Raw genomic sequence first — 144179 nt, 5'->3', positions numbered from 1 at the left:
AGCAATGCTGTTGGACAGAGTATAAATCAACAAATAATGGAGGCCTGTAAAAATGGTACGGTAATAATCATGGGTATTTTTAATCTCCATATTGATTGGACAAATCGGCCATGGTAGCCTGGAGGTAGAGTTCATAGTGCATCCGGGATGTTTTCCTAGAACAGTATGCAATGGAACCAACCAGGGAGCAGGTTATCTTGGATCTGGTACTGTGTAATGAGACAGAATTAATAAATGATCTCATGGTGTAGAAATTAAAGGGGGGGGTATTGGGGTTATTGTCTCTGGCCAGTCAGAAGTATCTGAGCTGCTCCAGAGCCCCGTGCGGTTTCGAATCGCTCCCCTTTTCTGGTTCTGACCACCGGACTTATTCAGTAGCGATGGAGACAAAACGAGACTCGTGGTTGGGTGCAAAGAAGACCAGTATTTATTGAAATAAAAAGAAATAAATTGAAAATAATGAATACAGCACACCTATGCTTAATACAGCACTTTTACTTAATACAGTACACCTTTGCTTACTACAGCACACCTTTGCTTAGTACAGCACTCTTACTTAATACAGCACTTTTTCTTAATACAGTACACCTTTGCTTACTACAGCACACCTTTGCTTAGTACAGCACTCTTACTTAATACAGCACTTTTACTTAATACAGCACACCTTTGCTTAATAAGGGAGGAGAAAACGGACACATCGAGGGAAAATTGACTAAAATTACAATTTAACAAAAATTCCCCTTAATTCCCACCCCTTATACCTATCTAGGTTGCCTTGTAATGGGCCAGAAAATCTATGCTCACCAGTGAACGCCTGCTCCGTGCTCCTGCGGTCTTATTCTTCACCGCCCCGAAGTAGAGATACCCCAGTATTTAAAAGTAACTGCTGGTATTCCACTTCTTTAGGCGGGCTATTGAGTTGCTCTTCTTGCAGACAGAGCACGGAGGTGAGGCGGCAGAGAGAGAGAGATGGCTTCCTGAGAGGCTATTTTATACCCATTGGGAGCCATAATCTTCGTGCCCAAATCCGGATGTATCTGGGCTATACAAAACGGGTCGAACTGTCCCCATTGACTGCAATGGGTTTGAATGTATTACCCCATTCATTTGACTGGTATTCGCTCAGTTTAAATGTCTTACTGAATTTCAATCAACAGCACTCAAATGGTTTGTAAACAAACCCATTGTCCTGTGGTCAGTCCAACCACAATTGATTGACAGGTTTACGTACTTAAGCCTTTGTGTCAACATTGTAGAGAGTTCTGTAAACAAACAACCCCTTTGTCCTGTGGTTTGAAACTTCCTAAACTGCAGTTGATTGACAATTTCAAGTACTTCATGCATTTCGCACAGGCTGGTGTTTTTTTTCAACTCCTTTGCAGATACACAAGCAGGCTGTCTTTTGTCTCCTGCCACGAGGTCTGACAGCCATTTTTTGATGCCCTGGATTTTTAAGGTATATACCACCCAGGTTTTCTTTAATCAAAAAAATAATCTTCGGGGCTGTGGAAATTTTTGAAATTCTTGCGAAACCTTACAATAGTAAAGGATCATAGAAACATAGAAGTTAGGAGCAGGAGTAGGACATTCGGCCCCCCGAGCCTGCTCTGCCATTCAATGCGATCATGGCTGATCATCCAAATTCAGTACCCGGTCCCTGCTTTCTCCCCATACCCCTTGATCCCTTTAGCCTTAAGAAATATATCCAACTCCTTCTTGAATATATTTAATGTATTGGCCTCTACTGCCTTCTGTGGTAGAGAATTCCACAGGTTCACCACTCTCTGGGTGAAGAAATTCATCCTCATTTCTGTCCTAAATGGCCTACCCCTTATCCTTAGACTGTGACCCCGGTTCTGGATTCCCTGACCATCGGGAACATCCTTCCTGCATCTAGTCTGTCTAGTCCTGTCAGAATTTTATAAGTTTCAATGAGATCCCGTCTCATTCTTCTAAACTCCAGCGAGTACAAGCCCAATCGACCCAATCTCTCCTCATACGTCATTCCTGCCATCCCAGGTATCAGCCTGGTGAATCTTCGCTGATCTCCTTCCATGGCAAGAACATCCTTCCTCAGATAAGGTGACCAAAACTGCACACAATACTCAAGATGTGGCCTCACCAAAGCCCTGTACAACTGCAGCAAGACATCCTTGTTCCTGTACTCAAACCCTCTTGCTATGAAGGCCAACATACCATTTGCCTTCTTAACCGCCTGCTGCACCTGCATGCTTACCTTCAGCGACTGGTGCACAAGGACACCCAGGTCTCGTTGCACTTCCCCTTCTCCCAATCTATTGCCATTCAGATAATCTGCCTTCCTGTTTTTGCCACCAAAGTGGATAACCTCACATTTATCCATGTTATATTGCATCTGCCATGCTTCTGCCCAATCACCCAACCTGTCCAAATCATCCTGGAGTTTCTCAGCATTCTCCTCACTGCACACATGCCCACCCAGCTTTGTGTTGTCTGCAAATTGGGAGATATTACATCTAGTTCCCTTGTCTAGATCATTAATATATATTGTGAATAGCTGGGGTCCAAGGACCGATCCCTGTGGTACCCCACTAGTCACTGCCTGCCACTCGGTAAAAGAACTGTTTATTCCAACTCTTTGCTTCCTGTCTGCCAACCAGTTCTCTATCCAAGTCAATTCCTTGCCCCCAATCCCATGTGCCTTAACTTTACACGCTAATCTCTTATGCGGGACCTTATCGAAAGCCTTCTGAAAGTCCAAATACACCACATCCACTGGTTCTCCCTTATCTATTTTACCAGTTACATCCTCAAAAAATTCCAGTAGATTAGTCAAGCACGATTTACCTTTTGTAAATCCATGTTGACTTTGTCCAATCCTGTCACTGTTTTCCAAGTGCTCTGCTATTACATCTTTTATAATGGACTCTAGCATTTTCCCCACTACCGATGTCAGGCTTACCGGTCTGTAATTCCCCATTTTCTCTCTACCACCTTTTTTGAATAGTGGGGTAACATTAGCTACCCTCCAATCCATGAGTACTGTTCCAGATTCCATCGAATGTTGGAAGATTATCAGCAATGCATCTACTATTTCTAGGGCCACTTCCTTAAGTACCCTAGGATGTAGATTATCAGGCCCTGGGGATTTATCGGCCTTCAATCCCATCAATTTCCCTAACACCATTTCCTTACGAATGCTGATTTCTTTCAGTTCCTCCCTTTCATCAGATCCTATGTTTCCCGACATCTCTGGGAGGTTATTTGTGTCCTCCTTTGTGAAGGCAGAACCAAAGTATGTATTTAATTGGTCTGCCATTTCTTTGTTCCCCATTATAAATTCCCCTGATTCTGACTGCAAGGGACCTACGCTTGACTTCACCAATCTTTTTCTCTTCACATATCTATAAAAGCTTTTACAGTCAGTTTTTATGTTCCCTGCAAGCTTACTCTCATTCTATTTTCCCTTTCTTAATTAATCCCTTTGTCCTCCTTTGTTGAATCCTAAACTGCTCTCAATCCTCAGGTTTACTGCTTTTTCTGGCCAATTTATATGTCCTCTCCTTGGATCTTATGCTATCCCTAATTTCCCTTGTTAGCCACAGTTGAGTCACCTTTTTTGTTTTATTTTTATGCCAAACTGGGATGAACAAATTCTGTAGTTCATCCATGCGGTCTTTGAATGTTTGCATTGCCTATCCACCATCAACCCTTTGAGTGACATTCCCCAATCAATCCTACCCAACTCACGCCTCAGACCATCGTAGTTTCCTTTATTTAAATTTAGGACCCTAGTCTCTGAGTCGACTACTTCATTCTCCACCTTAATGAAGAATTCGATCATATTATGATCACTCCGACCCAAGGGGCCTCGTACAACAAGATTGCTAATTAATCCTTTCTCGTTACATAATACCCAGTCTAAGATGGCCTGATCTCTGGTTGGTTCCTCGACATATTGGTCCAGGAAACCATCCCGTAAACACTCCAGGAATTCCTCCTCCACAGTATTGTTACTAATTTGGTTAGCCCAATCTATATGTAGATTAAAGTCATCCATGATGACTGCTGTGCCCTTATTGCACGCTTCTCTAATTTCCCTTTTAATGCCATCCCCAACCTCAGCATTACTGTTTGGAGGTCTATATACCACTCCCACTAACGTTTTCTGCCCCTTGGTATTTCTCAGTTCTACCCATACAGATTCCACATCATCAGAGCTAATATCCTTCCTTACAATTGTGTTACTCCCTTCTTTAATGCTACCCCACCTCCCTTTCCTTTTTGCCTATCTTTCCTGAATATTGAATACCCCTGGATGTTGAGTTCCCAGCCTTGGCCACCCTGAAGCCATGTTTCCGTAATCCCAATCAAATCATATTTGTTTACCTCTATTTGCGCAGCTAATTCATCCACCTTATTACGAATGCTCCTCGCATTAAGACACAAAGCCTTCAGGCTTGTTTTTTTAATGCTCTTAGACCTATTAGAATTATTATTTACTGTGGCCATGTTTGATTTAAACCGTTGTTTTTCTCCTTCCTATCTTTTGCTTTTATCCTTGTTTCCCTTTCCTCTGTTCCCCTGCTCAGGATCCCAACCCCCTGCCATTTTAGTTTTAAACCCTCCCCCAGAGCATTAGCAAACACTCCCCCTAGGAGATCGGTCCCGGCCCTGCCCAGGTGCAAACCGTTCAGTTTGAACTGGTCCCACCTCCCCCAGAACCGGTTCCAATGTCCCAGGAATTTGAATCCCTCCCTCTTGCACCATTCCTCTAGCCACGTATTCATCTGAAATATCCTTCTATTTCTACTCTGACTAGCACGTGGCACTGGTAGCAATCCTGAGATTACTACCTTTGAGGTCCTATTTTTTAATTTACCTCCTAATTCCCTATATTGAGCTTTTAGGACCTCACCCCACTTTTTACCTATATCGTTGGTACCTATATGCAACATGACAACTGGTTGTTCACCCTCCCCTTCCAAGATGTTCTGCAGCCGCTCTGAGACATCCTTGACCCTTGCACCAGGGAGGCAACACACCATCCTGGAGTCTCGTTTGCGGCCGCAGAAACGTCTATCTATTCCCCTTACAATAGAATCCCCTATTACTATAGCTCTAGTTAAGAGTGATCATAGCATAGTTGAATTTCAAATTCAGTTGGAGGGTGAGAAAGTTGCACCCCAAACCAGTGTCCTGATCTAAAACAAAGGCAATTACAATGGCATGAGGGCAGAACTGGCTAAAGTGGATTAGTGAAACAAATTAAAGGGTAAGATAGTTGAAATGCAGTGGTGGACATTTAAGGAGATATTTCATAACTCTCAACAAAAATATATTCCACTGAGAACGAAAGATTTTTAAGAGCAGGGGGAGCACTATCCGTGGCTAACTAAGGAAGTAAAGGATGGTATCAAATTGAAAATGAAGGCAGACAATGTTGCCAAGATTGGTGGGAGACCAGAGGATTGGGAAATTTTTAAAAACCAGCAAAAGATGACTTAAAAAAAAGAGAAGATGAATTAGGAGAGTAAGCTGGCAAGAAACATTAAAACAGATAGTAAGAGCTTCTACAGGTGTATATAAAAAGGAAGAGGGTAGCTAAAATAAATGTTGGTCCCTTAGAGGATGAGACTGGGGAATTAATAATGGGGAACGGGGAAATGGCAGAGACTCTGAACAAATATTTTGCATCTGTCTTCACTGTAGAAGACACTAACAACATCCCAATAATGGATAATCAAGGGGCCACAGGGAGTGGGAAGCTAAAGACAATCACTATCACTAAGGAAATAGTACTCGGTAAAATAATGGGACTAAAAGATGACAAGTCTCCTGGACCAGATGGCCTGCATCCCAGGGTCGTAAAAGAAGTGGCTGCAGAGATAGTGGATGCATTGGTTGCAATATACCAAAATTCCCTGGACTCTGGAGAGGTCCCAGCGGATTGGAAAACCGCTAATGTAACACCCCTATTTTAGAAAGAAGGGAGATAGAAAGCAGGAAACTATAGACCAGTTAGCCTAACATCTGTCATTGGGAAAGTGCTGGAGTCCTTCATTAAGGAAGCAGTAGCAGGGCATTTAGAAAAACATACTGCAGTCAAACAGAGTCAGCATGGTTTTAGGAAAGGGAAATCATGTTTGACAAATTTGTGGGAGTTCTTTGAGGATGTAACAAGCAGGGTGGACAAGGGTGAGCCAGTGGATGTGGTGTATTTGGATTTCCAGAAGGCATTCGATAAGGTACCACATAAAAGGTTACTGCATAAGAGCTCACGGAGTTGGGAGTAATATGGATAGAGAATTAACTAACTAACAGAAAGTAGAGAGTCGGGATAAATGAGTCATTTTCTGGTTGGCAAACGGTAACTAGTGAGGTGCCACAAGGATTGATGTTGCGACCCCAACTATTTACAATCTACATTAATGACTTGGATGAAGGGATCGAGTGTAATGTAGCCAAGTTTGCAGATGATACAAAGATGGGTGGGAAAGCAAGTTGTGCAGCGGACTCAAAGAATCTGCAAAAGGGTAGGATAGGCTAGGTGAGTGGGCAAACATTTGGCAGATGGAGTATAATGTGGGAAAGTGCGAGGTTATCCACTTTGGCAGGAAAAATAAAAAAGCAAACTATTATTTAAATGGAGAGAGATTACAAAACGCTACAGTTCAGAGGGTCCTTGTGCATGAAACACAAAGTTAGCATGCAGGTACAGCAAGTAATCAGAAAGGCAAATGGAATGTTGGCCTTTATTTCAAGGAGGTTGGAGTATAAAAGTAGGGAAGTCCTGCTACAACTGTACAGGGCGTTGGTGAGACCACACCTGGAGTACTGCGTACAGTTTTGGTCTCTTTATTTAAGGAAGGATAAACTTGCATTGGAGGCAGTTCAGAGACGATTCACTCGGTTAATTCCAGAGATGAGGGGGTTGACTTATGAGGAAAGGTTGAGCAGGCTGGGCCTATACTCATTGGAATTTAGAAGAATGAGAGGTGATCTTATTGAAACATATAAGATACTGAGGGGGCTCGACAGGGTAGATGCAGAGAGGATGTTTCCCCTCGTGGGGAAATCTAGAACTCGGGGGCACAGTCTCAGAATAAAGGGTTGTCCTTTTAGAACTGAGATGAGGAGGAATTTCTTCTCTCAGAGGGTCGTAAACCTGTGGAATTCTCTGCCCCAGAGAGCTGTGGAGGCTGGGTCATTAAATACATTTAAAATGGAGATAGGCAAATTTATGCAAGATAAGGGAGTGAAGGGTTATGGGAAGCGGGCTGGGAAGTGGCTTTGATCTTATGCCATGATCTTATTGAATGGCGGAGCAGGCTCGAAGGGCCAAGTGGCCTATCCCTGCTCCTATTTCTTATGTTCTTATGGAGGCCTTGGAGAAGGTACAGAGGTGGTTTACCAGTGATGAGGGACTTGTGTGGAGAATCTGGTACTTTTCCCTTGCCGCAGCGAAGCTTAAGGGCAGATCTAATAGAGGTGTTGAAAATTGAGTGTTTTTCCCAATAGAACAAGTAGGGAGAAACAGTTTCCGCTGGGAAGTGGGTTCGTAGCCAGCGGTCATGCACTTGAAGTAATTGGTGGAGGGGCAATGAGAGAATCCTGTGGGATTTTTTCCCAGAGGGTTGTGATCTGGAATGCATGACCTGACTAGGCGGTGGAAGCAGATTCCATAGGAACTTTCATAACATAAGAACATAAGAAATAGGAGCAGGAGTAGGCCAATCGGCCCCTCGAGCCTGCTCCGCCATTCGATAAGATCATGGCTGATCTGATCCTAACCGCCAATCTACTATCACAGAACCATCTCCTGAATCTAACAGAATTAGACACATGAAATAGAAGCAGGATTAGGCTACACGGCCCCTGGGCCCGCTCCGCTACCCACAGGGCCATGACCGATCCGAACCTAGACTCATGTCCAAATTCCTGCCCGCTCCCCATAACCCTTTATTCCCTTTACTTCTAGGAAACTGTCTATTTCTGTTTTAAATTTATGTAATGATGTAGCTTCTACAGCTTTTTGGGGCAGCATATTCCATGGACCTACCACCCTCTGAGTGAAGTAGTTCCTCCTCATCTCAGTTTTGAAAGAGCAGCCCCTTATTCTAAGACTAGTTCTAGTTCCACTCATCATCGGGAACATCCTCCCCGCATCCACCCGATCCAACCCCTTCACAATCTTATATGTTTCAATAAGATCGCCTCTCATTCTTCTGAACTCCAATGAGTAGAGTCCCAATCTACTCAACCTCTCCTCATATGCCCATCCCCTCACCCCCGGGATTAACCGAGTGAACCTTCTTTGTACTGACTCGAGAGCAAATATGTCTTTTCTTAAGTATGGACACCAAAACTGTATGCAGTATTCCAGGTGCGGTCTCACCAATACCTTGTACAACTGAAGCAATACCTCCCTATTTTTATATTCTATCAAAAGGCAATTGGACGTGTACTTGAGGAGGATTAACTTGTAGGGTTATGGGGGGTGGGATGGGGGCGAGTGGGACTACTTGGACAACTCCTCCAAAGAGCCGGTACGGTTAGCCAAATGGCCTCCTTCTGTGCAGTGTGATAGTATGATGCAATAAGAATAAAAGATGTAGGAAGAGGGTTGGGAATCTAGTTCATTGGCTCTAGGTTAGTCATCAAAAGAATGAAGGGCTGAGTTTCTTTATTCAGCAGAACATTGCACTCTTGTCTGAGAATAACTCCATTGTTCTGTACCTGACCCTAACCAGATATCTCCTCTCTCTCCCAGATGACTGAGGACCTGCTGATTTACACCACCCACCTGTACTACAGGCCGAGCCCTATTGGAGGAGTCATTGTGAGAGCCAGTGGAGCAGTTGTCCCTATTGAGTGCCATTATCCCAGGTAAGGTGGATGATTGAGGCTCTCGTTTCCTCCAATGAGGGTGGGGTGGTGTGAACTGGATGTAAAGCTAGCCTTGCTCCTTTCCCACAGGAAGAGGACAGTGAGCAGCGATGCCATCGTGCCCACCTGGGTCCCATTCTCCTCCACCAAGGGGGCAGAGGGACGTCTATCATTCTCCCTGCGTCTGATGACTGGTAAGTGAGGGCCAATTGTCTACCTGAGCTGTGTTTACCTGTTCCTTGGAATTGAGTGAGGTACCCAAAGCTCGTTCTCTCTCTCGTGTGTTCCAGATGACTGGAGCGCAGAGCGTGCCTCCAATATCTACCTCCTGGGTGACCTCATTCACATCGAGGCCTCTGTTGTGACCGTGAACCACATGCCCCTGAGGCTCTACATTGACCGCTGTGTAGCTACACTGAGCCCGGACCAGGACTCCACCCCCAGATACCACATCATTGACTTCAACGGGTAAGGTCTTTAGCTAGGCTCCACGAGCCCATCCCATAACTGGTTGGCTGATGGGATCCGTTCTTGACGATGCAGCTCTTTCCCACCCTCTTTCCAGTTGCCTGTTGGACAGCCGAGGCGAAGACGCCCTTTCGTCTTTTGTGTTGCCGCGAGATCACTGGGACAAGCTCCGGTTCAACCTGGATGCGTTCCGCTTCTTTGAGGATGCCAGGGACCTGGTAAGAGTTGGCCAGATGTTGGAAGGTAAGACGGTGAGCGTTGACGCTGAGTAACTCCTGGATGTGTCTCCTGCAGATCTTCATCAGTTGCCACCTGAGAGTAGCTGCAGCAGATCAAAGGCCAGATTCAGTCAACAAAGCCTGTTCCTTCCAGAAGCCAGCCAACCGGTGAGAGGAATCTACCCCCGAATGGTGGACCTCTTTCTTTTTGGCGTGTGGATGCATTCTGACCGATGGCTTGCTTCCTTGTTTAGATGGTCCCTGGTGAACGAGTTGGGCCTGTCCCTGCTGGAAGGATCCAATGAGGTTTGTGCCTGTTGTGATGGAGGCAACTGCAGAGCCCAGAGATTGCGATCTGGAGGAAGACCACACTCCAGGGGCAGGAGGGAGGTCCCATCTGAGCTTGGTATGTTGTGGTGGTGTTGGGTGTTGAGGGTGAAGAAGGATGTTTTGTAACTGGATGGAACTAATTGTTGCAGAGTCTGAGCCTGTGTGGGAGAGTGAGGCCTCACTTGGACCTCTGATCGTTCTGGATGTAGATCTGGACCTAGTTCATTCGGTGGATAGTGAAGCTGTTGGGACTCGTGAGGATGTTCCGAGTTCTTATCGAGGTGAGTGTTGATTGTATGAAAACCCAATTCCAGTCCTGTGACTCCTGACTCCATATTGGCTTCTCGTTCTCCGCAGGTGATGTGGGCTCTGAGCGGCTTCTGGTCGTGGCTGTGATGTTGGCAGCTGGGGTCCTGATCTCCGCCTCTCTGGTGGCCTTCCTACTGTCCAGGAAACACAACTGAATCCAGCTTCTTGATGTAAATTGCTTAATAAAAAACAGAGACTACCTGGGTCTATTCATGTTGCATTTCTTTTTGGGATCGAGCTCAGTGGGTCCTGAGAGGCTAGTGATGACAGATAGAATGACTGATCTGTCCCTGAAGCTATTGAAGTTAGAATTACTTCCTTTTGGATGGCTTCTGATAGAGAGGGGCTGCCTTTCCCTTATGTCTGTGGGTTATATATTAAAGGGATGGATTTGTGCCCAGAACAAACCTACTGGGAGTGTCTGCATTTCCTGTGGAAGGTTTATTTTATTGCGCGCACAGTTCCCTTGCCGTGGTGGGGTGAGCTACTTGCCCCAGTGTAACAGAAGGAGGCCATTCAGCCCATCATGCCTGTGTGGACTCATTTGAAATGAGCTCTCCAATTAGTCCCACTCCCCTGCTCTTCCCCACAACCCTGCAAATTTTTTCTTTGAGTATTTATTCAATTCCCTTTTGAAATGTTGCTATTGAATCCGCTTCCACCGCCCTTTCAGTCAGCGCATTCCAGATCACAACAACTGGCTGTATTTTGAATTTTGAATTCTCCATCTCCCCTCTGGTTCAAGTTGAGTGAGTGGGCGAATACATGGCAGATGCAGTATAACGTGGATAAATGTGAAGTTATCCATTTTGGTAGGAAAAATAAAAAGGCAGAGTATTATTTAAATGGTGATAGATTGGGAAATGTTGATGTACAGGGGGACCTGGGTGTCCTTGTACACCAGTCACTGAAAGCAAATGTGCAGGTGCAGCAAGCAGTTAGGAAGGCAAATGATATGTTGGCCTTCATTGCAAGAGGATTTGAGTACAGGAGCAAGGATGTCTTACTAGAGTTGTACAGGGCCTTGGTGAGACCACACCTGGAGCACTGTGTGTAGTTTTGGTCTCCTTACCTAAGAAAGGATATACTGACCATAGAGGGAGTGCAGCGAAGGTTCACCAGACTGATTCCTGGGATGCCAGGACTGTTGTATGAGGAGAGATTGGGTCAACTAGGCCTGTATTCACTAGAGTTTAGAAGAATGAGAGGGGATCTCATTGAAATGTATAAAATTCTGACCGGGCTAGACAGACTGGATGCAGGGAGGATGTTTCCCCTGGCTGGGGGGTCTAGAACGAAGGGGTCACAGTCTCAGGATACGGGGTAGGACATTTAGGACTGAGATGAGGAGAAATTTCTTCACTCAGTGGGTGGTGAACCTGTGGAATTCTCTACCACAGAAGGCTGTGGAGGCCAAGTCACTGAATATATTTAAGAAGGAGATAGATCGATTTCTGGACACAAAAGGCATCAAGGGGTATGGGGAGAGAGCGGGAATATGGTATTGCGATAGAGGATCTGCCATGAACATATTGAATGGCGGAGCAGGCTCGAAGGGTCGAATGGCCTACTCCTGCTCCTATGTTTCTATGTTCTGATTCTTACCTTAAATCTGTGTCCTGTGATTAGAGAGCCTCCTGCAGTTTACCCCTATCTACACTAACAAACCCCCCTCGTATTGGAAAACCCTTTACATGGGAAAGCGCACACTGTTTCTCTCCACACTGAGATGAAGGGTGCCGGTTTCAAACAATGCTAGTGTGCTGACCTCTTTCGAAGGAATGGCCTCTTGTTTATTTGTCATGGTCTTGGGCTGTCTCTCAGCAAGGTCTTGTAATCATTCGGCATCTACTGAGCCAGTTTAAAAAAAATTTTGATTGATAAATACCGGTCCAGATGCTAAGTGAGGATTTTGCTTTTCGAATAGTGCTAGATTGTCTAAAATGCCACACTCCCTCACTTACTGGAGCGAAGTCAGTCTATAGCTTGCGTACTCTAGTCCCGGAATGCAAGTATATGGGAATTAGACATGGTGTGGAGATGCCGGAGTTGGACTGGGGTGGACAAATGTAAGAAGTCACACAACACCAGGTTATAGTCCAACAGCTTTATTTGAAATCACAAGCTTTCGGAGCGCTGCTCCTTCTTCAGGTGAAGTGGAGAAATGCATAAAGACACAGCTTATATAGTCAGAGAATCATGTCAGATGTTTACAGGTAACCTTTCCAACTGCCATTTATCACACCTCGGCAGAGAGATAATCACAGCAGTCAAAGGTGTGAATGGTGTCCAAACAGGTCAGTCAGGGAAACATTACATCAAAGAGCAATGAGGTGGGGTCACAAGGGGTCAAATATTGCAGATGCTGGGGTCTGTATGAAAAACAAGAAAACAGACAAAAAACATTTTTTTTGGCTGGAAATCACAGCAGGTCCGGCCGCATCTGTGTAGAGAGAACAAGCCAATGTCGACTCGAGTCTGGATGACCCTGCGTCAGGTGGGGTTACATGTAGCGTGACATGAACCCAAGATCTCTGTTGAGGCCGTCCTCATGGGTGCGGAACTTGGCTATCAGTTTCTGCTCGACGATTTTGCGTTGTCGTGTGTCTCGAAGGCCGCCTTGGAGAATGCTTACCCGAAGATCGGAGGCTGAATGTCCTTGACTGCTGAAGTGTTCCCCGACTGGGAGGGAACACTCCTGCCTGGTGATTGTTGCACGGTGTCCGTTCATCCGTTGTCGCAGTGTCTGCATGGTCTCGCCGATGTACCATGCTCCGGGGCATCCTTTCCTGCAACGTATGAGGTAGACAATGTTGGTCGAGTCACATGAGTATGTACCATGTACCTGGTGGGTGGTGTCCTCACGTGTGATGATGGTATCTGTGTTGATGATCTGGCATGTCTTGCAGAGGTTGCTGTGGCAGGGTTGTGTGGTGTCATGGTCGCTGTTCTCCTGAAAGCTGGGTAATTTGCTGCGAACGATGGTCTGTTTGAGGTTAGGCGGCTGTTTGAAAGCGAGTAGTGGAGGCGTGGGGATGGCCTTAGCGAGGTGTTCGTCGTCATCGATGACATGTTGAAGGCTGCGCAGCCTTTGCAGCCATCGTTCGCAGCAAATTACCCAGCTTTCAGGAGAACAGCGACCACGACACCACACAACCCTGCCACAGCAACCCCTGCAAGACATGCCAGATCATCAACACAGATACCATCATCACACGTGAGGACACCACCCACCAGGTACATGGTACATACTCATGTGACTCGGCCAACGTTGTCTACCTCATACGTTGCAGGAAAGGATGCCCCGGAGCATGGTACATCGGCGAGACCATGCAGACACTGCGACAACGGATGAACGGACACCGCGCAACAATCACCAGGCAGGAGTGTTCCCTCCCAGTCGGGGAACACTTCAGCAGTCAAGGACATTCAGCCTCCGATCTTCGGGTAAGCATTCTCCAAGGCGGCCTTCGAGACACACGACAACGCAAAATCGTCGAGCAGAAACTGATAGCCAAGTTCCGCACCCATGAGGACGGCCTCAACAGAGATCTTGGGTTCATGTCACGCTACATGTAACCCCACCTGACGCAGGGTCATCCAGACTCGAGTCGACATTGGCTTGTTCTCTCTACACAGATGCGGCCGGACCTGCTGTGATTTCCAGCCAAAAAAAATGTTTTTTGTCTGTTTTTTTGTTTTTCATACAGACCCCAGCATCTGCAATATTTGACCCCTTGTGACCCCACCTCATTGTTCTTTGATGTAATGTTTCCCTGACTGACCTGTTTGGACACCATTCACACCTTTGACTGCTGTGATTATCTCTCTGCCGAGGTGTGATAAATGGCAGTTGGAAAGGTTACCTGTAAACATCTGACATGATTCTCTGACTATATAAGCTGTGTCTTTATGCATTTCTCCACTTCACCTGAAGAAGGAGCAGCGCTCCGAAAGCTTGTGATTTCAAATAAAGCTGTTGGACTATAACCTGGTGTTGTGTGACTTCTTACATGGGAATTAGAAGCAGCAGTAGGCCATACGGCCCCCCGAGCCTGCTCTGCCATTCAATAAGATCGTGGCTGATCTTCAATCTCAACTACACATTCCTGCCCAATTTCCCCATACCCTTGAGTCCAAAAAAATCTATCAATCTCAGCCTTGATGGTACTCAACAGTTGAGCATTCACAGCCCCCTGGGGTAAAGAATGCCAAAGATTCACAACCCTCTTGAACACACTGAAGTAAGATATTAAAAATTGGATTTAATAAGGTAAAACAAACCAGGATTCATTTGTAACACCAATATACAAAATGGAGGGAGTAGGTTAATTCGTGCTCTGAGTTGAACAATAGAAGGCTGTAAAAATTGTATAAACCCAGATAAGGTTTAAACAGGACTAAGGGTCAACTGCTGAGAGATTAAAACTGTCAAAACAACCCCTTAGAAAGTGGGAGAGATATATGGGTTCGGCCACGCGAGTCGACACCTATGCACTTAAGGGTCTGTTAGTGTGAAGCTCAACAGGGTTCTTTTCTTTAAAATAACTGAAGTGTTTTTGCTTTGTAGAAATAACTCAAGAGAGAGATAGAAAGTCTGCGGATTGCCCGCTTTGGAAAGATCTACTATCTTAGAGAAACACTTAAAAAGACCAAGCCATCTGACAACAGCAAATGGACGATTGTAAAGTAATAAAGTTGAAGCCCAGGGTCATGAGAAAGTAACGGGACCAACTGATAACGAAATGTGAGATTTGTAAGTGACTGGAAGAATGGAATGTCATGGTTTTATAATTACAATTTAACTATAACTCTGTATATGCTAATAAGCTTATCCCCGCCTCTAGGGCAGGGCCTTAATTTTTGTATAACTGTGTGGATTTTGAGAAGCTTGTTGGAGTTCAATTCAGACGTGATCTGGAGGCTCTCCTCAGGCCTGAGTAAACCGTTTTGACTTCAATTAGTGGTCTGTCTTTCTTTCGACAAGCCAGTGACGTCGACCTTGTATATCACTTGGTCCGCACTTTGGGGGCTTACATCACACACGATCTTGTGTTTTGGATGAGAATGCTACCAGAGAGCCAAGTTGCCACTCCCAAGGGCACCTCCTCGCCCTTGAGATCTGTTGTAGGAGGTTGCTAGATACTGTCCTAAGTTGTCCGTGCAGTGAGGTGCAGAACCGCGACTATCGCGTTCTGTGTGGTCAGTAATAGTTGGAGTTGTGGCTTCAACAAGTCAACGTCTCCTATCTGTGCTACAGCCACTGAATCTCTCTCCCCTGGGGTGGGCAGTGACGTGTGGGTAACTCGCTGTGATATTCTACTCGCGTCAATCAGTGGCCGAGGCAGTAACGGGCTGGGAAAGTGGGAGACTTGCCCTCACCAGGGGGAGCTTTACTCTGTATCTAATCTGTCCTGCACCTTAGTTCCCTTGTGAATGGTTCCATAGCCCTGCATTCTCAGCAGCCTCACACATTTACTGTGAGTCCCACGCCCTTTCGGGGAGCCAGATTGCCCCTGTGTTGACTGGGCCAAAGAGGACTCACTTGCTGACAATTATGCACCTTTAAATCCTGTAACGTTGACCGTACCTCCGAAGGGGAGAGTTCAACCAATTCAGCTAAGTTGGTAGAGAGGGCAGTGTGTTACACACATCACTGAGACCCTCCCATCCCCATCCAACACTTGAATCCTGGTCATTTAATTATTCTGTACCTGCCCTGGGAGTGTTTGACGGGGCAGTGTAGAGGGAGCTTTACTCTGTCTCTAGCCCGTGCTGTACCTGCCCTGGGAGTGTTTGATGGGACAGTGTAGAGGGAGCTTTACTCTGTATCTAACCCGTGCTGTACCTGCCCTGGGAGTGTTTGATGGGACAGTGTAGAGGGAGCTTTACTCTGTATCTAACCCGTGCTGTACCTGCCCTGGGAGTGTTTGATGGGACAGTGTAGAGGGAGCTTTACTCTGTATCTAACCCATGCTGTACCTGCCCTGGGAGTGTTTGATGGGACAGTGTGGAGGGAGCTTTACTCTGTATCTAACCCGTGCTGTACCTGCCCTGGGAGTGTTTGATGGGACAGTGTGGAGGGAGCTTTACTCTGTATCTAACCCGTGCTGTACCTGCCCTGGGAGTGTTTGATGGGACAGTGTAGAGGGAGCTTTACTCTGTATCTAACCCGTGCTGTACCTTCCCTGGTAGTGTTTGATGGGACAGTGTGAAAGGATTATTACTAGTCCTAGCCCCTTTAGGGTTACCCCAGATCAGGCATATTTCCCAGACGTTCACTTTCAACTAAAGTTAGAAGTAGCCGAATTCTAAAGATGCTTAATTGGGTCTAAAGGTTCAGAGTATCTCTCCCTAAAGGAAAGGAACAACCTGAAGATGTTACCGTCCTCCAGATAGCACTTTTAATAAGTTTAGCTAGACTGTAACCTTCCGGATATTATGAGGGTCCGGAAAACTTCCTCAGAATTCTGCAACTCCTCACCAAAGAGTGTACAGAGATTGAGTTTGATACAAAAGTATTATGTGAGACAATTCTAAAAATGTATAGATTTATTAAAGAACCGACATGTAATTACAGTAGGTGTTTCAATTGCAACATTAATAGTTCCAAAAACAGAGAGCTTACAATTCTATTATCAGAGATCCTTATTCTCAAATCTTAACTTCGCTACATTTTTACAGTTCTCAGTCTTTATTCCAGGATATCCACCAAAATCAAATACCTTTGATACCCGAGGTACAAAGAGGTGTAGACTTACAGAGCCTGCCTCTCAAGCCGAGAATCGCTTTGCCCCTTCAAGCGAGTCTATCATCCCATTTGAAAGTTCAATTTTTATACCCTTTTACAGTGGTATTTCCTTTGAAGTTTTCTGCTGATGTAAGCTAATTATCTCTAGTCGCTTTTCTGCTGACCCCTGCTATTCTTAGTTAGATCAGCTGGTAGCAATAAGAATTAAGTCTGTACCCATGGTGTTCGAAGCTTATCAAAAAAATGGTGTAATCAGCAGGTGCATCTATTTGATGTCATTTTTACCAAGGTCTTCTGTTTGTGTCTTTTTACGACGTGTAAATTAAAACTCCTCAACCAGGGTGATCTATACAATTCTTATTTACCTCCGCTGGTTGCAACATAGAATCATGTCTCCTGTGTTTCATTTGATGTCATTTTTACGAAGTCATATGTTTCTTAATTTTCTGTGTTTCTTTCTGAACTGTAATTGAGGGCACCTTAACAGGGTGTACCATTGTCTTTTTTCCAATGCTGCAGACTTCAGGAGCCTCCAGCCTCCTGTTTCAATAAGGCTATTGATTCAGTGTCGGTAACTTATCTTATCTCAATAGCCTGTATGCTGTTCACAGCTTCTCCATTGTTGAGGTTTCCAGATCTAGTTTGTCATGTTTTAATAAAGTCAGAATTCTTTCATAGAATGGTGTATTATTCTGAATAGGTATATTGCTTATTCCTTCACAAGCGTAGAGGAAGTTTTACTCTGTATCTAACCTGTGCTGTACCTTCCCTGGGAGTGATTGATGGGACAGTGTAGAGGGAGCTTTACTCTGTATCTAACCCGTGCTGTACCTGCCCTGGGAGTGTTTGATGGGACAGTGTAGTTGAGCTTTACTCTGTATCTAACCCGTGCTGTACCTGCCCTGGGAGTGTTTGATGAAACAGTGTAGAGGCAGCTTTACTCTGTATCTAACCGGTGCTGTACCTGCCCTGTGAGTGTTTGATGGGACAGTGTAGAGGGAGCTTTACTCTGTATCTAACCTGTGCTGTACCTGCCCTGGGAGTGTTTGATGGGACAGAGTAGAGGGAGCTTTACTCTGTATCTAACCCGTGCTGTACCTGCCCTGGGAGTGTTTGATGGGACAGTGTAGAGGGAGCTTTACTCTGTATCTAACCCATGCTGTACCTGCCCTGGGAGTGTTTGATGGGACAGTGTAGAGGGAGCTTTACTCTGTATCTAACCCATGCTGTACCTGCCCTGGGAGTGTTTGATGGGACAGCGTAGAGCGAGTTTTACTCTGTATATAAGCCGTGCTGTACCTGCCCTGGGAGTGTTTGATGGGACAGTGTAGAGGGAGCTTTACTCTGTATCTAACCCATGCTGTACCTGCCCTGGGAGTGTTTGATGGGACAGTGTAGAGGGAGCTTTACTCTGTATCTAACCCATGCTGTACCTGCCCTGGGAGTATTTGCACGAGCAAACTGAATACTTGAAAGGGAACAAGTTCCATTCCCCAGCACTAAGATCAGCATCAAGCGCTCTCAACTCAGGCATGGACTCCCTCAACTTGGCCCCGGCCACAACCACTGAGGAATAACCCTATTCCAATCTTCAGTTCCCCAAACCTCCCAGCCTGTGGCCACTGAGAGTTGGGTTGCCAATCAGAGATCAATGCTCGCTAGGAGCTGGTTGATTCTGCACAAACCCATTTCGTGTACAAATTTTCAAACCAGCGGGCAGGAATCTTTCAGCCTATCTGATTGAGCTGGATCTGAATTCTAATCCCAGTGATTAAAGGAAGACTTGTATTTCTATAGCGCCTTCATGATGTCCCAAAGGACTTCACAGCCAATGAAGTACTTTTGAAGTGTAGTCACTGTTGTAATGTAGGAAATGCGGCAGCCAATTTGCGCACAGCAAGCTCCCACAAACAGCAATGTGATAATGACCAGATAATCTGTTTTTTAGTGATGTTGTTTGAGAGATAAATATTGGCCCCAGGACACCGGGGAGAACTCCCCCCTGCTCTTGGAAACATAGAAACATAGAAGATAGGAGCAGGAGTAGGCCATTCGGCCCCTCAAGCCTGTTCATCCAAATTCAGTACCCTGTCCCTGCTTTCTCCCCATATCCCTTGATCCCTTTAGCCTTAAGAAATATATCTAACTCCTTCTTGAATATATTTAATGAATTGGCCTCAACGGTCTTCTGTGGTAGAGAATTCCACAGGTTCACCACTCTCTGGGTGAAGAAATTCCTCCTCATTTCTGTCCTAAATGGCTTACCCCTTATCTTTAGATTGTGACCCCTGGTTCTGGAATCCCCCGCCATCGGAAACATCCTTCCTGCATCTAGTCTGTCTAGTCCTGTTAGAATTTTATAAGTTTCAATGAGATCCCCTCTCATTCTCCTAAACTCTAGCGAATACAAGCCCAATCGACCCAATCTCTCTTCATACGTCATTCCTGCCATCCCAGGTATCAGTCTGGTGAATCTTTGCTGCACTCCCTCCATGGCAAGAACATCCTTCCTCAGATAAGGCGAGCAAAACTGCACACAATACTCAAGGTGTGGTCTCACCAAGGCCCTGTACAACTGCAGCAAGACATCCTTGTTCCTGTACTCGAATCCTCTCGCTACGAAGGCCAACATACCATTTGCCTTCTTAACCGCCTGCTGCACCTGCATGCTTACCTTCAGCGACTGGTGCACAAGGACACCCAGGTCTCGTTGCACTTCCCCTTTTCCCAATCTATTGCCGTTCAGATAATCTGCCTTCCTGTTTTTGCCACCAAAGTGGATAACCTTGGATTTATCCACATTATGCTGCATCTGCCATGCATCTGCCCAATCGCCCAGCCTGTCCAAATCATACTGGAGTTTCTCTGCAAGCTCCTCACAGCCCACCCAGCTTTGTGTCGTCTGCAAACTTGGAGATATTACATCTAGTTCCCTCGTCTAGATCATTAATATATATTGTGAATAGCTGGGGTCCTAGCACCGATCTCTGGGGTACCCCACTAGTCACTGCCTGCCACTCGGAAAAAGACCCATTTATTCCAACTCTTTGCTTCCTGTCTGCCAACCAGTTCTCTATCCAAGTCAGTACCTTACCCCCAATGCCACGTGCTTTAACTTTGCATGCTAGCCTCTTATGCGGGACCTTATCGAAAGCCTTCTGAAAGTCCAAATACACCACATCCACTGGTTCTCCCTTATCTATTTTACCAGTTACATCCTCAAAAAATTCCAGTAGATTAGTCAAGCATGATTTACCTTTTGTAAATCCATGTTGACTTTCTCCGATCCTGTCACTGTTTTCCAAATGCTCTGCTATTACATCTTTTATAATGGACTCTAGCATTTTCCCCACTACCGATGTCAGGCTTACCGGTCTATAATTCCCCGTTTTCTCTCTACCACCTTTTTTGAATAGTGGGGTTACATTAGCTACCCTCCAACCCATGGGAACTGTTCCAGAGTCTATAGAATTTTGGAAGATGACCAGCAATGCATCTACTATTTCTAGCATCTTTGAAATAGCGTCGTGGGATCTTTTCTATCCACCTGAGAGGGCAGACGGGAATCGGGTTTAACATCTCATTCGAAGGACGGCACCTCCGACAGTGCAGCGCTCCCTCAGCACTGGCACTGGGAGCGTAGGCCTTGATTATCCGCTCAAGTCTCTGGAGTGGGGGCTCGAACCCACAACCTTCTTACTCAGTGGCAAGAGAGAGTGTGACCCACTGAGCCACAGCTGACACCTAAGACCGTGTCCCCAGTACAGGAAACTCTTTGGTATCCGGCACCGACGGGACCGGGATGGTGCCGGTTGATTTTTAAAAAATTCTGGATGACAGAGAGGGTTATCTACCGAGGCTATTTTTAACAAACAAAAATTAAAACATCAAGAAATGTGCAGTATACAGTAATTGGGTACTTCCGGCAGCGCGGGAGAGTCAGACTCCTGTTATTGAGGTGTTCGGACCTCCGACAGCGCCAAGAGGCCGAGCAGTGGCAGTTTGGAGAACAACCCCCACTGACTAATTCGGCCACCGCGGGAGACTCGGACTCGGACTCGGCAACATTTCCGGTTATTGAGGTGTTGTTTTCGGAGTATGAATTGTGCCAGTTAATAGAGAAGTCCAGATATTTAGGTGCCGTTTAAACAAGAGTTTCCTGTATCTTCTTTTCTAACCTATGTTAAAATTGAAAAAGCGCCAGAAAAAAAAAGATGGTTTCTTCATTCATTTTATTGAAGCGTCTGTCATGTGGTTTATACAGTGGACTTATACTGTAGAAAGGCAACCAACGTCGCACAGAGCAGAACCCCAACCATCAGTGTCAAGCCGAGGACCATGGTCACTTTAGACATCCCACCATCTGGAAGGAATAAGAACCAGTTACTTGGTCTGAAAGATCGAGACTGATAATGACATCTAATCAGTCTTGTTGGATATAGCATATGGGAAAGCTAGTTCCCAACCAGTCACTGGACCAACACTCCAACCTGGCTCAGACTGCTTTTTAAAAGAAATACCATTCTAAGTTGTAAAGTCATTGGCAATGGTTGTGATGATGATCAATAGTCCAACTCAGGCAAGCAGCATCGCGGGTGCAGTCAAAAGGAATTTGCTTCCAACATCACTCCAAGTAACAATAGCGCAATTATCCTCAGGTCCCTTTTAACAAGAAAGATGCTGAGAGGTTGTTTCCCCTGGTTGGAGGCTAGGGGATCACAGTCTCAGGATAAAGGGTCAGCCATTTAGGACTGAGATGAGGAGGAATTTCTTCACTCAGAGGGTGGTGAATCTTTGGAATTCTCTGCCCCAGAGGGCTGTGAAGGCTCAGTCGTTGAGAATATTCAAGGCTGAGATCGATAGACTTTTGGGCACTGAAGGAATCCAGGGATATGGGGATCGGGCGGGAAAGTGGAGTTGAGGGAGAAGATCAGCCATGATCTTATTGGAAGGTGCAGCAGGCTCGAGGGGCCGAATGGCCGACTCCTGCTCCTGTTCTTGAAGAAATAACTTGCATTTCTACAGCGCCTTTCACAACCTCAGGACGTCCCAAAGCACTTTACAGCCAATGAAGTACTTTTGAAGTGTGGTCACTGCTGTAATGCAGGAAACACGGCAGCCAATTTGCGCACAGCACGATCCCACAAACAGCCATGTGATAATGACAAGATAATTTGTTTTTAGTGATGTTAGCTGAGGGATAAATATTCGCCAGGACACTGCACAGCACAAGGAAATCATTGTCTAGTAATCACTTAGGCATTAGGAGGGGCATTATAAGTAAATTCCTTTTGACTGCACTAACGATGTTGCCCATTGCTAACAGCAATGCTATCGTGCGTTATCATGAGAATGGGTGCCAGACATTCTCACCCACTGTTAGATGGTAAAATGCCCTTGCCCTTCGTCTATACAATTAGCTCGGTATTCTCCTCTGAATTACCATCTGCTTTGTGACGTGGATTTTGGCTAGGAGTACAGTCTGAGGTGCGACCTTAAGCCAAATCATAACCGCCACAACAAAAACAGTACCTCCTCTCAAAAAAAGCCTGCCAGTTCCCTTTAAGACCTGCCAGTAGCCGATTCCGCCACAGTTAAATGGGGTCAAGAAAGCCTGATTTACCGGTCCTCCAGACTTACACCCCGGACCTGCCCAAATATTAACCGCTACGATCTCAATGGTGCTAGGAGCTACTCCAAGGATTCCCAGAGGTGGGCTCCACATTGAAGAGGCCACTTGGTGCTCTGCTGCTGAATGCGGCTGTTTAGGAACGTCAGGAAGAGGGAGGGTCCATTTAGTCCACTGGGTATGCTGCACATTCAAATAGATGTATATCAGAGACTGTTACAGTCAGGGGTATATCAGAGAATGTTACAGTGAGGGGTGTGGGGTATATCAGAGTGTGTTACAGTGAGGGGTGTGGGGTATATCAGAGAGTGTTACAGTGAGGGGTGTGAGGTATATCAGAGAGTGTTACAGTGAGGGGTGTGGGGTATATCAGAGAGTGTTACAGTGAGGGGTGTGGGGTATATCAGAGAGTGTTACAGTGAGGGGTGTGGGGTATATCAGAGTGTGTTGCAGTGAGGGGTGTGGGGTATATCAGAGAGTGTTACAGTGAGGGGTGTGGGGTATATCAGAGAGTGTTACAGTGAGGGGTGTGGGGTATATCAGAGAGTGTTACAGTGAGGGGTGTGGGGTATATCAGAGAGTGTTACAGTGAGGGGGGTGGGGTATATCAGAGAGTGTTACAGTGAGGGGTGTGGGGTATATCACAGAGTGTTACAGTGAGGGGTGTGGGGTATATCAGAGAGTGTTACAGTGAGGGGTGTGGGGTATATCACAGAGTGTTACAGTGAGGGGTGTGGGGTAGATCAGAGAGTGTTACAGTGAGGGGTGTGGGGTATATCACAGAGTGTTACAGTGAGGGGTGTGGGGTATATCAGAGAGTGTTACAGTGAGGGGTGTGGGGTATATCAGAGAGTGTTACAGTGAGGGGTGTGGGGTATATCAGAGAGTGTTACAGTGAGGGGTGTGGGGTATATCAGGGAATGTCACAGTGAGGGGTGTGGGGTATATCAGAGAGTGTTACAGTGAGGAGTGTGGGGTATATCAGAGAGTGTTACAGTGAGGGGTGTGGGGTATATCAGAGAGTGTTATAGCGAGGGGTGTGGGGTATATCAGGGAATGTCACAGTGAGGGGTGTCGGGTATATCAGAGAGTGTTACAGTGAGGGGTGTGGGGTATATCAGGGAATGTCACAGTGAGGGATGTGGGGTATATCAGAGAGTGTTACAGTGAGGGGTGTGGGGTATATCAGAGAGTGTTACAGTGAGTGGTGTGGGGTATATCAGGGAATGTCACAGTGAGGGGTGTGGGGTATATCAGAGAGTGTTACAGTGAGTGGTGTGGGGTATATCAGAGAGTGTTACAGTGAGGGGTGTGGGGTATATCAGAGAGTGTTACAGTGAGGGGTGTGGGGTATATCAGAGAGTGTTACAGTGAGGGGTGTGGGGGCATATCAGAGAGTGTTACAGTGAGGGGTGTGGGGTATATCAGAGAGTGTCACAGTGAGGGGTTGTGGGGGTATATCAGAGAGTGTTACAGTGAGTGGTGTGTGTGGGGTATATCAGAGAGTGTTACAGTGAGGGATGTGGGGTATATCAGAGAGTGTTACAGTGAGGGGTGTGGGATATATCAGAGAGTGTTACAGTGAGGAGTGTGGGGTATATCAGAGAGTGTTACAGTGAGGGGTGTGGGATATATCAGAGAGTGTTACAGTGAGGAGTGTGGGGTATATCAGAGAGTGTCACAGTGAGGGGGGTGGGATATATCAGAGTGTTACAGTGAGGGGGTGGGGTATATCAGAGAGTGTTACAGTGAGGGGTGTGGGGTATATCAGAGAGTGTTACAGTGAGGGGTGTGGGGTATATCAGAGAGTGTTACAGTGAGGAGTGTGGGGTATATCAGAGAGTGTCACAGTGAGGGGGGTGGGATATATCAGAGTGTTACAGTGAGGGGGTGGGGTATATCAGAGAGTGTTACAGTGAGGGGTATATCATAGAGTCATAGAGTCATAGGCCTAGAAATTCGGTTTTGGCGCAGCGAGGGCTTTAGCGCCGGAAGTTAGTGCCGGCGCTAAGTCCCCCTGCGCGCGCCAAAAATTCAGTAGCGCCGCGCCCAAACGGCTGCCGGCGCTACTGAGGGGTCTCAGCGCCTCAAAACTGGTGCCACGCGCCGCATTGCGGCGCTATTCCGGTGCTGCGGCGCCCGCTGCGGTGCGGCAGGCTCGGGAAGTGCAGGCCTCCTCCTTCCGTTAAGGAGGAGCTGCCTGCACCCGGCCGCTGCCCGCGATAATCTTTTTAAAAATGAGCCCAGCACCTCGGACAAGTGCCGGGCTTGCTTCTGTTCCGGGGGTGGGGGGGGGGGAAGTCCAGGGAGGGAGCTGCGGCCAGGCGGCCGGCGGGAAAGCGGCCGGCCGCCGCGGGGCCTTTAATGCGCCGGCGCAAAGTTCTGTAAGGCACCTCTGCCAGAACGTTGCTTGCGGCTGCCACGGGCGAGGCGGCCGCAACTCAATTTCCGAGTTCGGGCGGGTTACCATGGCAACCGGGACGCTGCGCACACCGATGACGTCATCGGTGCCGGCGCAGCGCTACCGGCCTAACGCCGATTTAGGGCCCCTGTCAATTTCTAAACTGGCCATAACTTCGGCGCTAGGCCCTCTAGCGCCTCAAAAGCGGCGCTAAGGCCAGTGAATTTCTAGGCCATAGAGTTTTACAGCACAGAAAGAGGCCCTTCGGCCCATCGTGTCTGCGCGGCCCATCGTGTCTGCGCCGCCCATCCATCCCTGTCCAGTCTAATCCCATTTTCCAGCATTTGGTCCATAGCCTTGTATGCAATGGCATTCCAAGTGCTCATCCAAATGCTTCTTGAATGTTGTGAGGGTTCCTGCCTCTACCACCCTTTTGGGCATTGAGTTCCACATTCCAACCACCCTCTGGGTGAAAAAGTTCCTCCTCAAATCCCCTCTAAATCTCCTGCCCCTTACCCTGAATCTATGCCCCCTTGTTATTGACCCCCCTACTAAGGGGAAAAGTTCCTCTTTATCTACCCTATCTATGCCCCTCATCATTTTGTATACCTCAATCAGGTCCCCCCTCAGCCTTCTTTGCTCCAAGGAAAACAACCCCAGCCTGTTTAGTCTTTCTTCATAGCTGAGGCGCTCCATCCCAGGTAACATCCTGGTGAATCTTCTCTGCACCCTCTCCAAAGCAATCACATCCTTCCTATAGTGAGGCGACCAGAACTGCACACAGTACTCCAGCTGTGGCCTCACCAGCGTTTTGTACAGCTCCATCATAACCTCCCTGCTCTTATATTCTATGCCTCGGCTAATGAAGGCAAGTATCCCATATGCCTTTTTAACCACCTTATCTACCTGTTCCGCTGCCTTCAGGGATCTATGTACATGTACACCAAGGTCCCTCTGACCCTCTGTACTTCCTAGGGTCCTACCACTCATTGTGTATTCCCTTGCCTTATTTGTCCGTCCAAAATGCATCACCTCGCACTTTTCAGGGTTAAATTCCATTTGCCACTTTTCCGCCCATCTGACCAACCCGTTTATATCGTCCTGTAGCCTGAGGCTTTCCTCCTCGCAATTGACCACCCCACCAATTTTCGTGTCATCTGCGAACTTGCTGATCATACCTTTTACATTCTCATCCAAATCTTTTATGTAGATCACAAACAACAAGGGACCCAGCACCGATCCCTGAGGTACCCCACTGGACACAGGCTTCCAGTCACAAAAGCAACCTTCGACCATCACCCTCTGCCTCCTGCCACTCAGCCAGTTTAGGATCCAACGCGCCAAGGCACCCTGGATCCCATGGGCTCTTACCTTCTTGACCAGTCTCCTATGCGGGACTTTGTCAAAGGCTTTACTGAAGTCCATGTAAACCACATCCACAGCATTTCCCTCATCCACACCCCTAGTCACCCCCTCGAAAAATTCAATCAGATTTGTCAGACATGATTTACCCTTGACAAAGCCATGCTGACTATCCCCGATTAATCCTTGCCTCTCCAAGTGGAGACTAATTTTGTCCCTCAGAATTTTTTCCAATAATTTCACTACCACAGAATTTTTTCCAATAATTTCCCTACTACTATCAGAGAGTGTTACAGTGAGGGGTGTGGGGTATATCAGAGAGTGTTACAGTGTGGGGTGTGGAGTATATCAGAGAGTGTTACAGTGAGGCATGTGGGGTATATCAGTGTGTTACCGTGAGGGGTGTGGGGCATATCAGAGTTTGCTACAGTGAGGGGTGTGGGGTATATCACAGAGTGTTATAGTGAGGGGTGTGGGGTATATCAGAGAGTGTTACAGTGAGGGGTGTGGGGTATATCACAGAGTGTTATAGTGAGGGGTGTGGGGTATATCAGAGAGTGTTACAGTGAGGGGTGTGGGGTATATCGGAGAGTGTTACAGTGAGGGGTGTGGGGTATATCAGAGAGTGTTACAGTGAGGGGTGTGGGGTATATCAGAGAGTGTTACAGTGAAGGGGGTGGGGTATATCAGCGTCTTACAGTGAGGGGTGTGGGGTATATCAGAGAGTGTTACAGTGATGGGTGTGGGGTATATCAGAGAGTGTTACAGTGAGGGGTGTGGGGTATATCAGAGAGTGTTACAGTGAGGGGTGTGGGGTATATCAGAGAGTGTTACAGTGAGGGGTGTGGGGTATATCAGAGAGTGTTACAGTGAGTGGTGTGGGGTATATCAGAGAGTGTTACAGTGAGGGGTGTGGGGTATATCAGAGAGTGTTACAGTGAGGGGTGTGAGGTATATCAGCGTCTTACAGTGAGGGGTGTGGGGGTATATCAGAGAGTGTTACAGTGAGGGGTGTGGGGTATATCAGAGAGTGTCACAGTGAGGGGTTGTGGGGGTATATCAGAGAGTGTTACAGTGAGTGGTGTGTGTGGGGTATATCAGAGAGTGTTACAGTGAGGGATGTGGGGTATATCAGAGAGTGTTACAGTGAGGGGTGTGGGGTATATCAGAGAGTGTTACAGTGAGGGGTGTGGGATATATCAGAGAGTGTTACAGTGAGGAGTGTGGGGTATATCAGAGAGTGTCACAGTGAGGGGGGTGGGATATATCAGAGTGTTACAGTGAGGGGGTGGGGTATATCAGAGAGTGTTACAGTGAGGGGTGTGGGGTATATCAGAGAGTGTTACAGTGAGGGGTGTGGGGTATATCAGAGAGTGTTACAGTGTGGGGCGTGGAGTATATCAGAGAGTGTTACAGTGAGGCATGTGGGGTATATCAGTGTGTTACCGTGAGGGGTATGGGGCATATCAGAGTTTGCTACAGTGAGGGGTGTGGGGTATATCACAGAGTGTTATAGTGAGGGGTGTGGGGTATATCAGAGAGTATTACAGTGAGGGGTGTGGGGTATATCAGAGAGTGTTACAGTGAGGGGTGTGGGGTATATCAGAGAGTGTTACAGTGAGGGGTGTGGGGTATATCAGAGTGTTACAGTGAGGGGTGTGGGGTATATCAGAGAGTGTTACAGTGAGGGGTGTGGGCTATATCAGAGAGTGTTACAGTGAGGGGTGTGGGGTATATCAGAGTGTTACAGTGAGGGGTGTGGGGTATATCAGAGAGTGTTACAGTGAGGGGTGTGGGGTATATCAGAGAGTGTTACAGTGAGGGGTGTGAGGTATATCAGCGTCTTACAGTGAGGGGTGTGGGGTATATCAGAGAGTGTTACAGTGAGGGGTGTGGGGTATATCAGAGAGTGTTACAGTGAAGGGTGTGGGGTATATCAGAGAGTGTTACAGTGAGGGGTGTGAGGTATATCAGCGTCTTACAGTGAGGGGTGTGGGGTATATCAGAGAGTGTTACAGTGAGGGGTGTGGGGTATATCAGAGTGTGTTACAGTGAGGGGTGTGGGGTATATCAGCGTCTTACAGTGAGGGGTGTGGGGTATATCAGAGAGTATTACAGTGAGGGGTGTGGGGTATATCAGAGAGTGTTACAGTGAGGGGTGTGAGGTATATCAGCGTCTTACAGTGAGGGGTGTGGGGTATATCAGGGAGTGTTACAGTGAGGGGTGTGGGGTATATCAGAGTGTGTTACAGTGAGGGTGTGGGGTATATCAGTGAACCTTCTATATATCGGGCGGGGTGGGATGTGTGCTATAACCGCTGCAATGAGCCAGAGGTCCTTCAGAGACTGGTCAGTCTGGTATTTCTAACTGGGGAGACTCAGTAACTTCCCAACGAGTCTAATGGGTTCCTTTGCTTTGTTGCTGTTTTGATCCTGGTCGGACTGTTTTCAACGGTTCTGCAGTGATGGTTACTTGCTGCATCAGTCCCGTTCGTCCAGTCTTTGGCTGCATTTGGCTTCGTGAGAAGCCATTTTGGGTGGACATCGACACACAAGTAGCTCTGGTTTCTGATCTCTGTCTCCAAATGCCATGAATATGAGCTAGTCACTAATAAATCCAATAAGGAATTCAGGAGAAACTTCTTTACTCGGAGGGTGGTGAGAATGTGGAACTCGCTGCCACAGGGATTGGTTGAGGCGAATAGCAGAGATGCATTTAAGGGGAAGCTGGATAAGCACATGAGGGAGAAAGGATTAGAAGGATATGCAGATGGAGTGAGATGATGTCGGGTGGGAGGAGGCTTGTGTGGAGCACAAACACCGGCACGGACCAGTGGGGCTGAATGGCCTGTTTCTGTGCCGTAGACTCGATGTAACTCCACAACCAATGAGAAGGACTCTGAGAGAGGGCTTGGCCTCACACTATTTGGGTTCGACACCGTGCAGGCTATAACTGCTGTGCAATGTGAAGCCAAGGGCACAAACCGCTCAGATGCTGTGGCCCATTGCATCTCCCGAGCACCCCATGAAAGATAGAAGAAAGACTTGCATTTATATAGCGCCTTTCACAACCTCAGGACGTCTTGAAGCGCTTTACAGCCAATGAAATACTTTTTGAAGTGTGGTCAGCGTTGTAATGTAGGAAACGCGGCAGCCAATTTGCGCACAGCAAGCTCCCACAAACCGCAATGTGATAAATGACCCGATAAGCTGTTTTTTAGTGATGTTGATTGAGGACTAACTATTGCCCCCCAGGACACCGGGGAGAACTCTCCTTCCAATAGTGGCCATGGGATCTTTTACGTCCGCCTGAGAGAGCAGACGGGGCCTCGGTTTTAACGCCTCATCCGAACAACAGCACCTCCGACAGTGCGGCGCTCCCTCAGTACTGGCATGGGGAGTGTTGTATTGATTTGTACCTTAGTATCGAGCATGCACGCTCCTCCCATTAAAAATCTATTGGTCTGGGGAAGCAGAGGTGGGTCCAGAAGTTTGCAACAACTGGCAGCAACAACAACATCTTGCATTTATATAGCGCCTTTAACGCAGTAAAACGTCCCAAGGTGCTTCACCGGAGCGTAATCAGGCAAAAATTGACACCGAGCCGCATAAGGAGATATTGGGACAGGGGACCAAAAGCTTGGTCAAAGAGGTAGGTTTTAAGGAGCATCTTAAAGGAGGAGGTAGCGAGGCGGAGAGGTTTAGGGAGGGAATTCCGGAGCTTAGGGCCCAGGCAGCTGAAGGCACGGCCGCCAGTGGTGCGACGATTAAAATCGGGGATGCGCAAGAGGCCAGAATTAGAGGACTGCACGCGATTTTGGAGGGTTGTAGGGCTGGAGATAATACAAGATAAGGGCTCATTGGGGTTGAGGGTAATTTATTGGGTTTCAGTGTAGGCAAATGTGAGGTCATCCACTTTGGACCTAAATAGGATGGAACAGGATGCTTTCTAAATGGTGAAAGGCTAAAAACAGTGGATGTCCAAAGAGACTTGGGGGTCCAGGTACACAGATCATTAAAATGTCATGAACAGGTACAGAAAATAATCAAAAAGGTTCATGGAATGCTGGCTGTTATGTCTTGAGGACTAGAATACAAGGGGGTAGAAGTTATGCTGCAGCTATACAAAGCCCTGGTTAGACCACACCTGGAGCACTGTGAGCAGTTCTGGGCACCACACCTGAGCAAGGATGTATTGGCCTTGGAGTGAGTGCAGCGTAGGTTTACCAGAATGATACCCGGACTCCAAGGGTTAAGTTACGAGGAGAGATTACACAAACTAAGGTTGTATTCCCTGGAATTTAGAAGGTTAAGGGGTGATCTGATCGAAGTTTTCAAGATATTAAGGGGAACAGATAGGGTAGAGAGAGAGAAACTATTTCCGCTGGTTGGGGAGTCTAGGACTAGGGGGCATAGTCTATAAATTAGAGCCAGACCTTTCAGGAGTGAGATTAGAAAACACTTCTACACACAAAGGGTGGTAGAAGTTTGGAACTCTCTTCCGCAAACAGTAATTGATGCTGGAGCAATTGTTAATTTTAAATCGGAGATTGATAGCTTTCTGTTAACCAAAGGTATTAAAGGATATGGGCCAAAGGCGGGTATATGGTGTTAGGTCGCAGATCAGCCATGATCTCATTGCATGGCGGAGCAGGCTCGAGGGGCTGAATGGCCTCCTCCTGTTCCTATGTTCCTATTAGCAAGGATAGAGAATTGGCTAAAGAACAGAAAACAGAGAGTAGGAGTAAATGGGTCATTTTCAGGTTGGCAGGCCGCAAGGATCCGTTGTGGGGCCTCCGCTATTTACAATCTATATTAATGACCTAGATGAAGGGACCGAGTGCAATGTATCCAAGTTTGCTGACGATACAAAGCTAGGTGGGACAGTAAGCTGTGAGGAGAACACAAAGAGTCTGCAAGGGATATCGATAGACTAAGTGAGCGGGCAAGAAGGTGACAGATGGAGTTTAATGTAGGGAAATGTGAAGTTATTCACTTTGGTAGGAAGAATAGAAAAACAGAATATTTTTCAAATGGTGAGACACTATTAATTGTGGTGTTCAGAGAGATTTGGGTGCCCTCGTACAGGAAACACGGAGAGTGAGCCTGCAGGTACAGCAAGCAGTGAGGAAGGCAAATGGCATGTTGGCCTTTATTGCAAGGGGGTTGGAGTATAAGAGTGAGGAAGTCTTGCTACAATTGTACAGGGCCTTGGTGAGACCACACCTGGAGTACTGGGCACAGTTTTGGTCTCTGTACTTGAGGAAGGATATACTTCCCTTAGAGGCGGTGCAACGAAGGTTCACTAGATCGATTCCTGGGATGAGAGGGTTGTCCTATGAGGAGAGATTCTGTAGAATGGGCCGATACTCTCTGGAGTTTAGAAGAATGAGAGAAGATCTCATTGAAATATGTAAGATTCTGAGGGGGGATTGACAGGGTAGATGCTGAGAGGTTGTTTCCCCTGGCTGGAGTGTCTGGAACTAGGGGTCACAGTCTCAGGATAAGGGGTCGGCCATTTAAGACTGAGATGAGGAGGAATTTCTTCACTCAGAGGGTTGTGAATCTTTGGAATTCTCTGCCCCAGAGGGTTGTGGAGGCTCAGTCATTGAGTATATTCAAGGCTGTGATCGATTATGAAAGTAAATTAGCAAAAAATATAAAAACAGATAGTAAGAGTTTTTATAGTTATATAAAAAGAAAAAGGGTGGCTAAAGTAAATGTTGGTCCCTTAGAGGATGAGACTGGGAAATTAATGGTGGGAAATATGGAGATGGCAAAAACACTGAATGAATATTTTACATCAGTCTTTACAGTAGAAGACACTAAGAATATCCCAACACTGGACAAACAGGGGGCTAAAGGGGGGGAGGAGCTAAACACGATCAAAATCACTAAGGAAGTGGTACTCGGTAAAATAATGGGACTCAAGGCGGATAAATCACCTGGACCTGATGGCTTACATCCTAGGGTCTTGAGGGAAGTGGCGGTAGGGATTGTGGATGCATTGGTAATAATTTTCCAAAACTCCCTGGACTCGGCAAAGGTCCCGGCAGACTGGAAAACTGCTAATGTAACACCCTTATTTAAAAAGGGCAGTAGACAGAAGGCTGGAAACTATAGACCGGTTAGCCTAACATCTGTGGTAGGTAAAATTTTGGAGTCCATTATTAAGGAGACAGTAACAGGACATTTGGATAATCATAATTTAATAGGACAAAGTCAGCATGGTTTTATGAAGGGGAAGTCATGTTTGACAAATTTGCTGGAGTTCTTTGAGGAAGTAACGTATAGGGTGGATAAAGGGGAACCAGTGGACGTAGTGTATTTAGACTTCCAAAAGGCATTTGACAAGGTGCCACACAAAAGATTATTGCTTAAGATAAAAAATCACAGGATTGGGGGTAATATTCTGGCATGGATAGAGGATTGGCTATCTAACAGAAGGCAGAGAGTTGGGATAAATGGTTCATTCTCAGACTGGCAATCAGTAACTAGTGGTGTTCCGCAGGGGTCAGTGCTGGGTCCCCAACTCTTTACAATCTATATTAACGATTTGGAGGAGGGGACCGAGTGTAACATATCAAAGTTTGCAGATGATACTAAGATGGGAGGGAAAGTAGTGAGTGAGGAGGACATAAAAAACCTGCAAGGGGACATCGACAGGCTAAGTAAGTGGGCAGAGATTTGGCAGATGGAATACAATACTGGAAAGTGTGAGGTTATGCACTTTGGCAGGAAAAATCGTAGAGCAAGTTATTATCTTAACGGCAAGAAACTGGAAAGTACTGAAGTACAAAGGGATCTGGGGGTCCTGGTGCACGAAACTCAAAAGGTTAGTATGCAGGTGCAGCAAGTGATTAAGAAGGCCAATGGAATGTTGGCTTTCATTGTTAGGGGGATAGAATATAAAAATAGGGAGGTATTGCTTCAGTTGTACAAGGTATTGGTGAGACCGCACCTGGAATACTGCATACAGTTTTGGTGTCCATACTTAAGAAAGGACATACTTGCTCTCGAGTCAGTACAAAGAAGGTTCACTCGGTTAATCCCGGGGATGAGGGGATGGGCATATGAGGAGAGGTTGAGTAGATTGGGACTCTACTCATTGGAGTTCAGAAGAATGAGAGGCGATCTTATTGAAACATATAAGATTGTGAAGGGGTCGGATCGGGTGGATGCAGGGAAGATGTTCCCGATGATGGGTGAAACTAGAACTAGGGGGCATAGTCTTAGAATAAGGGGCTGCTCTTTCAAAACTGAGATGAGGAGGAACTACTTCACTCAGGGGGTGGTAGGTCCATGGAATATGCTGCCCCAAAAAGCTGTAGAAGCTACATCATTACATAAATTTAAAACAGAAATAGACAGTTTCCTAGAAGTAAAGGGAATTAAGGGTTACGGGGAGCGGGCAGGAATTTGGACATGAGTCTAGGTTCGGATCGGTCATGGCCCTGTGGGTAGCGGAGCGGGCCCAGGGGCCGTGTAGCCTGATCCTGCTCCTATTTCGTGTGTCTAATTCTGTTAGATTCAGGAGATGGTTCTGTGATAGTGGATTGGCGGTTAGGATCAGATCAGCCATGATCTTATTGAATGGCGGAGCAGGCTCGAGGGGCCGATTGGCCTACTCCTGCTCCTATTTCTTATGTTCTTATGATAGGTTTTTGGACTCCAGGGGAATCAAAGGAAATGGGGATCAGGCGGGAAAGTGGAGTTGAGGTCGATGATCAGCCATGATCTTATTGAATGGTGGAACAGGCTTGAGGGACCGTATGGCCGACTCCTGCTCCTATTACTTATGTTCTTATGGAGGAGGTTATGGAGATAGGAAGGGGGCAAGGCCTTGGAGAGATTTGAACACAAGGATGTGAATTTTAAATTTGAGGCGCTTGCTGGACTGGGTGCAAGTGTAGGTCAGGGGGCGATGTTAAACATAATTAGACTTTGCGCACAGCAAGGTACCAAGAATAGCAGTGAGATGAATGACAGCATATTCGGGCTTTTTTTATTGGCCAGGACACCGGGGAGAACCGCCCCACCCCCCCCCCCACCCCGCCCTGCCCCCACTGCTCTTCTTCCAATAGTGGCTGTGGGATCTTTTACACCCACCTGAGCTGGTGGAGGGGCCTCGTTTGATCCGAAAGACGGCACCTCCGACAGTGCAACGCTCCCTCAGTACTCCACCGGGATAGTCAAGTCCCAGCGTATCAAGTCAAGAATGTCAAGGAGCGGTGGTTAGACGCTCTCTTGTTGGGGACAGTCGTTGCCTGACACTTGTGTGGCGCGAATGTTACCTGCCGCTTATCAGCCCGGGCCTGAATGTCGTCCAGGTCTTGCTGCATGCGGGCACGGACTGCTTCATTATCTGAGGAGTGGCGAATGGAACTGAACACTGTGCAGTCAACAGCGAACATCCCCACTTCTGACCTTATGATGGAGGGAAGGTCATTGAACCCATGACCTTCTGACTGAGAGGTAAGGTGCTAGCCACTGAGCCAAGCTGACATTGTGTAGTTGCAATTGAAGGATTTACGCTGATAATAAATTACTACCATTTATAAGACTAAGCAAGAAAGTCCACTCGTTTCTGTATTGATAAGAAAGGGGTTTTCTGTACAGAATAATCCTCAGATGGCACAACGCATTTGGGATTTGGTAGTTATCTCGTCAGTAGGGTCCATGGTTTATACTATGTTTACACTGAGTACTCAAGTCTTAATGTGGGTTCCTCGCGTAGATACTTGTATAAGTTAAGTGTCACCAATTCACCCAATTAGCCTCCGAATCTCAGTGGGGCAACTTGCACTGGACATGTATTGACATAATGATTATAGGCATGGGTTAATGATGAGCCTCTACAAAGCCCTAACCCTGGCCTCAGTTGAGAGTACTGTGAGCACGATAGGAAGGATATTGAGGCATTAGAGAGGGGCGCGACGCAACGCCGATTCACTAGGGGAGCTGCCTGGAGTGAGGGGACAGGAAAGGAAGAAAGACTTGGAAAATCTGAGTCTTTCCTCATTAGAATAGCGCAGACTCTGGGCTGATAGGACAGAAGTGTTTTTTTTGAAACTGTGAAAGGACGAGACAGGGTAGAGAGAAGCAGACCATTTCCAATCGTTACAGAATCTGGAACGGGGCGGGGGGGGGGGGGCATGGATACAAGATTAAACGTCAGACAAGCTTTGCACAGGGTCCTGAGCTCTACAGGATTCACTTCCAGGTTTAGTGTTTGAGGTACAAACTATGTCAAGATTGAAGATTAAACGGGGGAGAAAGGAAAAGGGATATGGGTAAATGTGATTGGGACTATTTGCTCGCATGGACGGTAAAGGCCAAGGTGGGCTGGTTGGGCAGAATGGCCTGTTTCCTTTTATTGTAACTTCCCACGTAGCTCCTATTCCTGCAGGAATCTGAGTGATGAATCGGTTGACCTCCGCACTATGTCCAACCTTGAAACCTTCCCTTCCACCTGCATTAGCACCCCCCCCCCCCTCCCCCGCCCTCCCATTCCCACTCCATCCTAGTTTGGATTCAATTGGGCCAACTTGAGATGATAGAATTTGACAATTTGCCACAGTCTGCGATTGGAGTTGCTCTTTTTTCTTCGACCAGCTCCTCAAAGTGCTTGTGACGTGCTCTGGGTAAAAGGGGGAGGTGCTGGCTCACTTCCTCAAAGGCCCCTCCTACCAACCACTGGGTCTGTACCAAAAAACAACTGGTTCTCAGGTCTTGGGGGAATTGTCTAACCACCCCCCCGTACCCCCACCGCCACAGATCCTGTAGAAATATCTTTCATGGGCTGACTTGCTCTCTGGGTACTGTGCGATGCTGAGAGGCCTGGTCACTATCAGGCCCTTCTAGATGCTTGTTGGCGACGTAACAGATCTCCACCCGCTTTCCCTCTCTGTGACTGCTGGGAAACGAGTGTTGACCAGATACTACAGACAGGCATATTGGGGCCAATTTATTTAAAAATATATAATATATATATAAGTTCAAAAGTCAACATTCTGATCTTGGCCACCCAAAAATTCCTAATGCGACTGGTTGCTATGAGGAGCCACGGAATCCTGCCTGTCAGCTCTTTTGGAAAGGGTGACTGGCTCCAGCTTATTACAGGGACCAGGTAGGCCTTACTACATAGAAACATAGAAGATAGGAGCAGGAGTAGGCCATTCGGCCCCTCGAGCCTGCTCTGCCATTCAATGCGATCATGGCTGATCATCCAAATTCAGTACCCTGTCCCTGCCTTCTCCCCATACCCCTTGATCCCTTTAGCCTTAAGAAATATATCCAACTCCTTCTTGAATATATTTAATGAATTGGCCTCTACTGCCTTCTGTGGTAGAGAATGCCACAGGTTCACCACTCTCTGGGTGAAGAAATTCCTCCTCATTTCTGTCCTGAATGGCTTACCCCTTATCCTTAGACTGTGACCCCTGGTTCTGGACTCCCCGACCATCGGGAGCATTCTTCCTGCATCTAGTCTGTCTAGTCCTGTCAGAATTTTATAAGTTTCAATGAGATCCCCTCTCATTCGTCTAAACTCCAGCGAGTACAAGCCCAATCGATCCAATCTCTCCTCATACGTCCTTCCTGCCATCCCAGGTATCAGCCTGGTGAATCTTCGCTGCACTCCCTCCATGGCAAGAACATCCTTCTTCAGATAGGGCGACCAAAACTGCACACAATACTCAAGATGTGGTCTCACCAAGGCCCTGTACAACTGCAGCAAGACATCCTTGTTCCTGTACTCAAACCCTCTTGCTACGAAGGCCAACATGCCATTTGCCTTCTTAACCGTCTGCTGCACCTGCATGCTTACCTTCAGCGACTGGTGCACAAGGACACCCAGGTCTCGTTGCACTTCCCCTTCTCCCAATCTATTGCCATTCAGATAATAATCTGACTTCCTGTGTTTGCCACCAAAGTGGATAACCTCACATTTATCCACGTTATATTGCATCTGCCATGCTTTTGCCCAATCACCCAACCTGTCCAAATCATCCTGGAGTTTCTCGGCATCCTCCTCACAGCACACACGCCCACCCAGCTTTGTGTCGTCTGCAAATTTGGAGATATTACATCTAGTTCCTGTGGTGTATGTGCCTTTAAGAGCCCCTGTGTACTGTAATGCCGGTAGTGGCCACTCGGGTTATATAAGCCTGTATAGTGTCTTGTATCTTTTAGTTCACCTCCAGACTTTGTTCAGTAAACACCTGTTAAACCAACTCCTGCATTCCGTGTCTCCATTAACATATGGATACAACAGTGGCGACGAATTGGAAATGGACTTACCTGCAATTCGGCAGCACCTCAAGGAGATCGATTCCTCAGACGAAAGTCGAAGAAAAAAAAAAGGAAAAAAACTGTGGTTTCACCAGCTAGCCGGGCTGGTGGCAGGTACTGCAATAATCCTTCCTGGGCGGCGGGCTGGGGCTTGATCGGCTGGCTCTGCAGCGGGGCCGAGCAGCGAAGGTGGAGGCAAACAGAGACGGAGGGTGGAGCACTCGGGAGACGGCCAGCGCTGCAAAGCAGGTCGGCGTTTGGACCAAGCAGAGGGAGGGAAAAGTCCCAGAGAGTCCGACAGGAACGAGTCTCCAACTATTAAAAATATCTGTATAAATAAAAACCGCGGAGAACAGCGTTGTTAGCAGTGGCAGCGGCGGGAAAGCGCGGGAGGCGCCATTTTTTTTTCAGGATGCCTAAGACTGGCAATATTACTGCTTTCGATAGTGATGTAGAGGATTGGACCACATATGTGGAAAGAGTGGAGGTATATTGCACAGCGAATGAAATAGTGGATGATAAAAAGGCATCGGTACTTCTAAATCTAATGGGCGCAAGGACATACGGGCTGTTACAAAACTTAATCACTCCAGCCAAACCGATGGACAAGAATTTTAAGGAGATTGTTGATACCCTACAGGAGCACTTAAACCCAACACCGCTGCTGATAGTGGAACGATTCAAATTCTTCAGGAGGAATCAGCACAAGAATGAAAGTAACGCTGATTACCTCACCGAATTAAGGAAGCTATCAAAGCACTGCCAATTCGGGGCAGGACTGGCAGATTCTCTTCGAGACAAATTCGTCTGCGGTCTCCTAAGTGAAGGAACACAGAAAAGGCTACTTTCTGAGAAAGATTTAACACTGGACAAGGCTTTCAGTGTAGCTGTATCATACGAAGCAGCAGCAAGAGGAGCTGCAGAGATACAGCAAAAGCCACAGCACTTCGGCACCCATGAAATGACACAGGGTTTCGAGAGATGTTATCGCTGCGGCAGATCCACCCATGACCAGAGGGACTGCTGGTTCAAGGACAAAGCATGCAGGCAATGCGGAAAGATGGGACACATTGCACGTGTATGCCGATCTAGAAACAAAAAATCCACTGACAGAAAAAAATCAATGAGGAAAAGTACAGAAAGGTACAAATGATGACGGACAGTAGCTCCGAAGACCAGAAGAGCGATAGCGACTCCGGAAACAAGAGACTAAGCTGTCTCAAATTACATAATGTAATTGCCAAAGAAGATTACCAGACCATTTGGGTTACCCTCACAATAGCAGGGTCCCCAGTTAAAATGGAGCTAGATACAGGATCAGCTCTGACCGTCATAAGTCGACGGGATTACGAGCGGCTATTTCCGCATATACCTTTGAAAGACACATCCATTATCTTGAAAACATATACGGGGCAGAAAGTATACCCCAGAGGGAAAATAAGGGAGCCTGTTGTATACAGCGGCAAGGAAATACGGAAGTTGTATTTATACGTTCTGCAAGATGGTGGTCCACCGCTGTTGGGACGTGAATGGATCAGGAAGATACGTTTAGACTGGCACTCCATTCAGACACTGACGGTGACCAGTAAGAAAAAAAATGATGATGACGTCATAGCTGAACGATTAAAAGACATCTTGGCCAACGCCAAAGAAGTGTTTCAACAGGAACTAGGAACCTTGAAAGGCGTCACCGCCTCAATAAAAGTGGAAGATGCGGCAATTCCCAAGTTTTTTAAGGCAAGGCCGGTGCCATACGCAATTCGTCCAGCAGTCGAGGCAGAGCTGGAGAATTTGGAAAAGGCAGGCGTGTTATCCAAGATAGATTGGAGCGAGTGGGCAACACCCATCGTCCCGGTCATGAAGAAAATGTTGAATAATGATAAATCTGAAGAACAGAGAAAAATTCGCATCTGTGGGGGCTTCAAGGTGACTGTAAACCCGGTCCTTCACACGGTACAGTATCCTCTTCCGAGAATAGAAGATATTTTCGCCTCACTATCCGGAGGGAAATGTTTCACCAAAATTGACTTGGCACAGGCATATCTACAGATGGAGGTTGAGGAGGCCTCTAAAAAGTATCTCACGATAAACACACACAAAGGCCTGTACCAGTACAATCGACTGGTTTTCGGAGTAGCATCAGCTCCAGCTATCTGGCAAAGAGCTATGGAGCAAGTCCTGCAAGGGATTCCGGGGACTCAATGCTACCTAGACGACATCCTTGTAACAGGAGAAAATGACAACGAGCACCTTGCCAATTTGGAGCAGGTGCTCACTAGGCTGAGAGAACGGGGCCTACGAGCAAATCGCCCCAAGTGTGAATTTTTCCAAAAACAAATATCATATTGTGGCCACATAATTAACGAAGAAGGGTTGCATAAGTCACCTGAAAAAATTGAAGCGGTCATAAAAGCCCCAGCGCCTGAAAATGTCTCACAATTAAAGTCGTTCCTGGGATTGATAAATTACTATCATAAATTTTTACCGAACTTGTCAACTGTCCTGCACCCTCTTAACGAACTTCTACAAACGGGAGTAATTTGGAAATGGAGCGAAGACTGTAAACGTGCCTTCCATAAATGCAAAGGCTTGATCACGTCCAAGGAAGTTCTGGCTCATTACAACCCATCACTGCCAATCAGACTGGCGTGCGATGCATCCCCTTACGGCATAGGAGCAGTATTATCGCATAGATTCCCTGATGGCTCGGAGCGGCCGATAGCTTTTGCGTCACGCTCATTGAACTCAGCTGAGCGTAACTATGCCCAGATCGACAGGGAAGCACTCAGCCTGATATGGGGAGTGAAGAAATTCAACCATTACCTACACGGACAAAAATTTACCTTGTTGACTGACCATCAACCCCTCGTCTCCATATTCAACCCTAAAAAGGGCGTTCCCATTATGACAGCGCAAAGGCTACAGAGGTGGCCCCTTTTCCTAGGGGCACACCAATATGACATAGAATACAAAGGATCAAAACAGCATGGAAATGCTGACGGTTTATCGCGTCTACCGTTGCCAACGGTAGAAGAGGCACCTACAGTGGACCCAGTGGAGATGTTCCACTCAACCATAGTGGAATGTCTACCAGTAACAAATTCTACCATTGAAAAGGAAACGAGAAATGACCCGACTCTCTCACGAGTCTACGATTTAACGGTGAAGGGATGGCCAGCACATGGCGAACCACTGTTGCCAGCATTCTCGCAAAGAAGAGAACAGCTGTCAGTGTGCCGAGGCACCTTGATGTGGGGATCCAGAGTGGTGATTCCACCCAAACTCCAGGATAAACTGCTAAAGGAGCTTCACGAGGGGCATCTGGGTGGAGTGAAAATGAAGAACCTAGCTAGGGCGTTTGTATGGTGGCCAGGTATCGATGGAGACATTGAAGAAATGACCAAGGGCTGTCTAGGATGCCAGAAGGTCCAAAACGCCCCACCACAAGCCCCTCTACATCCATGGGAGTGGCCCTCATCTCCATGGCAAAGGGTACACATCGACTTTGCTGGTCCATTTATGGACTCAATGTTCTTAATCGCGGTTGATGCACACTCCAAGTGGCCGGAGGTAATAAAGATGTCCTCCACCACCGCGGAAAAAACCATCACAGTATTAAGGACCATATTTGCCAGGAATGGGCTGCCTGAACAGATCTGTTCTGATAATGGACCGCAATTTGTGTCCGAAGAATTCAGGAAGTTCTTAAAAAACAATGGGGTTAAGCACTACACGTCCGCCCCATACCATCCCACCACCAATGGATTGGCTGAAAGGTTTGTCCAGACCTTCAAGAAGGCCATAAAGGCCATGGGTAATGAAGACATAAAAATACAGCATAAGGTAGATAACTTCTTGTTTGCGTACAGGAATGCAACACATGTGGTTACAAACCAAACTCCCGCCATGATGTTTTTCAATAGAAGACTAAGATGCCGGCTGGATTTGGTCAAGCCAAACATCAGAAGGGACGTAGAGAGCCGGCAATTTCAAGGCATGAATGAAAGGCCAACTAGAACCTTCCAGATAGGTCAACAAGTTTTGGCCCAGGACTACCGTACCGAGAAATGGCAGCCTGGAACTATTTGCACACGACTAGGACCGCTGATGTATACCGTGGACATTGGAGAAAGCATAATAAGGCGCCATGCTGACCAGATCATAGAGTCATCCGAAAAGGGACAACCTACACCACAACTCTATACGCCTAATGATGAAGCAGAGATACCCATAGTATCTACCTCCGATCCGGTGATACTGGAACCAGATGAACCCGACACTGGCATTCAAGCCGAATCGACCTTGCCAAAAGAACCTACTACACCACCGAAAACTACTACACCACCGAGGCGTTATCCGGACCGAGTCAGGAAGCCTCCAGAGAGACTAACTTATAATTGATTAACTGCAGCAAATGTGTAGATTATTGTTCTTGTAAACATGTTAATTAATGATTACTTAAAAATGTTATGCACTGGTTGTCTAGAAGGGGAGGAATTGTGGTGTATGTGCCTTTAAGAGCCCCTGTGTACTGTAATGCCGGTAGTGGCCACTCGGGCTATATAAGCCTGTATAGTGTCTTGTGTCTTTTAGTTCACCTCCAGACTTTGTTCAGTAAACACCTGTTAAACCAACTCCTGCATTCCGTGTCTCCATTAACACACGGATACAACAGTTCCCTTGTCTAGATCATTAATATATATTGTGAATAGCTGGGGTCCAAGGACCGATCCCTGCGGTACCCCATTAGTCACTGCCTGCCACTCGGAAAAAGACCCGTTTATTCCAACTCTTTGCTTCCTGTCTCCATTATGTAGGCTTTACTACAGCCATTACATAGGCCTTACTACAGCCATTACATAGGCCTTACTACAGCCGTTACATAGGCCTTACTACAGTCATTACATAGGCCTTACTACAGCCATTACATAGGCCTTACTACAGTCATTACATAGGCCTTACTACAGTCATTACATAGGCCTTACTACAGTCATTACATAGGCCTTACTACAGTCATTACATAGGCCTTACTACAGCCATTACATAGGCCTTACTACAGCCATTACATAGGCTTTACTACAGCCATTACATAGGCCTTACTACAGCCGTTACATAGGCCTTACTACAGCCATTACATAGGCTTTACTACAGTCATTACATAGGCCTAACTACAGCCATTACATAGGCCTTACTACAGCCATTACATAGGCCTAACTACAGCCGTTACATAGGCCTTACTACAGCCATTACGTAGGCCTTACTACAGCCATTACATAGGCCTAACTACAGTCATTACATAGGCCTTACTACAGCCATTACATAGGCCTTACTACAGTCATTACATAGGCCTTACTACAGCCATTACGTAGGCCTTACTACAGCCATTACGTAGGCCTTACTACAGCCATTACATAGGCCTTACTACAGTCATTACATAGGCCTTACTACAGCCATTATGTAGGCCTTACTACAGCCATTACATAGGCCTTACTACAGTCATTACATAGGCCTTACTACAGCCATTACATAGGCCTTACTACAGCCATTATGTAGGCCTTACTACAGCCATTACATAGGCCTTACTACAGCCATTATGTAGGCCTTACTACAGCCGTTACATAGGCCTTACTACAGCCATTACATAGGCCTTACTACAGCCATTACATAGGCCTTACTACAGCCATTACATAGGCCTTACTACAGCCATTATGTAGGCCTAACTACAGTCATTACATAGGCCTTACTACAGCCATTACATAGGCCTTACTACAGCCATTACATAGGCCTTACTACAGCCATTACATAGGCCTTACTACAGCCATTATGTAGGCCTTACTACAGCCATTACATAGGCCTTACTACAGCCATTACATAGGCCTTACTACAGCCATTACATAGGCCTTACTACAGCCATTACATAGGCCTTACTACAGTCATTACATAGGCCTTACTACAGCCATTACATAGGCCTTACTACAGCCATTACATAGGCCTTACTACAGCCATTACATAGGCCTTACTACAGTCATTACATAGGCCTTACTACAGCCATTACATAGGCCTTACTACAGCCATTACATAGGCCTAACTACAGCCATTACATAGGCCTTACTACAGCCATTACATAGGCCTTACTACAGTCATTACATAGGCCTTACTACAGCCATTACATAGGCCTTACTACAGTCATTACATAGGCCTTACTACAGCCATTACATAGGCCTTACTACAGTCATTACATAGGTCTTACTACAGCCATTACATAGGCCTTACTACAGCCATTACATAGGCCTAACTACAGCCATTACATAGGTCTTACTACAGCCATTACATAGGCCTTACTACAGCCATTACATAGGCCTAACTACAGCCATTACATAGGCCTAACTACAGCCATTATGTAGGCCTTACAATAGCCATTACATAGGCCTTACTACAGCCATTACATAGGCCTAACTACAGCCATTACATAGGCCTAACTACAGCCATTATGTAGGCCTTACAATAGCCATTACATAGGCCTTACTACAGCCATTACATAGGCCTTACTACAGCCATTACATAGGCCTTACTACCGCCATTACATAGGCCTTACTACAGCCATTACATAGGCTTTACTACAGCCATTACATAGGCCTTACTACAGCCATTACATAGGCCTTACTACAGCCATTACATAGGCCTTACAACAGTCATTACATAGGTCTTACTAGTCATTACATAGGCCTTACTACAGCCATTACATAGGCCTTACTACAGCCATTACGTAGGCCTTACTACAGCCATTACATAGGCCTTACTACAGCCATTACATAGGCCTTACTACAGTCATTACATAGGCCTTACTACAGCCATTACGTAGGCCTTACTACAGCCATTACATAGGCCTTACTACAGCCATTACATAGGCCTAACTACAGCCATTACGTAGGCCTTACTACAGCCATTACATAGGCCTTACAATAGCCATTACGTAGGCCTTACTACAGTCATTACGTAGGCCTTACTACAGCCATTATGTAGGCCTTACTACAGTCATTTCATAGGCCTTACTACAGTCATTACATAGGCCTTACTACAGCCATTATGTAGGCCTTACTACAGCCATTACATAGGCCTTACTACAGTCATTACATAGGCCTTACTACAGCCATTATGTAGGCCTTACTACAGCCATTACATAGGCCTTACTACAGTCATTACATAGGCCTTACTACAGCCATTATGTAGGCCTTACTACAGCCATTACATAGGCCTTACTACAGCCATTACATAGGCCTTACTACAGCCATTACGTAGGCCTTACTACAGCCATTACATAGGCCTTACTACAGCCATTACATAGGCCTTACTACAGCCATTACATAGGCGTTACTACAGCCATTACATAGGCCTTACTACAGCCATTACATAGGCCTTACTGCAGCCATTACATAGGCCTTACTACAGCCATTACATAGGCCTTACTACAGTCATTACATAGGCCTTACTACAGCCATTACATAGGCCTTACTACAGCCATTACATAGGCCTTACTACAGCCATTACGTAGGCCTTACTACAGCCATTACATAGGCCTTACTACAGCCATTACATAGGCCTTACTACAGCCATTACATAGGCCTTACTGCAGCCATTACATAGGCCTTACTACAGCCATTACATAGGCCTTACTACAGCCATTACATAGGCCTTACTACAGCCATTACGTAGGCCTTACTACAGCCATTACATAGGCCTTACTACAGCCATTACATAGGCCTTACTACAGCCATTACATAGGCCTTACTACAGCCATTACATAGGCCTTACTGCAGCCATTACATAGGCCTTACTACAGTCATTACATAGGCCTTACTACAGCCATTACGTAGGCCTTACTACAGCCATTACATAGGCCTTACAATAGCCATTACGTAGGCCTTACTACAGCCATTACGTAGGCCTTACTACAGCCATTACATAGGCCTTACTACAGCCATTACATAGGCCTTACTACAGCCATTACATAGGCCTTACTACAGCCATTACATAGGTCTTACTACAGCCATTATGTAGGCCTTACAATAGCCATTACATAGGCCTTACTACAGCCGTTACATAGGCCTTACTACAGCCATTACATAGGCCTTACTACAGCCATTACATAGGCCTTACTACAGCCATTACATAGGCCTTACTACAGCCATTATGTAGGCCTTACTACAGCCATTATGTAGGCCTTACAATAGCCATTACATAGGCCTTACTACAGCCATTACGTAGGCCTTACTACAGCCATTATGTAGGCCTTACAATAGCCATTACATAGGCCTTACTACAGCCATTACATAGGCCTTACTACAGCCATTACATAGGCCTTACTACAGCCATTACATAGGCCTAACTACAGCCATTACATAGGCCTTACTACAGCCATTACGTAGGCCTTACTACAGCCATTACATAGGCCTAACTACAGCCATTACATAGGCCTTACTACAGCCATTACGTAGGCCTAACTACAGCCATTACGTAGGCCTTACTACAGCCATTATGTAGGCCTTACTACAGCCATTACATAGGCCTTACTACAGCCATTACGTAGGCCTTACTACAGCCATTACATAGGCCTTACTACAGCCATTACATAGGCCTTACTACAGCCATTACGTAGGCCTTACTACAGCCATTACATAGGCCTTACTACAGCCATTACATAGGTCTTACTACAGCCATTACATAGGCCTAACTACAGCCATTACATAGGCCTTACTACAGCCATTACGTAGGCCTTACTACAGCCATTACATAGGCCTTACTACAGCCATTACATAGGCCTTACTACAGCCAGTACATAGGCCTTACTACAGCCATTATGTAGGCCTTACTACAGCCATTACATAGGCCTTACTACAGCCATTATGTAGGCCTTACAATAGCCATTACATAGGCCTTACAATAGCCATTACATAGCCTTACTACAGCCATTACATAGGCCTTACTACAGCCATTACATAGGCCTTACTACAGCCATTACATAGGCCTTACTACAGCCATTACATAGGCCTTACTACAGCCATTATGTAGGCCTTACAATAGCCATTACGTAGGCCTTACTACAGCCATTACATAGGCCTTACTACAGCCATTACATAGGCCTTACTACAGCCATTATGTAGGCCTTACAATAGCCATTACATAGGCCTTACTACAGCCATTACATAGGTCTTACTACAGCCATTACATAGGCCTAACTACAGCCATTACATAGGCCTTACTACAGCCATTACATAGGCCTAACTACAGCCATTATGTAGGCCTTACAATAGCCATTACATAGGCCTTACAATAGCCATTACATAGCCTTACTACAGCCATTACATAGGCCTTACTACAGCCATTACATAGGCGTTACTACAGCCATTACATAGGCCTTACTACAGCCATTACATAGGCCTTACTACAGCCATTATGTAGGCCTTACAATAGCCATTACGTAGGCCTTACTACAGCCATTACATAGGCCTTACTACAGCCATTATGTAGGCCTTACAATAGCCATTACATAGGCCTTACTACAGCCATTACATAGGCCTAACTACAGCCATTACATAGGCCTTACTACAGCCATTATGTAGGCCTTACAATAGCCATTACATAGGCCTTACTACAGCCATTACATAGGCCTTACTACAGCCATTACGTAGGCCTTACTACAGCCATTACATAGGCCTAACTACAGCCATTACATAGGCCTTACTACAGCCATTACATAGGCCTTACTACAGCCATTACATAGGCCTAACTACAGTCATTACATAGGCCTTACTACAGTCATTACATAGGTCTTACTACAGTCATTACAATGGCTTACTACAGCCATTACATAGGCCTTACTACAGCCATTACATAGGCCTTACTACAGCCATTACGTACGCCTTACTACAGCCATTACATAGGCCTTACTACAGCCATTACATAGGCGTTACTACTGCCATTACGTAGGCCTTACTACAGCCATTACATAGGCCTAACTACAGCCATTACGTAGGCCTTACTACAGCCATTACATAGGCCTTACTACAGCCATTACATAGGCCTTACTACAGCCATTACATAGGCCTTACTACAGCCATTACATAGGCCTTACTACAGCCATTACGTAGGCCTTACTACAGCCATTACATAGGCCTTACTACAGCCATTACATAGGCCTTACTACAGCCATTACGTACGCCTTACTACAGCCATTACATAGGCCTTACTACAGCCATTACATAGGCCTTACTACAGCCATTACATAGGCGTTACTACTGCCATTACGTAGGCCTTACTACAGCCATTACATAGGCCTAACTACAGCCATTACATAGGCCTTACTACAGCCATTACATAGGCCTTACTACAGCCATTACGTACGCCTTACTACAGCCATTACATAGGCCTTACTACAGCCATTACATAGGCCTTACTACAGCCATTACATAGGCCTTACTACAGCCATTACATAGGCCTTACTACAGCCATTACATAGGCCTTACTACAGCCATTATGTAGGCCTTACAATAGCCATTACATAGGCCTTACTACAGCCATTACATAGGCCTTACTACAGCCATTACATAGGCGTTACTACTGCCATTACGTAGGCCTTACTACAGCCATTACATAGGCCTAACTACAGCCATTACGTAGGCCTTACTACAGCCATTACATAGGCCTTACTACAGCCATTACATAGGCCTTACTACAGCCATTACATAGGCCTTACTACAGCCATTACATAGGCCTTACTACAGCCATTACGTAGGCCTTACTACAGCCATTACATAGGCCTTACTACAGCCATTACATAGGCCTTACTACAGCCATTACGTACGCCTTACTACAGCCATTACATAGGCCTTACTACAGCCATTACATAGGCCTTACTACAGCCATTACATAGGCCTTACTACAGCCATTACATAGGCCTTACTACAGCCATTACATAGGCCTTACTACAGCCATTATGTAGGCCTTACAATAGCCATTACATAGGCCTTACTACAGCCATTACATAGGCCTTACTGCAGCCATTACGTAGGCCTTACAATAGCCATTACATAGGCCTTACTACAGCCATTACATAGGCCTTACTACAGCCATTACATAGGCCTTACTACAGCCATTACATAGGCCTTACTACAGCCATTACATAGGCCTTACTACAGCCATTACGTACGCCTTACTACAGCCATTACATAGGCCTTACTACAGCCATTACATAGGCCTTACTACAGCCATTACATAGGCCTTACTACAGCCATTACATAGGCCTTACTACAGCCATTATGTAGGCCTTACAATAGCCATTACATAGGCCTTACTACAGCCATTACATAGGCGTTACTACAGCCATTACGTAGGCCTTACTACAGCCATTACATAGGCCTTACTACAGCCATTACATAGGCCTTACTACAGCCATTACATAGGCCTTACTACAGCCATTACATAGGCCTTACTACAGCCATTACATAGGCCTTACTACAGCCATTACGTACGCCTTACTACAGCCATTACATAGGCCTTACTACAGTCATTACATAGGCCTTACTACAGCCATTACGTAGGCCTTACTACAGCCATTACATAGGCCTTACTACAGTCATTACATAGGCCTTACTACAGCCATTACATAGGCCTTACAATAGCCATTACATAGGCCTTACTACAGCCATTACATAGGCCTTACTACAGCCATTACATAGGCCTAACTACAGCCATTACATAGGCCTTACTACAGCCATTACATAGCCCTAACTACAGCCATTACATAGGCCTTACTACAGCCATTACATAGGCCTTACTACAGCCATTACATAGGCTTTACTACAGTCATTACATAGGCCTAACTACAGCCATTACATAGGCCTAACTACAGCCATTACATAGGCTTTACTACAGTCATTACATAGGCCTAACTACAGCCATTACATAGGCCTTACTACAGCCATTACATAGGCCTTACTACAGCCATTACATAGGCTTTACTACAGTCATTACATAGGCCTAACTACAGCCATTACATAGGCCTTACTACAGCCATTACGTACGCCTTACTACAGCCATTACATAGGCCTTACTACAGCCATTACATAGGCCTTACAATAGCCATTACATAGGCCTAACTACAGCCATTACATAGGCCTTACTACAGCCATTACATAGGCCTAACTACAGCCATTACATAGGCCTTACTACAGCCATTACATAGGCCTTACTACAGCCATTACATAGGCTTTACTACAGTCATTACATAGGCCTAACTACAGCCATTACATAGGCCTTACTACAGCCATTACATAGGCCTAACTACAGCCATTACATAGGCCTTACTACAGCCATTACGTACGCCTTACTACCGTGGTTATGTTTGCCCATTTACAGTGGTCATGTAGGCCTTTTTACAGCGATCAGTTAGGCCTAATCCAGGCATCATGTAGGCCCTATTGTAGCGATCATGCAGGCTTTATTACAGGGGTCATGTCGGCCTGAGTGCCTCGACACTGTTGCTAAGAGTTACGGCCTATTAACAAGGCTGCAGGTCAGTGCCCTTGATTCTGTTGCTCCAGTTTATTGAAAGCTATCGATAGAACACAAGTCACTATACCAAAAACTCACAGTATTTACAAAATCCTTAAATATCAGTAAAACATTTATAAATGGCAGTCTTTCGTCAACCAGTCAAACAATTTATGGGACACAACTTCTTAATCAAGGCACTACAAAAGGCAGGTATTCAACAAAGTCAAATACTCCAGGAAACAGAACTTTGCGGAGGCACTAGCAAGTGGAATTGTTGGGCAACGATCCTTGGGAGCCTAGAAATTGCTGCTTCGCCTTCTTTGGGCTGGGATCTTGAAAGTGTTCTGCGAAAGAGAGAAAGCAAATCAGGTCTGTGAGGATGTGGAACCGAGTACACAAACCAGTTTTATTTCATCTTCCTGTCCTTTTTTTTTGCTTTTCGCTCACCCTCTTTGGGCCATCCCACTTGACAGCAAGTTTGAGCCTCCTCTGCTCAACCAATGTTGCGGGGGAGTCAAGAGGAACAAGGTGAGGTTCCGCCAGAGCCTGCGTGAGACGTGCCACCCCAATGGCCTGACCAAGGAGTCAGGCGGGTCCCTCGGAAAACTCGGCCCCGTCTTCGGTCAGGGCCTGTAAATCCAAGCCAAAATGGGACAAGTGGCTTAGCAGGTAAGAAGGCTGGCAGATCCCAGCAGAATTAGAGAACATGCTTGCTCGGGACATGGCCCCCTAGCTGAATAAAACACAAGTGACAAGGATGTGACTGGGACAGGTCCTTTCAGGTTGGCGGTCGCAGAGAGAAGCCGTACTGATCCCTTCCCGAGGAAGGACCTTTACCTATAACCACACGAGTGCGGGGACTGGGCATCTATTTCAGGGCACCGAGCAGCTTTATGAGGTTTTCTTCAACTAGAAATTGGAGTGGAAACTTGCTTGACTGGAGGTGGATCGATGCATTGTCGTAGCCAGTAACAAGGTTAGAATCTTGGGCGCTTACGGCACAGAAGGAGGCCGTTTGGCCCGTCGTGCCTGTGCCGGCTCTTTGAAAGAGCAGTCTGATTTAGTCCCACGGCCCAGCTTTCTCCCGCCTCCCCCCCCCACCACCCAATAACCCCGCAACTTAGTCCTCTTCCAGTACGTGTCCAATTGCCTTTCGAAAGTTCCGCCAGTGTTTCAACTCATTGCTAAAGAAAGGCTTGCAGTTAATACATAGCGCCGCATCGCATCTCGTGGGAACATCCCGGAGCGCTGGAACTGGCTTTCCGAAGCGCAGTCGTGAAGGCGAGTGCGGCAGCCATTTTGTGCACAGTGAGATCCCACAAACCGCTAATGAGACGGATGGCCAGTTCATTTGCTTTTGGTAGTAATGATTGAGGCGGCGGGGGGAGGGGGAAGTATTGGCCAAGATACTGGAAGAATAGTGGGCGCCCTCCATCCCCCCACTATATAGGGTGGGGTGGGGGGTTAACATCCTCACCGCTTAACGCCTCAGTTTAATATTAACCTGTCAGCTAATTTAACGCTAACACGTTAACACGCCATGCAAAAGAATCTGACGTAGGCACTGCCAGAGGAAATTGAACCCCAAGATGGCACGCTTTACCACTTATGCCCCCCCGCCCCCCCCCCACATCTTTCTGCCCCTTCTCTCCCCAAGGCCGTTCTGCCCTTTCTCTCCCCAAGGCCGTTCTGCCCCTTCTCTCCCCAAGGCCGTTCTGCCCTTTCTCTCCCCAAGGCCGTTCTGCCCCTTCTCTCCCCAAGGCCGTTCTGCCCCTTCTCTCCCCAAGGCCGTTCTGCCCCTTCTCTCCCCAAGGCCGTTCTGCCCCTTCTCTCCCCAAGGCCGTTCTGCCCCTTCTCTCCCCAAGGCCGTTCTGCCCCTTCTCTCCCCAAGGCCGTTCTGCCCCTTCTCTCCCCAAGGCCGTTCTGCCCCTTCTCTCCCCAAGGCCGTTCTGCCCCTTCTCTCCCCAAGGCCGTTCTGCCCCTTCTCTCCCCAAGGCCGTTCTGCCCCTTCTCTCCCCAAGGCCGTTCTGCCCCTTCTCTCCCCAAGGCCGTTCTGCCCCTTCTCTCCCCAAGGCCGTTCTGCCCCTTCTCTCCCCAAGGCTGCAGGGACCGAGTCTGCAGCTTCACGCACCCGGCATGGAGCGTAGGTCTAGAAGTCGTGGGCATGCTGCCCACCAGCTGCCATCCAGAACCTGGTGTGTATGTCTCCAGCAGGCCAGGCTCCGGCCGGAAGCTGCGCGTATTAGTGAGAGCCGCCCGTCCTGCGACTCTTGCTTGGGCACAACCATCGGATAGCACTTTGGCAGCAAAATGGCCGGAAGTGAACCCAGACAGCTAACTGTTGGCGGGTCATTCAGTCACGTGCTGCAATGAAGCTGGACCTGATCCTGGAAACAGGAATTCCTTCTTCCTCCCTACCCTTTCCCACACCCGCACTGCACCGCACCGAGACTGGGAGACATTTAGCCAATTAATGGGACTTCGTACAAGTTTGGTTCCACACAACACAGGGCAGAATTTTTTTTTGAAAACGTACGTAATTTGGGAGAGGGACAAGAAGCGGCCTCAAAGGCGCTTTGTACCTCTCGCTCTCCTGGAGCCCATGGGTCTTCAACCCTCAACTCTATTTCCCCCAAACTGCTAGCCGATCTGTTGGGCTGGTTAAGGCCATTCCCCCCTTCAACACACCCCTAAACCATGAGCTCAGTAGACAGCACTGATCACCCCCTGATCCCCCCCGCCCCCAAACACCTTGAGTTCCCATGGGGTGGGGACGACAAGCTGCAGCTAATCTGAGGTGAAAGAGCATGATTTTTGTCTCACCCTATCAACATAAACCTCCTATTCTTTTCGCCCTCGTGTGTTTATCTAGCTTCCCCTTAAATGTATCTACACTATTCACCTCGACCACTCCCTGTGGTAGTGAGTTCCACATTCTCACCACTCTCTGGGTAAAGAGGTTTCTCCTGAATTCCCTCTTGGATTTATTAGTGACTATCTTATATTGATGGCCCCTAGTTCTGGTGTCATAGCAACGGCTGGACTGCTCCGGCCGGGGTATTGCTTTCAGTTGATTGGAGAAAATGCTTCCCACTAATCTTAATAAAGGGCAATTGACTGTAATTGTAGCAACAAAAAAAGTCTGACTTCCTCTCCCTGGGTGGCGTACAATGAACAGGTCCTGCCATCTCCCACGTTCACTTAGCGTGAGCCCTGGCTGAATTTGCTCTTGTCAAACTGTGGGGTATTGGAGCCAAATTGTAGGAACCCAATCATTGTCCTAACTGGGATCTCCCAACTCAACACAGGCAGGGAATCGAACGCTCGGACCTTTTTAGTCTGTATGACTTCAGGATTTGCCAGGTGGTGCTGTTACCCATTAGACCATCGGGGTGGGGCGGGGGGGGGAGGGGAGACCTCTATTACATGTGGTCTTGTCAGTTGATGGATCCGAGATTTTTATACAAACAAAATGGCCATCAGTTTGGGAGAGAGGCTTCAGAAACTCGGTTCTCCGGAGCCACCTAGTGGCCAGGGCCCGCATCTACACCGTGACGGTTGACATAGCAACGCCAAATGGGCCAAGTTGACGTACAGCGGTAAATGCTGAAGAGAAAAGCGTGACCAGAAATTGTGACAGCAGAAAGTAAGGTTTGCGAACAGGTCCCGTGCAAGGTTCTGAACAACGATACAGATGATTAACTGAACGTGGCGCACTCGTCACTGTTCGTTCTCCGTCAGACGTTGTAATCGGGTCGATTGATGTCAAAATGTTGTCAACTTTCCTGGGGGGGGGTTTCTCTTTGATATCTTCCTTCGAAAACAAGTGAGGTTGATCGCTTTCCAGCTTAAGACACGTACCAGGTCTGATACCTGCCGTCTCCCCGAAAATCAGAGTCATGGACGATATAAAACGCACACAAGCGAGTGGCTATTTTTTCTTCAATAAGCTGAATATCTTGGTGAAGGGTCACGGCTGACGGTCCAAGATTGAACTAGAATGGAATAGGCGAGGAGATACGCCGCGGGTTAGTGACGCCAAGTTTAGACTGCAAGGGGAAGGGAAGGCCTGGGGGCAGGGGTTAACATAGAAACATAGAAGATAGGAGCAGGAGTAGGCCATTCGGCCCCTCGAGCCCGTTCCGCCATTTAATGAGATCATGGCTGATCATCCAAATTCAGTGCCCTGACCCTGCTTTCTCCCCATATCCCTTGATCCCTTGAGCCTTAAGAAATATATCCAACTCCTTCTTGAATATATTTAATGAATTGGCCTCAACTGCCTTCTGTGGCAGAGAATGACACAGGTTCACCACTCTCTGGGTGAAGAAATTCCTCCTCATCTCAGTCCTAAATGGCTTACCCCTTATCCTTAGACTGTGACCCCTGGTTCTGGACTCCCCCGCCATCGGGAACATCCTTCCTGCATCTAGTCTGTCTAGTCCTGTTAGAATTTTATAAGTTTCAATGAGATCCCCTCTCATTCTTCTAAACTCTAGCGAATATAAGCCTAGTCGACCCAATCTCTCCTCATACGTCATTCCTGCCATCCCAGGTATCAGTCTGGGGAATCTTCGCTGCACTTCCTCCATGGCAAGAACATCCTTCCTCAGATAAGGCGACCAAAACTGCACACAATACTCAAGGTGTGGTCTCACCAAGGCCCTGTACAGCTGCAGCAAGACATTCATGTTCCTGTACTGGAACCCTCTCACTACGAAGGCCAATATACCATTTGCCTTCTTAACCACCTGCTGCACCTGCATGCTTACCTTCAGCGACTGGTGCACAAGGACACCCAGGTCTCGTTGCACTTCCCCTTCTCCCAATCTATTGCCGTTCAGATAATAATCTGTCTTTCTGTTTTTGCCACCAAAGTGGATAACTTCACAATCACCCAACCTGTCGAAATCATACTGGTGGGTTGAGGAATCCTGGGAACGAGTTAGAGTACAAGCCAATGCGATAAGTCTGAGCATCAACGACGGGAGGAAGAAGAGCAGGCAAGAGGCCATACTCAGTGCATAGGAGGAACAAGAGAGAAATGCTCAGAGAAGGTTGGGCCAAGAAAAGAGAGACCAGAAGAAATGACGGGAGGTGCGAGAGGGATCATCTCTCAGACGACAAGCTTTTCCTTGTATCTGTCAAGTTTTCAAATCCCTCCATGACATCGCGGGCTCCCTATCTCAAGTAACCTCCTCCAGCCCTGCAACACTCCGAGATCTCTGCGCGCCTCCAATTCTGGCCTCTTGCGCATCCCCCGATTTCCTTTGTCCCCACCATTGGCGGCCGTGCCCTCAACTGCTAAGGCCCTAAACTCTGGAATTCCCTCCCTAAATCTCTCCACTTCTCTCTCTCTCCTCCTTTAAGACGCTCCTTTAAACTTACCTCTTTGACCAAGCTTTTGGTCACCTGCCCTAATATCTCCTTATGTGGCTCGGTGTCAAATTTTGTCTGATAATCGCTCCTGTGAAGTGCCTTGGGATGTTTTACTATGTTAACGGCGCTATATAAATGCAAGGTGTTGTTTTTCTCATGGGACGGTGAGAGGCTAGCAGAGTCTCCCTAGATGTGGGGAGTCATTCACCTATTGGATGGACTTACAGAATTAAGGAAGGGTTTGGTGGGAAAGTGGAAATTTAGCTCTTTGGAGACAGCTTTAGCGATGGAGGTGTGGGAGTTCCGATTGAGATCGGAGGGGACAGTGAAGCCGAGAGATTCAGTAGATGAAGAGGGGTGAAGTCATCATTGGCGGTAGATGTTGTTTGGACTTAGGAAAGACATGAATGAAGCCCACGTCGTTCAAGAATCAAGAGGTAAACGATGTTACGCACAGATTTCACAGGAAAGAAATTACATCGCGGAACTGACATGAATTAACTGAGCGGCCTGCGGGTGGCGCTGTCCAGGGAGAGTATAAATACTCAGGCACGGGCTCATCTTGCGCAGGACATTCTTAACAGGAACTAGTGAAGGACACAACTAGACCTCCATGTTGTAAAACAGTTGATTAAAGCTTTGTTTAACGCTTAGACCAAGTGCCTAGTAGTTTTCTTACGTCAGAAACGATATCCTTTCAGACCATCACCGGAATCTAAAACCAGCTTCTAACATTACCGCTACGAGAGGCACCCTTTCTTATACAGTTACGCGTCTTTGTGTGTGTTACGTATGCGTCCATATGTAAATATATAATCATTTTTCACACAGTGTCAGCCGTGGCTCAGTGGGTTGCACTCTCTCTCTCTCTCGCCTCCGAGTCAGACGGTCGTGGGTTCGAGCCCCACTCCAGAGACTCGAGCATATCATCCCGGCCGACACTCCCGGTGCCAGTACTGAGGGAGCGCCGCACTGCCGGAGGTGCCGTCTTTCGGATGAGACGTTAAACCGAGAGCCTGCGTGCCGATTCCAGCGGATATCCACGGTCACGGTGTTATTTGAAGATCAGCGGGTGGAGGGTGGTGGTGAGGGCAGGGGGGGAGCTCTCCCGATGTCCTGGCCAATAATCAACACCACCAAGAACAGGTCAATCTCACTGTTGCTTGTGGCATCCTGCTGTGTGCAAACTGGCTGCAGCGCTTCAGGAAAACTGGGCCTGAAGCGCTTTGGAACGGCCTGAGGATGTGAAAGGCCCTAATTAAGTGCAAGTCCCTTCTTTACTCTAATATATAAACATCGTGCACTAACTGGCACCAAGCTAGAGTCGGTTGCTGTCCCCATATCCCAGCACATGTTGGTACAGTCTCTACTCTTGTGTTTTAGGTCCGCAGTGGGGCTAATGGGGTGAAGTGAAGTCTCCCAGACAGGTTTTGGGTTGTAGTCAGCACAAAAACAAAAAAAAACTAGGCGTGCTGTCAAGGAAGCATTTGGACTTCTACGAGTGGGCCTGGGGGAAGGAGCTGAGGAGATATCATTGCTCCGCTGGATTTCTGCCTGAGGGCGAAACACCACCCCCTCCCCCCCCACCAAATATTTGTGCTATCCCTTCGGTACTGTCGGGCGAGGCGGGGTTGGAGGTGGGGAAGGGTTGGTGGGGATGTCACTGAAACTAATAATCCCTTCAAAACGCCTGTTGCAGGATAGCCAATTTCGAACCTTTATCGAGGGGAGCACTTTGGTGCAACAATAACACATTGACACTAGATAGAAACATAGAAAAAACATAGAAAAATAGGAGCAGGAGTCGGCCATTCGGCCTCTCGAGCCTGCTCCGCCATTCAATATGATCATGGCCGATCCTCTATCTCAATACCATATTCCCGCTCCCTCCCCATACTCCTTGATGCCTTTTGTGTCTAGAAATCTATCTATCTCCTTCTTAAATATATTCAGTGACTTGGCCTCCACAGCCTTCTGTGGTCGAGAATTCCACAGGTTCACCACCCTCTGAGTGAAGAAATTTCTCCTCATCTCAGTCCTAAATGTCCTACCCCGTATCCTGAGACTGTGACCCCTCGTTCTAGAACCCCCCCAGCCAGGGGAAACACCCTCCCTGCATCCAGTCTGTCTAGCTCTGTCAGAATTTTATACGTTTCAATGAGATCCCCTCTCATTCTTCTAAACTCTAGTGAATACAGGCCTAGTCGACCCAATCTCTCCTCAGTCCTGCCATCCCAGGAATCAGTCTGGTGAACCTTCGCTGCACTCCGTCTATTTTGACACTAGATGTCGGTAGTGAGCTCTGCAGGGATTGTGTCGGTGAAGTGAGCATCATTTTCAACCAAGCCTTTTTTGTTTCCTTCCATTGACAACCCTTTTATCCTAGCTCACTGGGAAATGACTCATGAGGTGTTTAGCACCACTTTGGGCCTGGGTCACTGGCCTCCCCCCAATCACACAGCCACAGTCTTTAACATTCCGTTGACGTCCACATCACCCTTTTAATGCCCCTTTCTTCTCCTCTCTTACTTTTGACCACCCCGCAAAAGCAGCTCCGCTTTCCTCTCCTCTCTCTCACTTGGCTCGTTTCCGCTCACGGTAGGCAGCAGCATTTGGCAATCTTCCTGATCAGGGAGTCCTGCCAGCCCTTGGGATCTTCAGGCAACTGGGTCGCTGAGGCTGTGGCAGTGACAGAGACAGCATCAGATTCAGGCTGCGACATTCCCTCCGCCGCTTCTCAACGGGACGCCAAGCTCCCGAGACCGACCGACAGGTAGCGTGGATTCAGGTGTGTGGCTACAGGCCTTCTCGTTAAAAGACTGTAACCCCACCCCTCCCCCCCCCCCAACCCCGGGCTAAACTGGTTCAGTGCCTGAGTCCCTAAAACGACCGCAAAATGAATACAGTGGGTCTGCCACTTGACTCTTTACTTTGTCCGAGACTCGGCCAATGGCCACACACCTAGACTTTCCAGCAGGTCGTTGGGTGGAGGGTTGGAGGGCAGGGGGTTCGCTGGGCAGCAATCGCGAGCGTTAAATCTGCGGCTGAGTTCCCTCTTCCCTGAGCCCAGGGGTGCTGAGGCCAATTGCAGCCCTCCTGCTTGGCAGAGATCCACCATGTGGGGGGGGGGGGGTTGGGTCGGGCCCGGAGGACTCAGGGCCGCGGCGGGAAGCGGGCTGCAAAGCGGACAGGGCTTGGCGGCGATGCCTCCCGCAGGCGAATAGCCTGCTGAGCGGCAGACGCTCGTGCCTGATTGGCCACTTGGGCGCTGGAGGGATCGATGGGCCCATGGAACTGAGCCCCGGCGACAGTCAAGTGCCTTCCGGAGAGCAACGGGTGGAAATTGGAAGGACCTGCCAATGTTTGCAGGCACTTCCTAGTGATGAGCTTAAGAGACATCTTGGCAAATGCCGAGGGACCACGACGGCAGGGTCACTACAAGTGGTGTTCGTGCCCCTGAGCCAGGGAGCAAGGGGGTGGAGTGGAGGCAGAAATAAGACAGGGTTCCCATTATTCGTGGCTAATCCTTTTGGGAAGAGTGCACATGTGGATGTCCGATGAGGATGAGGATGATCCAAAGCTCGGCCGCCCCGTGCCCTAACTCGCACCGAGTCCCATTTGCCCATCACTCCCTGTGCTCGCTGACCTACATTGGCTCCCGGTTAAGCAGCGCCTCGATTTCAAAATTCTCATCCTTGTATTCAAATCCCTCCATGGCCTCGCCCCCTCCCTATCTCTGTAACCTCCTCCAGCCCCACAACCCCCCAAGATATCTGCGCTCCTCTAATTCTGGCATCTTGAGGATCCCTGATTATAATCGCTCCACCATTGGTGGCCGTGCCTTCTGTTGCCTGGGCCCTGAGCTCTGGAATTCCCTGCCTAAACCTCTCCGCCTCGTTCCTCCTTTAAGACGCTCCTTAAAACCTACTTCTTTGACCAAATTTGGTCACCTGCCCTAATTTCTCCTTATGTGGCTCGGTGTCAAATTTTTTTTGGTCTTGTGAAGCGCCTTGGGACATTTTACTATGTTAAAGGTGCTATATAAATACAAGTTGTTGTTGTTGTTGACAGGCTCATTGTCGCCTGTGTCGTTCCCCTCCGCTGGTCAAATAACTTGGTATTGTTACGATCTGGAATGCGCCGGCTGAAAGGGCGGTGGACGCAGATTCCACTTTCAAAAAGGGGAACTGGCTATATCTTTGCAAAAGGAGAACTGTGCAGGGCTATGGGGGAAAGAGCAGGGACTAATCGGAGAGCTCTTTCGAAGATGCCGGCACGGCCACGATGGGCCGAACGGCCTCCTTCTTCGGTGCTGTACGACTCCCAGGGTCACGCGGGAACAATGGGGGCTCCCATGGGACTGCAGCCCAGCAAGAGTCAGGGTCTTCAGGTGAGGAAGAGAGAACGTCGGTAGAGGAAAGCCTAGCAGAGGGAATAAAGTCCTGTCACAGGAACAGGAGGAGGCCATTCGGCCCCTCCAGACTGTTCCACCATTCAATTGGATCATGGCTGATCTGTATCTTAACTCCATCTGCCCGCCTTGGTTCCGTATCCCGAAATACCCTTAATCCCCGGAATATAGAAGGTTAAGGAGTGATTTAATCGATGTTTTTAGGTTTTTGAAAGGAATTGATAGGGGAGAGAGAGAAAGAGAAATCTTTTCCGCTGGTGAGTGAGTCTAGGACAAGGGGACAACACCTTAAAATCAGAGCCAGGCCGTTCAGGAGAAAAGTTAGGAAACATTTCTTCACACAAAGGGCGGTAGAAATGTGGAATTTTCTCCCACAAAAAGCAGTAGGTGTGAGATCAATTATAAATGTTATATCTGAGATGGATAAGCCAAGGGTATTAAGGGATATGGAACCAAGGCGGGGGGATGGAGTTAGGATACAGATCGGCAGTGACCTCACTGAATGATGGAACAGGCTCGTGGGGCTGAAAGGCCTCCTCCTGTTCCTATGTTCCTATGTTTCCTGCCTTCGAAGTCTTCCCCAGATGGGGCACCAGACCTTTACGAGTCACCCAAGCCGAGCCAGGGAGTCCCAGACATCCTGCGCTGCTCCCGATCCCCAGTCCCGCCGGCACCTACCTGCTCCATCGGAAGGTCGGAGGTCGGGAGCTGCTGCAGCCTGTCCGGGGACACCTCCCCTGATGACCTTGAAGGAACTCGGCATGGTCGCAACAACAGCAACATGCATTTCCACAGCGCCTTTTAACATGTGTGTATGGAAAATAACTCCAAGGCGATTCAGAAATAGCTGTGTGGAAACTCAGCCCCCGGGGAGGGAGGACGGGGGTGGGGGGTGGCGGAAGAGGTGACCGTAAGGCTGGTCAAAGGGGGCTATGCTTTGACGAGGTTTTTAAAGGTGGATGGAGAGGTGGGGGCCACAGGCAAGGGAGGACAGTCTAAAGAGGGGTTTAGACAACCAAAAGAAGCCAAGGCCGGACTCGCTAACACTCTACATCCTGCTGTCCAGACACAAAGCTCAGACCGGGGGCAAAAACCGCTCGCCTATTTTTTTTTTTTGGAAGGGTATTCTACTTCCCATTCCTGGATGAGAGGAGGAGGACAGAGAGGAGGAGGAGGAGGAGGAGGAGGTGGGGGGGAGGACGAGGAAGAGGGGAGGACGAAGAGGAAGATGAGGAGGACAAGGAGGAGGAGGAACAACAACAACAACTTGTATTTATATGGCGCCTTTAACGTAGTAAAACGTCCCAAGGTGCTTCACAGGAGTATTATAAGACAAAATATTTGACTCCGAGCCCCATAAGGAGAAATGAGGGCAGGTGACCAGAAGCTTGGTCAAAGAGGTAGGTTTTAAGGAGCGTCTTAAAGGAGGAAAGAGAGGTGGAGAGGCGGAGAGGTTTAGGGAGGGAATTCCAGAGCTTAGGGCCCAGGCAACAGAAGGCACGGCCACCAATGGTGGAGCGATTATAATCAGGGATGCTCAAGAGGGCAGAATTGGAGGAGCGCAGGTATCTCGGGGAGGGTTGTGGGGCTGGAGGAGGTTACAGAGATAGAGAGGGGCGAGGCCACGAAGGGATTTGAAAATAAGGATGAGAATTTTGAAATCGAGGCGCTGCTTAACCGGGAGCCAATGTAGGTCAGCGAGCACAAGGGGTGATGGGCGAACGGGACTTGGTGCGAGTTAGGACACGGGCAGCCGAGTTTTGGATGACCTCAAGTTTACGGAGGGTGGAACGTGGGAGGCCGGCCAGGCGAGGCGAGGAGGGGAGGACAAGGACGATGAGGAGGAGGACGAGGAGGAGGAGAGGAGGAGGAAGAGGAGGACGAGGAGGAGGAGAAGGTGGAGGAAAATGAGGAGGAGGAAGTATACAACTTGCATCTGTAATGTATCATCACATGGTTTGTCACATGGCTTGGTATGAGCATGCTCAGTTCGCTCTGGCCTAATAAAGCAAGCACATGGACTAGCAGCTCATAGTGTCTCTGTCCCTCATTTGTTCTACCCAGGTATATTACAGCATATGTACTGTGTACAGTATTGGTCTCCTTATTTAAGCAAGGATGTAAATGCGTTGGAAGCAGTTCAGAGAAGGTTTACTAGACTAATACCTGGAATGGGCGGGTTGTCTTATGAGGAAAGGTTGGACAGGCTAGGCTTGTATCCGCTGGAGTTTAGAAGAGTAAGAGGTGACTTGATTGAAACATATAAGATCCTGAGGGGTCTGGACAGGGTGGATGTGGAGAGGATGTTTCCTCTTGTGGGAGAATCTAGAACTAGGGGTCACTGTTTAAAAATAAGGGGTCGCCCATTTAAGACAGAGATGAGGAGAAATGTTTTCTCTCAGAGGGTCGTGAATCTTTGGAACTCTCTCCCTCAGAGGGCGGTGGAAGCAGAGTCTTTGAATATTTTTAAGGCCGAGGTAGATAGATTCTTGATAAGCAAGGGGGTGAAAGGTTATCGGGGGGTAGGCGGGAATGTGGAGTAATTGGATCAGCCGTGATCTTATTAAATGGCGGAGCAGGCTCGAGGGGCCGAGTGGCCGACTCCTGCTCCTAATTCGTATGTTCGTATGTTCGTATGTATAGAACATCTCTAACTTTTACCGCTGCACTATAGAGAGCATCCTGACAAACTGTATCACAGTATGGTATGGCAGCTGTAGCTACTATGACCGGAAAGCCCTGCAGCGGGTAGTCAAAACTGCCCAACACATTACCGGCACCCGGCTACCGACCATAGAGCACATATACCAGAAACGCTGTCTACGGAGGTCACGGTCCATCATCAAAGACCCGACCCACCCCAGCCACAGTCTGTTCGCCCTCCTGCCACCTGGGAGACGCTACAGATGCATTCGCACCCGAACAACCAGATTTAGGAACAGCTTCTTTCCCAGGGCTGTCATCCTACTGAACTCCACAAATAAACTCTAAAGCCTGCACATCTGCCAATGCACTTTATTATGGTTATGTTTATGTTAATGTATTACAAGCCAAATGTATGTTGAATGTTTAAATGTCTTAATCCAAATGTACACTCTCGGGAGCCGCAAGCCTACATTTCGTTGTACTGCACTTGTGCACTAACAATGACAATAAAAGTTGATTTGATTTGATTTGAACATGGGACGAGTATAGATGCATTTAAGGAGAAGCTGGATAAACACATGAGGGAGAAGGGAATGGAAGGATATGCTGATGGGGTGAGATGAAGAGGGGTGGGAGGAGGCTCGTTGGAGCATAAACACCGGCATGGACCAGTTGGGCCGAATGGCCTGTTTCTGCGCTGTAAATACTATGTGAAATAACAAAAGCACTTCACAAAAGTGGCAACCAAGCACCGAGTAGGGATGAGAGAACAGTTAAGGGAGGTGGCCTGACATCAAGGTGAAAGAGGGTAGGTTTTGGAGGGGGGTGGGGGGGGGGTGCTTTTGAAGGAAGGGTTGGCCAGGACGAAGGGAGTCAGGGAAGGTCTCGCCGATCGTGAGGTTAAGCTGGCCGAATGCTCCCTGCTGGAAAGAGAGCGGGATTGCAAAGGAGAACCGAGATGGAAGAGTTGGCACGTAGAACTGGAGGAGATTGCAGAGGGTAAGGGAGGGCCAGGCCGCGAAGCAACCTATAGGTTTCCAATTTGCCACCTCGGTTGGCCGGGAGCCAATGTAGTTTGCGGAGGGTAAGGATGAAAGGGGAGCAGAAAAGACCGTGAGCAAGTGCCTTGATCTGAAGACTGTAGCTCAGTGAGCAGTAGGAGAGGGACGAGAGCTCAACCAGCTCTCTCCATCGCCTTTCTCCCCTGGCACGGGTTAACCTGCGCCATTCAGCCCTATGATCTGGCACCTTAGTAGCCCGGCATGGGGGAGGATCTGACTGACTGCACCCCAACAAAAAGACACGCAACACCCAGCAATTGCTACCACCCCCCCTCCCCCGCCCCCCCACCCCCCACCTCCCAAGCCATGAGGTTAATGCTGGCTAGGGAAGTGGGTCACTCGGGAACAGGCTTTGAACTTCAGTGGCCTAGGGATAGCTCAGGGTCAAACCACGCTGCTCTCAGTCCTTCCGAACAGAATCTTTCTCCCAGTTTCCGCCCCCACCCCCATCACTCCTGAAAGCACTGACTACTTGCTGAGGGGGGTAGGTTTCCATAGACACCAGTTGTCCCCCCTCCCCCCAGTACGTCATGCAACTTGTCACGTGTCAGCCTGGGCAAGGGGTGTCAGCAGGGCTATCTGACGGCGGAAGGCTTGGGATTGGGGAGGGTGCTGGGGGAAGGCAGGGGGGGGGGTCATGCGACTGAACTGCTCTAGAGGTCTGCACACGAGAGCTTTCCTGAAGCTATCAGAAGCAGGGACCTTGGCTGGTTATTGCTCTCCCTGGTCCAGGGTCACTGTCCTGCGGCTGTAGGGAGCTCCTCGGCCCTGGGTCGGAGTTGGACAGGGCAGGGCGAATTTTACAACATTAGAAAATGCTGCAATGCCTCAACAGAGCAATCAGCATCTGCTGATAAAAACATAGAAAAATAGGAGCAGGAGTCGGCCATTCGGCCCTTCGAGCCTGCTCCACCATTCAATATGATCATGGCTGATCCGCTATCTCAATACCATATTCCCGCTATGTGTTTTTTTGCTCAAAGGGACCTGGGTGTCCTTGTACATGAGTCACTGAAAGTGAATGTGCAGGTGCAGCAAGCCATTAGGAAGGCAAATGGTATGTTGGCCTTCATTACAAGAGGATTTGAGTACAGGAGTAAAGAAGTCTTACTCCAATTATATAGGGCCTTGGTGGGGCCACACCTGGAGTACTGTGTACAATTTTGGTCTCCTTACCGAAGGAAGGATATACTTGTCATAGAGGGAGTGCAACGAAGGTTGACGAGATTGATTCCTGGGATGGCAGGTCTGTCTTTTGAGAAGAGGTTGAGTAAACTAGGCCTGTATTCTCTTGAATTCAGAAGAATGAGAGGGGATCTCATTGAAACATACAAAATTATTACAGGGCTTGATAGGGTGGATGCTGGGAGAATGTTTCCCTTGGCTGGGGAGTCTAGAACCAGGGGCCACAGCCTCAGGAGAAAGGGTAGGCCATTCAGGACTGAGATGAGGAGAAATTTCTTCACACAGAGGGTGGTGAATCTTTGGAATTCTCTACCCCAGAGGGCTGTGGAGGCTCAGTCATTGGGTATATTCAAAACAGAAGTCGACAGATTTCTGACTGGCAAGGGCATCAAGGGATATGGCGATAGGGCCGGTGAATGGAGTTGAGGCAGAAGATCAGCCATGATCTCATTGAATGGCAGAGCGGGCTCGAAGGGCCGAATGGCCTACTCCTGCTCCTATTTCTTATGTTCTTATGTGTAGAGGGAGCATTATTCTGTGTCTAACCTGTGCTGTACCTGCACTAGGAGTGTTTGATGGGAGAGTGAAGAAGGAGCTTTACTCTGTATCTAACCTGTGTTGTACCTGCCCTGGGAGTGTTTGATGGGACAGTGTAGAGGGAGCTTTACTCTGTATCTAACCCGTGCTGTACCTGACCTGGGTGTGTCTGATGGGACAGTGTAGATGGAGCTTTGCTCTGTATCTAACCCGTGCTGTACCTGCCCTGTGTGTGTCTGATGGGACAGTGTAGATGGAGCTTTGCTCTGTATCTAACCCGTGTTGTACCTGCCCTGGGAATATTTGATGGGACAGTGTAGCGGGAGCTTTACTCTGTTTCTAACCCGTGCTGTACCTGACCTGGGTGTGTCTGATGGGACAGTGTAGAGGGAGCTTTACTCTGTATCTAACCTGTGCTGTACCTGTTCTGCGAATGTTTGATGGGACACTGTAGAGGGAGCTTTACTCTGCATCTAACCTGTGCTGTACCTGCCCTGGGAGTGTTTGATGGGACAGTGTAGAGGGAGCTTTACTCTGTATCTAACCCGTGCTGTACCTGCCCTGGGTGTGTCTGATGGGACAGTGTAGAGGGAGCTTTACTCTGTATCTAACCCGTGCTGTACCTGCCCTGGGAGTGTTTGATGGGACAGTGTAGAGGGAGCTTTACTTTGTATCTAACCCGTGCTGTACCTGCCCTGGGAGTGTTTGATGGGACAGTGTAGCGGGAGCTTTACTCTGTATCTAACCCATGCTGTACCTGACCTGGGTGTGTTTGATGGGACAGTGTAGAGGGAGCTTTACTCTGTATCTAACCCGTGCTGTACCTGCCCTGGGAGTGTTTGATGGGACAGTGTAGAGGGAGCTTTACTTTGTATCTAACCCGTGCTGTACCTGCCCTGGGAGTGTTTGATGGGACAGTGTAGCGGGAGCTTTACTCTGTATCTAACCCATGCTGTACCTGACCTGGGTGTGTCTGCTGCTGATCCAGTTCCCTGTACTTATACCCCTCATCTTGATCAGCTGGAGAAAGAAATCATACCAAAAGCATAAATTAGATAAATGAAACATACTTTATATTCTAGTGGGATGAATTTTCAGGTTTTCAACGCACCCTGCCCTTATCATTGGCTTCAATCTGAATTGTTTCTGAAATAAATCTGGGGAGAGTGTATGTAATTCTCTGATCTAAATCTCTAGTTTGGTAGTGAAACGGTTATGTTACTGGACTGTGTAACTTAGAGGTTGTGAGTTTAAAACCCACCAGGGCAAGTTGTGGAATTGAACTCAATGAAACCTGGTCATTTATGGGCCCTGACACCAGGGTGGCGGGGAAGTGACCCTGTGAAAACTGTCGGATTGTCGTAGGAACAGAACTGGTTCACTACCATCCTTCAGGGAAGGGAACCTGTCGTCCTTACACGGTTTGGGCCTACTGACTCTTATTGCCCTCTGAAGGAGCAATCAAGAAGCTGGCCCAGCACATTCTCAGGGCAACTTCTGCCATCGCTGCCCATCTGCCAACACCAGATCACATCCTTGGCCAACCCCCAGTAGCGTCCACGAACCACTAGTTCCGGTCGCTCCCCACAAACACAGAGGGCATCAGAAAGGCACTCCCGCCACACAAGTACCGTTCTCCGCCACCCCCCGCCCATCCTGTTTCTCTACCGTCCTCTCCCAAAGACTCGGACTCTTAGTTGGTTTACAGTTTCACAGACACCCGCCCGCCCTCCAGAACCTTGCCCCCGCCCCCTGGGGTGGCCATTCTTCATTCGGCCATCGGGACAGTGTGCGCTCTATTCGACCATGGGGGTATCACTATGGGCCCAGCCTGATCCTGTCCCCATCTGGCATTCCGAAAAACGCCCGGGCTTTCCGGTGAGGCCATTGGACCGCGAAAGACAGCGGCAGCAATCCCGGCTGTTTTCTTTCTTTGCTCTTCCTCAGCTCTGAGGCCAGCCGTAGGCCAACCTTAGTTAAGATCAACTGACGTTTGAGATGGGAGCTTGTAAAGGACTGGATGGCGGACACCATCTGAACCATGTGCCCCCTAACTCCCTGCCTCACCCTAACCCCGTAAAGGTATACACGCCACACGCTGAGTGCCAAGGCTGAGTGGCCCGCGACACACGGACACTGTCCAGTGGTACTGAGAGCATCTCCAGCAATGTCCAGTCAGTGCGTGATGTGCGAGGACCACCGACGGGCATATTGCGCGCCGCACGAAAAATACCAACTTCAACCATACACATTTGGCCCTGGGGATCATGTTCATAACAAGGGAGGTTAACAAACTAACCCGCAGTGAACAGATATCTCTCTATCCCACACTGAACAAAACCTTAAACCAAAACGAATTGTAGAGTCCTCACATACAGTGGATCAAGGGAGTTAGACTGAGACTGGCAGCATACTGACTGGGGTCCCTCTCCCACAGCAAGATACCTGTACACTGACCGGGGTCTCTCAGTCCCTCTCACTCAGGGAGATATCTGTACACTGACCGGGGTCTCTCAGTCCCTCTCCCTCAGGGAGATATCTGTACACTGACTGGGGTCTCTCAGTCCCTCTTCCTCAGGGAGATATCTGTACACTGACTGGGGTCTCTCAGTCCCTCTCTCTCTCAGGGAGATATCTGTACACTGACCGGGGTCTCTCAGTCCCTCTTCCTCAGGGAGATATCTGTACACTGACTGGTGTCTCTCAGTCCCTCTCCCTCAGGGAGATATCTGTACACTGACTGGGGTCTCTCAGTCCCTCTTCCTCAGGGAGATATCTGTACACTGACCGGGGTCTCTCAGTCCCTCTCCCTCAGGGAGATATCTATACACTGACCGGGGTCTCCCAGTCCCTCTCCCTCAGGGAGATATCTGAATACTGACTGGGGTCTCTCAGTCCCTCTCTCTCAGGGAGATATCTGAACACTGACTGGGGTCTCTCAGTCCCTCTCCCTCAGGGAGATATCTGTACACTGACCGGGGTCTCTCAGTCCCTCTCACTCAGGGAGATATCTGAATACTGACTGGGGTCTCTCAGTCCCTCTCTCTCAGGGAGATATCTGAACACTGACTGGGGTCTCCCAGTCCCTCTCCCTCAGGGAGATATCTGTAAAACTGACCGGGGTCTCTCAGTCCCTCTCCCTCAGGGAGATATCTGAACACTGACTGGGGTCTCTCAGTCCCTCTCCCTCAGGGTGATATCTGTACGCTGACCGGGGTCTCCCAGTCCCTCTCCCTCAGGGAGATATCTGAACACTGACTGGTGTCTCTCAGTCCCTCTCTCTCAGGGAGATATCTGAACACTGACTGGTGTCTCTCAGTCCCTCTCTCTCAGGGAGATATCTGAACACTGACTGGGGTCTCTCAGTCCCTCTCCCTCAGGGAGATATCTGAACACTGACTGGGGTCTCTCAGTCCCTCTCCCTCAGGGAGATATCTGTACACTGACTGGGGTCCCTCTGTCCCTCTCTCTCAGGGAGATATCTGAACACTGACTGGGGTCTCTCAGTCTCTCTCTCAGGGAGATATCTTTACAATGACTGGGGTCTCTCGGTCCCTCTCCTTAAGGGAGATATCTGTACAGTGACTGGCGTGTTTCAATCCCTCTCCCTCAGGGAGATATCTATACACTGACTGGGGTCTCCCAGTCCCTCTCCCTCAGCGAAATATCTGCACACTGACTGGGGTCCCTCAATCCCTCTCTCTCAGGGAGATATCTGAACACTGACTGGGGTCTCTTAGTCCCTCTTCCTCAGGGAGATATCTACACTGGTGTCTCAGTCCCTCTCTCTCAGGTGATATCTGTACACTGACTGGGGTCTCTCAGTCCCTCTCTCTCGGGGAGATATCTGTACACTGACTGGTGTCTCTCAGTCCCTCTCTCTCAGGAAGATATCTGTACACTGACTGGGGTCTCTCAGTCCCTGTCTCTCAGGGAGATATCTGTACACTGACTGGTGTCTCAGTTCTTCTCTCTCAGGGAGATATCTGTACACTGACTGGTGTTCCTCAGTCGCTCTGTCTCAGTAGATATCTGTACACTGACTGGTGTCTCTCAGTCATTCGCTCAGGGTGATATCTGTACACTGACTGGGGCCTCTCAGTTCCTCTCTCAGGGTGATACCTGTACACTGACTGGTGTCTCTCAGTCCCTCTCTCTCAGGGAGATATCTGTACACTGACTGGGGTCTCTCAGTCTCTCACTCAGGGAGATATCTTTACAATGACTGGGGTCTCTCGGTCCCTCTCCTTAAGGGAGATATCTGTACAGTGACTGGCGTGTTTCAATCCCTCTCCCTCAGGGAGATATCTATACACTGACTGGGGTCTCCCAGTCCCTCTCCCTCAGCGAAATATCTGTACACTGACTGGGGTCCCTCAATCCCTCTCTCTCAGGGAGATATCTGAACACTGACTCGGGTCTCTTAGTCCCTCTTCCTCAGGGAGATATCTACACTGGTGTCTCAGTCCCTCTCTCTCAGGAAGATATCTGTACACTGACTGGAGTCTCTCAGTCCCACCCTCAGGGAGATATCTGTACACTGACTGGTGTCTCAGTTCTTCTCTCTCAGGGAGATATCTGTACACTGACTGGTGTTCCTCAGTCGCTCTGTCTCAGTAGATATCTGTACACTGACTGGTGTCTCTCAGTCATTCGCTCAGGGTGATATCTGTACACTGACTGGGGCCTCTCAGTTCCTCTCTCAGGGTGATATCTGTACACTGACTGGTGTCTCTCAGTCCTTCTCTCTCAGGGAGATAGCTGTACACTGACTGGTGTCTCTCAGTCCCTCTCTCTCTCAGGGAGATATCTGTACACTGACTGGTGTCTCTCAGTCCCTCTCTCTCAGGGAGCTATCTGTACACTGACTGGTGTCTCTCAGTCCCTCTCTCTCAGGGAGATATCTGTACACTGACTGGTATCTCTCAGTCCCTCTCTCTCTCAGGGAGATATCTGAACACTGACTGGTGTCTCTCAGTCCCTCTCTCTCAGGGAGATATCTGTACACTGACTGGTGTCTCTCAGTCCCTCTCTCTCAGGGAGATATCTGTACACTGACTGGGGTCTCTCAGTTCCTCTCTCAGGGTGATATCTGTACACTGACTGGTGTCTCTCAGTTCCTCTCTCAGGGTGATATCTGAACACTGACTGGGGTCTCTCAGTTCCTCTCTCAGGGTGATATCTGAACACTGACTGGGGTCTCTCAGTCCCTCTCTCTCAGAGTGATATCTGTACACTGACTGGGGTCTCTCAGTCCCTCTCTCTCAGGGAGATATCTGTACACTGACTGGGGTGTCTCAGACCCTCTCTCTCAGGGAGATATCTGTACACTGACTGGTGTCCCTCAGTCCCTCTCTCTCAGGGAGATATCTGTACACTGACTGGGGTCTCTCAGTCCCTCTCTCAGGGAGATATCTGTACACTGACTGGTGTCTCTCAGTCCCTCTCTCTCTCAGGGAGATATCTGTACACTGACTGGGATCTCTCAGTCCCTCTCTCTCAGGGAGCTATCTGTACACTGACTGGTGTCTCTCAGTCCCTCTCTCTCAGGGAGATATCTGTACACTGACTGGGATCTCTCAGTCCCTCTCTCTCAGGGAGCTATCTGTACACTGACTGGTGTCTCTCAGTCCCTCTCTCTCAGGGAGCTATCTGTACACTGACTGGGGTCTCTCAGTCCCTCTCTCTCAGGGAGGTATCTGTACACTGACTGGGGTGTCTCAGACCCTCTCTCTCAGGGAGATATCTGTACACTGACTGGGGTCTCTCAGTTCCTCTCTCAGGGTGATATCTGTACACTGACTGGTGTCTCTCAGTCCCTCTCTCTCAGGGTGCTATCTGTACACTGACTGGGATCTCTCAGTCCCTCTCTCTCAGGGTGATATCTGTACACTGACTGGTGTCTTTCAGTTCCTCTCTCAGGGTGATATCTGTACACTGACTGGGGTCTCTCAGTCCCTCTCCCTCAGGGAGATATCTGTACACTGACTGGTGTCTCTCAGTCCCTCTCCCACAGGGAGATATCTGTACACTGACTGGTGTCTCTCAGTCCCTCTCCCTCAGGGAGCTATCTGTACACTGACTGGTGTCTCTCAGTCCCTCTCCCTCAGGGAGATATCTGTACACTGACTGGTGTCTCTCTGTGCCTCTCTCGGGGAGATATCTGTACACTGACTAGTGTCTCACAGTCCCTCTCTCACAGGGTGATATCTGGACACTGACTGGTGTCTCTCAGTCCCTCTCTCTCAGGGTGACATCTGTACACTGACTGGGGTCTCTCAGTCCCTCTCTCTCTCAGGGAGATATCTGTACACTGACTGGTGTCTCTCAGTCCCTCTCTCTCAGGGAGATATCTGTACACTGACTGGGGTCTCTCAGTCCCTCTCTCTCAGGGAGATATCTGTACACTGACTGGTGTCTCTCAGTCCCTCTCTCTCAGGGAGATATCTGTACACTGACTGGGGTCTCTCAGTTCCTCTCTCAGGGTGATATCTGTACACTGACTGGGGTCTCTCAGTTCCTCTCTCAGGGTGGTATCTGAACACTGACTGGGGTCTCTCAGTCCCTCTCTCAGGGAGATATCTGTACACTGACTGGGGTCTCAGTCACTCTCTCAGGGAGATATCTGTACACTGACTGGGGTCTCAGTCCCTCTCGCTCAGGGAGATACCTGTACACTGACTGGGGTCTCTCAGCCACTCTCTCTCAGGGTGATATCTGTACACTGACTGGTGTCTCTCAGTCCCTCTCTCTCAGGGAGATATCTGTAGACTGACTGGTGTTTCTCAGTTCCTCTCTCAGGGTGATATCTGTACACTGACTGGTGTCTCTCAGTTCCTCTCTCAGGGTGATATCTGTACACTGACTGGTGTCTCTCAGTCCCTCTCTCAGGGTGATATCTGTACACTGACTGGGGTCTCTCAGTTCCTCTCTCAGGGTGATATCTGTACACTGACTGGTGTCTCTCAGTCCCTCTCTCTCAGGGAGATATCTGTAGACTGACTGGTGTTTCTCAGTTCCTCTCTCAGGGTGATATCTGTACACTGACTGGTGTCTCTCAGTTCCTCTCTCAGGGTGATATCTGTACACTGACTGGTGTCTCTCAGTCCCTCTCTCAGGGTGATATCTGTACACTGACTGGTGTCTCTCAGTTCCTCTCTCAGGGTGATATCTGTACACTGACTGGGGTCTCTCAGTTCCTCTCTCAGGGTGATATCTGAACACTGACTGGGGTCTCTCAGTCCCTCTCTCTCAGAGTGATATCTGTACACTGACTGGGGTCTCTCAGTCCCTCTCTCTCAGGGAGATATCTGTACACTGACTGGGGAGTCTCAGACCCTCTCTCTCAGGGAGATATCTGTACACTGACTGGTGTCCCTCAGTCCCTCTCTCTCAGGGAGATATCTGTACACTGACTGGGGTCTCTCAGTCCCTTTCTCTCAGGGAGATATCTGAACACTGACTGGTGTCTCTCAGTCCCTCTCTCTCAGGGTGATACCTGTACACTGACTGGTGTCTCTCAGTTCCTCTCTCAGGGTGATATCTGTACACTGACTGGGGTCTCTCAGTCCCTCTCCCACAGGGAGATATCTGTACACTGACTGGTGTCTCTCAGTCCCTCTCTCTCAGTGAGATATCTGTACACTGACTGGTGTCTCTCAGTCCCTCTCCCTCAGGGAGCTATCTGTACACTGACTGGTGTCTCTCAGTCCCTCTCCCTCAGGGAGATATCTGTACACTGACTGGTGTCTCTCTGTACCTCTCTCGGGGAGATATCTGTACACTGACTAGTGTCTCACAGTCCCTCTCTCTCAGGGTGATATCTGTACACTGACTGGTGTCTCTCAGTTCCTCTATCAGGGTGATATCTGTACACTGACTGGTGTCTCTCAGTTCCTCTCTCAGGGTGATATCTGTACACTGACTGGTGTCTCTCAGTTCCTCTCTCAGGGTGATATCTGTACACTGACTGGGGTCTCTCAGTTCCTCTCTCAGGGTGATATCTGTACACTGACTGGTGTCTCTCAGTTCCTCTCTCAGGGTGATATCTGAACACTGACTGGGGTCTCTCAGTCCCTCTCTCTCAGAGTGATATCTGTACACTGACTGGGGTCTCTCAGTCCCTCTCTCTCAGGGAGATATCTGTACACTGACTGGGGTGTCTCAGACCCTCTCTCTCAGGGAGATATCTGTACACTGACTGGTGTCCCTCAGTCCCTCTCTCTCAGGGAGATATCTGTACACTGACTGGGGTCTCTCAGTCCCTCTCTCTCAGGGAGATATCTGTACACTGACTGGTGTCTCTCAGTCCCTCTCTCTCTCAGGGAGATATCTGTACACTGACTGGGATCTCTCAGTCCCTCTCTCTCAGGGAGCTATCTGTACACTGACTGGTGTCTCTCAGTCCCTCTCTCTCTCTCAGGGAGATATCTGTACACTGACTGGTGTCCCTCAGTCCCTCTCTCTCAGGGAGATATCTGTACACTGACTGGTGTCTCTCAGTCTCTCTCTCTCAGGGAGATATCTGTACACTGACTGGTGTCTCTCAGTCCCTCTCTCTCTCAGGGACATATCTGTACACTGACTGGTGTCTCTCAGTCCCTCTCTCTCAGGGAGCTATCTGTACACTGACTGGTGTCTCTCAGTCCCTCTCTCTCTCAGGGACATATCTGTACACTGACTGGTGTCTCTCAGTCCCTCTCCCTCAGGAAGATATCTGTACACTGACTGGAGTCTCTCAGTCCCACCCTCAGGGAGATATCTGTACACTGACTGGTGTCTCAGTTCTTCTCTCTCAGGGAGATATCTGTACACTGACTGGTGTTCCTCAGTCGCTCTGTCTCAGTAGATATCTGTACACTGACTGGTGTCTCTCAGTCATTCGCTCAGGGTGATATCTGTACACTGACTGGGGCCTCTCAGTTCCTCTCTCAGGGTGATATCTGTACACTGACTGGTGTCTCTCAGTCCTTCTCTCTCAGGGAGATAGCTGTACACTGACTGGTGTCTCTCAGTCCCTCTCTCTCAGGGAGCTATCTGTACACTGACTGGTGTCTCTCAGTCCCTCTCTCTCAGGGAGATATCTGTACACTGACTGGTGTCTCTCAGTCCCTCTCTCTCAGGGAGATATCTGTACACTGACTGGGGTCTCTCAGTTCCTCTCTCAGGGTGATATCTGTACACTGACTGGTGTCTCTCAGTTCCTCTCTCAGGGTGATATCTGAACACTGACTGGGGTCTCTCAGTTCCTCTCTCAGGGTGATATCTGAACACTGACTGGGGTCTCTCAGTCCCTCTCTCTCAGAGTGATATCTGTACACTGACTGGGGTCTCTCAGTCCCTCTCTCTCAGGGAGATATCTGTACACTGACTGGGGTGTCTCAGACCCTCTCTCTCAGGGAGATATCTGTACACTGACTGGTGTCCCTCAGTCCCTCTCTCTCAGGGAGATATCTGTACACTGACTGGGGTCTCTCAGTCCCTCTCTCAGGGAGATATCTGTACACTGACTGGTGTCTCTCAGTCCCTCTCTCTCTCAGGGAGATATCTGTACACTGACTGGGATCTCTCAGTCCCTCTCTCTCAGGGAGCTATCTGTACACTGACTGGTGTCTCTCAGTCCCTCTCTCTCAGGGAGATATCTGTACACTGACTGGGATCTCTCAGTCCCTCTCTCTCAGGGAGCTATCTGTACACTGACTGGTGTCTCTCAGTCCCTCTCTCTCAGGGAGCTATCTGTACACTGACTGGGGTCTCTCAGTCCCTCTCTCTCAGGGAGGTATCTGTACACTGACTGGGGTGTCTCAGACCCTCTCTCTCAGGGAGATATCTGTACACTGACTGGGGTCTCTCAGTTCCTCTCTCAGGGTGATATCTGTACACTGACTGGTGTCTCTCAGTCCCTCTCTCTCAGGGTGCTATCTGTACACTGACTGGGATCTCTCAGTCCCTCTCTCTCAGGGTGATATCTGTACACTGACTGGTGTCTTTCAGTTCCTCTCTCAGGGTGATATCTGTACACTGACTGGGGTCTCTCAGTCCCTCTCCCTCAGGGAGATATCTGTACACTGACTGGTGTCTCTCAGTCCCTCTCCCACAGGGAGATATCTGTACACTGACTGGTGTCTCTCAGTCCCTCTCCCTCAGGGAGCTATCTGTACACTGACTGGTGTCTCTCAGTCCCTCTCCCTCAGGGAGATATCTGTACACTGACTGGTGTCTCTCTGTGCCTCTCTCGGGGAGATATCTGTACACTGACTAGTGTCTCACAGTCCCTCTCTCACAGGGTGATATCTGGACACTGACTGGTGTCTCTCAGTCCCTCTCTCTCAGGGTGACATCTGTACACTGACTGGGGTCTCTCAGTCCCTCTCTCTCTCAGGGAGATATCTGTACACTGACTGGTGTCTCTCAGTCCCTCTCTCTCAGGGAGATATCTGTACACTGACTGGGGTCTCTCAGTCCCTCTCTCTCAGGGAGATATCTGTACACTGACTGGTGTCTCTCAGTCCCTCTCTCTCAGGGAGATATCTGTACACTGACTGGGGTCTCTCAGTTCCTCTCTCAGGGTGATATCTGTACACTGACTGGGGTCTCTCAGTTCCTCTCTCAGGGTGGTATCTGAACACTGACTGGGGTCTCTCAGTCCCTCTCTCAGGGAGATATCTGTACACTGACTGGGGTCTCAGTCACTCTCTCAGGGAGATATCTGTACACTGACTGGGGTCTCAGTCCCTCTCGCTCAGGGAGATACCTGTACACTGACTGGGGTCTCTCAGCCACTCTCTCTCAGGGTGATATCTGTACACTGACTGGTGTCTCTCAGTCCCTCTCTCTCAGGGAGATATCTGTAGACTGACTGGTGTTTCTCAGTTCCTCTCTCAGGGTGATATCTGTACACTGACTGGTGTCTCTCAGTTCCTCTCTCAGGGTGATATCTGTACACTGACTGGTGTCTCTCAGTCCCTCTCTCAGGGTGATATCTGTACACTGACTGGGGTCTCTCAGTTCCTCTCTCAGGGTGATATCTGTACACTGACTGGTGTCTCTCAGTCCCTCTCTCTCAGGGAGATATCTGTAGACTGACTGGTGTTTCTCAGTTCCTCTCTCAGGGTGATATCTGTACACTGACTGGTGTCTCTCAGTTCCTCTCTCAGGGTGATATCTGTACACTGACTGGTGTCTCTCAGTCCCTCTCTCAGGGTGATATCTGTACACTGACTGGTGTCTCTCAGTTCCTCTCTCAGGGTGATATCTGTACACTGACTGGGGTCTCTCAGTTCCTCTCTCAGGGTGATATCTGAACACTGACTGGGGTCTCTCAGTCCCTCTCTCTCAGAGTGATATCTGTACACTGACTGGGGTCTCTCAGTCCCTCTCTCTCAGGGAGATATCTGTACACTGACTGGTGTCTCTCAGACCCTCTCTCTCAGGGAGATATCTGAACACTGACTGGTGTCTCTCAGTCCCTCTCTCTCAGGGTGATATCTGTACACTGACTGGTGTCTCTCAGTTCCTCTCTCAGGGTGATATCTGTACACTGACTGGGGTCTCTCAGTCCCTCTCCCACAGGGAGATATCTGTACACTGACTGGTGTCTCTCAGTCCCTCTCTCTCAGTGAGATATCTGTACACTGACTGGTGTCTCTCAGTCCCTCTCCCTCAGGGAGCTATCTGTACACTGACTGGTGTCTCTCAGTCCCTCTCCCTCAGGGAGATATCTGTACACTGACTGGTGTCTCTCTGTACCTCTCTCGGGGAGATATCTGTACACTGACTAGTGTCTCACAGTCCCTCTCTCTCAGGGTGATATCTGTACACTGACTGGTGTCTCTCAGTTCCTCTATCAGGGTGATATCTGTACACTGACTGGTGTCTCTCAGTTCCTCTCTCAGGGTGATATCTGTACACTGACTGGTGTCTCTCAGTTCCTCTCTCAGGGTGATATCTGTACACTGACTGGGGTCTCTCAGTTCCTCTCTCAGGGTGATATCTGTACACTGACTGGTGTCTCTCAGTTCCTCTCTCAGGGTGATATCTGAACACTGACTGGGGTCTCTCAGTCCCTCTCTCTCAGAGTGATATCTGTACACTGACTGGGGTCTCTCAGTCCCTCTCTCTCAGGGAGATATCTGTACACTGACTGGGGTGTCTCAGACCCTCTCTCTCAGGGAGATATCTGTACACTGACTGGTGTCCCTCAGTCCCTCTCTCTCAGGGAGATATCTGTACACTGACTGGGGTCTCTCAGTCCCTCTCTCTCAGGGAGATATCTGTACACTGACTGGTGTCTCTCAGTCCCTCTCTCTCTCAGGGAGATATCTGTACACTGACTGGGATCTCTCAGTCCCTCTCTCTCAGGGAGCTATCTGTACACTGACTGGTGTCTCTCAGTCCCTCTCTCTCTCTCAGGGAGATATCTGTACACTGACTGGTGTCCCTCAGTCCCTCTCTCTCAGGGAGATATCTGTACACTGACTGGTGTCTCTCAGTCTCTCTCTCTCAGGGAGATATCTGTACACTGACTGGTGTCTCTCAGTCCCTCTCTCTCTCAGGGACATATCTGTACACTGACTGGTGTCTCTCAGTCCCTCTCTCTCAGGGAGCTATCTGTACACTGACTGGTGTCTCTCAGTCCCTCTCTCTCAGGGAGATATCTGTACACTGACTGGTATCTCTCAGTCCCTCTCTCTCTCAGGGAGATATCTGAACACTGACTGGTGTCTCTCAGTCCCTCTCTCTCAGGGAGATATCTGTACACTGACTGGTGTCTCTCAGTCCCTCTCTCTCAGGGAGATATCTGTACACTGACTGGGGTCTCTCAGTTCCTCTCTCAGGGTGATATCTGTACACTGACTGGTGTCTCTCAGTTCCTCTCTCAGGGTGATATCTGAACACTGACTGGGGTCTCTCAGTTCCTCTCTCAGGGTGATATCTGAACACTGACTGGGGTCTCTCAGTCCCTCTCTCTCAGAGTGATATCTGTACACTGACTGGGGTCTCTCAGTCCCTCTCTCTCAGGGAGATATCTGTACACTGACTGGGGTGTCTCAGACCCTCTCTCTCAGGGAGATATCTGTACACTGACTGGTGTCCCTCAGTCCCTCTCTCTCAGGGAGATATCTGTACACTGACTGGGGTCTCTCAGTCCCTCTCTCAGGGAGATATCTGTACACTGACTGGTGTCTCTCAGTCCCTCTCTCTCTCAGGGAGATATCTGTACACTGACTGGGATCTCTCAGTCCCTCTCTCTCAGGGAGCTATCTGTACACTGACTGGTGTCTCTCAGTCCCTCTCTCTCAGGGAGATATCTGTACACTGACTGGGATCTCTCAGTCCCTCTCTCTCAGGGAGCTATCTGTACACTGACTGGTGTCTCTCAGTCCCTCTCTCTCAGGGAGCTATCTGTACACTGACTGGGGTCTCTCAGTCCCTCTCTCTCAGGGAGGTATCTGTACACTGACTGGGGTGTCTCAGACCCTCTCTCTCAGGGAGATATCTGTACACTGACTGGGGTCTCTCAGTTCCTCTCTCAGGGTGATATCTGTACACTGACTGGTGTCTCTCAGTTCCTCTCTCAGGGTGATATCTGAACACTGACTGGTGTCTCTCAGTTCCTCTCTCAGGGAGATATCTGAACACTGACTGGGGTCTCTCAGTCCCTCTCTCTCAAAGTGATATCTGTACACTGACTGGGGTCTGTCAGTCCCTCTCTCTCAGGGAGATATCTGTACACTGACTGGGGTCTCTCAGTCCCTGTCTCTCAGGGAGATATCTGTACACTGACTGGTGTCTCTCAGTCCCTCTCTCTCAGGGTGATATCTGTACACTGACTGGGATCTCTCAGTCCCTCTCTCTCAGGGTGATATCTGTACACTGACTGGTGTCTTTCAGTTCCTCTCTCAGGGTGATATCTGTACACTGACTGGGGTCTCTCAGTCCCTCTCCCTCAGGGAGATATCTGTACACTGACTGGTGTCTCTCAGTCCCTCTCCCACAGGGAGATATCTGTACACTGACTGGTGTCTCTCAGTCCCTCTCCCTCAGGGAGCTATCTGTACACTGACTGGTGTCTCTCAGTCCCTCTCCCTCAGGGAGATATCTGTACACTGACTGGTGTCTCTCTGTGCCTCTCTCGGGGAGATATCTGTACACTGACTAGTGTCTCACAGTCCCTCTCTCACAGGGTGATATCTGGACACTGACTGGTGTCTCTCAGTCCCTCTCTCTCAGGGTGACATCTGTACACTGACTGGGGTCTCTCAGTCCCTCTCTCTCAGGGAGCTATCTGTACACTGACTGGTGTCTCTCAGTTCCTCTCTCAGGGTGATATCTGTACACTGACTGGTGTCTCTCAGTCCCTCTCTCTCTCAGGGAGATATCTGAACACTGACTGGTGTCTCTCAGTCCCTCTCTCTCAGGGAGATATCTGTACACTGACTGGTGTCTCTCAGTCCCTCTCTCTCAGGGAGATATCTGTACACTGACTGGGGTCTCTCAGTTCCTCTCTCAGGGTGATATCTGTACACTGACTGGTGTCTCTCAGTCCCTCTCTCTCTCAGGGAGCTATCTGTACACTGACTGGTGTCTCTCAGTTCCTCTCTCAGGGTGATAGCTGTACACTGACTGGGGTCTCTCAGTTCCTCTCTCTGGGTGATATCTGTACACTGACTGGTGTCTCTCAGTTCCTCTCTCAGGGTGATAGCTGTACACTGACTGGGGTCTCTCAGTTCCTCTCTCAGGGTGATATCTGTACACTGACTGGTGTCTCTCAGCTCCTCTCTCAGGGTGATATCTGCACACTGACTGGTGTCTCTCAGTTCCTCTCTCAGGGTGATATCTGTCCACTGACTGTGGTCTCCTAGACGCTCCCTCAACGAGTTGTCTTCACTGATTACTAATCTCCCAGTCCCCTGTCCCTGAGGGAATTCTTCGTATACTGGGTCGCCTCCTTTGTACAGGTATCTTGCTCACAGTCAGCGTACGGATATCTCACTGAAAGGGGGCAGTTGTCTGCGGTAAAGTTACTCACAATCGGAATCGTCTCGGTCATTTTGCTCCTCGCGAGCGATCAGTTCTCGTGCCCGCTTTATGTTCAACCCTTCATTGTACATCTGCTTCCGTCTTAACTCAAACTGCCGTTTCTTTTCTTTGGAGAAGGGAGGAAAAATGGGAGATAAACTCCTGAGAGAATAAAACAGGGCAAACATACAACTGAAATAAGTGAATCGCTGATCGCTCCGGGATCTCTTAAATATATTTTCTATTTTAATTGTTACACTGAGCAGTTATCAATGTCAGAACCAAGCAACACTTTCCATTTCAGGCACCCAGTGTCAGCATCAGACACTCCCAGGGCAGGTACAGCACGGGTTAGATACAAAGTAAAGCTCCCTCTACACTGTCCCATCAAACACTCCCAGGGCAGGTACAGCACAGGTTAGATACAGAGTAAAGCTCCCTCTACACTGTCTCATCAAACACTCCCAGGGCAGGTACAGCACAGGGTTAGATACAGAGTAAAGCTCCCTCTACACTGTCCCATCAAACACTCCCAGGGCAGATACAGCACAGGGTTAGATACAGAGTAAAGCTCCCTCTACACTGTCCCATCAAACACTCCCAGGGCAGGTACAGCACGGGTTAGATACAGAGTAAAGCTCCCTCTACACTGTCCCATCAAACACTCCCAGTGTAGGTACAGCACGGGCTAGATACAGAGTAAAGCTCCCTCTACACTGTCCCATAAAACACACCCAGGGCAGGTACAGCACGGGTTAGATACAGTGTAAAGCTCCCTCTACACTGTCCCATCAAACACTCCCAGGGCAGATACAGCACGGGTTAGATACAGAGTAAAGCTCCCTCTACACTGTCCCATCAAACACTCCCAGGGCAGGTACAGCACGGGTTAGATACAGAGTAAAGCTCTCTCTACACTATCCCATCAAAAACTCCCGGGGCAGGTACAGCACGGGTTAGATACAGAGTAAAGCTGCCTCTACACTGTCCCATGAAACACTCCCAGGGCAGGTGCAGCACGGGTTAGATACAGAGAAAAGCGCCCTCTACACTGTCCCATCAAACACTCCCAGGGCAGATACAGCACGGGTTAGATACAGAGTAAAGCTCCCTCTACACTGTCCCATCAAACACTCCCAGGGCAGGTACAGCACGGGTTAGATACAGAGTAAAGCTCTCTCTACACTATCCCATCAAAAACTCCCGGGGCAGGTACAGCACGGGTTAGATGCAGAGTAAAGCTGCCTCTACACTGTCCCATGAAACACTCCCAGGGCAGGTGCAGCACGGGTTAGATACAGAGAAAAGCGCCCTCTACACTGTCCCATTAAACACTCCCGGGGCAGGTACAGCACGGGTTAGATACAGAGTAAAGCTGCCTCTACACTGTCCCATCAAACACTCCCAGGGCAGGTACAGCACGCGGTTATATACAGAGTAAAGCTCCCTCTACACTGTCCCATCAAACACTCCCGGGGCAGGTACAGCACGGGTTAGATACAGAGTAAAGCTCCCTCTACACTGTCCCATCAAACACTCCCGGGGCAGGTACAGCACGGGTTAGATACAGAGTAAAGCTCCCTCTACACTGTCCCATCAAACACTCCCAGGGCAGGTAAAGCACGGGGTTTGATACAGAGTAAAGCTCCCTCTACACTGTCCCATCAAACACTCCCGGGGCAGGTACAGCACGGGTTAGATACAGAGTAAAGCTCCCTCTACACTGTCCCATCAAACACTCCCAGGGCAGGTACAGCACGGGTTAGATACAGAGTAAAGCTCCCTCTACACTGTCCCATCAAACACTCCCAGGGCAGGTACAGCACGGGTTAGGCCGTACTTCAAAGAGGACACCTTCTCCAACATAGAGAGGGAGATTATCCAGTTCGAGGCCCAGGGAAATGTGTTGATCTGTGGTGACCTCAACTCAAGAACTGGCGAAGAACCAGACTTCACCAATAATCAGGGGAACAATTACATATTCGGGAATAACCACTTTGATCTCCCTTCCCATCCACACAGGCATAACTGCGACAAACAGACAAATGCTAACGGAAAACAGCTCCTGCAGCTCTGTCGAAGCCTGGGTCTGTACATTGTCAATGGTAGGTTGATGGGAGACTACCTAGGAAGATCCACCTATTGCTCACCTCTTGGCTTCAGCACCGTAGACTATATGATTACGGATCTGGACCCATCCTCTTTCAGAGCATTCACAGTCAAACCACAAACAACACTGTCAGATCACAGTCAAATTACTGCATATCTTAAAAGGACAGAAACAACCAACAGAGAAACACAACCCAGTAAGCTGTACAACATTAAAAAATCCTACAGATGGGCCAAAAACAGCACGGAAAAATACCAGAAAGCAATTAGCAATCAATCAACTCAAGCTCTCTTGGACACCTTTCTGGAAAATACATACACACACAATAAAGAAGGCATAAACCGGGCAGTGAATAACCTAAATAATATTTCTGATAATTTGGCATCAATGTCAAACTTGAAAGTTCGCAAGAACAAACCCAAAACAAAAAACTACGAAAAATGGTTTGACTCCGATTGCCAGAACATGAGGAAAAAACTCAGAAAAATATCAAACCAAAAACACAGACAACCAGAAAACGAGGAATTACGCCTTACTTATTGTCAGGCACTAACACAATACAAAAACACACTCAGAACCAAGAAAGAGCAGTATATTAAGAATACACTCATCTCCATTGAGGAATCCATTGATTCCAATTGTTTCTGGGACAACTGGAATACATTACACAAAAAACAACACGACGAATTGGCCATTCAAAACGGAGACACATGGGAAAACCATTTTGAAAAATTATACCAGAAAAACACACTAAGCCCAGAGCAATACCAAATATGCGAAAAACTGGAAAAGCTCGAATTTGCCATAAAAGATAACCAAAACCCAATAGGCCCCATAATATCTGAAAAAGAGCTATTTGAAAAACTCAAGGACCTGCGACCAGGAAAAGCTTGCGGTGCAGACGGCATCCTAAGCGAGATGATTAAACACACGGACGATAAAATGAAATTGGCTATACTGAAACTCTTCAACTTGGTTCTGAGTGTCGGTTACTTCCCTGATATCTGGAACAAAGGACTCATAACGCCCATATACAAAAGTAGAGACAAAGTTGACCCAAATAACTATCGAGGCATCTGTGTAAACAGTAACCTGGGGAAGGTTTTCTGTAGTATCATAAACAAAAGACTTATAAACTTCCTTGAGGAGCACAATGTCTTGAGTAAAAGCCAAATTGGATTCCTACCAAACTATAGAACATCAGATCATATCTTCACCCTGCAGACCCTAATTGACAAACATGTTCATCAAAACAAAAGCAAAATTTTTGCCTGCTTTATAGATTTCCAGAAGGCTTTCGATTCCATCTGGCACGACGGTCTATTCTTGAAACTTTTTGAAAGTGGTGTAGGGGGAAAAACATATGATGTAATTAAATCAATGTATACAAACAATAAATGTGCAGTTAAAATTGGAGACAAACAAACAAAATACTTCCCACAGGGGTATGGTGTGACACAGGGCTCGCCCATCTCACCGACACTCTTTAATATTTACATAAATGAATTGGCAAAACTACTTGAACAATCTACAGCACCCGGCCTCACCCTATATGAATCCAAGGTTAAATTCCTCCTCTATGCAGATGACCTGGTTCTGCTGTAACCAACTAAGGAGGGTCTACAGCAGAACCTGGATCTGCTAGAGTCGTTCTGTCAGACCTGGGCCCTGACAATAAACCCCCAAAAAACCAAAGTCCTTGTGTTCCAGCAAAGATCCAGACATCAGGGACCCAGAATAAATTTCACACTTGGAACAACTAAAATTGAACATACCACTAACTACACATACTTGGGCTTAAAAATCAGCTCTACGGGAAATTTTCATCTGGCTGTGAATGAACTGAAAGAGAAAGCTAGAAGGGCTTTCTATGCCATAAAAAAATCAATCCAAATAGAAATCCCGATTAGCATTTGGCTCAAAATTTTTAAATCAGTAATTGAACCAATTGCACTCTATGGCAGTGAGGTGTGGGGACCGCTAACACAACAAGAATTTGCAAAATGGGACAAACACCCAATTGAGATCCTACATGCAGAATTCTGTAAAAGTATCCTCCGGACTCAAAAGGAAAACCGTAAACAATGCATGCAGGGTAGAACTAGGCCAATATCCATTAATAATTACTATCCAAAAAAGAGCCACCAAATTTTGGAAACACCTAAAAATGAGCAACCCCCACTGCTATCATTACGAAGCCCTGAAATGCCAAGAGAGGACCATAAAGAAGAATACCCTCAGTCAACTAGTCCTGGGACTCAGTGAAGTAACTACTAACACTACTAACAATAACCAGCCCCAGGACAGTGACATCATAGCACAGAGAATTCGACCCAACACAATTGTCACTAAGCAAAAGGAAGAATATCTGTCATATTGGGCAGAAACAACAAAAACCCAAAACAAACTCATTTGCTACTTGGCCTTAAACAGACAATTCAACATGGCTGAATACCTGACCATGGTAAAGGATAGCAAACTGAGAAAAACCTTGACAAGGTACAGACTTAGTGAACATAGCCTGGCCATCGAAAAAGGCAGACACAGACAGACCCGGCTGCCAAGAGAGGACAGGATATGCTCTCACTGCAGTCAGGGAGTGGTGGAGACAGAAATGCACTTCCTCACAGCTTGTGGAAAATATCAGGGCATAAGGGAGAATTTCTACCCAAAATTCGCAAAAATGTGCCCTGAATTCAGAAATTTGAATGACGACCAAAAACTCCCATACCTACTAGGGGAACAGAGAAATTGTGTAACCTTAGCGGCACACTATGTTACAGCTTGCCATAAACAGAGGGACAACCATTAAACCTAAGAAAAGAGTATATACAAATTATACGAATGTATATTTATACGCTCAGGGATATATCTGTTTATACACTGTATGGATAGATCTGCGTTTATGTGTTCAACCATGAATGTTTTTCGATGCTTTGGCAACATAAGGTGTACCTTATCATGCCAATAAAGCGATTTGAATTGAATTGAATTCAATTACAGAGTAAAGCTCCCTCTACACTGTCCCATCAAACACTCCCAGGGCAGGTACAGCACGGGTTAGATACAGAGTAAAGCTCCCTCTACACTGTCCCATCAAACACTCCCAGGGCAGGTACAGCACGGGTTAGATACAGAGTAAAGCTCCCTCTACACTGTCCCATCAAACACTCCCAGGGCAGGTACAGCATGGGTTAGATACAGAGTAAAGCTCCCTCTACACTGTCCCATCAAACACTCCCGGGGCAGGTACAGCATGGGTTAGATATAGAGTAAAGCTCTCTCTACACTGTCCCCATCAAACACTCCCAGGGCAGGTACAGCACGGGTTAGATACAGAGTAAAGCTCCCTCTACACTGTCCCATCAAACACTCCCGGGGCAGGTACAGCACAGGTCAGATACAGAGTAAAGCCCCCTCTACACTGTCCCATCAAATACTCCCAGGGCAGGTAGAGCACGGGTTAGATACAGAGTGAAGCTCCCTCTACACTGCCCCATCAAACACTCCCAGGGCAGGTACAGCACAGGTTAGATACAGAGTAAAGCTCCCTCTACACTGTCCCATCAAACACTCCAAGGGCAGGTACAGCACGGGTTAGATACAGAGTAAAGCTCTCTGTACACTGTCCCATCAAACACTCCCAGGGCAGGTACAGCACGGGTTAGATACAGAGTAATGCTCCCTCTACACTGTCCCATCAAACACTCCCAGGGCAGGGACAGCACGGGTTAGATTCAGAGAAAGTGTCCCTCTACACTGTCCCATCAAACACTCCCAGGGCAGGTACAGCACGGGTTAGATACAGAGTAAAGCTCCCTCCTACACTGTCCCATCAAACACTCCCGGGGCAGGTACAGCACGGGTTAGATACAGAGTAAAGCTCCCTCTACACTGTCCCATCAAACACTCCAGGGCAGGTACAGCACGGGTTAGATACAGAGTAAAGCTCCCTCTACCCTGTCCCATCAAACACTCCCAGGGCAGGTAGAGCACGGGTTAGATACAGAGTAAAGCTCCCTCTACACTGTCACCATCAAACACTCCCAGGGCAGGTACAGCACGGGTTAGATACAGAGTAAAGCTCCCTCTACACTGTCCCATCAAACACTCCCAGGGCAGGTACAGCATAGGTTAGATACAGAGTAAAGCTCCCTCTACACTGTCCCATCAAACACTCTCAGGGCAGGTACAGCACGGGTTAGATACAGAGTAAAGCTCCCTCTATACTGTCCCATCAAACACTCCCAGGGCAGGTACAGCATAGGTTAGATATAGAGTAAAGCCCCCTCTACACTGCCCCATCAAACACTCCCAGGGCAGGTACAGCACGGGTTAGATACAGAGTAAAGCTCCCTCTACACTGTCCCATCAAACACTCTCAGGGCAGGTACAGCACGGGTTAGATATAGAGTAAAGCCCCCTCTACACTGCCCCATCAAACACTCCCAGGGCAGGTACAGCACGGGTTAGATACAGAGTAAAGCTCCCTCTACACTGCCCCATCAAACACTCTCAGGGCAGGTACAGCACGGGTTAGATACAGAGTAAAGCTCCCTCTACACTGTCCCATCAAACACTCCCAGGGCAGGTACAGCATGGGTTAGATACAGAGTAAAGCTCCCTCTACACTGTGCTGTACCTGCCCTGGGAGCTCTCTATTCTCCAAAAAGTTGTTGAGGCTGGGGGTCAATTGAAAATTTGAAAACTGAGATTGATAGATTTTTGCTTGGCAAGGGATTAAGGGTTACGGAACCTAGGCGGGTAAATGGAGTCAAGATGCACATCAGCCTTGATCTAATTGCATGGACCAGGTTCGAGGGGCTGAATGGCCTCCTCCTGTTCCTATCTGTAATAATAACTTAGATGGAGGGTCCGAGCGTAATGTATCCAAGTTTGCTGACGACACTAAGCTAGGAAGGAAAGTAAGCTGTGAGGAGAGCACAGGGATATAGACGGGTTAAGTGAGTGGGCAATAAGGTGGCAGGTGGAGTATAATGTGGGAAATTCGAGTTTATTCACTTTGGTAGGAAGAATAGGAAAACAGAATAATTTTTAAGTGGTGAGAAATTATTAAATGCTGGTGTGCAGAGAGATTTAGGTTTCCTAGTAGAAGAAACACAGAAAGTTAGCATGCAGGTACAGCAAGCAATTAGGAAGGCCAATTGGAAGGGGGTTGGAGTATAAGAGTGAGGAAGTCTTGCTACAATTGTACAGGGCCTTGGTGAGACCACACCTGGAGTACTGGGCAATTTTGGTCTCCTTATCTAAGGAAGGATATACTTACCTTGGAGGCAGTGCAACGAAGGATCACTGGATTGATCCCTGGGATGAGAGGGCTGTCCTATGAGGAGAGATTGAGTAGATTGGGCCTATACTCGCTGGAGTTTAGATGAACGAGAGGTGATCTCATTGAAACATGTAAGATTCTGAGGGGGATTGACAGGATAAATGTAGAGAGGTTGTTTCCCCTGGCTGGAGAGTCTAGGACTAGGGGTCACAGTCTCAGGATAAGGGGTCGGCCATTTCAGACTGAGATGAGGAGGACTTTCTTCACTCAGAGGGTTGTGAATCTTTGGAATTCTCTGCCCCAGAGGGCTGTGGATGCTGAGTCTTTGAGTATATTCAAGGCTGAGATAGATACGTTTTTGGACACTAGGGAAATTAAGGGATATGGGGATCGGGCAGGAAAGTGGAGTTGAGGTCGATGATCAGCCATGATCTTATTGAATGGCGGAGCAGGCTCGAGGGGCCTTATGGCCTACTCCTGCTCCTAATTCTTATGTTATTATGTTCCTATACACAATGACAGTGTAGCTGATATACTTACCTCTCTCATCTAGTGGGAGATCATCCTTGTCATAATCCATGTTTTCAGCCCCTGGTTTCTCTGCTTTGGCTTTGCTTGTAGTATTCAGAGCGCCCATCCTAAAGCATGCACAGACAATTACATTCTTGGAACATGACTCTCCCTCTATTCAAAGCAAGCTTACCTTCTACAAAACCGCTATTAGAAAAACCACAGACCTGAAGGGGGTGGAACTGATCTCGGGGCAGTCGTGCCAAGCGGGCGATGACGAATCAGCAGACAGTGCAGTTTGCAATTCATTGGCTGCCAATTCGCTCTCGTCCCCGTTTGCGCTGCCACCGCAGCCCACCCCCCCAGGACCCTCGGGAATGGTGTCGGGGTCTTCCAGTGGTGAGGCGCTGGAGTCCCACCTAGAAAGCTTCTGGCAGTAGAGAACTGGAGTTCCGTACCGGAGGACAAGGGTCGAGCGGATTGCCTTTCGGAGAGCCTGGGCTTTGAATCCCGCCACTCTTATCCTTGGCTGGCGAGTGTCAATGGGGCTTTCTCTCTCTGCCTCCTGGGGTTGGAGGAACATTCAATACCTGCTTGGGTCACGGAAGGTGAGACTCGGGGGAGGTGAGGAGTTCCGCAGTTTTGAGGTCCTGGGAAAGAATGCATTAGAACAGGATTATATAAGAACATAAGAATTAGGAGAAGGAGTAGGTCATACGGCCCCTCGAGCCTGCTCTGCCATTCAATGAGATCACGGCTGATCTTCGACCTCAACTGGCAAATGGAATTTAACCCTGAAAAATGTGAAGTGATGCATTTTGGGAGGACTAACAAGGCAAGGGAATACACAATGAATGGTAGGACCCTAGGAAGGACAGAGGATCAGAGGGACCTTGGTGTGCATGTACATAGATCCCTGAAGGCAGCAGGACAGGTAGATAAGGTGGTTAAAAAGGCATATGGGATACTTGCCTTCATTAGCCGAGGCATAGGATATAAGAGCAGGGAGGTTATGATGGAGCCGTACAAAACGCTAGTTAGGCCACAGCTGGAATACTGTGTGCAGTTCTGGTCGCCAGACTATAGGAAGGATGTGATTGCACTGGAGAGGGTGCAGAGGAGATTCACCAGGATGTTACCTGGGCTGGAGTGTTTCAGCTATGAAGAGAGACTGGACAGGCTGGGGTTGATTTCCTTGGAGCAGAGAAGGCTGAGGGGGGACCTGATTGAGGTGTACAAAATTATGAGGGGCATAGATAGGGTAGATAGAAAGGAACTTTTCCCCTTAGTAGAGGGGTCAATAACCAGGGGGCATAGTTTCAAGGTAAGGGGCAGGAGGTTTAGAGGGGATTTGAGGAAGAATTTTTTCACCCAGAGGGTGGTTGGAATCTGGAACTCACTGCCTGAAAGGGTGGTAGAGGCAGGAACACTCACAACATTCAAGAAGCATTTAGATGAGCACTTGAAACGCCACAGCATACAAGGCTACGGACCAAGTGCTGGAAAATGGGATTAGAATAGATAGGGCTTGATGGCCGGCGCAGACACGATGGGCCGAAGGGTCTCTTTCTGTGCTGTATGACTCTATGACTCTCTGGGGGAAAAATTCAGTATCACTCCGTTTGGGGCGCGATTATCGGCCGTGCGCAAAGTTTAGTGCCTGGCGCTAATTATCACCTCCAACTGCAAACTTGGCTTTTATCGCCCCTGGAGTTGATTGGAGAGCTAAATCAGGCGCTACACACCTCTCTTAAGGCGCAAAGGCCGAGGAGCGAGGCGCTACCTCAGAGCGCTGGCGAAGCTCATGTGATGTCAGTCAGCAATGGAACACGGACACAATGGCGCCGGCCAGTTCTTAAAGGGGAGGGTCGATCTTGCTCTCCATCCACACCCTGCTCATTGCAGCCTTGAATCTCGGCCTGGAGAGACCTGTACATCAAATCTGCTGGAAAGAACAATGGAGAGGCCCAGGGAAAGAGCTCAGAGTGCATCCCCCACAGTCTCTTCTAAATAGATACAAGGAAGGTCAAATCAAAATGAACCTGCAAAGTGCTGCTCAGCACCCAAAACTCCTTCACACAGCGTTGAACCTCTCCAGAAGTCTCTCTCTCTCTCGCTCAGAATGCGTGGTGCAAAAATGTCACCAATAAAAAAGGCAGGAAGCGGTCGCCTTTAAATAGCGCTCCCCCCCCAGTCCCTTCCTGACTGCAAAACGCTCCCCTCAACATGTCATTGCTAGCGGCAGGCGGTAAGGCAGGGGGCGCCACTCAATATCCGGTCTGGGCGTTGCACACTCGACTGATGCCACGAACTGCCGGTGCAGGAGATCGTGGCGGTAGTGTTTAGCGCCGCCGCAAAATGTCTAGTTAATTTTGTGAGCGGCGCAAACATCACCGCGCCCGGGCGCTAGTTGCTTTGCGCCCCATTAGCGCCCTCTTAAGGTGCTAACAGGAGGCGCAAACTGAATTTTCCCCCTATGACTCTAACTCCATTTTCCCGCCCGATCCCCTTATCCCTTAATTCCTCCAGAGTCCAAAAATCTATCGAACTCAGCCTTGAATATACTCAACGACTCAGCATCCACAGAATCTTATATGTTTCAATGCGATCACCTCTCATTCTTCTAAACTCCAGAGAGTATAGGCCTAGTCTACTCAATCTCTCCTCATAGGATAGCCCTCTCATCCCAGGGATCAGGAGATGGTGCCATGAGTCTTGGCTTCAGCATAGTGAAGGTACAGGAAGGAGGGAGAGGACCCCAGCTGTTCACAATATATATTAATGATCTGGACGAGGGAATTGGATGTAATATCTCCAAATTTGCAGACGAGACAAAGCTGGGTGGGAGGGTATGCTATGAGGAAGATGTCGTGAAACTCCAGTACAATTTGGACAGGTTGGGTGATTGGGCAGATGCATGGCAGATGCACTATAATGTGGATAAATGTGAGGTTATCCACTTTGGTGGCAAAAACAGGAAGGCAGATTATTATTTGAATGGCAATAGATTGGGAGAAGGGGAAATCAAATCAAATCAAAAAATCAAATCAACTTTTTATTGTCATTGTTAGTGCACAAGTGCAGTACAACGAAATGTAGGCTTGCGGCTCCCGAGAGTGTACATTTAGATTAAGACATTTAAACATTCAACATACATTTGGCTTGTAATACATTAACATAAACATAACCATAATAAAGTGCATTGGCAGATGTGCAGGCTTTAGAGTTTATTTGTGGAGTTCAGTAGGATGACAGCCCTGGGAAAGAAGTTGTTCCTAAATCTGGTCGTACGGGTGCGAATGCATCTGTAGCGTCTCCCAGATGGCAGGAGGGTGAACAGACTGTGGCTGGGGTGGGTAGGGTCTTTGATGATGGACCGTGACCTCCGTAAACAGCGTTTCTGGTATATCTGCTCTATGGTCGGTAGCCGGGTGCCGGTAATGCGTTGGGCAGTTTTGACTACCCGCTGCAGGGCTTTCCGATCATAATAGTTACAGCTGCCATACCATACCGTGATACAGTTTGTCAGGATGCTCTCTATTGTGCAGCGGTAAAAGTTAGAGAGGATCAGAGGTGACAGGTTACATCCCTTCAGCCTCCTTAGGAAATATAGGCGCTGCTGGGCCTTCTTCACCAGAGAGGAGGTATTGAGGGACCAGGAGAGGTCTTCCGTGATGTGGACTCCGAGGAACTTAAAGCTGTCCACCCTTTCCACCACAGCCCCATTGATGTGGATGGGGGTGTGACTTCCGCCTTTAGACTTCCTGAAGTCCACAATGATTTCTTTGGTTTTCTTGATGTTCAAGGCCAGGTTGTTATCAGCGCACGACTTCACGAGATGCTGGACCTCCTCCCTGTAGGCTGACTCATCATTGTTGGTGATCTGGCCTACTACCGTGGTGTCATCCGCAAACTTGATGATGGTGTTGGAACCATGAACAGCCACACAGTCGTGGGTGAAGAGGGAGTAGAGGAGGGACCTGGGTGTTCTTGTGCACCAGTCGCTGAAGGTAAGCATGCAGGTGCAGCAGGCAGTTAAGAAGGCAAATGGTATGTTGGCCTTCGTAGCAAGAGGGTTCGAGTACAGGAACAAGGATGTCTTGCTGCAGTTGTACAGGGCCTTGGTGAGACCGCACCTTGAGTATTGTGTGAAGTTTTGGTCGCCTTATCTGAGGAAGGATGTTCTTGCCATGGAAGGAGTGCAGCGAAGATTCACCAGGCTGATACTTGGGATGGCAGGAATGACGTAGGAGGAGAGATTGTGTCGATTGGGCTTATACTCACTGGAATTTAGAAGATTGAGAGGGGATCTCATCGAAACCTATAAAATTCTGTCAGGCCTGGACAGACTAGATGCAGGAAGGATGTTCCCAATGGCCGGGGAGTCCAGAACCAGGGGCCATAGTCTAAGGATAAGGGGTAAGCCATTTAGGACTGAGATGAGGAGGAATTTCTTCACCCAGAGAGTGGTGAACCTATGGAATTCTCTGCCACAGAGGGCGGTGGAGGCCAGTTCATTAAATATATTCAAGAAGGAGTTAGATATATTTCTTAAGGCTAAAGGGATCAAGGGATATGGGGAGAAAGCAGGGACCGGGTACTGAATTTGGATGATCAGCCATGATCTCATTGAATGGCGGAGCAGGCTCGAGGGACCGAATGGCCTACTCCTGCTCCTATCTTCTATGTTTCTATATGTTTCTATGTTTCTATGAGAGAGTGTGTGGTGACAGTGTGTTGTAGCTAAGAAGGAACAGGAGAGGAAAATTTAGAGGGGGGATTGAGCACAACGGGCAACAGTGCCCATTCATTACCATTGCTTCTAGTGCGCATTTCTGGAGTTTAGAAGAATGAGAGGTGATCTCATTGAAACGTATAGAATTCTTAGAGTGATTGACAGGGTAGATGCTGAGAGGCTGTTTCCCCGGCTGGAGAGTCTAGAACCAGGGGTCACAGTCTCAGGATAAGGGGTCGGCCATTTAGGACAGAGATGAGGAGGAATTTCTTCACTCAGAGGGTGGTGAATCTTTGGAATTCTCTACCCCAGAGGGCTGTGGAGGCTCAGTTGTTGAGTATATTCAAGACAGAGATCGATAGATTTTTGGATACTAAGGGAATCAAAGGATATGGGGATCGGCCGGAAAGTGGAGTTGAGGTTGGAGATCAGCCATGATCTTATTGAATGGTGGAGCAGGCTCGATGGGCCGTATGGCCGACTCCTGCTCCTAATTCTTATGTTCTTATGTACACTTGAGAAAAAAGGGGATGAGGCCCCATGTAATGCTCACCGGCAACTCCTGTTAGGTCCTGCAAAGGTTTGCATTGACGCTGAAGTGTTTAACTCCCCTCGAGGGTCCCAGGTTCAACGTCCCGGGCGGAGTTAGCTGGGTCAAAAGCGTCCTCGACACCACTGGGATGGGCTGGGAAGGGGAAGAGGAAAAATCACGGCCAGGGTTCTGGCGTCGGTGTCGTGAGGTGGTGGCCCCACCCTCCCAAACCGGGGGATGTCGGGCGAGGGTGAAGCAAGAGAGGAGAATGGCATATTTTTTTGGTTTTCCTTCCCCCCCTCCTCCCCCCCGCCCCCCCCAACGGTCTTATGCGGATTTGATGTGAACTGTGGGTACAAGTCACCGAGGAAGTGATCCTCCCGTCCACCGCCGACCCCCCGCAAGCCAGCCACTGCCCCCCCCCCCTCCTCCGAGGCTCTGAAATTAAACACACCGTCTGATCAATCTGTCCGCAAGCAGGGAATGAAATCCGCGGAAAAATGTCGACTACTGCACCTTGCTGACAACTCCTCCATGGTGAAAGTGGGACTGGAGCTGCTCCCTGCCTCATCATCAATGTCGTATCTGGAAGGATGAAAATGAGAACAAGGAGGTCACTCAACCGTCTAGACAGGACCCGCATGGGCATCGATGTCTGCATTCCGCGTTATGCAAATGAAATGTTGTCGTGGATTTGAGTTCTCTCTCTCTCTCTATTTTGGGGGGAGGTAAAAGAAAAAAAGTTCATGCATTTCTATAGCGCCTTTCACGACCTCAGGACGTCCCAAAGCGCCTTATAGCCAATGAAGCATGCTTTTTTTTTGAAGTGCTGTAAACGCGGCAGCCAATTTGCGCACAGCAAGCTCCCACAAACAGCAATGTGATAATGACCAGATCATCTCTTTTTTTAATGAGGTTGGTTGAGGGATGAATATTGGGCCCCAGGACACCGGGGAGAACTCCTTCCCCTGGTCTTCTTCGCAATAGTGGCCCCCGGGATCTTTTACACCCACTCTGAGAGACAGCAGACGTGGACCTCGGTTTCCCGTCTCATCCGACAGCGCGGCGCTTCCCTCAGCACTGGCACTGGGGAGTGTCGGCCTAGATTTTTCTGCTCAAGTCTCTGGAGTGGGACTATGAACCCACAACCTTCCGACTCAGAAAGCGCGGGTGCTGCCCACTGAGCCACGGCGGAAAGGGGGCATGAACTTAACAAATTTCTGCTTTCGTCGTCTGGCAATTCTCACCGGCTATTTCTCTCGGGGGTGGGAGGTGGGGTGAGGGGGCTGTTTTGAGGCCACCTATAAGTTTTATACCACATGTTGAAGATTCAAAAAAAAGGCCTTTAAGACCCGACGACAACAACTTGCGTATGGAAAAAAAAAAATTCCTAAGAATATTTTTCTATCTCTTCATTCTCAGGGTGTGGGCGTCGCCGGCAAAGCTGGCATTTATTGCGCTGTCCCTACTTTCACTGAGAAGCTGGTGGTGGGCAGCCATTTTGAGCCGCTGCAGTCCTTCTACTTTGCAGAGTTTTGAGACGACCGAGTGGCTTCCTGGGCCGCTTCAGAGGGTTGTTAAGAGTCGGCCACTTTGTGTGTGGGACTGGAGTCACATGTAGGCCCAGACGGGGGCAAAGGGTGTCAGAGAAGCAGTTGGATTTTTAAGTTGTCCTGTGGCGGGATTTCAACTCACACTGTCTGTGATCATTAGCATAACCACTACGCCACGGCACCTTCGTAGAAGGGAGGAGCAGATACTGAACCTTACTGGGAGAGCTGACCGAAAGCTTGGATGCCAGAGCCTAGAGTCATAGGGGGAGAAATTCGGTGTCGCCCCCGTTTGGGGCGCAATTATCGTCCAGGCGCAAAGTTTAGCGCCTGGCGCTAATTATCGCCTCCGAGTGCAAATTGGCTTCCGTCGCCCCCGGAGGTGATTGGAGCGCTAAATCAGGGGCTACACACCAGCGCAAAGGCTGGGGAGCAAGGCGCTACCTCAGAGCGCTGGCGAAGCTCCTGTGATGTCAGTCAGCAATGGAACACAGACACACTGGCGCCGGCCAGTTCTTAAAGGGGAGGGTCGATCTTGCTCTCCATCCACACCCTGCTCATTGCAGCCTTGAATCTCGGCCTGGAGAGACCTGTACATCAAATCTGCTGGAAAGAACAATGGAGAGACCCAGGGAAAGAGCTCAGAGTGCAGCCCCCACAGTCTCTTCTAAATCGATACAAGGAAGGTCAAATCAAAATGAACCTGCAAAGTGCTGCTCAGTACCCAAAACTCCTTCACACAGCATTGAATCTCTCCAGAAGTCTCTCTCTCTCTCTCACTCAGAATGCGTGGTGCAAAAATGTCGCCGACAAATAAAGCAAAGGAAGTGGTCGCCTTTAAATAGCGCTCCCCCAGTCGCTTCCCGACTGCAAAACGCTCCCCTCAACCTGTCGTTGCCAACAGCAGGCGGTAAGGCAGGGGGCGCCACTCAATAGCCGGTCCGGGGTGCTAACGGGGCGCTGCACGCTCAACTGACGTCACGATCTGCCGACGCAGGAGATCGTGGCGGTAGTGTTTAATGTCTGGTCAATTTCACGAGCAGCGCAAACATTGCCACGCCCGGGCGCTAGTTGCTTTGCGCCCCATTAGCGCCCTCTTAGGGCACTAATAGGAGGGGCAAAGCAACCGAATCTTTCCTCCATGGAGTCATAACGGCACAGAAGGAGGCCATTCGGCCCATCGAGTCCGTGCCGGCTCTCTGTAGAGCAATCCAGTCAGTTCCATTCCCCCGCTCTATCCCCGTAGCCATGCAAGTTTATTTCCCTCAAGTGCCCATTCAGTCTCCCCTTGAAAACATTGAGGGGGAGAAATTCGGTTGATAGTGCCCTCGATTAACGCCTAAAGAGGCCGAGAAGTGGGGCGCTAGCCAATTTCCGGGCGGGCGCAAGGCTCGCCCCATATTGAGCATGCATTTAGCGCCGGCGCTAAATCTTAGCGCCCGCTTATGGGCGCAGGCTGATTATGACGTAATTTGAGTGTGCAACGCCTTTTGGGTGCCCCGGACCGGAAATTCAGAGGCGCCCCCCTCCGTAGCGCCTGGCGCTAATAGTGACAGCTTACCTGGGCCTTACCAAATCGCTCTCGGGCTGGAGGAGCGTTATTTAAAGGGGACTGGTGTGGTTTAAAAGCAGCAGCCATTTTTGGATCACAACTTCCTCGAGAGCTACAATGAGTTGCTGAGCTGCACACTGAGAGCCATTTGACCACTGAGCCAGCGCAGGCAGACGATCTTCAGCCTTCTGACCATCACCTTGCTGTTGGTGAGCCTTGACAATGGGGAACCTTCCTGTGGGCACTTATTATGGGGGCTGCATTGGAGGGGAACGTCCTGCTGCTGAATCATCTGGAAAGGGCACTGAGATGCAGGGAGAGGGGAGCGGGCATGGCCAGATGGAGGAGGGCCAACAGACGTGCCACAGCAGACCTTACGCTGGCAGGGTTATCCGACAGCAGTTTTCCTACATGAACATGCCGGAGGAGCAGTGTGTCAGAAGGCTGCAATTTAGAAAGGAGGTGGTGACTGAGCTGTGCCAGCTGCTTCAGCCAGATCTGCAGCCTCAGATAAGGTGCAGGACATCTCTGTCGGCGGCTGAGAAGATGGCTGCTGGCCTGAACTTCTACGCGAGCGGCTCTTCTCAGGCTGCGCATCAGAGGCTGATCAGAAGTAGCTTCTAGGCCCCTCTCACGGAATGCTTGCTGCCATTCCAAGAACAGGAATGGAACCGGTCTGATACCCCCAAGCCTATGAAGGGCAAGATGCATGTAAATAGCAGGCATGGCCATTGTAAATGAAGAAAGTGTTTCATTACACAAAATGTGGTTCCTTCAAACATGAGAAAGCTATGGCAACAGAAAGCAAAACTAATACACTGACATATAACTGCCTCTCACACCCGGGAGACTGTCCAAAACATAAATCACATTCCGACCATCTTCCTTGGCCTTGATTCCACTGCGCCAACCAAAGCATCCAATGCCCCATCAGTGAGGCGTTCCGCCCTCTGCCTCACCCTTTCCATGTCTTGCTAGGCTGGTGCGCCACAGGTAGGCTCCCACCGCTTTGAAGGCCTACAAGGCAGTGAGTGTATCTGGTGATGCCAATTGACCTGCCCCTTTAAGAGCTGGCCGGCGCCACTGTGTCTCAGGGAAAGTGATTATTGACAGCACCCTCGCTGCGCCCCGCCGCGGCGAAATTGGGTTGCGCCGCCGGGTTAGCGCCTTATGAGTAGTGTGCAGCGCTTGATTTAGTGCCGCAATCACCTTTAGGGGCGCTGCAACCCAATATCGCGCCAGGTGGCGCTAAATCGCAACTGGCGCTAGGCTTTGCGCGTCGCCAGAACTAGCGCCCCAAACGGGGCGATACCCAATTTCTCCCCGAGTGTCTCAGCTTCCACCACTTCCGTCGGCAGCGAGTTCCAGGTCCTCACCACTCGCTGCGTAAAAAGTTTTTTCCTCACGTCCCCCCCTGTATCTCTTGCCCAAAAGCTTAAATCTGTGTCCCCTAGTCCTTGTACCACCAACTAGTGAGAACAGCCTTTCCCCATCTAGCCTATCCAAACCCGTCATAAGCTTGTACACCTCTAACATCTTCGACCTCCAGGCCCGGCCTTCAACTCTCCGGGGTTCCCGACTCGGCCTCCGGACTAGGTAAGTCGGCATTCCCCAGCTCGGGCCCCTTGCTGCCAGGCCAGGCAAATCTTCATTTCAACGCTTCCCCCATTTGGCCAAACCCAGCTCCACCACTAGTGGAAAGACATAGGGATAGGGACAGAGATAGAGATTTTTAAAATTCATTCACGGGATGTGAGTGTCGCTGGCAAGACCAGCATCTATTGCCCATCCTTAATTGCCCTCGAGAAGGTGGTGGTGAGCTGCCTTCTTGAACCGCTGCAGTCCGTGTGGTGAAGGTGCTCCCATAGTGCTGTTAGGGAGGGAGTTCCAGGATTTTGACCCAGCGACGATGAAGGAATGGCCGATATATTTCCAAGTCAGGATGGCAGGTGTGACTTGGAGGGGAACTTGGAGATGGTGGTGTTCCCGTTCGCCTGCTGCCCTTGTCCTTCTAGGTGGAAGAGGTCACAGGTTTGGGAGGTGCTGCTGAAGAAGCCTTGACGAGTTGCTGCAGTGCATCTTGTAGATGGTACACACTGCAGCCACGGTGCGCCGGTGGTGGAGGGAGTGAATGTTTAAGGTGGTGGATGGGGTGGCAATCAAGCGGGCTGCTTTGTCCTGGATGGTGTCAAACTTCTTGAGTGTTGTTGGAGCTGCACTCATCCAGGCAAGTGAAGAGTATTCCATCACACTCCTTACTTGTGCCTTGTAGATGATGGAAAGGCTTTGGGGAGTCAGGAGGTGAGACACTCGCCGCAGAATACCCAGCTTCTGGCCTGCTCTTGTAGCCACAGTATTTATGTGGCTGGTCCAGTTAAGTTTCTGGTCAATCGTGACCCCCAGTATGTTGATGGTGGGGTATTCAGCGATGGTAATGTTGTTGAATGTCAATGGGTGGTGGTTAGAACCTCTCTTGTTGGAGTTGGGCATTGCCTGGCACTTGTGTGGCACGAATGTTACTTGCCACATATCAGCCTTTCGATAAGGTCCCGCATAAGAGATTAGCGTGCAAAATTAAGGCACATGGGATTGGGGGCAAGGTATTGACTTGGATAGAGAATTGGTTGGCGGACAGAAAGCAAAGAGTTGGAATAAACGGGTCGTTTTCCGAGTGGCAGGCAGTGACTAGTGGGGTACCGCAAGGATCGGTCCTAGGACCCCAGCTGTTCACAATATACATTAATGATCTGGACGAGGGATTTGGATGTAATATCTCCAAATTTGCAGATGACACAAAGCTGGGTGGGAGGGTATGCTGTGAGGAAGATGTCGTGAAACTCCAGTACGATTTGGACAGATTGGGTGACTGGGCAGAAACATGGCAAATGCACTATAATGTGGATAAATGTGAGGTTATCCACTTTGGTGGCAAAAACAGAAAGGCAGATTATTATTTGAATGGCAATAGATTGGGAGAAGGGGAAGTGAAAAGAGACCTGGGTGTTCTTGTGCACCAGTCGCTGAAGGTAAGCATGCAGGTGCAGCAGGCAGTTAAGAAGGCAAATGGTATGTTGGCCTTCGTAGCAAGAGGGTTTGAGTACAGGAACAAGGATATCTTGCTACAGTTGTACAGGGCCTTGGTGAGACCGCACCTTGAGTAATGTGTGCAGTTTTGGTCGCCTTACCTGAGGAAGGACGTTCTTGCCATGGAAGGAGTGCAGCGAAGATTCACCAGGCTGATACCTGGGATGGCAGGAATGATGTATGAGGAGAGATTGTGTCGATTGGGCTTATATTCACTGGAGTTTAGAAGATTGAGAGGGGATCTCATCGAAGCCTATAAAATTCTGTCAGGCCTGGACAGACTAGATGCAGGAAGGATGTTTCTGATGGCCGGGGAGTCCAGAACCAGGGGTCATAGTCTAAGGATAAGGGGTAAGCCATTTAGGACTGAGATGAGGAGGAATTTCTTCACCCAGAGAGTGGTGAACCTGTGGAATCCTCTGCCACAGAGGGCAGTGGAGGCCAGTTCATTAAATATATTCAAGAAAGAGTTGGATATATTTCTTAAGGCTAAAGGGATCAAGGGATATGGGGAGAAGGCAGGGACAGGGCACTGAATTTGGATGATCAGCCATGATCTCATTGAATGGCGGAGCAGGCTTGAGGGGCTGAATGGCCTACTCCTGCTCCTATCTTCTATGTTTCTATGTTTCTAAGCCTGAATGTTGTCCAGGTCTTCCTGTATGTGGGCACGAACTGCTTCATTATCTGGGAAGTTGCGAATGGAACTGAACACTGTGTAATCATCAACAAACAGCCCCACTTCTGACTTTATGATGGAGGGAAGGTCATTGATGAAGCAGCTGAAGATGGTTGGGCCTAGGACATTGCCCTGAGGAACTCCTGCAGCGATGTCATGGGGCTGTGATGATTGGCCTCCAACAACCACAACCATCTTCCTTTGTGCTTGGTATGACTCCAGCCAGTGGAGATTTTCCCCCCTGATTCCCATTGACTGCAATTTTGCTGGGACTCCTTGATGCCACACTGGGTCAAATGCTGCCTTGATGTCAAGGGCAGTCACTCTCACCTCACCTCTGGAATTCAGCTCTTTTGTCCATGTTTGGACCAAGGCTGTAATGAGGTCGGGAGCCGAGTGGTCTTGGCAGAACCCAAACTGGGCATCAGTGAGCAGGTTATTGGTGAGTAAGTGCCGCTTTATAGCACTGTCGATGACAACTTCCATCACTTTGCTGATGACTGAGAGTAGACTGATGGGGCGGTAATTGGCCGGGTTGGATTTGTCCTGCTTTTTGTGGACAGGACATACCTGGGCAATTTTTCACTTTGTCGGATAGATGCCAGTGTTGTAGCTGTACTGGAACAGCTTGGCTAGAGGCACAGCTAGTTCTGGAGCACAAGTCTTCAGCACTACAGCCGGGATGTTGTCGGGGCCCATAGCCTTTGCTGTATCCAGTGTCTTCAGCTGTTTCTTGATATCACGTGGAATTAATCAAATTGGCTGAAGACTGGCTCCTGTGATGGTGGGGACCTCAGGAGGAGGCCAAAATGGATCATTCACTTGGCACTTCTGGCTGAAGATGGTTGAAAACGCTTCAGCCTTGTCTTTTGCACTCATGTGCTGGGCTCTGCCATCATTGAGGATGGAGATGTTCATGGAGCCTCCTCCTCCCGTTAGTTGTTTAATAGTCCATCACTACTCACGACCGGATGTGGCAGAACTGCAGAGCTTTGATCTGATCCATTGGTTGTGGGATCGCTTAGCTGCCTACAGCATGCTGCTTCCGCTGTTTAGCCTGCATGTAGTCCTGTGTTGCAGCTTCCCCAGGTTGACACGTCATTTTTAGGTGCGCCTGGTGCTGCTCCTGGCATGCTCTTGGGTGGGTCCCCTGGCTTGATGGTAATGGTAGAGTGAGGGATGTGTCGGGCCATGAGGTTACAGATATTGTAGAGATAGAGAGATTGTAGTGATTGAGAGCTAGAGATCTAGAGATAGAGATCTTGAGATAGCGATAGAGAGATAGGGATAGAGATAGAGATAGAAACAGAGAGATAGAGACAGAGAGATAGAGATAGAGAGATATAGAGGGATAGGGATAAGGATAGGGATTGGGATATAGATAGGGATAGAGGCTGAGGAGGTTGAGGAAAGAATATGCAAGGCTGGAACATCGATCTCCTATGCAGGGAGAGGAAGGGTGAAAACTAAACAATTGGACACGATTACTGTTGATGTCAAGGCAATCCATATGAGGAGAGACTTGAGATACTGGGAATATTTTCACTGGAGCAGATAAATCTAAAGGACTGAGGAAAGTAGGATTGGTTTTGGATTGATACAGGGCCATGGGGAGAGAGCAGGGCACTGGGATTAGTTTGGGATTGATACAGGGTTATGGGGAGAGAGCGGGACAGTGGGATTAGTTTGGGGATTGATACAGGGCTATGGGAAGAGAGCGGGGCAGTGGGATTAGTTTGGGATTGATACTGGGCTATGGGGAGATAGTGGGGCAGTGGGATTAGTTTGGGATTGATACAGGGCTATGGGGAGAGTGCAGGGGCAGTGGGATTAGTTTGGGGATTGATACAGGGTTATGGGGAGAGAGCGGGGCAGTGGGATTAGTTTGGGATTGATACAGGATTATGGGGAGAGAGCGGGGCAGTGGGATTAGTTTGGGATTGATACAGGGCCATGGGGAGAGAGCGGGGCAGTGGGATTAGTTTGGGATTAATACAGGGCTATGGGGAGAGAGCGGGGCAGTGGGATTAGTTTAGGATTGATACAGGGCCATGGGGAGAGAGCGGGGCAGTGGGATTAGTTTGGGATTGATACAGGGCTATGGGGAGAGAGCGGGGCAGTGGGATTAGTTTGGAATTGATACAGGGCTATGGAGGGAGAGCGGGGCAGTGGGATTAGTTTGGGATTGATACAGGGCTATGGGGAGAGAGTGGGGCAGTGGGATTAGTTTGGGATTGATACAGGGCCATGGGGAGAGAGCGGAGCAGTGGGATTAGTTTGGGATTGATACAGGGCTATGGGGAGAGAGCGGGGCAGTGGGATTAGTTTGGGATTGATACAGGGCTATGGGGAGAGAGCGGGGTAGTGGGATTAGTTTGGGATTGATACAGGATTATGGGGAGAGAGCGGGGCAGTGGGATTAGTTTGGGATTGATACAGGATTATGGGGAGAGAGCGGGGCAGTGGGATTAGTTTGGGATTGATACAGGATTATGGGGAGAGAGCGGGGCAGTGGGATTCCAGAACAAGGGGGCATAACCTTAAAATTAGAGCCAGGCCGTTCAGGGGTGATGTCAGGAAGCAGTTCTTCACACACAGGGTAGTGGAAATCGGGAACTCCCTCCCCCAAAAAGCTGTTGATACTGGGGGGTCAATTGTAAATTTCAAAACTGAGATCGATAAGATTTTTGTTAGGCAAGGGTATTGAGGGTTACAGAACCAAGGCGGGTAGATGGAGCTAAGATACAGATCAGCCATGATCTCATTGATTGGCGGAACAGGCTCGAGGGGCTGAGTGGCCTCCTCCTGCTCCAATGTCCCTAGAAACAGAAAGAGAAGGAAGATAGTTGGAGAGATGTAACAAAGGGGAACACTTTCTGAGTGAGCTGCCCCAAGGCTTTGCCACGAAGCAAGGTGTTGGATGTGGTTAAGTCCTCAGGGAGAATCTATGGATATAGCCTACCTGCACCACCATAGTGACAAGGCTGTTGGCAGTGTATGCCTGGGAATTGCCCTGTGCTTGATCTTGAAGACATTACACACCATCCCAGTTTTGACTGGCGTATTACAGCACCATCGCTGAGAAGAGTAAAACAAAATGGAAATGTCCAAACAATTCTCTCCTAATGTTGAGTAATAGACCATTTAGAGCAACCAGTGTCATCTGGACAGCGGGTGCAGGGAAACACCACCACCTCCCAAGTACTCCTCCAAATCCCACACCATCCTGACTTGGACATATATCGACCATTCCTTCATCGTCGCTGGGTCCAAATCCTGGGTCTCCCTCCCTAAAGGTGTTGTAGGAGCACCTTCATCACACGGACTGCAGCGATTCATGAAGAAGGCCCGCCACCACCTTCACAAAGGGCAACTAGAGATGTACAGCACGGGTTAGATACAGAGTAAAGCTCCCTCTACACTGTCCCATCAAACACTCCCAGGGCAGGTACAGCACGGGTTAGATACAGAGTAAAGCTCCCTCTACACTGTCCCATCAAACACTCCCAGGGCAGGTACAGTACGGGTTAGATACAGAGTAAAGCTCCCTCTACACTGTCCCATCAAACACTCCAAGGGCAGGTACAGTACGGGATAGATACAGAGTAAAGCTCCCTCTACCCTGTCCCATCAAACACTCCAAGGGCAGGTACAGTACGGGTTAGATACAGAGTAAAGCTCCCTCTACACTGTCCCATCAAAAACTCCCGGGGCAGGTACAGCACGGGTTAGATACAGAGTAAAGCTCCCTCTACACTGTCCCATCAAACACTCCCAGGGCAGGTACAGCACGAGTTAGATACAGAGTAAAGCTCCCTCTACACTGTCCCATCAAACACTCCCAGGGCAGGTACAGTACGGGTTAGATACAGAGTAAAGCTCCCTCTACACTGCCCCATCAAAAACTCCCGGGGCAGGCACAGCACGGGTTAGATACAGAGTAAAGCTCCCTCTATACTGTCCCATCAAACCCTCCCAGGACAGGTACAGCACCGGTTAGATACAGAGTAAAGCTCCCTCTGCACTGTCCCATCAAACACTCTCAGGGCAAGTACAGCACGGGTTAGATACAGAGTAAAGCTCCCTCTACGCTGTCCCATCAAACACTCCCAGGGCAGGTACAGCACAGGTTAGATACAGAGTAAAGCTCCCTCTACACTGCCCCATCAAACACTCCCAGGGCAGGTACAGCACGGGTTAGATACAGAGTAAAGCTCCCTCTACACTGTCCCATCAAACACTCCCAAGTCGTGTTGGATCTGAAGCTAAATCCAAGAGTGAAAGGCTAGCATCAACAATCCCCAAACTCCCAGCTTTCTAATTCTGGTTGGTCATAACACAAGGTAACCTGAAATCCAGGCGCAGGTTTTTGCTTCCAGTCAATCCTGAATTTCCTGGTCTGGTCAGTCCTGAATTTGCTGCTCGACCATTCACGCCCTCAGAGCGACTGGGGGATGGGCAATAAATGCGGCCTTGCCACAGTCGCCCCCATCCCGATAACAAATGTAGAAACAAGCCGCCCTCTGTAATGTATATACCTTTAAGGGGGGAACTACTTTTTACAGCTCATGTATACTGCAGTACCGGCAGTAACCACACCTGTATATAGCACTGAGTAGTAATCTGTATAGTCAGTCCCAGAGTGAGCCACGTTGAGTAAACACCTGTTGTACCGTTCCCCCTGAAGTCTTGTTTCTTATTACTCTCGGACACAACACCCTCGACCAGCACAGCAGTGGTGGGGGTGGGAGGTGGGGCAGATGAGCGGGGGCTGCCATTGGCCACAACACCCCTGCATTGGTGATGAGAAAGTCAACCAGGGTTCTGGCCTCTAATTATTACCTGGTGACCCCTGTTGGAAATGATCGAGGTGAGGTCAGGGCCGTACGTTCTTGTGATGCTCAACGCCCCCCGCCCCACTGGCCAGCAATCACCATCTAGGCCCGCGCACCGAAGACACACACACCTCTCTGAGAGTCAATGGCGTCAGGCGAAAGTTGGCGAAACAGTGAAGGGTAGCAGCGAGGAGTTACATCATCAAGTCTGCAGCCCAGAAACAGGCTGTTATGAATCGCAACTTCTACAAGGAAGTACTACTGAACGGCCAGCTGAGGGCGCCGCCCGAGGAGTATAAATACTAGGGCATGGGCCCAGCTTGGCCAGAGACAGTCTGGAAACAGGAAGCTAGTGGCTACTAACTAGACCTCCATGTTCTGTTACAAGTCGATTAAAGCCTTGCTTTATGTATAACCAAGTGCGTAGTGAGTCCTTATTACGTCAATTTAATCGACTTGTTATCGTCTCCACGCCTTGGGTGATTCGGAACAACCAGCTGCAACTCGAACCGCAGAAAGGAACTTGGGCAAGAAACTGATCCACCATGGAAAAACTCCTTAGACCCGCTCGTCTCGACCTGGACCCGAATGCACCTGCGGCAGCGAAGGTATGGAAGCATTGGTTTCGTACCTTTAGCAACTTTCTTGAAGAATGTGGGGCGGGTGCCTCTAATAAGTTACGAATGCTTATTAACTACATATCCCCTCATGTGTATGATTATATTGAGGACTGTATAGACTACGACGCTGCTATCCAAATTTTACAGCAGCTATTTGTCAAGTCCCCGAATGAAATCTTTGCTCGACACCTACTGGCCACAACTCGGCAGCAGCCTAGGGAATCACTCGATGAATTCCTCCAGAAACTTCGCAGGCTCAGCAAAGATTGTAACCTTGAAGCGGTTACAGCTGAACAGTATCAAGAGGAACTGATCCGCGATTCCTTTATCAATGGGATTGCGTCCCCTTTTATACGTCAGCGCCTGCTGGAAAATAAAACCCTCAATTTACGGGCTGCTTATGGCCAGGCGTGTTCCCTGGACTTGGCCAAGAAGAATGCAGACACTTATCTCCCACCACGTGCACGGGCGGCGGCTATCACCCTTAATAAGTCTTTCGATAGGTCTCGGGCGGATGCCCCCGCTGATGATGACTCTACTCTAACTGGCGACGACCCTACCCTAGAGGCCTTTGCTGATGACGACCCCGCCCTAGCAGCATCCTGGCAATCAGGAAGAAAGTGTTTCTTTTGTGGAGGTAGGTTCCATTACAGAAAGTTTTGCCCGGCTCGTAATGCGACCTGCAATCATTGCAGCAAGAAAGGACACTTTTCCAAGGTATGCCAGTCACGGGCCTCTGTTAACATGAAAGGCCGCTCCTCTAAAGTATACCGGTCGAGAGCTCCTGTTAGCTTCACAGCTGCTATCTATGGAGCTGCTCCTCCCCCAAGAACCACTGCTAAGGCTACGAGCAGCAGCAGCAGCCACGACGACCCGCTGCAGCACGTTGGCCGGCAGCTCCATGGCGGGAAGCTCGCAGTCCGACTGGGAGGAGGGGCGCCGGGCATGGCGGCCACAGGTCGGATCGTGAGCGGGAGAAGCAGGCCACCACACGTGGAGCCGGCAACAGTGAGGAGGAGGCCGCGGTGACGAGGAGGACGGAGCGACTGAGGGACATCGTGCTCCCACTGCCACTGGAAGCCACTGTATTGACTTTCTGAACACGGCGCTGTAATAGCTGATGTGTCCCAACGGGGAGTAAGCATTCCACTGTAATTGTACTTGTACTGGTTACACATGGCAAATAAAATTGAATTGAATTGAATTGAGCTGCCGAAGGAAAAATTGCCCCTCCTCCCATCACAGCTGTTTTTCCCCAAAGTTTGTCCCATGCAGCCACGAAGGTTTCAGTAAATGAGCACACTCTAAGCGCACTAATCGACTCCTGCAGCTCTGACAGCTTCATCAGTAAGCGGGCTGTCAGCAGGTTAAAACTGTGCATTTATCCCTCGGACAGGGTGATTGCAATGGCTCTGACGACTCTGACCACCAATTCTTCTGGCTTCTGTCTTGTCAACCTCTGGTCGCACGTATCCCTCCACCCGGCTCGGAGTACTCGAAAACTTATGCAGCGATGTGCTTCTGGGACAGGACTTCCAGAAGCAGCACAAAAGACTCACTTTTGAGTTTGGAGGGTCGAAGCCGGAGCTTACCATTTCTAAGGTGCCGTTTTGTGCGCTCTCGGCGGCCTTACTCGGTGAGCCCTCCCTGTTTGCCAATCTCTCCCCCCGCTGTAAACCCATAGCCACCAAATCGCGGCGCTTTAGCCAAGACGACCGAGCATTTATCGAGGCAGAAATCTCTCGCCTTTTAGCTGACGGTATTATCGAGCCGTGTTCATCTCCCTGGCGGGCTCAAGTCGTCATTGTGAAAAACCCTTTAAAACAACATAAGAAACGTCTGTGTATTGATTATTCGCAGACTATTAATCAATATACCGATCTGGATCCCTACCCGCTACCACGCATAGATGACATGGTCAACAACCTTGCCAAATACAAGGTATTTTCAACCTTTGATTTAAAGAGCGCATACCATCAGGTACCGCTGAAAGACTCTGACAAAAAGTATACGGCCTTTGAGGCCAATGGTCGGCTTTATCAGTTTTGTCACCTTCCAGTTGGGGTCACCAATGGGGTGGCCGTCTTCCAACGGGCAATGGATGGCCTAGTCTGGCAAGAGAACTTGACGGATACCTTTCCGTATTTAGACAATATCACTATTGCCGGCCATGATCAAAAGGAGCATGATGCCAATCTTCAGAGATTTTTTGACGTTCTCCGTCGTCGCCACTTAACGTTAAACGAATCCAAATCGGTGAAATCGGTGCCACCAGTGAACATTCTCGGCTACTGGGTGGGCAACGGTGTTATTAAACCGGACCCAGAGCAACTTCGTCCACTTCAGGAGCTCCCTCCCCCTACAAATCTCGGTTCTCTTCGTCGGGCACTTGGCATGTTTGCTTATTACGCAAAGTGGATACCTCGCTTCTCCGATAAAATACAGCCCCTGCTTCATGCGAAGTCTTTTCCATTAGAAGCAATGGCTATTTCTGCCTTCAACCTCCTCAAACGACAGCTGGAGAAAGCCACGCTTCGCTCCATTGACGAAAACCTTCCTTTTGTGGTCGAATGCGATGCATCGGAGGTGGCGATCTTGGCTACCTTGAATCAAGGTGGTCGGCCTATGGCATTCCTATCCAGAACTTTACAGGGTAGCGAGTTCCATTACCCCCCCGTCAAGAAGGAGGCTACAGCCATCATCGAGGCTGTACGCCAATGGGGTCATTTTCTTGCTCGGCGTCATTTCACGCTCATAACTGACCAGCGCGCCGTGGCCTTCATGTTGGATAACCGGAAGTGCACAAAAATTAAAAATAATAACATTCAACTCTGGAGGATGGAGCTGGCTGCCTTTGGATATACTATCCGTTACCGACCCGGCAAACAGAATGTGGCCCCAGATACCTTCACACGGGCATTTTGCTCTTCAATGTCAACGTCGACTCTGGCGGATCTGCATATGGACTTATGCCATCCTGGCGTTACCCGTATGTTGCACTTTCTGCGCTCCAAAAATCTACCATTCTCAACGGAGGACGTAAAGAAAACATGCTCCTCCTGTAGGATTTGTGCAGAACTGAAACCACAATTCTTCTGCCTATCAGATGGCTTACTCATACATGCAATGCAGCCTATGCAGAGGCTCAGCATAGACTTTAAAGGGCCATTGCCTTCATCGACGCGGAACACCTACCTACTTACGATGGTAGATGAGTATTCACGCTTTCTCTTTGCCTCCCCCTGTCCTAATATGCTTACCTCTACGGTAATTAAATGCCTCGATCAGGTCTTTTCCCTTTGCGGGACGGCCAATTTTATCCACACGGATCGGGGTCCCTCCTTTATGTCGAGTGAACTTAAAAGTTATCTCTCCCAACGGGGAATCGCCTCGAGTAAGACGACACCATATCACCCAATCGGCAGTGGACAGGTTGAACGATACAATGCCATCATCTGGAACGCTGTCCGTCTGGCACTGAGGTCACGCAACCTACCAGACCAGCAGTGGGAAACTGTGCTCCCCGACGTGTTACACTCTATCAGGTCTCTTCTCTCCACATCCACTAATGTCACACCTCATGACACCCGGAGTCATGATATTCCCAGGCCTCCACAGGACGATCAAGATGACGCGGACTCTACCGACTTACCGGTACGGGCCAAGTGACCCAGGGACCAGGACACGGTCCGGGGAGATGTGCCTTCCGGTCACAAGCAGAAAGCTAAACGACTACGGCTATTTTTGGTTCGCCTAGTCCATTAAAGGAAGACTGGACTTCCAAACCTTTTAGGGAGGAAGAATGTCATGAATCGCAACTTCTACAAGGAAGTACTACTGAATGGCCAGCTGAGGGCGCCGCCCGAGGAGTATAAATACTAGGGCATGGGCCCAGCTTGGCCAGAGACAGTCTGGAAACAGGAAGCTAGTGACTACTAACTAGACCTCCATGTTTTGTTACAAGTTGATTAAAGTCTTGCTTTATGTACAACCAAGTGCGTAGTGAGTCTTTATTACGTCACAGGCCACTTGGCCCAACTTGTCCATTCGGCCCAAATGGTTTATGCTCCACACGAGCCTCCTCCCACCCCTCTTCATCTCGCCCTATCACCATACCCTTCTATTCCTTTCTCCCTCATGGTAGCTTCCCCTTAAATGTATCTGTGCTGTTCGCCTCAACCACTCCCTGTGGTAGCGAGTTCCACATTCTCCCCACTCTCTGGGTAAAGAAGTTCCTCCTGAATTCCCTATTGGATTTATTAGTGACTATCTTATATCGATGGCCCATAATTGTGGACTTCCCCACAAGTGGAAACATCTTCTCTACGCCTACCCTATCAAACCCTTTCATTATCTTAAAGACCTCTATCAGGTCACCTCCTTAGTCTTCTCTTTTCTAGAGAAAAGAGCCCCCGCCTGTTCACTCTTTCCTGATAGTTGTATCCTCTCAGTTCTGGTATCATCCTTGTAAACCTTTTTTGCACCTTCTCCAGTGCCTCTATATGCTTTCTGTAAATATGGAGACCAGAACTGTGCCCAATGCTCCAAGTGCGGTCTAACCAAGGTTTGGTACAAGAGGCGAGCACTCGGTAGCCAGCATTACCTGTAAGGAGTTTTAGACTCGTTGATAGTCATATGGCCGTAGTCCTTTCCCAGTGGCTTATAGGTGGCTATTATATTCATCTCATCCCAGGACTGTGATTTCTTTTGACTGGGAGAAAAAAAATGGAGTGTCAGCGTATAAAAGACTTGCATTTCTACAGCACCTTTCACGACCTCAGGACGTCCCAAAGCGCTGAAGTACTCACTGTTGTAATGTAGGAAAGGCAGCAGCCAATTTGCGCACGGCAAGCTCCCACAAACAGCAATGTGATAATGACCAGATAATCTGTTTTTAGTGATGTTGATTGAGGGATAAATATTGTCCACAGGATACCGGGGAGAACTCCCCCTGCTCTTTTTCGAAATAGTGGCCGTGGGATCTTTTACATCCACCTGAGAGGGCAGGCGGTGCCTCGGTTTAACGTCTCATCCGAAAGACGGCACGTCCGACAGTGCGGCACTCCCTCAGCACTGCACTGGGACGTCAGCCTAGATTTTTGTGCTCAAGTCTCTGGAGTGGGAACTCGAACCCCACAACCTTCTGACTCAGAGATAAGAGTGCAGCCCACTGAGCCACGGCTGACACTGGGTGTGGCTCACGACAACTACGCCTGCTGTCTGACAAAAGGAAAGCTGCTGACAGGTCGCGTGCTTCAAACTGGTCGAGTCGTAGGACTTTCCCAGCAATGTTTAAACTTAAAAAATAACACCAGAAAATGCTGGAAGCTCTCAGCAGGCCAGGCAGCATCCGTGGAGAGAGAAACAGAGTTAACGTTTCAGGTCTGGGACCCTTCACCAGAACTGGAAAAGGTTAGAGATGTAACAGGAAACTCTTGTTTAAACAGCATCGGAATTCTCTATTAAACCGGCACAATTCATACTCCGAAAACAACACCTCAATAACCGGAAATGTTGCCGAGTCCGAGTCTCCCGCGGTGGCCGAGTTAGTCAGTGGGGGTAGTTCTCCAAACTGCCACTACTCGGCCTCTTGGCGCTGTCAGAAGTCCGAACACCTCAATAACAGGAGTCTGACTCTCCCGCGCTGCCAGGAGTACCCAATTACTGTATACTGCACATTTCTTGATTTTTAAATTCTTGTTTGTTAAAAATAGCCTCGGTAGATAACCCTCTCTGTCATCCGGAATTTTTAATCAACCGGCACCATCCCGGACCCATCGGTGCCGGATACCAAAGAGTTTCCTGTAACAGGTTTTAAGCAGATGCAGAGACAGGGAAAGGGGGAGGGGGAGAGGGAGGGGAGGAAGGAACTGAAGGAACATTCCATGCCAGGGGAGGAGGCAGGAGAGATTAAATGTTGTAAATGGGGATGGCAGAGTCATCAACAGCCGCCTGAAATTGTTTAAACTCAACCATACCCCAGCAACCACTCGGGGCTCCTGAGGCTTTTGGTCTGCCAACTGGTACCCAAGATCTCTGCCCTTAGGTAATAAAGATCTCGGATTCACGTCCCAAATGTGATCCACAGCTAACGATATACTTTCGAGGTGCACTTGCTATTGTCCCGTAGGCAAACGGGGCAGCTCTCTTGTGGACAGCAAGCTCCCGCAAGCAGCAACGAGATGGACAAGCGGTTAATCTGTTTTTTGACAGAGGGGGGAATGTTGGCCAGGACACTGGGGAGAACTCCCACTGCTCTTCTTTCAGTAGTGGCCGTGGGATGGTCTACGTCCACCTGAGAGGGCAGACGGGGCCTCGGTTTAATGCCTCACCCAAAAGACGGCACCTCCGACAGTGCAGTGCTCCCTCAGTACTGCACTGGGAGCGTCGGCCTGGATTATGGGCTCAAGTCTCTTGGAGTGGGGCTTGAACCTATGAACTTCTAATCAAGAGGCAGAGGGTGCTACCCACTTAGACAAACTGACATCATATCTCACATACAGGAGCATTATACCTAGTAACATACAGTGTTATTGTACAATATATATGTATGTTATTATATGTACCATTATATAATATACTAGCTGGAGTGCCCGGCGGTGCCGAGGGTTTTTTGAGGGCATGTTGTTATGAAAAAAGTACAAATAATTTTTATATATATAAATGAGTTTGTGTGTCTGTCTGTCTGTGTGGGAAGGAGAGAGAGAGAGAGGGGGAAGGAGATAGAGAGAGGGGGAAGGAGAGAGAGAGAGGGGGAAGGAGAGAGAGGGAGAGGGGGAAGGAGAGAGAGGGGGGAAGGAGAGAGAGAGGTGGAAGGAGAGAGAGGGAGAGAGAGACTGGGGGAGAGAGAGAGAGAGAGAGACGGGGGGAGAGAGAGAGACTGGGGGGAGAAGAGAGAGAGAGAGACTGGGGGGGAGAGAGAGACTGGGGGGGGAGAGAGTGACTGGGGGAGAGAGAGATGGGGGCAGAGAGAGACTGGGGGGAAGAGAGAGAGAGACTGGGGGGAGAAGAGAGAGAGAGACTGGGGAGAAGAGAGAGAGAGAGACTGGGGGAGAGAGAGAGAGAGAGAGACTGGGGGGAGAAGAGAGAGAGAGACTGGGGAGAAGAGAGAGAGACTGGGGGGAGAGAGAGAGAGAGACTGGGGGGAGAGAGAGAGAGAGAGACTGGGGGGAGAGAGAGAGAGAGACTGGGGGGAGAGAGAGAGAGAGACTGGGGGGAGAGAGAGAGAGAGACTGGGGGGAGAGAGAGAGAGAGACTGGGGGGAGAGAGAGAGAGAGACTGGGGGGAGAGAGAGAGAGAGACTGGGGGGAGAGAGAGAGAGAGACTGGGGGGAGAGAGAGAGAGAGACTGGGGGAGAGAGAGAGAGAGACTGGGGGGAGAGAGAGAGACTGAGGGAGAAGAGAGAGAGAGAGACTGGGGGGAAGAGAGAGAGACTGGGGGAGAAGAGAGAGAGAGAGACTGGGGGGAGAGAGAGAGACTGGGGGGAAGAGAGAGAGACTGGGGGAGAAGAGAGAGAGAGAGACTGGGGGGAGAGAGAGAGAGACTGGGGGAGAAGAGAGAGAGAGAGACTGGGGGGAGAGAGAGAGAGAGACTGGGGGAGAGAGAGAGAGAGACGGGGGGAAGAGAGAGAGAGAGACTGGGGGGAGAGAGAGAGACTGGGTGGGAGAGAGAGACGGGGGAGAGAGAGAGAGAGAGAGACTGGGGGGAGAGAGAGAGACTGGGGGAGAAGAGAGAGAGACTGGGGGGAGAGAGAGAGACTGGGGGGAGAGAGAGACGGGGAGAGAGAGAGAGAGAGACTGGGGGGAGAGAGAGAGACTGGGGGGGAGAGAGAGACGGGGGGAGAGAGAGAGAGAGAGAGACTGGGGGGAGAAGAGAGAGAGAGAGACTGGGGGGAGAGAGAGAGAGACTGGGGGGAGAGAGAGAGAGAGATTGGGGGGAGAGAGAGAGAGAGACTGGGGGAGAGAGAGAGAGAGACTTGGGGGAGAGAGAGAGAGAGACTGGGGGGAGAGAGAGAGAGAGAGAGAGACTGGAGGGAGAGAGAGAGAGAGACTGGGGGGAGAGAGAGAGAGAGACTGGGGGGAGAGAGAGAGAGAGAGACTGGGGGAGAAGAGAGAGAGAGAGACTGGGGGGAGAGAGAGAGAGAGACTGGGGGGAGAGAGAGAGAGAGACTGGGGGAGAAGAGAGAGAGAGACTGGGGGGAGAGAGAGAGAGAGAGACTGGGGGAGAAGAGAGAGAGAGAGAGACTGGGGGAGAAGAGAGAGAGAGAGAGACTGGGGGAGAGAGAGAGAGAGACTGGGGGGAGAGAGAGAGAGAGACTGGGGGGAGAGAGAGAGAGAGACTGGGGGGAGAGAGAGAGAGAGAGACTGGGGGGAGAGAGAGAGAGAGACTGGGGGGAGAGAGAGAGAGAGACTGGGGAGAGAGAGAGAGAGAGAGACTGGGGAAGAGAGAGAGAGAGACTGGGGGAGAGAGAGAGAGAGACTGGGGGGAGAGAGAGAGAGAGACTGGGGGGAGAGAGAGAGAGAGACTGGGGGAGAAGAGAGAGAGAGACTGGGGGGAGAGAGAGAGACTGGGGGGAGAGAGAGAGAGAGAGACTGGGGGGAGAGAGAGAGAGAGACTGGGGGGAGAGAGAGAGAGAGACTGGGGGGAGAGAGAGAGAGAGACTGGGGGAGAAGAGAGAGAGAGACTGGGGGGAGAGAGAGAGAGAGACTGGGGGGAGAGAGAGAGAGAGAGACTGGGGGGAGAGAGAGAGAGAGACTGAGGGAGAAGAGAGAGAGAGACTGGGGGGAGAGAGAGAGAGAGACTGGGGGGAGAGAGAGAGAGAGACTGGGGGGAGAGAGAGAGAGAGACTGGGGGGAGAGAAAGAGAGAGACTGGGGGGAGAGAGAGAGAAAGACTGAGGGAGAAGAGAGAGAGAGACTGGGGGGAGAGAGAGAGAGACTGGGGGGAGAGAGAGAGAGAGACTGGGGGGAGAGAGAGAGAGAGAGACTGGGGGGAGAGAGAGAGAGAGACTGGGGGGAGAGAGAGAGAGCCTGGGGGGAGAGAGAGAGAGAGACTGGGGGGAGAGAGAGAGAGAGACTGGGGGGAGAGAGAGAGAGAGACTGGGGGGAGAGAGAGAGAGAGACTGGGGGAGAAGAGAGAGAGAGACTGGGGGGAGAGAGAGAGAGAGACTGAGGGAGAAGAGAGAGAGAGACTGGGGGGAGAAGAGAGAGAGAGACTGGGGGGTGAGAGAGAGAGAGACTGGGGGAGAAGAGAGAGAGAGACTGGGGGGAGAGAGAGAGAGAGACTGGGGGGGGAGAGAGAGAGAGAGACTGGGGGGGAGAGAGAGAGAGAGACTGGGGGGAGAGAGAGAGAGAGAGAGAGACTGGGGGGAGAGAGAGAGAGACTGGGGGGAGAGAGAGAGAGACTGGGGGGAAGAGAGAGAGAGAGACTGGGGGAGAAGAGAGAGAGAGACTGGGGGAGAAGAGAGAGAGAGAGAGACTGGGGGGAGAGAGAGAGACTGGGGGGGAGAGAGAGAGAGAGACTGGGGGGAGAGAGAGAGAGAGACTGGGGGAGAAGAGAGAGAGACTGGGGGGAGAGAGAGAGAGAGACTGGGGGGAAGAGAGAGAGAGAGACTGGGGGAGAAGAGAGAGAGAGACTGGGGGAGAAGAGAGAGAGAGAGAGACTGGGGGGGAGAGAGAGAGAGAGAGAGACTGGGGGGGGAGAGTGAGATGCCGCCGCTCACCTGCGCGCTTCCCTCTCCCCCGGGCTTTCAGGCCACGCTGGGAAGAGAGAGAGAGAGACTGGGGGGGGGGAGAGTGAGACACCGCCGCTCACCTGCGCGCTTCCCTCTCCCCCGGGCTTTCGGGCCATGCGGGGAAGTCCCCCGGGCTTTCGGGCCATGCGGGGAAGAGAGAGCTTGGAGGCGGGCAGCCGGCGCCGCAGAATTTGAGAGAGGCCCGGGCCTGGTTGCCGGGGTAACCCTCTTCCCTCCCCCCTCCTGAGCGGCTACAGGCTGAGAGAGGGGCCCGGGCACGGTTGCCGGGGTAACCCTCCTCCCCTGCCCTCCTGAGCGGCTACACAATGTGAGAGAGGCCCGGGCCCAGTTGCCGGGCTAACCCTCCTCCCTCCCCTGCCTGCGCCCTCTTGAGCGGCTACAGGCTGAGAGAGAGGCCCGGTTGCCAGGGTAACCCTCCCCCCCCCCTCCGCCCTCCTGAGCGGCCACAGGCTGTGAGAGAGGCCCGGGCCCAGTTGCCGGGGAAAACCTTTTTCCCCCCACCCCCGCCCTCCTGAGGGGCTACAGGCTATGAGAGAGGCCCGGGCCCGGTTGCCAGGGAAACCCTTCCCCACCTCAACTCGCTCCCAAAATCCCCTCCACACACACACAAAGTGGGAAAAATAAATCAATAGTTAGGAATCAAGATGGCCGCCACTCACCTCAGCTCAGAAGGATTAGGCCCGTCCACACACGCAATGAAACGCCCCCCGTGACGCACCGATTGGTCAACCATCGGGTCACTCAACTGTAGGATTGGTCAACCATCACGTCACTCAACGCTAATGAGCGGAGTTGTCTGTTTTTTGAACGTTTTTTGTATACTGTCTGAACAATTTTTGTCTCACCGAAAAGTAAATACACTTTTATGACCGTTCCGGAATCGTAAGCTTTCTTTTGATGTAACACACGTGTAGGTACGCTCTATAACTTTTGAGTGTATAGAGGACAGACAGACAGACAGAAGAGCAATTATATATATATAGATAGAAGATACAGGAGCGTTATACCCAGTGGCACACGCTGTGTTATTATGTAGCGCAGGTGCCAGCTCGCCGGAATGCAAGGTCACACACTAGCTCTGCTACAGAGGAGTCAGATGAGGACTTCGATGGCCCAGGCTACAGAAGATGGCTGATGGGTTTATACAACCAAATGCTTGGTGCTCTGGAAAGCCAGCAGAAAGCCTGTGTTCCATGTCAAGGAGCATGGAGGAGTCCAGCTCCAACTTGGCACAGGGCTTTGTGCAGAGTTTGGAGCCCACCCTTTCCAACAACATGGAACGGGCGGTCAACTCCATCAGCACATCTGTGGAACCCAGCACGATGCAGCGTCTGATAGCCGATGTCTCAGCTTCCACAAACAGCTTCCATCAAAGGTCTGAGTGCTGCAGTGGAAGCGCAGACTGCCGCCATCATGGCTCTGGATACCACTGTTCAAAGAGGCCTCCAGGGCTTCACAACTGTCCATCAATCTGTTCTCCAACAGAGTACTTGGATTTCTGAGGCGCCGCCCCGGGAGAGTGGCAGTGTCTCCGTGGAGTACAAACCCGCTGTCCTCTCTTAGGATGACAGCATTGCTGCTCCCACCCCTGCCATTCCACCAGTGCCCTTGCTGTTGCCAGCCAGCCAGCCAGCCCAGACTGCTGCAGCCCGTGCCGAGATGGTGCACCCTGAAGCCGGGCCTTCTCGGCCCAGAGCTGCTTGAGGTCGCCCTCCAAGGCCGTCTGCAGTCTCCTCAATTGAAGGTCAGCAGCCTTCCACCACCCATGCTGCAGCCACTGGGGTAGCGCCTCGTAGGAGCACTAGGAGAGGCAAAGGCACACGGAAGAGGCACTAAGGGTGATTCGTTTATTTTTTGTATGCATTATGTCATGATTTAATTTATAAATTTGGATTGGAACGTGCATTTTTCGTTAGCTTTTACTTTTGTGTTGTCGGAAAGAGGGCAATGTGATGGTCAGTGATAGAGGAAAGGTAAGTGGCCCCAGAAATAGTAGATGCATTGCTGGTCATCTTCCAAAATTCTATAGACTCTGGAACAGTTCCCATGGATTGGAGGATAGCTAATGTTACCCCACTATTTAAAAAAGGTGGTAGAGAGAAAACGGGGAATTATAGATTGGTATGCCTGACATCGGTAGTGGGGAAAATGCTAGAAGAGTCCATTATAAAAGATGTAATAGCAGAGCACTTGGTAAACAGTGACAGGATCGGACAAAGTCAACATGGATTTACAAAAGGTAAATAATGCTTGACTAATCTACTGGAATTTTTTGAGGATGTAACTGGTAGAATAGGTAAGGGAGAACCAGTGGATGTGGTGTATTTGGACTTTCAGAAGGCTTTCGATAAGGTCCCGCATAGGAGATTAGCGTGCAAAGTTAAAGCACACGGGATTGGGGGTAAGGTACTGTCTTGGATAGAGAACTCGTTGGCAGACAGGAAGCAAAGAGTTGGAATAAACGGGTCCTTTTCCGAGTGGCAGGCAGTGACTAGTAGGGTACCGCAGGGATCGGTGCTAGGACCCCAGCTATTCACAATATATATTAATGATCTAGACGAGGGAACTAGATGTAATATCTCCAAGTTTGCAGATGACACAAAGCTGGGTGGGCATGTGTGCTGTGAGGAGGATGCAGAGAAACTCCAGTATGATTTGGACAGGTTGGGTGATTGGGCAGATACATGGCAAATGCAGTATAATGTGGATAAATGCGAGGTTATCCACTTCAGTGGCAGAAACAGGAAGGCAGATTATTATCTGAACGGCAATAGATTGGGAAAAGGGGAAGTGCAACGAGACCTGTCACTGAAGGTAAGCATGCAGGTGCAGCAGGCGGTTAAAAAGGCAAATGGTATGTTGGCCTTCATAGTGAGAGGATTCGAGTACAGGAGCAAGGATGTCTTGCTGCAGTTGTACAGGACCTTGGTGAGACCACACTGTATTGTGTGCAGCTTTGGTCACCTTATCTGAGGAAGGATGTTCTTGCCATGGAAGGAGTGCAGCGAAGATTCACCAGACTGATACCTGGGATGGCAGGAATGACGTATGAGGAGTGATTGGGTCGATTGGGCTTATATTCGCTAGAGTTTAGAAGAATGAGAGGGGATCTCATTGAAACTTATAAAATTCTAACAGGACTAGACAGACTAGATGCAGGAAGGATGTTCCCGATGGCGGGGGAGTCCAGAACCAGGGGTCACAGTCGAAGGATAAGGGGTAAGCCATTTAGGACTGAGATGAGGAGGAATTTCTTCACCCAGAGAGTGGTGAACCTGTGGAATTCTCTACCACAGAAGGCAGTAGAGGCCAATTCATTAAATATATTCAAGAAGGAGTTGGATATATTTCTTAAGGCTAAAGGGATCAAGGGATATGGGGAGAAAGCAGGGACAGGGTACTGAATTTGGATGATCAGCCATGATCTCATTAAATGGCGGAACAGGCTCGAGGGGCCGAATGGCCTACTCCTGCTCCTATCTTCTATGTAAGGAGCGTGGGACTGTTGGTGAATGGGGAGGTGTGGTTGAGGTTACTGGTATCGCTCTGAATTATTTGATCACGTAGAGCCTGGGAAGAAAAGGGCTGTCAACGTTGTAGCCTCCCTTCTTCTTCCTGTTCCTCCACTTCCTGTTGCACTTTCTCCTCCTCCACTTCCTCCTCTTCCTTGTGCTCCAGGTTCTCAGCTTCTTGCCTGATAGTTGGTGCCAAGGGCTGTTCCCTCGTAATGGCCAGGTTGTGCAGCGTGCAGCATACCACCACAAATCTTGAGACCCGCTCAGCTGATTGCTGCAGGGCTCCTCCAGAGCGGGCCAGGCAGCGGAAGCATTGCTTGAGGACGTCGATGGTGTTTTTTTTATTCGTTTACAGGATCAGGGCATCGCTGGCAATGCCAGCATTTATTGCCCATCCCTAGTTGCCCTTGAGAAGGTGGTGGTGAGCCGCCTTCTTGAACCGCTGCAGTCCGTGTGGTGATGGTACTCCCACAGTGCTGTTAGGGAGGGAGTTCCAGCATTTTGACCCAGCGACGATGAAGGAACGGCCGATATATTTCCAAGTCAGGATGGGTGTGTGACTTGGAGGGGAACTTGGAGGTGGTGGTGTTCCCATGCGTCTGCTGCCTTTGTCCTTCTAGGTGGAAGAGGTCGCGGGTTTGGGTTTCTTGCTGTGCTCTGTTGACTGAAGCTCCTTCAACTCTGATTACTTGGTTCGCGCTGTCTTCAGTGTTCAATATCTGTATCTTTATACACTTTCCCTTCCTTTGCCTACGTGACTGCAATCAGCTATCTGACACCTGGTACGTGTTTTATGACCTTGTTGATCCCACTAGGTCTCGCTTTGTGCATATAAAAGTGCCCTTTATCTTTAGATGTTCTCTTTTCAAAGACCATTGCCCAACATGCTATCTAAACAATCTGTCCATTTTACAGTGGTATCACTGAGGAGTGCCTTCAATTCCTACCTCTCTTCTCTAATTCTTATCTCTTTTCCATCACATTACCGAATACCACGTTCCTGACAGTCTCCATAAACTTAGCATTCCATTCCATTACTTCAGTAATTCAAAACAGAGCAAGTTTCATTCAGGTTGGCATGATTTCCCATCCTGCTTTGCTCTCAGCCATTCGCCATTTTATACAGACTTTTAGGTTTTTAACATACAATTTCACATATTATAGTTATATAAAAATGTTTACTAATCATACCGATATCATGGCTGATCTGATCTTGGCCTCAACTCCACTTCCCTGCCCGCTCCCCATAACCCTCGACTCCCTTACCTTTCAAAAATCTGTCTATCTCCACCTTAAATATATTCACTGACTCCGCCTCCACCGCTCTCTGGGGAAGAGAATTCCAAAGATTCACCACCCTCTGAGAGAAGAAATTCCTCCTCATTGCCGATTTAAAAGGGTGCTCCCTTATTCTGAAATTATGCCCCCTAGTTCTAGATTGCCCCACGAGGGGAAACATCCTCTCAGCATCTACCCTGTCGAGCCCCTTCAGAATCTTGTATGTTTCAATAAGATCCCCTCTCATTCTTCTAAACTCCAATGAGTATAGGACCAACCTGCTCAACCTTTCTTCATAAGACAACCCCTTCATCTCAGGAATCAGCCTCATGAACCTTCTCTGAACTGCCTCCAATGCAAGTATATCCTTCCTTAAATAAGGAGACCAAAACTGTACGCAGTACCCCAGGTGTGGTCTCACCAACGCCCTGTACAGTTATAACAGGACTTCCCTGCTTTTATACTCCATTCCCTTTAAGTATCACTGGTGGGGGGGGGCGGAGGGGAGTCCTTCATGCCGTTGAATGCGTGTTCAGCTGTGCGAGGTTAAGAGAGGGCGTACGCTGGAGCGTGGCGATCAAAAATGGCGGCGCTGGTGCCAAAGTCAGCGTTACGCACTGACTGACGTCATAGTCTGCCTGCTGCCCAGATCGGTAGGTGCATGCGCGCAAACCCCTTTACTAAGATGGCGTCTGGCGCACTTCCCATTGGCAATCTCCTGCGCCATTTTCGAGTGTTAGGAGGCGGATTAGCAACTAAAAAAATGGGGCCTACAGAGCCCAATTTCACCCCCATAGGCTCTCACACCACAGAAGGAGGCCATTCAGCCCGTCATGCCTGTGCCGGCTCTTTGAAAGAGCTCTCCAATTAGTCCCACTCCCCTCTTGCTCTTTCCCCATAGACCTGCAATTTTCTCCCCTTGGAATCAACTTGTCCCGCCACCTTCACAGGTTTGTGTACGCAAACCCCCAGGTCTCCCTGTTCTTGCACCCCTACCCCCCCCTTTAAATTGGTACCACAGCGATCATCGTATCGTAAGGTTTAGATTACTTATGGAGAAGAACAAGGAGCAATCTACAATAGAAATACTTAACTGGAGGAGGGCTAATTTCACCTAATTGAGGAGGGATCTGGCCCGGGTAAATTGGAGTCAGAGGCGGGCAGGCAGAAACGTAATGGAGCAATGGGCAGCCTTTAAAGAGGAGATGGTTCGGGTACAGTCTAGGTACATTCCTACAAGGGGGAAAGGGAGTATAAAAAGACCAGGCTAGTGCGAGCAAGCACTGAGTGCGAGTCAGCAGAGAGTGCTCTGAGTTTGGGTAAGTGTGTGAGTTAGGGTAAGTGGGGTGTTAGGTGCTCTTTTCAAACTTTAACTCTGTGGGTTGTAGTTAATAAGGCCTTTCTGGTGCAGGGTGACTGTTGGTAAACCATTTAACTGGTGTAATTAGAGGGATTGATTTAAATTAAATTCAATTAATTAAAGGGGATACTAGCATCTATAATCGGGCAGAGGGTGTCCATAACTAACAAAAAAAATTAATTAATTACATAGAATGGAGCAGGTGATGTGTTACTGTTGCGAGATGTGGGAGCCGGTGAACCCCATTGAGGCTCACGGTGATTACGTCTGTGACAAGTGTCTGCTGCTACAGGAACTCCAGCTCCATGTTGATGAGCTGGAGTCTGAGCTTCAGACACTGCGACACATCAGGGAGGGGGAGAAGTACCTGGACTCTGTGTATCAGGAGGTGGTCACACCTATGAAGTTAATTAATTCAGATGTAGCCCATGGTCAGGGACAGGACGGTGTGACTACGAGTGAGGCAGGTACGGGGATCCAGGAGGTAGAGCTGGAGGATCCGCAGCCCTTGCTCTTGTCCAACAGGTTCGAGGTTCTTACTCCCTGTGGGGACAGGAGCAGGGACTGCAGGGAGGATGAGCAACCTGGCCACAGCACCGTGGAACGGGGGGCCATTCAAGAGCGGGGAGTAAATAGAAATGTTGTAGTGGTAGGGGATAATATTATTAGGGGGATAGATAGAGTTCTCTGCAGCCGAGAGCGAGAGTCCCGAAGGCTGTGTTGCCAGGGTTAAGGACATCTCCTCTGGGCTGGAAAGAAACTTGCAGTGGGAGGGGGTGGATCCAGTTGTCATGGTCCATGTTGGTACAAACGACGTAGATAGGACTAGGAAGCCGGTTCTGTTAAAGGAGTATGAGCAGCTAGGGGTCAAATTAAACAACAGAACCTCAAGGGTAATAATCTCTGGATTATTACCTGAGCCACGAGCGAATTTGGCTAGGACAAATAAAATTAAAGAGTTAAATGCATGGCTCAAAGACTGGTGTGGGAGAAATGGGTTTTGCTTCCTGGGACACTGGCACCAGTACTGAGGCAGGAGGGAGCTGTTCCGTTGGGACGGGCTTCACTTGGCCAGTGCTGGGACTAGAGTCCTGGCGGATCATATAACTAGGGCTGTAGAGAGGGCTTTAAACTAACTAGTGGGGGGGAGGTTCCTAGAGAGCAAATAATAAAAATGACAACAGAGAAGGTCATAGACTTAGGTAGCAGTGGGGAAATTAAAAACCAGAGCGTGTCAGGAAGGGGCAGAAGGTATGGAGTAAAAGGTAAAGTAATAAAAAGGGCAAAAGCAGGAACTAAGTGTCACAAAACATTTTTGAAAGCTCTCTATCTGAATGCACGTAGCATTCGTAACAAAATAGACGAGTTAATGGCACAAATAACTACATATGGGTATGATCTTGTGGCCATTATAGAAACATGGCTGCAGGGTGACAATGCCTGGGAATTAAACATACCAGGTTATTTAACGATCAGGAAGGACAGGCAGGAAGGAAGGGGAGGTGGGGTGGCTATGTTAATAACGGAAGGAATCACTGTAATACAGAGAAATGATATTGGGTCAAAAGATCAGGATAATGAAACAGTTTGGGTGGAGGTAAGGAATAATAAGGGGAAAAAAACACTAGTGGGCATAGTCTATAGGCCTCCGAACAGTTGCAACTATGTTGGACGGAGTATCAATCAGGAAATAGTTGAGGCTTGTAATAAGGGAACATCTATAATTATGGGGGATTTTAACTATCATATTAATTGGACAAATCAAATTGGGCAGGGCTGCCTTGAGGATGAGTTCATTGAGTGTATTAGGGATGGGTTTCTTGAGCAGTATGTAACTGAACCGACCAGGGGGCAAGCAACCTTAGATCTGGTCCTGTGTAACGAGACAGGATTAATTAAAAATGTCCTAGTAAAGGATCCCCTTGGAATGAGTGACCATAACATGGTTGAATTCCATATTCAATTAGAGGGTGAGAAGGTTGGATCTCAAACAAGCGTGCTAAGCTTGAATAAAGGAGACTATGAAGGTATGAGAGCGGAATTGAGTAGAGTGGATTGGGAAAATAGATTAAAGGGTAAGACGATACATGATCAGTGGTGTACATTTAAGGAGTTATTTTACAACTTCCAAAAAATATATATTCCACTGAGAAGAAAAGGGTGTAAAAGAAAAGACAGCCATCCGTGGCTAAGTAAAGAAATTAAGGATAGTATTTGACTAAAAACAAGGGCCTATAAGGTAGCCAAATCTAGTGGGAGGATAGAGGATTGGGAAAACTTTAAAAGACAGCAAAAAATAACAAAAAGATTCATTAAGAAAGGGAAGATAGATTATGAAAGTAAATTAGCAAAAAATATAAAAACAGATAGTAAGAGTTTTTATAGTTATATAAAAAGAAAAAGGGTGGCTAAAGTAAATGTTGGTCCCTTAGAGGATGAGACCGGGAAATTAATGGTGGGAAATATGGAGATGGCAAAAACACTGAATGAATATTTTGTATCAGTCTTTACAGTAGAAGACACTAAGAATATCCCAACACTGGACAAACAGGGGGCTATGGGGGGGAGGAGCTAAACACAATCAAAATCACTAAGGAAGTGGTACTCGGTAAAATAATGGGACTCAAGGCGGATAAATCACCTGGACCTGATGGCTTACATCCTAGGGTCTTGAGGGAAGTGGCGGTAGGGATTGTGGATGCATTGGTAATAATTTTCCAAAACTCCCTGGACTCGGCAATTGTCCCGGCAGACTGGAAAACTGCTAATGTAACACCCTTATTTAAAAAGGGCAGTAGACAGAAGGCTGGAAACTATAGACCGGTTAGCCTAACATCTGTGGTAGGTAAAATTTTGGAGTCCATTATTAAGGAGACAGTAACAGGACATTTGGATAATCATCATTTAATAGGACAAAGTCAGCATGGTTTTATTAAGGGGAAGTCATGTTTGACAAATTTGCTGGAGTTCTTTGAGGAAGTAACATATAGGGTGGATAAAGGGGAACCAGTGGACGTAGTGTATTTAGACTTCCAAAAGGCATTTGACAAGGTGCCACACAAAAGATTATTGCTTAAGATAAAAAATAACGGGATTGGGGGTAATATTCTGGCATGGATAGAGGATTGGCTATCTAACAGAAGGCAGAGAGTTGGGATAAATGGTTCATTCTCAGACTGGCAATCAGTAACTATTGGTGTTCCGCAGGGGTCGGTGCTGGGTCCCCAACTCTTTACAATCTATATTAACGATTTGGAGGAGGGGACCAAGTGTAACATATCAAAGTTTGCAGATGATACTAAGATGGGAGGGAAAGTAGTGAGTGAGGAGGACATAAAAAACCTGCAAGGGGACATATACAGGCTAAGTAAGTGGGCAGAGATTTGGCAGATGGAATGCAATACTGGAAAGTGTGAGGTTATGCACTTTGGCAGGAAAAATCGTAGAGCAAGCTATTATCTTAATGGCAAGAAACTGGAAAGTACTGAAGTACAAAGGGATCTGGGGGTCCTGGTGCACGAAACTCAAAAGGTTAGTATGCAGGTGCAGCAAGTGATTAAGAAGGCCAATGGAATGTTGGCTTTCATTGCTAGGGGGATAGAATATAAAAATAGGGAGGTATTGCTTCAGTTGTACAAGGTATTGGTGAGACCGCACCTGGAATACTGCATACAGTTTTGGTGTCCATACTTAAGAAAAGACATACTTGCTCTCGAGTCAGTACAAAGAAGGTTCACTCGGTTAATCCCGGGGGTGAGGGGATGGACATATGAGGAGAGGTTGAGTAGATTGGGACTCTACTCATTGGATTTCAGAAGAATGAGAGGCGATCTTATTGAAACATATAAGATTGTGAAGGGGTTGGATCGGGTGGATGCGGGGAGGATGTTCCCGATGATGGGTGAAACTAGAACTAGGGGGCATAGTCTTAGAATAAGGGGCTGCTCTTTCAAAACTGAGATGAGGAGGAATTACTTCACTCAGAGGGTGGTAGGTCCATGGAATATGCTGCCCCAAAAAGCTGTAGAAGCTACATCATTACATAAATTTAGAACAGAAATAGACAGTTTCCTAGGAGTAAGGGGAATTAAGGGTTACGGGGAGCGGGCAGGAATTTGGACATGAGTCTAGGTTCGGATCGGACATGGCCCTGTGGGTAGCGGAGCGGGCCCAGGGGCCGTGTAGCCTTTTCCTGCTCCTATTTCGTGTGTCTAATTCTGTTAGATTCAGGAGATGGTTCTGTGATAGTGGATTGGCAGTTAGGATCAGATCAGCCATGATCTTATTGAATGGCGGAGCAGGCTCGAGGGGCCGATTGGCCTACTCCTGCTCCTATTTCTTATGTTCTTATGTTCTAACCAAAGCCGGAGCCCAAGCTCCCTGGAAAACGAAGGAGTTGGCGTGTAGGATGAAGCGGAAAAAGCACGACAGATGTCAGCTCGGTAAGGAAATTTTGTGCTATCCGGCACCGACGGGACTGAACTGTTGCCGTTCCCTCAAAACTGCCGGACAAACCAACGTTAATGTTGAAGCATACGGAGCTTTTCAGCTCCGTATCTGGCAACAAACACTGTTGCTTAGCAACAGCTTCTAAACAGTCGGCCGTACCTTGGAAGCGTCTCTGTCACTTAGCAACAGCTTCAGAGAGACTTTGCAGAGCCTGACTGTTGGAAAAAAAAGCCACGAGAAGAAAAAAAACCGAACAAAACGGCTCCTGATTTTTGCCGGTGGCTCGAGCTTGCCGGACATTTAGCCTCCGGATAACACAAAGTTTCCTGTAATACTGGAAAAATCAGGCTGAATATGAAAAGTATAGAGGAGAAGTGGAAAAGGAAATAAGCGGGACAAAGAGAGAGTACAAGAGTGGAATTGCCAAAGCTATGGTAAACGAGAATACTGGAGGAGATAAAAATAGATAAAGAGGAGGGTGGATAAGTCACCTGGTCCAGATGGGACGCATCCTAGGTTGCTGAGGGAAGTAAGGGTAGAAATTGCAGAGGAACTGGTCACAACCTTCCAATCCTCCTTAGGTACAGGGGGAGTGCCAAAGGACTGGAGGGTTGCAAATGTTACTCCCTTGTTCAAAAAAGGGGAGCAGGATAAACCTGGCAATTACAGTTTAACGTCGGTGTTGGGGAAGATTTTAGAAACAATAAACCAGGAGAAAATTAACAGGCACTTGGACAAGCATGGACTAATAAAGGAGAGCCAGCACGGATTTGTTAAAGGCCAATCGTGTTTGACTAAATTGATTGAGTTTTTTGATGAGGTAACAGAGGGTGGATGAGGTCAGTGCGGTTGATGTTGTGTATATGGACTTTCAAAAGGGGTTTGATAAAGTACCACACACTAGGCTTGTTAGCAAAATTGAAGCCCATGGGATAAAAGGGGCAGTAGCAGCACGGATACAACATTGGCTAATGGATAGAAAACAGAGTTGTGGTGAATGGCTGTTTTTCGGACTGGAGGGAGGTATAGAGTGGGGCTCCCCAGGGTTCAGTATTAGGACCACTGCTCTTTTTGATATACATTAATGACTTGGACTTGGGTGTACAGGGCACAATTTCAAAATTTGCAGATGACACAAAACTTGGAAGTGTAGTAAACAGCGAGGAAGATAGTGATAGACTTCAAGGGGACATAGACAGACTGGTGAAATGGACAGACACATGGCAGGTGAAATTCAATGCAGAAAAGTGTGAGGTGATACATTTTGGTAGGCAGTATGAGGAGAGACAGCTAAATGGTACCATTTTAAAGGGTTTGCAAAAACAGAGAGTCCTGGGGGCACTTATGCACAAATTCTTACATAAGAACATAAGAAATAGGAGCAGGAGTAGGCCAATCGGCCCCTCGAGCCTGCTTCGCCATTCAATAAGATCATGGCTGATCTGATCCTAACCGCCAATCTACTATCACAGAACCATCTCCTAAATCTAACAGAATTAGACACACGAAGGTGGCAGGACAGGTTAACAAAGCTGTTAATAAAGCATAAGGGATCCTGGGTTTTATAAATACAGACACAGAGTACAAAAGCCAGGAGGTGATGCTAAACCGGTCTAGAACACTAGTTCGGCCCCAGCTGGAATATTGTGTCCAATTCTGGGCACCACACTATAGGAAGGACGTGAAGGCTTTGGAGAGGGTATAGAAGAGATTTACTAGAATGGTTCCAGGGATGAGGGAATACAGTTACGTGGATAGACTGGAGAAGCTGGGGTCGTTCTCCTTGGAGCAGCTAAGGCTAAGAGGAGATTTGATAGAGCTTTTTAAAATCATGAAGGGTTTAGATAGAGTAGATAGAGAGAAACTGTTTCCAATGGCTGAAGGGTCGCTAACCAGAGGGCACAGATTTAAGGTCGTTGGCAAAAGAACCAGAGGCGACATGAGGAAAAACTTTTTTACGCAGTGAGTGGTTAGGATTTAGAACGCGCTGCCCGATAGGGCGGTGGATACAGATTCAATAGTAGCCTTCAAAAGGGAGTTGGATAAATACTTGGAGAAAAAATTGCAGGGACATGGGAAAAGAGGGGGCGAGTGGGACTAACTGGATTGCTCTTCGAGAGAGCCGGCGCAGACTCGATGGGCCGAATGGTCTCCTTCTATGCTGTACTATTCTGTGATTCTATGAATTATTTTATATTGCCTCTCCTCATTTTCTCTCTCTACTCTATCAAAACCTCTCATCATCTTGCAAACCTTTATTGGGTCACCTCTTAACCTTCTCTGTTCCAAGGAGAAGAGTCCTAACGTTTCCAAACTCTCCTCGTAACTGAAGTCCCTCATCCCGGGTAACATCCTGCTAAACCTCCTCTGTACTCTTTCCAAGGCCTTTACATCCCTCCTGAAGTGTGGTGCCCAGAATTGTCTGCAGTACTCCAGCTGTGGCCTAACCAGTGATTTATAAAGTTCTAGCGTGATCTCTTTGCTTTTATATTCTATCTTATTCATAAACCCAAGTAACCCATAGGCTTTTTTAACCACCTTATCAACGTGCCCTGCCACCTTTAAGGATTTGTGTATATGGACACCAAGGTCTCTCTGCTCATCTACACTTTTCAAAATCGTGGCATTTATATTATACTGTCTTTCCATATTAGTCCTTCCAAAGTGCATCACTTCACACTTCGCCGCATTGAACTCCATCTGCCATGCTTCTGCCCATTTCACCATCCTGTCTAGGTCATCCTGAAGTCTAAAACTATCCTCATCACTATTTACTACGTTGCCAAGTTTCGTATCATCTACAAACTTTATAATGCTGCTCCCTACACCCAAATTGCCAAGAGTAATGCAGCCAAAACTGACCCTTGGGGAACGCCACTGTAAACCACCTTCCAGTCTGAAAAAATCCATCCACCACCACCCATTGCTTCCCGTCACTGAGCCAATTCCCTATCGATATCACCAATTCCTTGGGCTTCCATCTTCTTAATAAGCCTCCTGTGCGGCACTCCATCGAATGCCTTCCTTAAGTCCATACATACAACATCTACTGCACTACCTTGAACAACCTTCTCTGTTACCTCATCAAAGAATTCAATCACGTTAGTCAGACACGATTTGCATTAAAACAAATCCATGCTGGCTCTCCCTGATTAACCTATGCTTTTCCAAATGAAAGCTTATTTTGTCCCTGATAATGGTTTCCAATAACTTCCCCACGACTGATGTTAGGCTGACTGGCCTGTAGTTTGCTGGTTTAAAAGTCTGCTCTTCCTTGAATAGTGCTATAACATTAGCAACCCTCGAGTCCTTCGGCACATATTCTGTATCCAATGAGGATTGAAAGATTGTGAACAATGCCTCTGCTATTTCTACTTTTTATTTCTTTCAATAACCTAGGATGCATTCCATCTGGATCAGGTGACTTACTAGTATCTAACCCATGCTGTGCCTGATATGTACTCTTTGATGGGACAGCGCAGAGCAAACTTTAGCCTGTATCTAACTTGGGATGTCCCTGCCATCGGAGTGTTTGATGGGACAGTGTAGAGGGAGCTTTACTCTGTATCTAACCCGAACTGTACCTGCCCTGGGAGTGTTTGATGGGACAGTGTAGAGGGAGCTTTACTCTGTATCTAACCCGTGCTGTACCTGCCCTGGGAGTGTTTGATGGGACAGTGTAGAGGGTGAAACATAGAAACATAGAAGATAGGAGCAGGAGTAAGCCATTAGGCCCCTTGAGCCTGCTCTGCCAATCAGTGAGATCATGGCTGATCATCCAAATCCAGTACCCTGTCCCTGCTTTCTCCCCATATCCCTTGATCCCTTTAGCATTAAGAAATATATCTAACTCTGTCTTGAATATATTTAATGAATTGGCCCCAACTGCCTTCTGTGGTAGAGAATTCCACAGGTTCACCACTCTCTGGGTGAAGAAATTCCTCCTCATCTCTGTCGTGAATGACTTACCCCTTATCCTTAGACTGTGACCTCTGGTTCTGGATTCCCCCGTCATCGGGAACATTCTTCCTGCATCTAATCTGTCTAGTCCTGTTAGAATTTTATAAGTTTCAATGAGATTTTACTCTGTGTCTAACCCATGCTGTACCTGCCCCGGGAGTGTTTGTTGGGACAGTGTAGAGGGAGCTTTACTCTGTATCTATCCCGTGCTGTGGCTGCCCTGGGAGTGTTTGATTGGACAGTGTAGCGGGAGATTTACTCTGTATCTAACCCATGCGCGACGTGCCCTGGAAGTGTTTGATTGGACAGTGTAGAGGGAGCTTTACTCTGTATCTAACCCGTGCTGTACCTGCCCTGGGAGTGTTTGATGGGACAGTGTAGAGGGAGCTTTACTCTGTATCTAACCCGTGCTGTACCTGCCCCAGGAGTGTTTGATGGGGACAGTGTAGAGGGAGCTTTACTCTGTATTTAACCCGTGCTGTACCTGCCCTGGACGTGTTTGATGGGGCAGTGTAGAGGGAGCTTTACTCTGTATCTAACCCGTGCTGTACCTGCCCTGGGAGTGTTTGATGGGACAGTGTAGAGGGAGCTTTACTCTGTATCTAACCCTGTGCTGTATCTGCCCTGGGAGTGTTTGATGGGGCAGTGTAGAGGGAGCTTTACTCTGTATCTAACCCGTGCTGTACCTGCCCTGGGAGTGTTTGATGGGACAGTGTAGAGGGAGCTTTACTCTGTATCTAACACGTGCTGTACTTCCCTCAAGTGTGTACGATATGTTCTCCTGAATTGGCGCTGGTGTTGAAAGAGAAGGAAGGTTAGTGTGTAAGTGCAGCACAAGGTTACGTACTGAGCCTTTCAGACCAGAAAGTTTCCTGTGCTGAGGTATCACCTCACAGCGAGGACAGCAGTCGGGTTTGCAGGAATTGGCCTCAACGCCTGTGAGTTAAAGAGTGAGGAAGATCCTGCCTCTGATCACTCTTCAGTGAGCCTGTCTGAAATGTGGGGTGGATGTGTGTGTGTGTGTGTGTGTGTGTGTGTGTGTATATGGACATCGGCAGAGTACAGGATCAGATCCAGCTGCGCGAAACCCCCCCAGGTTGAACAGCACGTGCCGTCTGGGCTCCCAAAGACTCGCCAGCTGGGTGAGCTTCTTGTGGAAGCGTGGCAACTCCCACCCGCGCCCGGCAAAAGTCGTCAGCATCAGGAGGATGGGAGAAAAAAATCAGGTAAAGAAAAAACCTGTCCCTTAATTTCAAAGAACGTGCAGTGTGTGACAATAAACGCCAACCCTGTGGCCACTCCGATACCTTATCTGTTAATCACAGGGACCCTGCCCAGCAACTGCACGCGCCCAAGTGCTGGTCTCCCTGGGCCATTAAACCTCAAACTCAGGGTAATCCAAGAGCGACACAAAGTTCTCGCCTACTTGCAGATGACAGTTTTCTAATCGGGATGTGGGTGATGCCAGCAGGTTTGGTGCCCATCCTCAGGTGCCCTAGGGTTGGTGGGGGTGGGACTACGTCTGGTCGCTGAAGGTTGAGCCAATACCCATTGGAATTTAGAAGAATGAGAGGGGATCTTATTGAAACATATAAGATTCTGAGGGGGTTCGACAGGGTAGATGTGGAGAGGATGTTTCCCCTCATGGGGGAATCTAGAACTAGGGGGCATAATTTCAGAATAAGGGGGCGCCCTTTTAAATCGGAAATGAGGAGGAATTTCTTCTCTCAGAGGGTCGTGAATCTTTGGAATTCTCTTCCCCAGAGAGCTGTGGAGGCGGAGTCAGTGAATATATTTAAGGTGGAGATAGACAGATCTTTGAAAGGTAAGGGAGTCAAGGGTTATGGGGAGCGGGCAGGGAAGTGGAGTTGAGGCCAAGATCAGATCAGCCAATGATCTTATCGAATGGCGGAGCAGGCTCGAGGGGCCGAATGGCCGACTCTTGCTCCTGTGTTCTTATGTGCGTCCAGCCACTTGGCTGCTCAGAAGTCAGCGAGCCAGCGAACGAGTCGAGAGAATGCTGAAACAGTCCTCTGATTTGTCACACAGTTATCAACGGCAAGAGAGACCACACAATGGACCAGGAGGGGGCACGCTTCGGAGATTGGGGTTAAATTATTTCTAATTCGTTCTCCGGATGTGGGCGTCGCTGGCAAGGCTGGCATTGAATGCCCATCCCTCCATGCACCGAGAAGGTGGTGGTGGTGGTAACCGAGTGGCTCGCTCGGCCAGTTCAGAGGGCCGTTTGGAGTCAGTCACGTTGCTGTGGGACTGGAGTCACATATAGGTCCAGACTGGGTAAGGTAGGCAGATTTCTGTCCCTAAAGGGGTGATTAGTCGGCCCAGTTGGGTTTTTACGACAATCCGACAACTTCGTGGTCAGTTCTACAGGTACCAGTTTTTGATTTCCAGAAATATTTTTTTTAAACTGAACACAAGTTCTCAAATTGCCATGCCGGGGATTAGAACTCACGGTCTCTGGATTATTAGTCCAGTAACATAACTGCTATAGTACTTGGAGAGCTCTTTCACAGAGCCTGCCACAGACATGATGGGCCAAATGGCTTCCTTCTGTTCTGTATGATTCTATGATGTGCCGTACCCTAGGAAGATGGTTGTGGTGGTTGAAGGTCAATCATCACAGCCCCAGGACATCACTGCAGGAGTTCCTCAGGGCTGTGTCCTAGGCCCAACCATCTTCAGCTGCTTCATCAATGACCTTCCTTCCAACATAAGGTCAGAAATGGGGATGTTCACTGATGACTGCACTGTGTTCAGCGCCATTCACAACTCCTCCGATAATGAAGCTGTCCATGCCTTCATGCAACAAGACCTGGACTGGGCTAATAAGTGACAGGTAACATTCGCGTCACACAAGTGCCAGGCAATGACTATCTCCAACAAGCAAGAGTCTAACCACCGTCCCTTGACATTCAACGACATTACCATCACCAGATCTCCCACCATCAATATCCTGGGAGTCACCATTGACCAGAAACTTAACTGGACCAGCCACATACTGTGGCAACAAGAGCAGGTCAGAAGCTAGGTATTCTGCGGCGAGTGTCTCACCTCCTGACTCCCCAAAGCCTTTCCACCATCTACAAGGCACAAGTAAGGAGTGTGATGGAATATTCTCCACTTGCCTGGATGAGCTCCAACACTCAAGAAGCTCGACAACATCCAGGACAAAGCAGCCCACTTGATTGGCACCCCATCCACCACCTTAAACATTCACTCCCTCCACCACCGGCGCACTGTGGCTGCAGTGTGTACCATCTACAAGATGCACTGCAGCAACTCACCAAGGCTTCTTCGGCAGCACCTCCCAAACCCGCGACCTCTTCCACCTAGAAGGACAAGGGCAGCAGGCGCATGGGAACACCACCACCTCCAAGTTCCCCTCCAAGTCACACACACCATCCTAACTTGGAAATATATTGGCGATCCTTCATCGTCGCTGGGTCAAAATCCTGGAACTTCCTCCCTAACAGCACTGTGGGAGTACCTTCACCACATGGACTGCAGCGGTTCAAGAAGGTGGCTCACCACCACCTTCTCAAGGGCAATTAGGGATGGGCAATAAATGCTAGTCTTGCCAACGACGCCAACATCCCATAAACAAAATTTTTTTTTTTAAACTTTAATCAAGGCCGTGTAAGCAAACCAAGGAGTGCAATCAGACGATGTCATGATCAAACTCTGCAGTGATCTGGTCAGACCTCACCTCAAGGATTGTGGCCGGTTCCGCTCACCAAGACACACCAGCTCGTAGCTGGACTTGGCCGACTTTATATTGGTAATGGGCTGGAGTTAACATGAGCCTGGCACCGAGGGGGGCATTACAGTATAAACACACTTAATACAACAACAAGAACAACCGCCTGCTTTTGACCATCGATAAAACATCCCAAAGCACTTCACGGAGGTGTAATCAAAAATGGTCGCCGAGCCAAAAGAGATATTAAGAGGGGGAGGTAGCCAAAGACTTGGTCAAAGATGTGGATTTTAAGGAGGGTCTTAAAGGAGAAGAGAGGTGAAGAGGCAAGGGATTCATGTGTGAAAACCCAGAGCATTGGGTTGTCAATGGTGGGGTGAGGATGTACAAGAGATCAAGTGGGTTATAAGAGGTCAGCGGGTTAGGGAGGCCGCGAAGGGATTTAACACAAGGACCAGAATTTTTAATTTATGAGGTGGTGGGGAACCAGGAGCCCAGCTCAATGCTATCCCCCGCACTCTTGCAAAGAGGGTGCCAGATTGTTGCTGGTCACAGCAACAGGGGTTGCCCGGCCAGTGGCCCCAACAGTACCTCAGCCTAATGGGTGCTCTTCAGCGCAGTGAGCGTTGGCAGGCTCCTCGATTGCAGGAGGCAGCACGGCCCCACGCATTCCTTCCCTCAGTTGGAGCATTCTTTCCAGCAAGTGGCGAGACGGTGTTCACTGAATGGATGGTCAAGTGCCTGGATCTTTAGCCCAACGAGGCACAGTTCTAATACACCAACTCTTGTTTCCGTAGCGTGGGTAAGTTGAGGCAACGTAGAGTGGGAATTGGATATCTGAGACCTTCTGATCTTTACCAATAGTTCTATTGCACTAATGCCATTGCTGTTCCTATAGGCTATGGAAAAGGATAAGGCGCAATCTAGAGTAAAAAATACTTAATTGGAGGAGGGCCAATTTCAGTGGGTTGAGAACGGATCTGGCCCGGGTAAATTGGAATCAAAGATTGGCAGGCAAAACTGTAATCGAACAATGGGCTGCCTTTAAACAGGAGATGGTTCGGGTACAGTCGAGGTACATTCCCACGAGGGGGAAAGGTAGGGCAACCAAAGCCAGAGCTCCCTGGATCACGAAAGAGATAGAGAGCAAGATGAAGCAGATGTCAGATTGAGAATACAAGTGAGAACCAGGTTGAATATAGAAAGTTCAGAGGGGAAGTGAAAAAGGAAATAAGAGGGGCAAAGAGGGAGTATGAGAATAGGCTGACATAAAAGGGAATCCAAAAGTCTTCGATAGGCATATAAATAGTAAATGGGTAATAAGAGGAGGGGTGGGGCCGATTAGGGGCCAAAAAGACCTGTACATGGAGGCAGAGGGCATGGCTGAGGTGCTAAATGAATACTTTGCATCTGTCTTTACCAAGGAAGAAGACACTGCCAAAGTCATAGTGAAAGAGGAGATAGTTGAGACACTGGCTGGGATAAAAATTGATAAAGAGATACTAGAAAGACTAGCTGTACTTAAACAGGACCAGATGGGATGTACCCTAGGATGCTGAGGGAAGTAAAGGGCCTTGGTGAGACCACATCTTGAGTATTGTGTGCAGTTTTGGTCACCTTATCTGAGGAAGGATGTTCTTGCCATGGAAGGAGTTCAGCGAAGATTCACCAGGCTGATACCTGGGATGGCAGGAATGACGCATGAGGAGAGATTGGGTCGATTGAGCTTGTACTCGCTGGAGTTTAGAAGAATGAGAGGGGATCTCATTGAAATTTATAAAATTCTGACAGGACTGGACAGACTAGATGCAGAAAGGATGTTCCCGATGGTCGGGGAGTCCAGAACCAGGGGTCACAGTCTAAGGATAAGGGGTAGGCCATTTAGGACAGAAATGAGGAGGAATTTCTTCACCCAGAGAGTGGTGAACCTGTGGAATTCTCTACCACAGAAGGCAGTAGAGGCCAATACATTAAATATATTCAAGAAGGAGTTGGATATTTTTCTTAAGGTTAAAGGGATCAAGGGGTATGGGGAGAAAGCAGGGACCGGGTACTGAATTTGGATGATCAGTCATGATCGCATTGAATGGCGGAGCAGACTCAAGGGGCCGAATGGCCTGCTCCTGCTCCTATCTTCTATGTTTCTATGTTAAAGGTGGAAATTGCGGAGGTACTGACCATAATCTTCCAATCCTCCTTAGATACAGGGGTGGTACCAGAGGACTGGAGAACTGCAAATGTTACACCATTCTTCAAAAATAAGAGTATAAAGGTAAACCCAGCAACTACAGGCCAGTCAGTTTAACCTCAGTGGTGAGGAAGCTTTTAGAAACGATAATCTGGGACAAGATTAACAGTCACTTGGACAAGTGTGGATTAATTAAGGAAAGCCAGCATGGATTTGTTAAAGGCAAATCATGTTTAACCAACTTGATTGAGCTTTTGATGAGGTAACAGAGGGTTGATGAGGGCAATGCGGTTAACGTGGTGTACATGGATTTCCAAATGACAAAGTGCCACATAATAGGCTTGCCAGCAAAGTTGAAGCCCATGAAATAAAAGGGACAGTGGCAGCATGGATACGGAATTGGCTAAGTGACAGGAAACAGAGAGTAATGGTGAACGGTTGTTTTTCGGACTGGAGGAAGGTATAGTGTGGTAAACCACTGTTTGTATTCCACTGTGTACATGTCTGTACATGCCTCGGCTGACTCCTCCCACGAGTCCAGGTATAAAGGCGACTGCTCCACAGTCCCTCTGTATTCTGGACTGGTCGACCACTCGAGGCACACCTTCATTCTCTTGTTAATAAAAGCCTGTTAGTTACTCGCTTAACCTCAGTCTTTTGAGTGATTGATAGCGCATCATACAGTGGGGTTCCCCAGGGGGTCAGTTTTAGGACCACTGCTTTTCTTGATATATATTAATGACTTGGACGTGGGTGTACAGGGCACAATTTCAAAATTTGCAGATGACACAAAATTTGGAAGTATAGTGAACAGTGAGGAGGATAGTGATAGACTTCAAGAGGACATAGACAGGCTGGTGGAATGGGCGGACACATGGCAGATGAAATTTAATGCAGAAAAGTGTGAAGTGATACATTCTGGTAGGAAGAACGAGGAGAGGCAATATAAACTAAAGGGTACAATCCTAAAGGGGGTGCATGAACAGAGAGACCTGGGGGTATATGTGCATAAATCATTGAAGGTGGCAGAGCAGGTTGAGAAAGCGGTTAAAAAACACATACGGGGTTCTGGGCTTTATAGAGGCATAGAGTACAAAAGCAAGGAAATTATGATGATCCTTTATAAAACACTGGTTCGGCCTCAACTGGACTATTGTGTCTAATTCTGGGCACCGCATTTTAGGAAGGATGTGAAGGCCTTAGAGAGGGTGCAGAAAAGATTTATGAGAATGGTTCCAGGGATGAGGGACTTCAGTTACGTGGATAGACTGGAGAAGCTGAGGTTGTTCTCCTTGGAGCAGAGAAGGTTGAGAGGAGATTTGATAGAAGTGTTCAAAATCATGAGGGGTCGGGACAGAGTAGATAGAAACTGTTCCCATTGGCGGAAGGGTCGAGAACCAGAGGACACAGATTTAAGGTGATTGGCAGAAGAACCAAAGGCGACGTGAGGAGAAACTTTTTTTTAATGTAGCGAGTGGTTATGATCTGGAATGTACTGCCTGAGAGGGTCGTGGAGGCAGATTCAACCTTGGCTTTCGAAAGGGAATTGGATAAGTACCTGAAGGAATTTTTATTTGGAGGACTATGGGGAAAGGGCAGGGGGAGTGGGGTTAGCTGAAGTGCTCGCGCAGAGAGCCGGTACGGGCTCGACAGGCCAAATGGCCTCCTTCTGTGCTGTAACCATTCTATGAATCTACGATTCTAAGAGGGAAGTAGCATGCAGCATTGGGCATTGCTCAGCCCCAACTCACCCATCCTCATCAGAATCCTTTCTAACTTTGGCAATGTTGGAGCTGCTATTCTTCTTTAAGATGCTTTTGACAGGTTTGATGGAGTCCATTGTCTGAGGAGGGTTGGGTTTGGTGGGGGGAAAAAGGGAAGGGGGGGAGTGGGAAAGGGGGGCTTGTCTCTGATCTCAAGAGTTTCAGGACTGGGGTGGAGGATCAGATCCTTCCCCTAGGTCTGGGAGCCTTCCATGGGCTTCTCAACTCACTCATTCACCTGGTCTCTCTTAACTTTTAAGCCCCGCCCTGCCAAGGAGGGGGCGGGGCCAGCGCTGGCCGCACCCCTTTCTACACGTCATACAATGGGCGGAGTTGCATCGGTTGTGACGTCATCAGCTGCTCAAAAATGGGAACAAAATTTTAAAGGGACCAGCACCCTACAATAAGGGTCACATTACCAGAATGCTTGTAGAATCCACCAGATTTTGGACTGTAACAAGTCGTCCTGGGAGGCAAAGGATTGCATTTGGTCCCAATACTCATTTTACCAAACTATTTTTAAATCCTCCCAAAAAGCTAGTTGGAGGGGCGGGGAGTCAATTTGAAAATTTCAAGACTAAGATCTGTAAGATTATTTTCTTACAGGGTTACGGAGCCTAGGTGGCCAGATAGAGTTAAGATACGGACTAGCCATGGTCTAGTTGAATGGCACAATAAGGTGCACGGGGCCTCCTGTTCCTACATTTGTAGAATCATAGAATAGTACTGCACAGAAGGGAGGTCGTTCGGCCCATCAAGGCTGTGCCAGCTCTCTCAAAGAGCAATACAATTCATGTCACTCGTTCCCCATATCCTTGCAAGTATTCCCTTTTGAAGGCTACTTCCGAGTCTATTTCCACCACTTTATGAGGCAGCACATTCCAGATCCGAACCACTCGCTGCGTAATTCTAAATCCTAACCACTATTTCAGTCTTTCTGCTGTTATAGCAAGGCTCGGTCTGATTCCAGTGAAGGTAAGAGATTCCAGAGCATGACTCAAAGAGCAGCGAGTTCAGTACCCTGGCCAATATTCTTCCCTCAACCAACAGCACACAAAAAATGGACTGGCCCTACTGTTTGTGGGATCATGCTGTGCACAACGTCACGCATGAGACACTTCAAAATGGAATATGAAGCACTTTGGAACATTCTCAGGTACAGAAATTAATGCTCAAGTTATGCTTAGTACTTTTTATTTTTAAATAGCGATCTTACTGTCCAGAACACACTCCCTCAGCCTTATTGCCTCGTTCCCAACTTCTAAAGATGCCTCTCATTGTTCAGGCTCCTCGCTAACTTGTGTTCTTTTGTTGGTAAAATGGGTAAGAGGAAAAGCAGCGAGAGCGAGTGTTCGCTGATCGTCACGAGGTATTTCCTTAGTTACTGAATAATGGTACTGAGTTTATTAAATTTACACGTGAAGTACCTGTACTGTGTGTGGTGCTTTCTACCTGTGGCTAACATGTGCCACAGTAGTCACAACTGTGGCTCAAGCCTTAAATGACACTCCAGTGCAGTACTGAGGGAGCGCTGCACTGTCGGAGGTGACTTTAAACTAAGGCCCCCGTCTGCTCTCTCAGGATGACGCAAAAAATCCCATGGCACTATTTCGAAGAGGAGCAGGGGAGTTCTCCCCGGTGTCCTGGCCAATAGCTATCTCTCACCCAGCATTGCAGAAACAGATTATCTGGTCATTATCACATTGCTGTTTGTGGGATCATGCGGAGCGCAAATCGGCTGCCACGTTTCCTACATTAAAACAGTGACTACACTTCGAAAGTACTTCATTGGCTATAAAACACTTTGGGCCGTCCAGTGGTCGTGAAAGGCGCTATATAAATTCAAATCTTTCTTTTCATTCCAGTGAGCAATTTCTATTGGATGGCAGGCTGCTGGGGAGGCCAGAGTCAGCATTAAACTAACAACACTTCACCCTTTAGTAATTAATCAAATCCGAGTCGTCGTCTGGAGTTTTATCAGGAAACTGGGTTAGTAAAAGGAAAGACTTGCATTTATGTAGCGCCTTTCACCTCAAAAAATGCCAACGGGCTTTTCTGTTGTAATGTGTGAAATGCGGCAGCCAATTTACGCACAGCAAGCTCCCACAAACAGCAACATGGTAATGACCGGATGATCCGTTTCAGTGATGTTATTTGAGGGATAAATATCAGCCAGTGCACCGGTTACATAAGAACATAAGTAGCAGGAGCAGGAGTAGGCCATACGGCCCCTCGGGCCTGCTCCGCCATTCAATAGGATCATGGCTGATCCGAACCTAGACTCACGTCCACTTCCCTGCCCGCTCCCCATAACCCTTAATAGCTAGGAAACTGTCTATCTCAGTTTTAAATTTATTTAATGTCGCAGCTTCCACAACTCTGAGGTAGCAAATTCCATAATTTACTACCCTCTGCACTCAGTTTCTCATCTCAGTTTTGAAACGGCAGCCCCTTATTCTAAGATTATGCCCCCTATTTCTAGTCTCACCCATCAGTGGAAACATCCTCCCCGCATCCACCCGATCAAGCCCCCCGGTTACATGGGAGGAGGCTCCTGCGGAGCATAAACAGCAGCGTAGACCAGTTGGACCGAAAGAATTTACAGCACAGAAATGAGTCTATGTAACGTTATATTTCCTTTAGGAAAACGTCCCCAGGCACTTCACGGGAGTGTAATGAAACAAAAATATTGACGCCAAGCCACATAAGGAGATAGTAGGATAGGTGACCAAAGGCTTGGTCAGAGGTAGGTTTTAAGGAGCGACTTAAAAGGAGGGGTGGGTGTGGAGGGAATTCCAGAGCTTCTAATCGGATTTGTAACACTCCCAACCGTGACACCGTGCGGCGAGTTGCATATTCGATGACATCACAACTGCTAGCTCCATGACATCCCCCGAAAATAGTTTCCGCCAGGGGGGAGGGGGGAAAAGAGAGAAATTAGGCGTGGCCACAGGGTCCTCCCACAGGCGAATAGCCCAACACAACATGCCGTGAATCGAAACGGGGATCTTCTGGTCTCTCTGGCTCGCTACCACACTTCTGTAGAATAGAGCTTATCTGTATGATTTTATAACGGTTTTAAATGTCATGCTTTTCGCACTCCTTATCTATGATAAGCTTACAAAGAGCCTCATTCACCAAACAATTAGCCAAGGACATGATAAGGTAAACATCGGCCTACAGGTCCAGCTGGTATAGTGAGAGAACAGAAGGAGCCCATAATAAAGGATTAGTTAATCTTATCCCAAGGTATTTCTGTTTGCTATTCGAACGCAGCCCCGAATACGTTGTTTCAATAATTCACAAGGTCTGTGCCTTTGTAATCAAGTATGATTCCATACTATGTCATGTAGCATAGAAAGCTTGGTTTGTTTCTATACTGTATAAATATGAACAACTTCTTTATTTCTTTGAAGAGGTCTGATGTAGCCCTTGACGACATAACTCTTCCCTTGCAAGCAAATAAAGCCTGTCTATAACGATACTTTGTGTTTAAAGAGTCTTACTTGGGAGTCGAGACTTCGACACTCGCTACCACACTTCTGTAGAATAAAGCTCATCTGTATGATTTTATAACGGTTTTAAATGTCATGCTTTTCTTAGAATTACTATGATATATAATAATGCATGCTAGAAGCATAAAACCTTTGTTACAATATGTATAACCTTAGTTAAAAGAGGCAAGGCTGAGAAGCAAGGCATGATGGTAAAATTAAGCCAACTGTTAAGGTAACTGCGAGAACAGTGCCGAGGTCGTGTAGATTTTGTGTTATATTAAAAACAAGCCAGTGAAGAACAAAACATGAATTGAGTCTCAAAGTAAGATAGAGGGTTTTCAATACCCAACTTCCCTTATCGCTGAAGTTTCAGGCCAGTCTAGATAATGGGCTATGGGAAAGGCAAAAGACCAGTGTCGTAATTCATGGGAAGTCTGGCTATGTCAAGGTTCTCGTACTCAAACGATCACAGCAGAAAAAAGGGAGGAAATCATAGACCGTACTTGCGAAGGTCAGAATGGTGAGATAGCACAAGCAGCTGCAAGTTGCTATGTATTTTGAAGGGGGGGGGGGAAGGTATAATGGAACAGCTATTGAACACTGGAGGCAGCACGAAACCAGAGGAAGAGAAACTTCAGTCAACAGAACACAGCAAGACTGAGAAGAGACCGCGCCGCAGTCACCCGGTAGGCACGCTGCTGGGGTACCAAGGAACAGATTGTGACCATCATCTTGTTAAGTATTACTTAGGAAAGTAAATTGTAAAGAGGACATAAGGAGGCTACAAAGGGATATAGATAGGTTAAGTGAGTGGGCAAAGATCTGGCAAATGGAGTATAATGTGGGAAAATGGGAGTGTGTCCATTTAGGCAGGAAGAATAAAACAGAAGCATATTATCTAAACGGTGAGAGATTGCAGAGCTCTGAGATGCAGAGGGATCTGGGTGTCCTGGTGCATGAATCGTAAACAGTTAGTATGCAGGTACAGCCAGTAATTAGGAAAGCTAATCGAATGTTATCGTTTATTGCGAGGGCAATTGAATACAAAAGTAGGGAGGTTATGCTTCAGTTATACAGGGCATTGGTGAGACCACATCTGGAGTACTGTATGTATTTAAAGAAGGCGTTGGAAGCAGTTCAGAGAAGGTTTACTAGACTAATACCTGGAATGGGCGGGTTGTCTTATGAGGGAAGGTTGGACAGGCTAGGCTTGTATCCGCTGGAGTTTAGAAGAGTAAGAGGTGACTTGATTGAAACATAGAAGATCCTGAGGGGTCTGGACAGGGTGGATGTGGAGAGGATGTTTCCTCTTGTGGGAGAATCTAGAACTAGGGGTCACTGTTTAAAAATAAGGGGTCGCCCATTTAAGACAGATGAGGAGAAATTTTCTCAGAGGGTCGTGAGTCTTTGGAACTCTCTTCCTCAGAGGGCGGTGGAAGCAGAGTCTTTGAATGTTTTTAAGGCAGAGGGAGATAGATTCTTGATAAGCAAGGGGGTGAAAGGTTACCGGGGGTAGGCGGGAATGTGGATCAGCCAGGATCTTATTGAATGGCGGAGCAGGCTCGAGGGGCCGAGTGGCCGACTCCTGCACCGAATTCATTTGTACTGGATGTAAAGTGCTTAATACATGTGCTATACTTATACACAATATACCTGTACCAGGAGTGGTCTGTTATAGTCACGGACAAGTTAAACATAAATTTCGGATCTTGCAAATCTTAACTTCATTCACAAGCGTCTGGTTTTACTCACACTGAAGTTCCAGACTGGCAGGTCCATGACGCATCCCGTGTAAAAAAAATAATAATATATAGCGGCAAGCTCCCTTTCCAAACTGGGGCCCCACACACTCACATTTCTGTTTGCCTGCACTCTAGAATCTCTCGATTCACTCGCCACCTTCATTATTGTTGCAACATTTTGGGTAGCGGACGCTTTTGGGGGGGGGGGGGGGAAGAAAAGAGGAGAGGAAGTCAACCCAGGATGGCAGCATTTCAATAGGGCCCGGGCTGGCACAGGCCAGCGGGTGGACCCATTACCAATGCTCCTTATAAGTTGTGCGCCTGCGAAGCTCCGCACAGCAGGCTCACTAAAGGGGAAAAAACAACCGCGCGTGTGCGGTACTTCAAATGGGCCGCGCACCCGAATAATAAAATGAAAGGGAACATCACCTATCAAACACCGCCACATTTACACGCAGAGCGAACTGTGGACAGGACATCCCTGGGATATCTTCAATGTTTGTGAGGGGGGGGGGGGGGGGGGGGGGAGAAAAGACAGAGGGGGGGGGAAAGAGAGAGAGGGGGGAAAAAGAGAGAGAGAGGGGGGAGGAAGAGAGAGAGAGAGAGGGGGGAGGAAGAGAGAGAGAGAGGGGAGGAAGAAGAGAGGGGAGGAAGAAGAGAGGGGAGGAAGAAGAGAGAGAGGGGAGGAAGAAGAGAGAGAGGGGAGGAAGAGAGAGGGGGGGAGGAAGAGAGAGGGGGGGAGGAAGAGAGAGGGGGGGAGGAAGAGAGAGGGGGGGAGGAAGAGAGAGGGGGGGAGGAAGAGAGAGGGGGGGAGGAAGAGAGAGGGGGGGAGGAAGAGAGAGGGGGGGAGGAAGAGAGAGGGGGGGAGGAAGAGAGAGAGGGGGGAGGAAGAGAGAGAGAGAGGGGGGAAAGAGAGAGAGAGGGGGGGGAAAGAGAGAGAGAGGGGGGGAAAGAGAGAGAGAGGGGGGGAAAGAGAGAGAGAGGGGGGGAAAGAGAGAGAGAGGGGGGGAAAGAGAGAGAGAGGGGGGGGAAAGAGAGA

General features: G+C 48.6%; 2 protein-coding genes across 2 annotated transcripts in view; one reads left to right on the top strand and one right to left on the bottom strand.

The window, feature by feature from the left end:
• Positions 1–10348, top strand: part of LOC147090510 (zona pellucida sperm-binding protein 3-like) — a 21570-nt gene extending 11222 nt beyond the window's left edge. The window contains exons 2-8 of the mRNA XM_085977036.1: positions 8753–8868; positions 8959–9062; positions 9159–9336; positions 9434–9554; positions 9631–9722; positions 9809–9960; positions 10242–10348. Coding sequence (XP_085833162.1) covers positions 8753–8868; positions 8959–9062; positions 9159–9336; positions 9434–9554; positions 9631–9722; positions 9809–9960; positions 10242–10348 — 870 coding nt within the window. The remainder of the gene's footprint in view (positions 1–8752; positions 8869–8958; positions 9063–9158; positions 9337–9433; positions 9555–9630; positions 9723–9808; positions 9961–10241) is intronic.
• A 48364-nt stretch (positions 10349–58712) lies between these two features.
• Positions 58713–138131, bottom strand: LOC147090509 (protein phosphatase inhibitor 2-like). Its single transcript, XM_085977035.1, has 7 exons — positions 137890–138131; positions 110521–110628; positions 94114–94182; positions 88361–88458; positions 80431–80547; positions 66363–66419; positions 58713–58912 (listed from the first exon to the last, which is right to left on the bottom strand). The coding sequence occupies exons 1-7, from the start codon at positions 137976–137978 to the stop codon at positions 58713–58715; spliced, it is 738 nt and encodes a 245-aa protein (XP_085833161.1). The 5' UTR covers positions 137979–138131.
• Between the last annotated feature and the right edge of the window lie 6048 nt (positions 138132–144179).

The sequence above is a fragment of the Somniosus microcephalus genome, unplaced genomic scaffold (genome assembly GCF_052327205.1).
Source record: "Somniosus microcephalus isolate GS21.2 unplaced genomic scaffold, FLI_Smic_1.0 unresolved_chr4, whole genome shotgun sequence".
NCBI lineage: Eukaryota > Metazoa > Chordata > Chondrichthyes > Squaliformes > Somniosidae > Somniosus > Somniosus microcephalus.
This window is presented reverse-complemented; position numbering and strand designations above follow the sequence as displayed.

What these genes read in the sequence shown, in the direction of transcription:
- LOC147090509 (XM_085977035.1), bottom strand. Translation starts at nt 137,978, where the DNA reads ATGGACTCCATCAAACCTGTCAAAAGCATCTTAAAGAAGAATAGCAGC. An exon ending in ATGGAGGAGTTGTCAGCAAG is followed by an intron (nt 88,459 to 94,113) that starts GTGCAGTAGTCG and finishes TGCATGCTTTAG; the next exon opens with GATGGGCGCTCTGAATACTA. An exon ending in TCAGCAGCAGACACACCCAG is followed by an intron (nt 58,913 to 66,362) that starts GTCAGGTACAGC and finishes AAACATTGGCAG; the next exon opens with GTCCTTCCAATTTCCACCCG.